This window comes from Poecilia mexicana, unplaced genomic scaffold, assembly GCF_051168715.1.
Source record: "Poecilia mexicana isolate PSO_F unplaced genomic scaffold, ASM5116871v1 scaffold_15, whole genome shotgun sequence".
In the NCBI taxonomy this organism is placed as follows: Eukaryota; Metazoa; Chordata; class Actinopteri; order Cyprinodontiformes; family Poeciliidae; genus Poecilia; species Poecilia mexicana.
The window spans coordinates 6,919,889-7,040,050 of NW_028263384.1; the positions used below are offsets into that span (position 1 = coordinate 6,919,889).

The following is a 120,162-nucleotide window of genomic DNA, read 5'->3' on the forward strand; positions in this document are numbered from 1 at the left end:
CATATTCTGTACTCCCTCTAGTTTTCAACAAAGTGGGATTTTTTTATTTTTCAGCTCAGCGACCCCCCGTCGTTCACTTCAGATGGGTAAGCAATGCCTCGAATCGTTAAAGCTCTGAACCATCCTGGCATGGAGCCCTGCACCTAATATCACGCTTCACTATGTGGTCAATACTCGACAATGGTGTGAAAAAACCCAGAGTGCTCCCAGAAACACCAGAGGACATAGTTTAATTCACGCGGCCGCTCGCCGAGGTCAAAGTCAACAGGAGCAAATCAGCTCAGGTCTGGCAGACAAGTGGAAGAGCAATCATTTCAGTCAGTGAGGCTAAAAGACATTAAGTTTGAAGAAGAGCCAGATATCAAAAAGCTGCAGGCAGGAGTCCAGCTAGCTTGACAATGTTTGGATTTTGATGTTAAAAGCTGACATTGTCCAGCACTGTTTACACATTTACAGTCAGTATTAACCAGGAAATTCAGTCGAAGCAAAAGTCGGGCTGAAATGCTAAATCTTCTCTATCAGGGTTTCTGCAGGTTTCACCAACTCAAATTTAAGGCCTTTTAAGACCATTACGAATGAATTTTAAGACAGGTATCACAACAGAAATGTAAAAAAAGAACATTACATATTTTATATTGTAGTAGTGCCAAGCTTTTTTGCACAGAATGCACGCAGCATTCTATGGGTTGGCAACAGAAGTGGGGAAAACTAACGTCAACCAGCCAACAGATGAAAGTTTACAGGCAAGAAAAGCTAGGAAGCTAGCAAAGGTATATTAGCAGACAACCAGGTGTGACTTTAAGTTAAAGGGTGTAACACTATTAGGGGAAAGGATGTCCCATCCTTTCAAACTTTTTTGAAGTGAAGCAGGCTGACAGTGAACTTCAGCGCATATGCATGAGGGTGAAATGTGCGAACTTTAAGAGCTTGAACTGACGTACAGGTGACTTGTAGGCTAGTATGAGGTACGACACGACAGGCCTGCCTTTCCCTTATAAGTGAGGAAGTTAAGCTCGCGTGCTGTTGTTTTGAAATTTGTGGTTCTTCCGGTGTAGTCGCTATTGCCTCGCCGCATCGATTGATTTTAGCGGGTAGTAAGGAGCATTTGACTTAACAGAGTCGAGTTCCCGTATTCCAAAGATGTTATGAAGCTCGCCGTCTGTCAGGTCACTGGACTCGAGCTGCCTCACAGTCAAAACCGCCGTCCTCTTTTGAATATTAGAACATGACATTAAAAGATCCTGAAATAAAAACAAAGTTTAAAAAATAAGCCCATGAAATACGTTGTTCTGTTACGAAGTTGTACATATTATGCTTTCACGAACTATTAAGTTCATTTATGTAGATCAAGAGGGGAAAAGCCTGCCCTCGTGTGTTCTTTTCAGGAATTGCAACCTAGCAATCTTGTTTTTGAAGCAGACAGTATGGTGTCCCCATCCGTTTTGTGATGTCCGGTTTGAGTGGTTGCATTGCCGGTATGTATTGTGGAAGTAATTATGAGGCATTGTTTCTGTGCTAGATGTAGCTTCCTAATGTGTTATTTGACTCTATGATAAGTTTTTGTTATTGAATTTAACCGCGATTTATATGGCGTCAGTAGCATAGATCTTTACATTGATACTACTTTTATATTGAGTTTCAATATACGTTTATATTGAGTTTACTGAGAAACTCAATATAAAATTATTAAATGAATAAATTACAATGAATAAATCACAATGAAATCAATATATAAAACGAATAAACAAATCTTGAAATTAATTTAGAAAAAGAAAAATATATTTTTTAATTCATGGGGACATTTGTTTCATGACATTTATTAATAATTTATTAGTAACTATTTAATTTCAAATAAAATGGCTTTCCATATTTCTTTCAGTTATGTTTCTTATTCTCGAGAGATAATAAGAAAATAACACAGATTTCCTAACATTCTTTTGAAAAAACTGAATATTTAATGGCCAGTCTTCATTATGTTTCACAATATGCACAAACTTAATTTATAAAGGCTGAGAGCAGCACTATAAATCTCTCCATTTTATTGATCTGGTGTTGAATTATTCATTAGGTTGCTTGTTTGGAGGTCAGATGAAAAAGACAGAAAACTATTGTGGTCAATTATAGCAAAAAAAAGAAAAGAAAATCAATAGTGAAAACAGAAGTACCTGTGTGAAATGAGCTGCAACAAATGATGCTGGACACACATCACAAAGTCTTTATGTAGAAGAGCTCTATTTGTAACATTGTTTAACAATAAATTAGGCACAAGAATCAAGAGGATGTGATTCTCTTAAGGGAAATGCTCTAAATAGCCAAAAAATAATAAAATGTAAAACTGCACATATCGAAGGGGATGCTTCAGTTTCACCCAAGATACCAGATAGAAACATTGTTTTACCTTGGCTATGAAGAAATTTCAGTTGTGTTACTCTCTCCCTTGCTTGTGGTTGTCAGAAAGGTAAATATGTCCAGAAAATAAAGAGGCAGAATCATGCCTGTACAAGTATGGTGGAAAGTAGGAGGCTAATAAAAGCAGAAGAAAGTTAAAACAGAGAAACAAACATGCTGAAGACTTTGCTGAACTGAGTGCCTGATCTGAAAGAAGCAATAAAAAAAAATGGTAGATCAATACACCAAATAATTATTTTCTCCATTAGTCATCTAATGGCCAAGATAATAGTGTTTCAGATGGGACATTATTGGACAACTAATGAATTTCTGACTTCCATTATGTCTCAGATCAGATTAGATAAGAGACAGAAATGAATGTTAAAGGTTTACCCAAGTGCCTTATATTTGCTCCTAAACATCTCACATTTGATCATATAACATTCAATGCATGTTTAAAAGCAGGGAGAGAGGGAATGTCTGGAAATTGATTAACCGAATGAATGGTAGAAGTTAAAGTTCATTTCAGCTACAAGGCTGTCCAAAGTGCTTTACATCATAAAATCATAATGCAGTCACCAATTTTGAAACAAGCAATTACATTTTGTAAATGTGGAATTTATTGTGATAGGACATTTTTCCAAATCTCTTTAATCAAATTGTTTTATTGAAGAAAGCTAAAGAGACAGAACAGCAGACGTTTATAATTCTGATCTAATTCTAAAGACCGTAGAACAGCATCAGTTCTAAGCTGATGACAGATTCAGTTTCTTCTTTGGATCACTATAAAAACACCAGTGAGTTCATCTCACTTCAATTTCAACTGATTTGAACATTTGTTCTGCAGAACAGTGGAAGAGGAACCAGAACATCCAAATACAGCAACATGAATATTCAAGCAAAACTATTAGAGCCCAGAGAAGATTAGATTTTCCATTTGGGCCTTTACTGCATCTAGAAACTGTCCAAGTGCTAAAAATAAAAAAAAAAGAAAGGCCCTGAAGTTCTTTGGTTTCAGGAAAACAAGCCCTTTCAAAACCTCCCAATTATTAAGTCATTCTTCAGGTATTGGATCTTCTCCAGCAGCAAACCACACAAATTGTAATAAAGAGCAAATTTCTCTTTAATCATATCATTTTATTGAAGAAAGTCAGAGACAGAACATCAGACATTTCCATTTCTGATCTAAATCAGCATCAGTTCTAAGCAGATTCAGTTTCTTCTTTGGATCACTGTAAAGAACACACCAGTGAGTTCATCTCATTTCAATAACTAATTTGAACATTTGTTCTGCCAAACCGTGGAAGAGGAACCAGAACATCCAAATACATCAATGTGAATGTTAAAGCAAAACTATTAGAGCCCAGAGAAGTTTAGGTTTTCATGTGGAGAAATATCTTAGTGTCAAAGAATACTCCCCCCCCCCCCAAAAAAAAAAAAAAAAAAAAATCCTCCTGGAACACAAAACTACTTAAAACTACTTAAACCAGAAAAATAAATCAGAACAATGAACCCGGAGCAGCAATTGGAGACAAGAAAGTATATCTACTGGGCTGACAGAACTCTGCAGAGTTTCCTTTGCCCAAAACCCAAACTCCAGCCAGTAGTGGCTGAGTGAATGTGGTCTGGACTCTGTGGATCAGAGTCATGGAGTCAGAGACGTTACAGAAGGACAGAAGACCTGCTGTGTGATCGAGGTACACTCCTACTCTGGAGGAAACTGGACCTGAGACAGAGGTCCAGATGTTGTTGTGACCAAATGTTAAATTGGAACAATATAAAGCCCAAGATTTGTCATTAAATCCAAATCCACATGCATCTGTATTGCCTACTCTGGTGATATTTTTGTATGCAACTGCAACACAAACTTTACCGCTCCACTCCACCTCCCAGTAGCAACGTCCAGTCAGACTCTCTCTACTCAGAACCTGAGACCAAAAAGTGAATCTGTCTGGATGTCTCAAATAAGGCAGATCTTTATTCAGCAATGTCACCTTCCTGTTCCCCTCTGATAGTTCCAGACGTTCGTATGCCGTGTTTTGATCCAGACTGATTTCACAGTAATAATTCAAGAAGCCAGCTCTGGTCCTTGGTTCTGGTCCTGACAGTAGAACATCCATCTGAGTGACCATCAGTAAGACATTATCCCACGAGTCACTCTCGACTTGCTGTAGTTTATCTCTGAACTCTGTCAGAGCTGCTGTCAAGTCCTCAAAGTGTCTCAGAGGACGGATTTTGATGCTGGATGTGTGTGTAGACTCACTGAGTGCTGGCAGTGAGGAGTAGTTGAGGAGAAACTGGCCGTGATCCTCTGTGTGTGACACCTGCTCCAGCTCAACGCCTTTCCTCTTCAGCTCAGTGATCTCCTGCTCCAGCTTCTTCTGAAGATCTTTGACTCGACTCACTTCAGTTTTCTGGTGGAATCTGATCTGCTGCTTCACCTCGGAGCTTCTTCTTTGGAGGAGATGGATCAGCTGGGTGAAGACCTCGTCATTCTCCTCCACTGTTTTATCAGCAGAGTGATTGATGGCCTCCACCTCCTGTTGAAGCAGCTTCACATCATTCTCTTTGTCCCAGATCATCTGGTGGATGTTTCCTTGTCTGTCCTCCAGATCTCTCTGCCTCTCAGCCCTTTCTGCTGCAGCTGATACCGTGTCGTGATAACCATGTTCACCCATTAAACAGAAAGCACATATACTCATCTTATCGGTACGACAGAAGAGCCTCATCGCCTCACCGTGACGAGAGCAGATGTTCTCCTGGAGGTCTCTGGCCGGCTGCACCAGCTTGTGTTTCCTGAAAGGAGCTGAACGATAATGAGGCTGAAGGTGTTCTTTGCAGTAAGAGGCCAGGCAGACTGAACAGGACATGATGGCTTTCAGTTTTCTTCCACTGCAGACATCACAGGCCACATCTTCAGGTCCAGCATAGCAGTGATCAGCAGCAGCAGCTTGGAGTCCAGTCTTCTTCAGCTGCTCCACTAAAGCTGCTAGCATGATGTTCTTCTTTAGCACAGGCCTCGGTGTGAACGTCTCCCTGCACCCAGGGCAGCTGTGGATTCCCTTCTGATCCTCTGCATCCCAGTGGGTTTTAATACACTTCATACAGTAGCTGTGTCCACAGGGAATAGCCACTGGATCCTTCAGTAGATCCATACAGATGGAACAGGAGAAGGTTTCTCTGTCCAGATGACTCTGCTCCATCGCTGCTCTCAGTCACAGTGGCTGTGTTAGTTTCACTTTCTGAATGCAGAAACTGCTTTGAGCTCTGATAAGTGCAGAGAGGCAGCTGCCAATCAGCTTCAAGGTGTGTTTAAGAGCAGAGAGGACAGGGATGGACACAGATTAACTTAATGAACGATTTACAAGGGAATCTGGTTGCCCTTTTTAATTAGTGAGGAAACAGCAGCAGCAATAAAAATGTAAAATCAGCAACCTTAGAATAGAAATTTTCCAAAAAAAGTACACATAATAATTTTGAAGACTGACAGTAAACCTATTAGAAAATGAAGAACTAATACAAGAACAAAATAATGTCAATAATATGTATTTTCCAACAGTGTAGTTAAGATCTGCCCTGAGAAAATGTCAACTTCAGAAAATGATCAAATCTATTATGTAAGTGAATTTAGTGAATATTCAATGTTAATCTTATTTGATTTATATAATAAAGCATGGGAATGTGGAACATTACCTAAAAGACATTACCTGGAAAGGATTGTGATGGAGCCTGTCAATAATTTGATTAATTTATTTTTTGTTAATTTATTAATGTTACAGATCCAAGATAATGTGAATGGTAGATCTATTGTTATTTATTTTTTGTGCTTAGACCAGGGGAGCCCAAAGTCGGTCCTGGAGGGCCGGCATCCTGCATGTTTTAGTTCTCTCCCTGGTTTAACGCACCTGCATCAAATGATGGCTCGTTAGAAGCCCTAAGAGGAATATTGACAAGCTGAAAAGGTTGTTACTACCACCAGGGAGAGAACTAAAATGTGCAGGATGCCAGATCTAGAGGACTGACTTTGGACACCCCTGGCTTAGACCCTCCTCCTTGTCAGTCAGCCTCCTGCTGTGATTAACAAGCAGAAGCAGCTGCTGTGGTTGATCTAATTGTTTGGTGAAGGAGTGAGAAGCGAAACAGCTAAATTAAGATTTATATTAAAATTTTTGTATGAAGCTAACTCGGATAATATTTTTGTTATTTCTTTAAGTAAAGTAAACTCTCTGCGAGTGATTTTTATTTTGAGTGAGTCGAAAACCTCCTCCTGAAAAGCTACTCTGGCATTTTTATTTTTGGTCCTTATTAAGAGTAGCCACAACAGACAGGGATCAGTCGTCCGTCTTCTCATTGCTCATTGTCTCCACATTTTCAGAAATTCTTCCTCAGATTTCTAAGGCAAATGCTCCTTACTGTCAAAAAAACATGAAAGCATAAGAAACCTTTTTGCATTAACTATCTACATAATATTGCTGCATGAGTGTACTAATGAAAAAGGCCATCGACGAGTAAATATAATGTGAATGCAGAGAGCATTATGTAGATGCTTTCAGACCCTCACTGTGCACAAATTGGTCCCAATTAGGGAGAAAAAGTTTTCAAACTATTTAATTCTATCCTAACTTTCTGTGTTTTGACCAAATGCAAACACTTAGCATCAGGGGCAGGGTGTAGAGGGGAAAAGTGATGACAATTCTAGGGGCCCTGACCAACAGGGGGCCCTCCACAATTTAATTATTTATTTTTTGTTCATAGAAATAAAAAATAATAATAAAAAATCGGGGCCCTGTCAATTACAAAATTGATCATATTGTATTTTCAAAGATTGTTTTTAGCAGTAAAAATTTAATATTCCCACTCCCAGATCATAAAACACACATCCATATTTGTCCTGAATCCCCCACAAACTCATTCGCTCTTTTTGTTCAAGTGTGAACGACTGTCATGTAACAGATATGCGTCTCCGAGTTCCTGTGGATTTTTGTCATTAAAGTCTCTTTATGGCAGGAAAGCACTTGGTGTGATGGTGGTGAGTGAACTCCCTCTCTCCGTGCCTCAGCCTCCCACCGTCTCCTCTTTCTCCTCAGTCTGCGGAGAGCAGCCGTGCAGACGGCAGCCTGCGAGGTCTCACCAGGGTTTCAGCGAGCGACGAAGACCCTTCTGAGAGAGCAGAGAGGGAGAGCAGATCAACGCTGCAGCTTCCCTCCACTTCATCATGGACCTGTGGACTAGCCGAGCATGGGGAACAACCACAAGGCTCGTCCTGATGCTCGTCAGCTGGTGTGTGAACATAAATGCAGGTGAGCCCAAACATCTCGGACTCTGAGCTGTTGTTTAATTTATTTCAGCCGCAGAAAATGATTTGTTCCAGGGCTTTTTCAAACTTTTTTCTTTTGTGTTAATATTGAAGATTCGGCTCTTCAAACCAACAATTAATAAGCTCTTCAGAATTTCTATATGTTGAACTTGAATCCTTTGTTTCCTGAAAGGGAAACATGAGAAATGAGTTTATTTTATTTATATTTTTTTAGTTTTAATGCCTATTTAATTTTAAGCAGTTTGGAAAAAAAGAATGTGCAAGGATATTAACAGAGCCACAATAATTCGTCAGTCGTCAAAAACAACAGGAGCTGATGTGACCTGACTCACATTTTCTTTTACAATATGTTGATGTGCCATCTAATATTTGATTGTTGAAAAACAGGAATCTCATAAATGTGAAATGCAAATAAGAAATTATTTTAGGCACCTCTTCCAGCATATGCAGGATGCATATGCTGCATATGCATCTTCTTTGAAAAGATGTTCCTTCCATAAATGTGAATTTGGATTTAAATTTGAAAAATTGTCCACGTGATTGAAAGCTTATTGTAAATAAACCCATAGTGACGTTTGGTTAGGACACATTTGAATGGAAAGGACAAACACTGATTTTTAAAACATTTCTAGAGTCCGTTACGGATCCCTACTTGTTATGGATATTATTGACATTTTGGATCAATTCACCCACCTCTATTTAGAAGTAAAAAAAACAACAACAAAAAGGAGGTTGGTAGCAACATGGCGACATCTTCATGAGTTGGTCATGAAGTGTGGAAAATTTGGTCTCGACAAGGCAGTTGATAGTTGTGTGGAGAAAGTTCTGCTTTATAGCTCAGACTAGCCACATCCAAACCTCATCTACTCAGATGAAACAGAACATGTCATAATTATGAGGCAGGACATTAGCTTCAGAAGATGTTTTGCCTTCTCACACAACTCTCTTGACAGTGGTGATGTTGTTTTCTCGCCGTCTCTGCAGTCCTTCGCTGAAACGCCAGTTCCTCTCTCGACTGATGCGGAGTCGGTGAAGTGTGTGTTTTAGTCACAAGCTAATGACGGATGATATCACAGCTTTTCTAACCTCTGTCTATGTGTGGGTGTGCGTGTGAGGTGTTCTCTTGTGAGTGGAGTGTTGACATCTTCTGATAAGTGAATAGCAGTGTGTGAACATGATAAAAGGTGTTAGTTGTGTTTGTACTCATATGAGCCGTGGTGTGTGTTCAGATATGAGTCACCATTTGTAGAGGATAAGAGATGTTCATAAAGTAAAGTGGTTTAAGCTTTTCTAACATTTACCATGTCACAGCAACAAACCTCCGTGTGAATTATTAAGATTTTATATGGTTGACCAACACAACATATTGAAATTTTTTTGTCTGCAAACTGTTGTGTTCAGGGATGTGTACAGACAGACACTAGGTGGTGGTAGAGTGCCTGTCCTTTTTCAGCTAATCAAAAAGTAGCCTTCTGAAATCTTTTGCTGTGTGTGGCCTGTATTAAATCTCACACTACTAAGGCAGCTGTCATACTTTTTTCATACATTTTTTTTCATACTTGGGGACCTCCCCCCAAAACGTCTGTGCAGACCTCTGGTTGTGTTGCATATGAGGTATGTGTTTTTCTGATTTTATTTATTCTCATCTAATGAAAGAGCAGCGCCTCGTATGGCTTTAGTTTCAGGGACCTGTCTACCCGTTTGTTATGTTGTTTGTTTGTCTTTGAGCTGCACTAATGCAAATGTTGTATGATGTCAATAAAGTCTTATTCTGGTTTACATTGGGATTATTTAGATAAACTCTGTCAGATATTTAGACGGTAACTTAAATGTTAAAAGATTAAAAGGTAACTTAATATTTTCATCTGGTAATATCGGCCTGCCTGTGTTGGACCTTTGGTTAGGTCTAAGGTACAGGCTGGGACATAACCTACATTCATCAATGGTTAAGGGTGACCAAGAAATGGTGAATTTGGTTTTAAAATGTTTATCTCGGTCATCGGAGACCTAAAATTTGAAAAATAGTTGACATCTCTGGTTCTTCTAAGTTCTTTCTTCTTCGCAGGTTAATGATTCACACAATGGATAGCTGTCCTGGTAGCGTGTTCTCCCACTTGATATGTTTGCAGTTTTTCATATTGTTTCCATTATCAGTCTACAGAACTCTGTGAGTTGTTCAAAGCTTAGTTCATAACCTGAACCTGTTAGCTGCAATTGAAGTCTGTAAAGGGTATTGGAATAAAAGGGAGCTGAATTATTAGGCTGCCATACCTCTGTAAGAAAAATTACATTGAAGATTTTTATTGTGATATGATGAAATATCAAGTGATAAAAGATTGTTAACATGTCAGAAAGTGCCGCGTCATGATGGGCAGACTTCTTTTGTTGAATAGCGGGTTTTAGATGCCATTGTGTGCTTTTGGAAGCACTTTTCAGATAGAGAAAATTTGAGTGCGATGTTGTGAAATTGTCAGATAAAACCTCGCAATTGTCAACAAAAGCATGATGGAAGCTTTCAATTAAATTTAACAAAAACAAAAAGTAGTTTACAGTAAATTCCTTCCAAAATTGTCATTTTTCCCCCCCAGGAAAAACAAAACTGTGCAAAACAAATCTTGTCTGTAACAAAACCGAAACCTACCACATGGCTTCTTATTATAGCTTGCACACAGGCGGGGGCTGATAGCTCCTGCATTTCTGTCTGCAAAGCCACACAGCCTTCAATGTGAAGATGATGAATGTTTTATGAGACACGGGAGCTTGAGGTGGCACTGGCAGAGATAAAAAGTTGGAAGAAGCTAAATAGAGGCTCTGATTTTGCTTTCAGTGTCATTTGTAAAGATTTGTGTTCAGACAAGTTAAGCTGCTGAAGTCAAGGCAATCTAAGCGTAGCTGGGAGGATGAACTAGCTTCAATCAGGAAGGAGTCTGGAGTTACTTGCTAAACGTTAATGAGGTGCATTTTGAGAAGAGAAGTCTGGTTCATTTTTTTGGGCAAACTTTCCCAGTGCTTTCCCAGGTTGCCACAGTCATCACTCAGTTCTATATGAGTAAAAACACAACTGGGGTATCCAGTTTTCACACCATTCAGGGAGGAAGGTCCTGTTTCCAGAAACAAACGTTTCTTTGTACCAAGATGGGTTGAGAGCTCATTCGGCAACGAGGACATTTTTACGTCAAAGCAAGATAAAAGCCAGATTGTATATTTAAAATAAAGACAAAGATCTTCCTTTTTGGAGATAAAGTTGAAGTTTTTTGGTCAGAAGACAGTTGCTACGTTTGGAGGGAAAAAATGAGCAAATCTAAGAACATCTTTTCCATTTCTGCAGTAGGACCATGTTGTGAGGGTATTTTGTTGCATCAGAGACTGGTGCATATAGAGGAATAGAGGAATGAACAATACTGTGTGTGAAAATATTGAAGGAATATCTTGATTTTGCACACTGTGTGTAAATATCTGTCTTCAAAACAAGAAAAACATGATGCAGTCTATGAATGGAAATTGATCCCCCCCAAAAAAATTATTATTATTTTTTGTAAATAGTGCAACTGTTTTCTCTGATTCTCTGAGCTGGAATTAGATCAGGTCATCCTGAATGCAGTTCAAGTGTCATTAGTCTCCAGGCCTTCAGCTGACGCTGAACATCACAGAGCAAAAGCTGAATAAAAGCCAACAATTTGGGATGCAGCAGAGATGGTATCTGACAGGTGATTTAATGAGTCTCCCAATGAGTCAGACAACGGAAAACATGAGTGAAAACCTGCAGTGTGAACAGATTGTTACTGAAACCTTCCCAACCCCAAACTCCTACAAAGATGTTTAGTTCAAAGGAAATATTGTGAGATGTCTAAAACTATTGTAGCGACGCGATTATGCCAGCTTTTGTTATGATCGACCTTCACTGTCCTTGAAAGGTAGAGACGGAAAACAATGAATAAGCTATGAACCTTTAAGTTCAAATATCTAAACTATGAAATAACAAAACAGAATGTAGTCTTTAAAAGCAGTGATAACAGGGCTGCATTAGCAATGCTTATCATAAGTGCCTAGGTATGTGAATCAATCCTCTAAGGTTTTATGAATAAAATACATGAAACCCCCATCACATATTTTTTTGACAAAGATGTGCTTCCTAGCAAAATTTTCTGATGGACCTGATACAGAACATCTATTTTAAATTCCAGATAATCTAATCTGTCGCAAATTATTTCTGCTACAGCCATTTACAATAAAGACGAATACATATGCGACATATGTGGCGTTGTAATTGAGTTTCCCTAAGTACTACTCAAATGATTCCTATAAAATGGCTGAACATTAAAAAAGGCAAACGTTTCCGCAATTGGGCAGGAACCGTCGACTGAGGGTGCCAGCCCTCGAGGACCGACTTTGGGCACCCCTGGTCTTATGTTTTGGGTTTTTTTACACAATGGACACAAAGTGTGAGATGAGTCACCAATAAGAAAGCCTGTCCCAACCCATAGTGCTGCCCTTTTCTACTCAGTAATGTTCCTTACTTAGGCCTGCTAGCTAGAGAGCATATTTATCTGGAGGTTGAAGACGAGGCTTTGGCATGCTAATTCCTGGCGGTGTACCAGGATGGCATAGGGGAAATGGGCTATGTCCCAATTCAGCGGCTAAGTTCTTCATCGAGCTCGAAGACCGGAGTTGTGTGGCTGTGACTTGGGACGGTGTAGCCTTTGGATTTACTCCTGACCTTACATGACGTTTGTCCTGTTGCCTAACATGGAGGGCTAGAAGTCTCACCTCACTGGAGGATAAGGAGCCAGAGCCGGTCTTTGAGATGAGCAGTACCCGCTAGAAATAGCTACTTCTATAAACAGTTTGAGTTAGTATGTAAATAAAGTGTTAGTTGGATAGAACACACATTCTAAAAAGTGACAAAACTAAGGTGGGTGTCTTTCCCCTTTTCGCTCAAGAACTTAAGAGGTGCAAAATGTCAGTAAGATTCTCATTACTTCAGCAGGTGAGGTTTGAGCTTTCTCTCCCGGCCGCAGCAGGGCGTCTCCGTTTGCTGTTGCTGTAGGGTGAATGTTAAACCAGCAGAAACTATGGGAACGTGCAGCTGGGTTAGTGAAGGAAAGTTTGGAAAGCAGGTAAAAGAGCAATGACTGGAGTCTCACATATAAACCTCTGTCTTGCATGCACACTTCACGAGTTGCCAGATAATTTCTGAAACACAAATGAAGTAAAATTTCAGTTCTAGATTATCTTGAGTTTATCCCCTCTGGATTTTTGCCTTATTAAATCACCCTGTTGTCAAGTTAGTGCCTTTGTGACAAAGAATTCATGCTCTCTATTTTTGCATCACATCTTCAGAATCGATTCTATATTTCTAAAATTCGCCACCACACCGAGGGGTCATGACCTTTACTAAAGAAAGCAGAGTGAATGTGCTGTGGCATACATGAGACGTGGATTCTTTTATTCAAGTTCACCAAGTTCTTGAAAGAAACTGATATGTTCTGATATTTTTGATTCATAAAGAATCATGCTTCCAACATCCCAGATCTGTGTCGTCCACTGAACACTGAGCTGAACACGTGTGAGCTCGGAGTCGTGCTGTGACTTTTGAGAAATAGTATTCAAATTTAACGACTATCCAGAATGTCACCAATGAAACTCTGTGATTTTGTCAAACATTTTCTTATGTTTTTTTTTTTTTTTTTTGTGATTCTCAGAAACGTGTCACAGGCCACTGGTATCGAGTTTATCACCGTCGTCATTCAGAAGCTCCTCGCAGCTGTCCAGCAGTCACGGGCCGGGTTTTGCTAAATTAAACCGAAGAGAAGGTGAGTGACATCACTGCAGCCATTGTGCTGTAAATTATATCACGGTGTGATTATTAGCTATTAGCGCTTTAGCGGAAGTATGCCCACCAATGATGGCTAATCTATCACATCGTAATGTAGAGCCTCACTGGACAAACAACTCTGATACCTAAAAGGTTAACCTAATGGTGCATTCACACCAAACGCGTTTGACACTTCAAGTTCGACAAGTGTGCACTTTGAATGCAGATGCTTGGCATTCTACATCCAGCGTTTTGTGCGTCTGGTTTACGTCCAAACTCTATGTGGCAGCGCGTCAGGTCTTGACGTGTCAAATGCTCCAAACGGTTCAAATCTTGCTGCACTAGGCGCTCAAAACACGCCTCAATGTGCCTCCACATAGACTTTGAATGTAAACCAGATGCACCCGACACTCAAAACATGTATGGTGTGAACGCACCATAACATGATTTTGGTCATGCAGACAGACAGGGAGCAACCTTTTATGCACATAAATGTGCAGCTAACATAATTCCTGACAGACCTTTGGAGGTTTTTTGAACCGAGTCTACCTGACTGTCAGGTTTGAAGGCATCCTAAAATTTTTGTTATGTCAACAAAAGTAGAAACTTTGAATGTACTTTTAGATCAATTCAAATACTAAGTTCAAGTAAGTTCAAGTACTTGAAATCCAAGTACTAACTCCTTTCCAAAATGACTTTTCAACACTTTCACAGATGCAGCAAAAGGATAAAATTTTGCCAGTAGTTTAGAAGCGACGTACCAATAATGCTACAGAAACTCAGGATGTAAATCACTTGTGCTGTTTAAAGCCGTGCATATAAATTACTGACACAACTCAGTGGGTTGCTGTCCTCAAGCCAACCTCATACTCCTCCGCTCTGTAGGGTGCTGACATCTCGCACTGTGCTGAAAGGGAACGTGCTGAGATTAAACATAGTTTAGGCTTAGCTCGACATCATAATACCAAAATGATCACAGAGAATTTTTTCTTTCTGTTTAAGAGGAAACAGACAAACCCTCAGATATGTGCTGAGCAAAATAACCCTCCCACCCACTCGTAGTCCTGTTGTCACATGTAACATTTAGGAGTTTCATTATCAATAAATAATTGCTGCCTATTGCATCCTTCACTACACAAGCTCTTTTAAATTCCCAGTGTGTTTGCAGTGGTTGTGCAGAGAATCCGCCTGCTGTTTCTGCTCCACTGACCATGACACGTCGCACCATGTGATGAGCTTCACTTGGATTTAAATTAGCCAACTCTTCATGATTTTGATTAGAGGTGGGTGGGGGTAAGGTTCCTTATTTATGCTGCGGCTTATGTTTGGAAAACTGATAAATAATACACTAGACATGTTTTTGCTGATTCAATTTAGAACACCAACAAAGGCGCTCTGAAGCCTCTGTATACTTTATCATTGGGATTGATAAAGTATACGATGTGTGTTACAAAGAAATAAGCTAGTTGGTGTTGTTGGAGTTGTTGTTTATTTATTGCCTGGTGATTTACCAGTTAATCTGGAAACAAAATAAACCAAAATTGCAATACTTAGTATCGCATAATATTCAAATAATCACAAACTTAAATCACAGATTTAGACCTTTAAAGTAAACCACATGAGCATATCACCACCGAAGTTATGCTAGATGTGTCTAACACAAATTAGAAGCTCTTATACTATACAATACATTAGCATTATACCATAACTGTGCAGTAAAAAAGAGCTAGCATTGAGACCGTGAGATCACTAAAATTTTCATTAGCTTAAAGCTAATCTGCTAAAACACTCATCTAGTACAAAATACACCTTTCTCAGTAGTTTATCTCATTCAAACTCAATTCATGTTAAAGAACTTTTGCTCGCGTCCTCTAATGACGACATAAACTACTTCCGGTCTGCCATCAACTTGCTTCTGGTTTTCAGTCACTTCTACCAATGTAAATAAACTAATGGACTGAATAATCTTGAAAATATCCTTAGTGGAAGTAGTAGTGTTAATTTTTATTGGATGTTTCCCTGGCATAGAACTGGACACAATGGAGAGTCTTTTAATTTTAGTAGGGTTGAGGTAAGATCCATTTCAGTAGCCTAATCTTAGCCTGTTTCATTCCAAATCCAGTTTTCCGTGTCGGGTTAGTATCCTGTTGGATCACTCAACTGTCCCAAAGTCTCAGCTACATTACTGTGGATTTATGGCATTAAAAGAACTTGGAGGAGTTAACTTTGACATGAAGGAGCTTTCTTTTTGTCACATAAGCCAAATTTTTATTTGTAAAAGCAATTAGAAGGGTAGGACAATCACAGGGTGAATACCTTTTACAGACAACACTTCTTATTTTGAAGATTAGTTGACTCTTCAAATATGAAGAGCAACATTTTTTTTCCCTTCGAAATAGTCATTTTGCGATGTCAATTTAATTCTAGAGTACAATAGGAACTGAGCTACAGGCAATTCACGATAGCCTTGGTCTTCCTTGAAACATGACTGCCCTTGGAGTAATGGCAAGCTTTCAAAGAGTCAATATCATTGATCGATGCTGCTGTGTCTGCTTCAGCGCTAACAATCATCAAAACCAAATAGTGGACCACTAGGATCAACTGGGTAGAGACACACTAACAGCCATCAACCAATCTATTACATAGTGGACCACTGGGTTGAGACGAATGGAAGTAAACAAAGTTACTCTTAGAAAGATGTTTACTTTAAGAGGTAATTAAGTAGTAAGACTTGATTACATGTTTGTGTCTACATGAGCAGGAACTCTGTCATGCCAGTAAGTAAAAGAGTTTTAAATGTAGTTGCTGACGTACAATTGAGTGTTATCAGGTTAACCTAACACTAACAGGCATAATTGTCTACAACAAATGAAGTTTTCTTTCAGCACCAGCCAGCTTCTGGTTCCTTTGGTAATTTGCTCACTGATTTTATTTGCAAATTCTTTTAGTCCCAGATTTTTCATTCAACACAAACAAGGACTGATGAAATGAAATAAAAGGAAAATCCAATAAACTAAAGCAAAGTCATATGTTGTTCTCCATACAGTTTTGTTTGTGTTGCTGTTTAAAATGCTGAACTTTTGACCTCTGATGTATTATTTTCAACTAACATAATTCATCACTAACTGTAACTATACAGTGCATTATATTGACATATATTAATATTACGTTATTTCGCCAAGTTAACATTCAATGAAAAGATTCCATTTCAAAGAGTCTGCCACAACATGAAACATCACAGCTGTGAAATGATACAATAAACATTCCCAGGAGTGAGGTTTGAAACACAACATTGATCATCCCTATTTGTATGCCACTGGCTGAAATATGTTTTCATATGCCTCAGTAACTTCCATTCAAACATGAAGCAGTGAAAATTGTTTTGAAACATTAAAAAAAAAACATAAATAATCTTTATAGTAAAAACTACTGAATATTTAACTTGACATTATTCAGATGTACAAATGCAACTGAAGTGGAAAAATATCTTTAAAATGTATTGTTTCAGTGTATTTCTAGGACAAGGGTCTCTGCAACCTTAGAAACCTAAAGAGTCTTTTTGCTCACAGGACAACCAAATAAAATGTTTAAAAGTGTAACATGACTTTTTGAAAAAAGAGCACTTTTTCACCCAAATACCTCCTTTAGGAAATTTCTTATCATTTTTAAACAGCTAGCGTTTTGCTTCCATTTCTAGGATTTAAAATAAAGATGAACATAAAAGAGATTTCAACCTAATGACAATGAAAACAGATTGGTGCTGGTACTTTAAATGTTATTCTTTGTATAAAATTCAATGAAAACATTGCAGGGAATTTTTGAAAAACAGATAATTAAAAACCCATTTTTGTTATGTCTATATCAGATATAGACATAAAACATATTGAAAACATGAACTGAGTCCTTTTAATTTTTAGCCAAAGTTATTAAAGGGGCAGTATTATGTAAAATGTACTTTTTTTCTAGCTTTGCAACATATGATAATGTTATTCCTTCATCAAAAATATACCTGCTGTGTTGCCTCATTGGTGACGTGTGTCTGGGATCCTTTAATCTCCGTGGCAACCATTCAGCTCTCCAAAACACCTGGGTGGACGTAGGTCCGCCTTTGAGATGAAACTGCTCTTCAGAGTTACATTTTCCGAGCTTCCACCTTACACAGCACCCCTCTCTCATAGCTCCACTCCTTTGCTCCTTCAGACTAGCCAGCAGCAATTAGCAAACACCTGGTGGAGCTGTGCATCTGCTGAGCTCATTATGGGAGCTACTTCTCAGTGCAACTCTGGTAAAAACACCGAAGGGTTAATAGTGGAGCCGTTGTGATGACTTCCTGAAGACAGGTTCAGAAAGAGACGGAGGCCTAACTTCAAGGCATTAAACTGCAAAGTAAAATTTCTCTTAAGTCATATTTCATATATATACAGAATTTTTATAATAGCTGAGGGTAACATAGATACTTGACTGTGCTAAATGACACTATGTGATTGGAAAACATGTAGTACTGCACCTTTAAAGATACTTTTGTTGTTTCATTTTCTGCCTTTCACCTTTGATTAGCCACACGCATTATTTAGTATTCAGAAAGTTCACAAAGCAGTTCCACCCCAATACAATTAGTAGGAGAATCTCAGCACTTCAAAGATCTGTCCTTCACCAATATGCAGCCGACAATGTTCATGCAGAGGAAACAATAGTAAACATGTACATGGCCAGGACAAACGTTTTCAGCTTTTACCACCTCATCTTCACTCATTATGTTGAGAAATAACAGATTTTTCTCACTTGCTTAGATAGATTCTTCCCTCTCTTGTTTCTGCTGCAGGTGCTGGAGGCTGGTCTCCTCTCAATTCAGACAAATATCAGTGGTTGGAGGTCGACCTGGGTGGGCGGACGCACATCACATCTGTTGCTACGCAAGGTCGCTATGGGAGCTCTGACTGGCAAACGGCCTACCAGCTGATGTTCAGCGACACGGGACACAACTGGAGACAGTACCGATGGGAAGGACACATAGGGGTGAGTTTATTGTTGTAAAGCAGTGTTTCTCAAAGCTTTTCAGACTGAGGAACACTTAACTCATTTAACAAACACCCATGGACCACCTAGCTTGAAATTGCCCCCGAGATAACACAATATCTTAATATATCCACCTGAAATGAAAATATTAGCCTTTTAACACACTTACTGTCACGAACATGTCTACACAGAGCATTTTGAGTTATTTACAGATTTTGAAAGTGTCGATTCTAAGCTTTCCAATTACGTCAACCACATGGAAATAATAATAATAAAAAAGTTGTTCTTTACAACCAAGTGTTCTGTGCATTAATAACATTTAGGCCTATTTGTCATTTAGAAGCACAGTTAAAGATAAATAGACTTGAGTTGCTGTGGAAGAAACAAAAAAATATTCTTCTGCACCATTAAACATAAAAAATATACACTTATTTATTATTTGTATTTGATTCATTTAATCATTTTTAAATTAATAATAATAACAACTGTTTTTGACGTGTGAGCAGAGCATCATAAGCAAGCAAAAAGTCATAAAAAAAATAAAGAGCTGTTCCGAAGAATCAAATCGCTGGTGAACGACACGTCAACACTCTCAGCTGCTATGACTTGGCTTCCTCTGATATAAGTAGTTTATTATTTTCTTTCTACCAGTATCTTCAGTTTTTCTTTTGAGTAACCGAGTCTTAAGCCATTTATTCATTATTAATTTTAAACACAACCAAACGGTCGTTTATATGCAGTACCCTGCAGACCATTAGGGGGCGCCTGGGGACCACAGTTTGAGAAAGATTGGTCTTTCTCAAATCACAGTCTTTCACTACTATTCTAACAGCTACAATAATTGTTAGTGTTTGGAAAAAAATACATTTGCAACTGGGACTAAACTTTTTTTTTTTAAATCACCGATGATATGGGTAATTTTCAAAAATGCTAATTAATTTTACATTAGAAAATTATGATGAAAAAAAATTAAATGAAAAAAAGTAAAACCAATATATTGTCTTGCAGTGTTCTACAATGAAATTGCAATTTCATGTTTCACTAATAAGATGGAACATTTTAATTTTAATTATTGATTAAATGTAAAGAAAGTAATCATGCATAAGCTAGTTTTTGTCTCTGCTGCAGTTGGATGACAGCAGAAAAAGAACAAACCAAAACAACTGCTGTAGGAACTTTACAGTAAAGACGTGTCAAAAATCAGGTCACGATGGAGTTGATTCTGCACAGGATTTGGTAGAAGTAAGTGAATGAGCAAACTGCCAGATTCCTGTGGGGTCCATGTCGCTATATCAGTGGCAGTCCCAGCCTGTTTGTTGCCCTGGGCGAACCACCGCTGAATTAACTTTGTAGCATAGACTATGAAAGATGAGCTCAATACTTATGTGTGCTGGCGACTGCATGAGAGGAACAGGGACAGCTGACGATCTCTCCTGCAGCATATTGATATAAATCCACGGGGTGCCTTAAAACAACTGAAGCGCCACATATTAGTTTGCAAAATTTATCACGACTTTCAGGGTTTGGCGTTGCTCCCTGAGCTGCTCGTCTGTCATAACTCCTGTAAGACTTCCTTTTAAGCTCAGTAAGGCTGCATTTCTCTGACTCGCTGCTCTTCTCACATCCTTTCCACTTCCCATTGCCTGTGAAGGAGCGTGAGAGCTGAAGACGGGGATTACAGTTGTTCCAAGTGTTTCTGAATTTAAGCTTTCTGGTAGTACATGAGATATTTCACTGTAGGAAAGAGGAACATGCAGACCAGTTTTACCAGCATAACTACCAGAGAAAAGCAAACATAATGTGCCAACCAGCTGAACCCTGGTGTGTTTTGTAAGTGACTGAAAGTGTAAAAAGCGGAATTTACATAATACTATTTTTGTTGACCTTTGGAGGTTCATTGCTCAGAGTACTATGTGGTTGAAGTTTGGGACTGGAGGAGTCCTTTTAATGTACATGATTAGTAGAACCAGGTGTAACACAAGCATGAAAAGCATGAAATGCAATTTTATGCAAAAACAAATGAATTCTCTCTGATAGTATTGTTTTAGAAGTGTTAATAGGCTGTATGATGTGTTTTCCAGGTACACAGTGCCATTTTATAGCACAATCAATAACTATGTTACCTTCAGTTTTAAGTTGGTCTCAGGTTGTCATTCACAATGACAGGGGTGTCAAACTCCAGTCCTCAAGGGCCGCTGTCCTGCAGTGTTTAGATGTGCCACAGGTAAAAAACAGTGGAATGAAATGGCTTAATTACCTCCTCCCTGTGTAGATCGGTTCTCCTGAGCCTTGCTAATGACCTAATTATTCTTTTCAGGTGTGGTGCAGCAGAGGCACATCTAAAAGTTGCAGGACAGAGGCCCTTGAGGACTGGAGTTTGACACCCCTGTCACTAGAGGACCCAAATTTGGGTCCTCTAGTGACAGACAGGTTAAGTCAAATATGACTTAAAAGAAAACTGACGTGGTCATGTAACATCTTGAAATTGGGCTCCTGTCGCTTTAAGAAACTCCTGCTGTTTTCTGAGACACAAGCGGGTCATTTCTTTTCAATACAGTATGCATTTCTTTAATTAAAAAGGTACAACGGCATTTAATTTCCCTTTGGGATCAGTACAGTATTTTTGAATTTGATTGAATATTGGAAGTATGAAACATAATTACATTACATCAAAAATAATGGTGAATCATATTCACATAAATAAATAAATAAATAAATAAATAAATAAATAAATAAATAATTAAAAGCTCAAGTGAAAAGCTAGAACTGCAAGCACTAATGAAAGGATTCCAAGCCTTCCCAACTTTGGCCCTGCAATCAGGTGGTAACTTCTTAATATTAATAATGCATTAATTAATAGGGATTTTTCTTAGGATGCAAGGTCACCTTACATCATTTACTAACTATATATTAGCATAATATGTAGTTAGTAATGTCCTACATCACATTATTAGTTTTTTTGCTGTGTTGTTGTCGTCTATATGTTGTGATATTTAAAGATCTTTCTCTGTGTTGCTGTTTTACAGGCCTTTCCTGGGAACAGTAATGCAGACACTGTGGTCCAGCACAACCTCCAGCACCCTGTGGTCGCTCGCTTCGTCCGCGTCGTTCCTCTCCACTGGAATCCAAACGGTCGGATTGGACTCAGGCTGGAGGCCTACGGATGTCCTTACAGTCAGTTTCTGTTCCTTTTTAGTACTTTTTTTTTTTAAGTTACTTTTAGACATCTGGCTCATTCACAAAATTCTTAAGCAGGCTATAGATGTTACTTTCATTCTTATTTACTTACTATACTTTGCCCCATTTGTATTTAATACAGTTAATAAATTGGAATGTATACTTTACGTTTGAACATTTTTAGTATTCATAATTGAGAACAAAATTCTCACTGTGGATTTAAAAATTATTTCCCATTTCCCTGAAGGTGTAGACAATATGAAGTCAGTGATAAACTTGTGTTATCAAAGATAAAAGTTCAGTTTGTTACTTATTCAGAAATTCAACATTGGTTTAATCTCTTTCTACGATATTTTTAATGATTGTATTTCTAATTAAGTAAACATTAAACTTGATCAATTTTCAGAATAGTAAATCAGCTATTTGTGTTTTTTGCATGCTGGATTGAATGTTAAAACTCTTGTTTTTTAGATTTGTTAGTGAATATTAAAATGTAAATGATAATTAATAAATGTTCATGTTGTAAAATCTTAGGAAAGTTATTAGAGATTTGAAACTTAAATCAAATTTGTAAGGTTTGTTGGTGAAGTCAAGACGTTTTGACTTCAAGATGGCGAGCTCTGCAAAAAATACACACAATGCTGTGAATTTTGTTCATGTATTTCTCAAAAAAGACAAAAAAAAGAAAAAATGTACATAAAACTTTGTCAGTATTCCACTAATGTTGAAAGACTCAGTTTTGCGAAATAAACCAATTTCAATATGGGCAAAAAAAACCCACCTCCGCCTACCGCCAAGACTTTTTAATCAAAAAACAAGAGTTTTTTTTTTATTTTCAAAATTTCCCCACTTTCATTAAGCAAATTTATTTTCAAACTGTCAAATCACACATTTATGTGGTCAATGGAGACACAGCAGCTACTGTTGTGATCGTCCCTTTTCAGATTCTGACACGGTGAGCTTCGACGGCGACAGCAGCCTTATTTTCAGTCTAAGACCAAGACAGACGTCCACCAACACCATCCGTCTGACATTTAAAACCACGAGGAACTCTGGCTTTCTGCTTGACGCTGAAGGACAGAATGAGCTCGGCCTCACTTTGGAGTTACAGGACGGACAACTTCTGCTGATCCTCAGAAAAGGTACGACTCCGACACCTCGATGGTTAAAGTCTTCAACAGTTGTGTGTCCCAGCAGGTACCTTTTCTTTTGCCGTTTTGTTTGGTTCCATTGCCAATCAAATAACAATTACAGCCAGATGAGAAAAGTATTAAGAGGTTGTTTTCTAATTTTTAAAAAATTGGAGGGTTGGCTGGTTTGTGATCTATCAATTTCCTCCCTTCTTGCAAATGCAGACACTGCAGGTCTACCTCAGGAAACCATCTGTGAGTGGGTTTAATTGCTCAGTCCCTCCCTTCCTAATTAAAATTTACTGACTTTAAAAATCACATCACAGGCAATATCTGGCTCATTTGCACCTTTGTCTGCATTAGATTTGCATTAGTTAGTGCAGGTTTTGCTTCAGCTAACCCATTAAGGTCACTCATGTAGCCTCAGCAGCCTTCAGAGGCTCTTCTAGAAGTCCCTTCGTTCCACTCTGTTTGCCCGGAGCTGTCCAGGCTGCTGGAATAAATACCCAGACTCATTTTGGATGTAAAATACAATCCAGTGGATGCATTAATGTACATTTATCAAAATGCCTCTGCATTTATCAGAGGCTCACATACGCATATTTGGGTTTTTATTTTGACACTGTGATTAGTACGGTTGATGAGAAATATTTGTATTTTTGTTGGATGTTCACTTCATAGCACAAATGAATCAAAACATTTCAAAACTGCTAAATAATAAAAAACACAATGTCACTCACAATAGTGACATTGTTACATTTTATTTAGCATCTTTGATCATTTATCTTTCATTAGAACCAGATAATCAGATGAAAATATGAAAAAACAACACAAAAGAATCTCTCCTACTAAAACAAAAAGCTAAAGTTCATGACTCATTCGAGTTGTTGCTGAATGGTAGACTCAACGGGGTTTTCAGGAAGGTGTTGTCCGCTCGCCACAGAGATGTAAATATGTTGCTTTGCTTTTATCTGCACAGCAACATTCTCATGTCGAAAAGGCCCACCTGTGTTTGAGTTGATGGTCCAGAGCCGAGCCTTTTGGCTGTGGAGAGCATCAATTATTTCTGCAGAGTATAAAGTCTCTCTAGGCTTTTGATGTGGGCATAGTTTCTTTTTGGGGGGAGCACTGAGCACCAAGTTGAAAAATAACAGAAAGAATTACTTTATCAACAATTCAGTAGCATTAACATTAGTCCCTTGACAAAAAGGAGGTTTGATTTGAGCAAATTATAGCCCAATTAAGTAAATACCAGGTACAAAGTGTGTCAAGTTTTTTGCTCTTCTTAAGCCACCGTTTGCCCAAACTTGACAAGGCATGCTTCCTCCAAAGAAATGCAGAGCTACTCATCTCAGTGACATTTTTTTTAAATTTATCTTTCCGTTTCTCTTCTTTCTTTTTTTAGATGAACCTCATTAATAGTGTGATATGAACGGGTAACATGCATTGTCCATCTGAGTAGCCAACATGTGCCTGTAGCACTTTGAGATTTTTGTTAATGAAAAGTGCATTGCAAATTAAATTCACTATTCTGCCTTGTCTTCTTGGACGTCCCGTGGATCCTGGGGTTCGGCGCAGGTGAAATTGTTTCGAGTCCACCTCCTGACGTTTTTGCTGCCATAAGCCTCTTAACCTTGTTAGAAATCAAAATTGGATTTCTTATATCTAGTGACCTCTGCAGAAAAGGTGTATTACATGAGACCTTGCTTTTGCATCTCAGCAAAGTCTTTCAGCCTCTGGGGGGCATGGCAGTGTGAGTGGCTGACAGAAAGTAATACAAAAAGCAGATTTAAGTGCAGATTTTGACTTGATAAGACCGATTGTCTCGGAATTTTTAATCACCTGATCATTTTTTTAGTCCTGCTCTTTCTTCTTTGTTTTGCATTTTGAAGGTCTGCTTACAACCTGGGTATGATCCACTTGCACAAAATGAGACTTTTTTTTTTTTAAGATTTCAGTTCAAGAGTATATTTTGAATGTCATATTTTGTATTATTGTATAGCTGAGATTGGATTTTAGACATAAATTCTGACATGTGTATCTCTAACACAGACTATAAGTGTAGAGGAAAGATGTATATGTTTACTATTTCATATATTCTATGTTGTGGAGCATTGTTTTTGATTAAAGATTTCTGTCTGTACCGTACAGCAGTCGGAGTTTTATGCAGAAAGATGTACGTAGGTAAATTCTGCAGGTTCTGTAGGTGAGCTACTGTGTGGGATGCACATGTACAGCCTTAGCTCAGCATCCAATTGCCACTGGAGCATAAATCCAGCTTTAGGAAGCGAGACAGCACTGGAGAGCACAGATAAGGAGGAAATGGAGAGGTGGAATATTGTACATTTAAAGCAAAACAAGACGCAGTAAAAAAAAAGGAGAACCTTTGACTTATTTGCTCACACAATGCAGAGAAAGTCAAATTTCTAGTCGAAGTTATTTGAAAAGTCAGTCTAGAGATCCCAAACTGAACATGAAGTTTCCTTATTAAACATGTAGCTTTAGCAATGGCAGCAGAGGAAGTGGACAGAGTCCCTGTCGGCCGCGCATCCAAATATTGAGCATTTACAGTTAGAGCAAGAGGAATGTTTGAGACATGTTATTGCCGGTCAGAGATGATGTGCACTTCTCACACAGCGGACACAATTTCTAGTTAGCTTCATACATGGCCAAACGTTAGCGGTGAAAATCAACCGCTAACGTCTGGCCGCTAATTTCAACACAGTCCACGCCCTAAGGAAGAGCAGAGCAGGAAGCTAGTTCTTTACCAAACTAGCTAAAACTTTTGTCTTTCAGTTTTGTCTTCTGAAACATTTTCAAGCATTTTATCACTTTTCTTTTTTTATGTGTATAACCAAAATATTCTCTAATAGCTGTTGGCAGACTTGCTGACAGCAGGTGATGCAACAGCTGTGCACGTTTTCTACACTACACTGCTGCTTTTATCCAGCACTGAGTCATGTCAGTCCCACTGATGTTTGTGATTTTTTTTTGTCAGTTGTTTAACTTGGTGTACTTTCATTGCTTCCAATAAAGACAATATAAACTCACTTAGGGGTAGGGTTAGTCACACAACTATATTCCAAGTGAAACAGGAGAAAACAAGTCCCCAAAATCTTAGCATGAAAATATCCAAATCATTTGGAAGGAACACGTTTGTCACTCATAGTTAAAGACAACCTATATTTCCAGTTTTCATCTCCAGACCTCAGTCTGCTGATCAATAATTAAACATACATCAGTCTTCTTCTCTCTGTCTCCCACCACGTCTTCAGTCTCTCCCCTCTTTCTGTTGTGACAGATCAATATAGATTAATGATTTAATACTTTTAACTTAGTCACTCTCCGTATTTTATTCTTTCCTACCCTATGCAGACAGCGAGTCCCATTTCAAACAATGACTGATTCATGTTTAATGAGTGAGTGCATTTAGGAAGGTCTTCACCTCAGTTTCTCAGCACAAAAATCTTTTGCTCTGTTGGCACTTCAGGGAGCACTTTGAGAGTCAGCGGCGCTTCCTTGTTCATTTATTCATGCTCATCGGCCTCTTTTCTCACCTCTTTTAGTGTTAATTACATGACGTGTTGGTGCCGGTTTTCTCTGAGGCTTTAACAGCAAGCGGAGATGAAGGCCTTGTTCCTGAGACATGATCCCCGGGAGAAACGCTTCTTTTTAACCCTTCACTTTCACTTAAAAAAAAAAATTCAGAAATTTGTAGCTTGAGAAGTTATGACACTCAGCAATTTTTTTTTCCACACAATGAACATCTTACAAGCAAGGATTAACAATTAGGGTGCATTCACACCAGCCCTGTTTAGTCTGCTTTAATTTAACTCCAGTCCGTTTATAAAATCCAGTTCGTTTGGGGAGGTGTAAATACGCAACCTAACTCTGGTCCGGCTTAAAAAAAAAACTACATTTGGGTGAAGTGAACTCTGGTGCAGTTTGAATGCATATGTGAACGCTAAATGTTCCAAAAGCAGGAAGCGAGCCATAGCGCAGGGAATTCTGGGTAAATACAGCCAAAACAAACGCTCTGGTGTTGTGCTAGCAGCAGAAATGACTCGTGATCTTTTACCAACAACAAAAGTGAAATCCTAGAACAAGTGAAATCTGACACTATTCCATTTTTGTTTACATATTGCAAAGAAGGAAGTTGGGCTCAGTGTCTTCTTTAGAGGTTGTCATGTCATTTCCTTCAGTATTACAGCGCCTCCACAGGCATGGGGGTGAACAGGTTTTTCTAAGGGTTTGGTTTGCTTGACACAAAGCAGTGTGAAAGCAAACCACATCAGTTTAAAATGTAACAAGTGTTGCTACTTTGGTCCCCAGTCGAAGCGAATCTACCGAACTATCAGGTGTGAGAACATCCAATTAAACTCTGTGTTTATTTGATGTAATTAATTCTCACACATCTTTTATTTTTGTTGTACATGTACAGTACCCTAATTGCCTCAATCTATGATCAGCATTTTGCTCTCGAATTTTAGGGAAGAGTTCCAGGCAGCATCTTGTGTCTCTGGGCGGCCTGTTAGACGACCAGCACTGGCATCGTGTCGCAGTGGAGCAACACAGCAGTCACTTCAACCTCACCGTGGACAAAAACACAGAGCGGGTGGAGATCCCACCATGGTTCACCCACTGGGATTATGACCAGGTGAACATTCAAAATGTTGATTTATGAGGTGTGCATGCAAAGTATGCTTCCACTGCAGCTCATAGTTTCATGCTGACATGTTGTCCTTTCACAGATGACCGTCGGAGCAGATCAGAACCTCGACTCTCAAAACTCTAATAGAAATTTCCACGGCTGTGTTGAAAACCTTCTCTACGATGGCCAGAACCTGATTGACTTGGCTAAACAGAGGGACCAGAGTGTTACTGTGATGGTAGTTATACTTGCAGTGGATTTGTGGAAAAACATTCATTTTACCTTTAAATACACAAGAGAAAGGATATATATTTAAATTGCTTAACAAATTCAATTCAGTTTTATTTACATAGCGCCAGTTCACAAAAACTGTTCTCTCAAGGCACTTTGCAAAAGAAAAAAAAAAAAAATTGTTTTCAATCATAAATTTCAATTGATCCTAGTTATCAAACAATGCAAATAGCTGAATTCATTATTCTAAATAGTTTAAAAAGTTTCTATCTAAGGAAACCCAGCAGCATCAAGACCAACGTCTAGAATACCGCAAGAAGTAAAAAGAAAACATAAAAAACCCAGCCAACTTTTAGCTCTTTCAAAGTTGCTATTTGCAGTACCAGATACCAGTTCTTTTCTTATTCTAAATAAAGTCAGCAGAAGCACAGACTATGAAGTGCTGCTTCAGGGTTAGGGTTATAGTTCTAGGGTTTGGCATTAACCAGTAATGATGAGGTTCGTTTCTAGGCTATAAGCTACAAAAATGAATGAAAAATGAAAGGAAGTCAATGCAAAGTCCTTGTGATGCTAGAAAAACACACGGTGTGTGTGTGTGTGTGTGTGTGTGTGTGTGTGTGTGTGTGTGTGTGTGTGTGTGTGCATGCGTGTATGCGTAAGTGTGTTTGGTTATTGGATTGGTTCAAACTGCTGTACCGATCCCACACAGAGCTTATGGAATTAATCAAGTGTTGCGTGCTTGACGTAAAAAGGACAGCAGGTATTCCTGCTGGATGTGAAGCATCACATTTGCTGCTCCAGCAGTACCTGTGCTGCAGATATGACTTCTCACATCTAAAAGTCTGCTGATCAGAGGAGGAATGTCTTCCATCTATTTTCTCAGCTCTTCTCCCTTTTGCTCCCTCTGTGGCCTTAGAAAACATTTCCCTGGTACTTTTTGTGTTATTTGGTGTTTGTTCCAATGATATTATTAAGGCATTTCTAACATCCTTTGCGAGGAAAAACAGCTAATGAGTTTTCTGTACATACAGATTTGAAAAGTTCTCCATCTTTATTGAACATCATGTCTCTCACTCTGTCTTTTCCTCGTCTGACTCAGGGCAACGTGACGTTTTCCTGCTCTGAACCAGTCTTCATTGCTGTGACGTTCACGGGTCCCCAGAGTTTCCTGCGGTTGCGCGGGGACGCTGGTCTGCATTCGGCAGGGACCTCGCTTGGGCTTCAGTTTCGGACATGGGACACGGAGGGGCTGCTGCTGACCTTTGATCTCCCGAAGCGAGACGGGACTGTGTGGCTACACCTGAGAGACGCCAAAGTACATCTTCAAATCCACAAGGCTGGAAGGGCCCTTGTAGAGCTAAAAGCAGGTCAGTGCGACTCCATACAGGTCCCAATCCAAAGTTCACAGTTTGGATTGAACTGTGAATAAAGAAGGAAAAAGCATCTGCTTTTTCCTTCTTTATTGTTTGTTTGCATTGGGGAAAGTGTTCAGTAAAAGCAAATACTCAACACTAGAATGAAATGGAAGAAAATCTCTAAGTAGTTTAAATGTATGTACCTTTATAGATTTGCTTTGGCAATTCAGCTTGCCGTTTAAACATATTTTTCAGATTTAAAATAAGAATCCAGAACAAAACCAAGATATTTCACATATACATTGTTGTGTTCTGTGTTTTCTGTGTAGTTATTGTTGAGGTTTTCTGTGTTTAGTCCTGTTCCTATCCTGTCTTCCTTGTTGATTGCTTCCCAGAATTGTCTAGTTACCTGATTACCGTCCCTGTGTATTTAAACCCACCTCTTGTCTTTGTCTCTTGTCGGGTCCTCGTCTACTGCCGCATGTTGATGCTCTCCAGTTGTACTGATAAGTCCTGGTTTGCTCAGCTCTTGTTTTTCAGTCTTCAGTTATCAGTTGCTACCAGTATTTAGCTGTTTGCTAAACTCTCTTTCGTGCCGCCTGTTCTGGACTGTATTGAGCTTCTTTCAGTAAATTTAATCATTTTCTCTACAACCTGGGCCCAGCCTGCATCTCTCCTCACCACCTCAATCCCCAAATCATGACATGCATGACGACATCATCAGCATACATAGAACACAAAGACTCGCTTAAGGCAATTCATGCATGCTGAATAGCAGAGGATCAAGAATTCAGCCCTGTGGTACACCAGCGTTCTCTCTTTAGCTACAGTAAGAAGACAAATGTGATTCACATACCTGAGGAGTTGTATTTTATGTAACAGGAAAAGGGGATAACACTGGTCGCTTTTCAGAACTTTTCAGATCCACATGCATCGCAATCATATGTGATGCATGTGAATTGTTTTTTGTGATAGCAGAAAGGTAAATAATTGTGAAAAAACTACATGCAACTACAGGTTCAGGCTTGAATGATGGCCAGTGGCATTCAGTGGACTTGAAATCACGACAACATCTGACTGTCACAGTGGATGGAACTGAAGTTGCGTCTGCAAGTCCCACATACCCCATCGCTCCAGGAGGTCAGCTTTTCTATGGCGGTAAGAGGAGCTATGCTTTCTTCATGATCTTTTAAACCTGGCAGGTTTGACAGGTACAGCTGAGTTAGCTGTACCTGTTAGTTGTAAAGGTTATTAAACCTTTAAGGAAAGGTTTAATAACACAAACTTTTCTTTAAAGAGTTTGCTTGCACTATGTCAAAGTTCCTGTATTTTTTTTAAAGTGGTCTTGAGCAATAGCTGCATGTGACTTTTTTTTACTCTGATAAAGGTATCATCCGAGCATGAAAACTGCTACAACTCACCAGATGAACAATTATTCTGTCTTAACATACCAGGCACCTTGATTTAAACTTCATTTCCAAGGGGTTAAATGGAAATTTTTCAACATTTATTTTACTTAAATGCAAAAAAAGCAAAAATAACATCGGCTGGGAAGAAAGCTCCAACAAGGTTATTTTCAAAGAACTTAAACATCTTTCCTCTGTTTCTAAAATACATTACCTTCAAATGCTATTCATTTCCCAGAGTTTTCAGGCCTGACATCCACAGGTTAACTTTTCTTATGTGTACACTGCACAGCATGCTGTGAAGTTCAGCGACATGTACTGAAATGAGTAAAAGCGCTCTTTGAGACCTTCAGAGATACCAAGAGTACTCTAAAAGATTCTTAGTTATACTTCCTGAAAATTAAGAACAAGATATAAATGGTTTAAAGTGTTTGTGCCGTACAGCATTAAATATATTTTGAATTTTGTTATTTCTTAAGGTAATTCTGAGGTGTAGATTTTAAGGTGTCATTGCTAACATCGCCTGTAACAGTGAATAACTCGGATAGTTTAGCTGACAACTGTAGTGTACGACAATAGAGTTAGCCAGATTTTCAGATTTAAACCAAACATTACGGCAATGTCATGATTTTCTCTGGACTTCACTGGTTGACTCATATTTTACTCCTAGGTTGCCCAGATGAAGGGAGCGGCCACTCGTGCAGAAATCCCTCCGGTGCTTTCAAAGGATGTATGCGTCTCCTGATGGTGGAAGACGAACTGGTGGATCTCATCAAGGTCCAGCAGAGGCTGCTGGGAGATTACAGCGATCTCCAGATCGACATGTGTGGCATTATGGACAGGTGAGAAAAAAAAAGTCCAACAAATTCTTTGTTTTATTTTTACTCAAATTAATTTGGTCAAATGAACTAATAGTTTACTTTTTCTTTTTTTTTTCTTTCAACAATCAGTTTTCTAATTCAGTTTTGTTGTAAGAAAAGAAGTTGGAGTTCATCAGTCACAATCTTTAATTTGTGGAAACATTTTTCACCCTTAATTTTGATTAAAAAAGTTCTAGTTCCATTTACTGATAATTCCACTAATACCAAGACATTTTTCCCATGGTATAAGTGAAATAATCTGCCAGTGAAACTAGTACTTTTTTAATCCATATGAAGTAAATATTGACTTAAAACAAGCTCCTATATGTTTCTGAAAAGTTATTTGTAATGTAGTTTTGTCTTATTTCAAGTGTAGTGAGACATTTGCACAAGAAACGAGACCAAAAATACTTGGTGAGATTTTGCGTTTCTGTAGTATGTAACGTATTTTAAATCGAATGTTGTAACATTTTTAGAGTCTGATCAACTAGCATAGTTGTTAGCTCGGTTAGTATTTGTTTTACTATTGCAATTACAAAAATCCAGCTCCATTTAAACTTATTTCACTTTCTATGTCCTAATTGTGTTAAGAAAATCAATTTTCAATGAAATACAAATGCATCAGACTTTTAATTCGATTATAGTGAAATCACACTTTAGATTTTTTTGGGGGGGTTTTAAATAGCTCCCTATCGAAATCTGTCATAATTCGGTATAATGACATTTTTCTCCCACCTGAGGTGACAGACACTTTGGCCCGATCATTTCCATCTCTCTGCCTATGCTGCTGAAAATGTCAGGAGAGACTCTCCTGCAGGATTTTGCTGCTTTGTTACACAGAAACCCAACATGACATTTGACCTTTTCTGAATCATTTGAGCCCATTTGGTGAATGTTAGCGATATTATCTTATGAAAATGAGTTCCTTTGCCTTATGAAAAATAAAAATTGAGCCAGTAGAATTGGTTTTCTACTTGTTTTTTGCCTTGAAGCTCCATTCTGCTATTTCTATTACTGATATAATCGCTGTCTGATTGATCATGTGCATGCTGAATTCATCTGTGGTTTGACATTTTGGTTTATGAAAAAGTTTGGAAGTTATGTGTTTTGCAGATAAACAAGGCAAGAGTCAAATGGAAAGATATTCATCATACATGCAGCTAAATTCAAAGGTGGGGAAGAATAAATCTAAAAGACAGAACATGTTTGCTTGGCTTTTTATAAACCTTTCTAATTTAAAAGTCGTTCACCTCACTTTAAATTTCCCTTACAATTTGTTGCCCTCATTTTCCTCCTAAATATTTCACCCAACAGCTTCAGAGCTCCATCAATCTATCTTTTACTTTGTTTCTCTCTGTTTTTCTTTTTTTTTTTTGCTTCAGTTCCTTGCACAACCTCAATTTCTTTTCTCTTTTCTAATTCCCGGAACGTTTCTTTATGTTTCCTGCTTCGTCGTCTCTCAGAAATTGCTGTGCTTTACGTTGCCAGGTTCACTCTGACACAGAGTCAGCAAATCAGCAACAAAATAAGAAATCTTGAAAAAGATTGAGAAATAAATGACTGCAACCATCCCCTCACTGAAAAGCTGGAAATGAAGTACAATTGAAGTAAAACTATTCAACTTGTTTGTGTCATTTGGAGCCAAAAATGACTATGTGCAAACAAGAAATTCAAGTTTATTTGAATAGCACATCATCAACAAAGCTCTTCAAGGTGTTCAAACTGAAACGTAAAGGGATAATTTTCAGAAAATTGGTCGATTATGACTCATTAAGGGGGCAGTATTATGTGTTTAGCTTAGTCATATTTGATATATGCAGCATTGTTATAAAAATGCTGCATATATCAAATATGACTTCAAAGAAATTGTACTTCCTGATATAATGCCTTAAAATTGGGCCTCTGTCTCTTTAAAAACTCTTCCTCTGTCTGAAACTCCACCTTCAGGAAGTCGCTACAACAGCTCTTCTCTATTAACCATTTAACAATATTTTTACCAGTGTTTCACTGAGAAGTAGCTCATATAATGAGCTCAGCTGATGCCCAGTTCCACCAGGTGTTTGCTAATTGCTTCTGGCTAGTCTGTAGGAGCTGAGTTGGGAATTCGTGGGGGAGGGATCTCTGTGAGGAAACTGGAGCTCAGAGGAGGAGCTGTGTATCGAGGGTGGAGCTAGGTCCACCCAGGCGTTTTGCACAGCTGAATGGTTGCCATGGAGATTAAAGGATCTCTCAACCATGCATGAACGAATCAAAGCAACACTCCAGGAATGTTTTGGATGAGGGGATTATAACATGATACAAAGCTAAAAAAGTTGATTTTTACATAATACTGCCCCTTTTAAGAAGCTAATGTATATTCATCACACTAAATACAAGTTTTATTTTGTGAATGACATAAGATTTAGTTGCAGAGTAAAAATATTAACATGAAATCTATGAGAGTTTTTCCAGATGTTCCAATGTCAGTCTTGTGCCACAGTTCCGTCACCTAATGATTGTGGCCTATCCCATCTTCTATGATTTATTTAATGTCTTCTAAAGTCTTTAGTGCTTTATTTCTCACCAATGCCCTCAGCGATCTGAGTTTGCTGTGAGACGTGAATGAGAAAATGTCAGGACAAGGTGACTGCAACAGCTGGATTGGATTTGGATTTCCTCAGACAAACTTCAACCATTAACATGTTTGAATTTGATGGTTAATTCCAAATTGAGGGGTGTCCACGATTTGGGCACAACTTAATGAACTAAAGAGTACCTAAGTGTTTTGTTTTTGTTAATATTATTATTTGATTAAGCCACAAGGACAAAAATAAGGCTAACGTTCTAAGTATACATAGAACAATGGATTGGAGGATGATGGTATCAGCACATATTTAAGTTTATTAATCAGTCCCGGACCAGATAACCTCTGTTTCATCTCCCTCAGATGTTCCCCAAGTTACTGTGAGCATGGAGGTAGCTGCACTCAGTCATGGAGCACATTTCACTGCAACTGCTCCAGCACTGGCTATGGTGGAGCCACATGTCACAGCTGTAAGGATGTGTGTTGTTTACTATTGCTTTGGACATAATTCACTTTATGTAGGCATGTTTGCACCGATCTTCATGATTCCTCTGAGGAGGATGAGCTCTGATGAGCTGGCATCCTCAGAGGATGGCATAAGAACATGAAGAATTATATACATGTATATTATTTTAATTTTTTTTCCCTCAGCAATATACGAGCGGTCCTGTGAGGCCTACAAACACAGAGGCAACACATCGGGATATTATTACATTGACGCTGACGGTAGTGGACCCATCAAACCACAGCTGCTATTCTGCAACATGACAGGTAGCTCTCTCTCACACACACCTACACACACACCTACACACACACACACACACACACACACACACACACACACACACACACACACACACACACACACACACACACACACATCCAATCACACCATGCCGACACTCAGGTGTCCAGTCTCTCTTTCAGCACCCAGCATTCCTGCCTGTCCTGCAGCTTTAAAGGGAATTTCTCACTCAGGCAGAATCTAAAAAATGTATACTTTTTTTTTTTTTTTTTTTTTGATACAGAAGACAAGACGTGGACAGTGGTCCAGCACAACAACACAGAACTGACCAAAATCCAGCCGTCCACAGAAGGAAGTCAGCATCTGACTCACTTTGAATACGCTGTGGACGAAGAGCAGCTAATGGCAACCATCAACCAATCAGAGTACTGCGAACAGGAACTGGCTTACCACTGCAGGAAGTCCCGCCTTCTCAATTTACCAGGTGAGGTTTAACATTTCTTAGATAAAAAAAATAAAAACAAAAAACTATTCAAAATATAATTTTACAAAAGATTAAGCAGAAAAAAATTGACTTTTGAGCATTTTGAATCGATTCAGGATTTCCACAATTATATATTACAATTCTGTATTTCTTTCTTTCTGCACCTCTAATCTGTATTTGCCCACACATCACTGCAGACCTATAAAATACAGACAAAACATTGCCAGTAATACAAAAATGTTACAAAATTTTTGAGCTGTCAGAATCACTGAGAAGTTGAAGGACACAAGTCAAAGAGTCTTTCAGAAGTAGAGCGGTCAGCCTGACACCAGCTGTCCACCCTGTCTGTGTTTCAGAGGGGGGTCCGATCAGCTGGTGGGTCGGAGGGCCCGGCGCGGGACAAAGGCAGACCTACTGGGGCGGGGCCCTTCCAGGCAGCCAGCAGTGCACCTGCAGTCTGCAGGAGAACTGCGTGGACCCCAAACGCCACTGCAACTGCGATGCTGACCGCACTGCGTGGTACTGTGTTTTCACTTTTTCGTTTTTTTTTTTAACATTTAGGATTTTCAACACTTATCCAGGGTTTTTCCTTATCAGATGGTGCATGTTGCATGTCCTTTTTCTTCCCGTCCGCCCACTCTCTGTTCATCCAGGGCCAACGATTCTGGTCTGCTGACCCATAAGGAGTCCCTGCCTGTCAGATCGCTGGTGCTCAGGGATGTCCGGAGGCCAGGATCAGAGAGCTCCTACCAGGTGGGACCCCTGCGTTGCTATGGAGACAGTAAGTTAGTGATGCCATATCATAGTAGAGCGTACGAAGTTCCTCGATTTTTGTATTTCCCGATTTCTGCTTTTGCAACTCGTCTTTGTTTTGTTCTGTCTTTTTTACAGAAAGTATCTGGAATGCTGCGTTTTTTGCCAAGGAAACGTCGTACCTTCACTTTCCAACCTTTCACGGAGAGCTGAGCGCCGACGTCTCGCTCCTGTTTAAGACCACCTCATCCTCCGGCGTCCTCCTGGAAAACCTGGGCATCAGAGACTTCATTCGACTTGAACTCAGCTGTGAGTGAAATCTGAGGAATAGGATGGCAAATTCCGACTTTCCTACGATAAGAGTTCAAATCGAGCAGTGCATATCATCCGAGTTTCACCGGGATCAAGCATCAGCAGGGGGTGATGGGCTCACGTCAAACTCAGGCTTTCTCATCTTTAAAATATACACTTCCCTTTTCACACAGCTTCTTTTTATACGGCGTGTGGAGAGATCGCTAAGGGTATAAAGTATTGAGACACCTGGGTGTGATGCAAGTCCAAACTTCACTGTGACAGTGATTTGTGAGAAAGTGCAAGATGTTTTTTTCCCTTTCTTAACAAAAGTTGAATGTTAAATTTGATTTTGAAGAAAATCTGTACAATGATATAAAAAAGAAAAAGGTAAAAGTATAAGCTTGTATTTATGATGACGTCCGACCATTCTTCCAGGAAAACAGATTCAGTCAGACACGTTCTTCCACACTAAATACTCTCATATGGACCGCTGGTTATGTGCGCTCCATTCAGGAAAGTATATAGAACGTGTCACAGAAGCCCAGCCATGTTTTGGTGTGAAGCAACATTAAAATAAAAAGAGCTTAGATCAGATCCTGAAAAACAGCTCCTCACCAAAATCTCCTTAGCACCAAAGTTTGCATGCCAAGGTGCTTGATTTTACAACCCATGGCCGTGGAAGTAGAGGGTTTAACTGTGTATACATATTTGGACAGAAAATATCCAGTAGAGCCTTGTAGTGTTGTTTACCTTATGTGCAGAACTAACTGAGCAATGCATCATTCTGTAGGGTAACTTTAAAGACATAAAAACAAAACAGAGAGGACTCCAAGCTGACATTAAACGCTGCTGTTCAGGAGCATTAGTTGTCATCAGTTGTCATGCAGCAAAAAGGACGGACCAAACCAAACCTTTATGTCTGTGTTTTTAAACAACGACAAGTTACGTCTACTACACTCAACTTAAGCACTTGTGATTTTTACGTACTATCGCATCTCTACGTGGAACTGATTGGGACACCTAAATGTAATGATATGGATCGGCTGGCAAATATAGTCTGTATTGTTTTCAAGATCATTTCATTTTCCTTTAGGAAAACTTAACTTCAGATTAACACTGGTGTGCAACAATATGACGGAAATTGGGAAGATTTTTAAAAAATATATCTAGGTGAAAGCTCTCTTTTAGATTAGAAATCAGTGAGAAAAATAGTTTTTCAAGATGTTGAATTTGGAAGGAACCATCTTGATTGTGTTCAACAGGTATCTTTTCCCGCTCCTTCTCTGTCACAGCCTCCACGGAGGTCGTCTTTTCCTTTGACATAGGTAACGGCCCACTGGAGGTACGCATGAAGGCCGGCGTCCCGCTGAACGACAACAGGTGGCATCGCATTCAAGCTGAGCGTAATGTGAGAGAGGCGTCGCTGCGCCTTGATGAACTCCCCGCCGCTGTACAGGAAGCCCCTGCTGAAGGACACATCCACTTGCAGCTGAACAGCCAATTATTTGTAGGTCTGTGAAACTTTAAAACCCTAATTTGACACAAACTTTGTTTCCAAAGAAACTGACAATAGAAGTGAGCTTCTATTGCAGCTTTGGCTGATGTACGGCATATGTCAGTAGCTATCAGACACTTTTGTGATTACTGTCTCTCTAGCAACATAATGAGATGTTGTGATTGCCTTAACCTGCTCCTCAGGGTTTTGGCAGGAATGTGACACCTAAGTTTGACACAACAAACTTAAAAATGTCTCAGTCCAGCTTTACTGCAAATTTAAAATCTCTCCCAGTGGATGTTTGTATTGGGTACTTAGTCAATATATTTAGGTTTGAAAGAACCTACATTGTTAGGTTGAAAATCACTTCATCACCTTTAAACTGCTAAATGTTCAGATCATGCTAGCATATTAGCTAAAGCTAAAAATACTCTGTAATGTTAATGCGAAGACCAACACGGCTTTTTTTAAAAGTATGTTAGCTTATATTGACATTAAAGCTAATTATGACACACAAAAAAGTTATCAGTACAGAAACAACCTATTATAACTAGGGGTTAAAAGCTAATTCTGACTTCTGCTTGTTCAGCATTATTAAGCTTCAATTTTTACTCCTATAATTTAAGTTACTTATGCTGTTTTTCTTCAACACCTTTTTGAAGGACTTTTTGCTCTTCTAGTTTTTATACCACTTTTTCCCCCTGTGTTTCGGATTCAGTTCAACTTTGTTAGCACAGCTGCTGACACTGTTCACACTTCGTAGAGATTATAAGATATTTCTCTGTTTTTCATTAACCTTTAGCTGCTTGTTAACATATTTTCAATTTTTGAAATGTTTGTTATAATACTTTGGTCAAGATATCCTCAGTTCAGAGTTAATTGTTCAGTTTTCTTCTGATTGCAAAAATATGGACAGTAGGTTGGACTGCTAAACTGGTGTTTCCCTGACAGTTCCTCAGAAAACTGCGAGCTGTGATAGGAACCCCATCAGAAAGAGCAGATTGTCTCATCACAACAGTTTTGAGCTCGACAGTTTTGGCAGGCTGAGACAATTACAACATGCAGAGTCTGAACTCTGCGGGCAGCTGCAGGTTGTAGAGAGAAAAGTCACAGAACAGTAACTTGCCGGGTTTAAAATCTGTTCAGACAGCCAGGACAAACAAACTGTCAGAGCGAGGCTGATGACTCACCAGGATTTATGATGGCAAATCAGCAAGGTACATGAATATCGCAGACACTTCCTGAGATAATCCACGTAAGGACAATTCAGCTCTGATATATTTTACAATGTAAAAAATAAATCTTAAAGCTGCTCAGAGGATTACTGACAAGTTTTTCTAATTCTACTGACGAAACTATTGTCAGTTTGTACATCTCTGTATCTCATCAGGAGGCACTGCTTCCAGGCAGAAGGGTTTTCGGGGATGTATCCGCTCCCTGCAGCTGAACGGTGTTACTCTGGACCTGGAGGAAAGAACGAAGGTCACCCCCGGGGTCCAGGCGGGATGCCCGGGCCACTGCAGTACCTACGGTGGGCTTTGTCAAAACCAAGGCCGCTGTCTGGAGGGAGCCAGAAGCTTTTCCTGTGACTGCAGCTCGTCTGCCTTCACTGGAGCCTTCTGTGACCAGGGTATGCAGACCTCGTCCAATCAGATTTGTTTCGGTAGTGTTGATAGTTTTACCCAAGCTTAGGTCAATAACCTCCAGCTGGCAGTTTCTGATTGTGAGTAAAGGTGTCACTGTCTTTCTTAATAAATTTTCTATCCTGATAAAAATGTATTTTAAAGTAGTTTTACTTTTACAAATGCAGTATGAAACTTCCACAAAAATGTTTTCCATATTCGATCGAACTGACACCATATTAGACTGATCATCTGTAAAACGATCAACCTCCTCCCTGAACTACTATTGACATTAAATGAAACGCACTGCTCCTGATCAAAAAACAGCCAATCAGAGCCAGAAAGAGGGTCAAAGGGCAGTCAGTCAACTTATGTATGTGGTGCTAAAAATTTCAATGGTGGAGAAACTACTTGGAAAACTGTTTATCCATCATTAGCTAGTTATCTAGTCCAGGCTGAAATGATGTCTTGTTTTCCCAGACATGAAAATACCAAAATGTCTCTCTACTAAATATTGCGATATTTTTGGTGGGACTGAATAAAAAAACATGCCACACTTTTCAGATTTATATTTTGCTTTATTATACATATATATATATATATATATATATATATATATATATATATATATATATATATATATATATATATATATATATATATATATATATTACAACATCCTGAGATTCTGTCAGTTTTTTCTACATAAATAAGCTGACTTGAAAGAAAATTGTACATTTAGAATAATCATATGTCTGTTGTGATTTTTTTTGGTGGGAAAAAAAATTGTTTAGCTTTTAAACACAGAACAACAAACTTCTTCGGCAATATAACAAAGTGAATGTGTTTCCTAGAAGTAAAGAATATTCCCTGGAAATGTCACTGGTTAATTGTTTACAGTGTAGTTAAGTTTGAAACAGAGTCTTGTGCATATTTAATCAGTTTTAAACCCTAATTTGGCAAAGTGTCGCCGGGTTTCGACTCATCTGTTGGGTTTGTGTTATTTAGGAAATGAAAGGCACACTGAGCCCTGACAGTGGAGCAGCAGCACCTCATGTGTGTCGGATAATTAACCAATCCCAGCTGTGCAGCTTGTTGAAGCTCCACGGGTAAATCAGAACTCTGTCACCTGACTGTGATGTAATAAGAGAGCTGAGTTTGGAGAGTTTTTTCTATCAAGTTGCTCTTTCACCAGATCGCTAATTAAGTGATGTCAGCGTGACAGGCAAACATATGAATAATGCATAAAGTTTTTCTTCTGGGAGTAGTTGTTTTTCTTTCTTTATTCCAGAAGCCAGGAATATTTTATTCCATTATGCAAATTGGATGCTAATGAAGTACTGATTAAATAATAATAATAATAATAATAAAAGAGTAGATGTAGCGTTTGCATGGATTGCTTATTTGACAGTAAGCTATGTTTGTTTACTTTTATTTTACTTTAGCATGAATTCATGCTTGAATACAAACTTATAAACATAAAAGCTAAGTTATTAGTAAGACGTGATAAAAGTGTTACCTTTTAAATGGCCTTTTGTGATTTTTTCAAAGCCTCCCAGAAGCTAAGAATCAACCTTTAAATAGGAAGTGAGGTTTTAGGAATCTGGACAGCCCGTCTGAAAAGGTTGGAGGTACATTTTCTTAGAATTAATATTCATAAAAGGGAATAATCAAATGCTTCACGTGGTATGAAGCAATAGTTCCTTAAGTTAGTATTGAGACTCCACTTGGGGTCAGGAATACATAAGTTTGCATGATATTAACCTAAATATCAAAAAATTGTGATGAGAAACATTTGTAAAAATGAAAACTTCAGATGGAAATCAAATTAATACAATGAGGACACTTTGTAACAGTTTTGTAGAGCTCCTCTTAAAAATAGAAAATTTTGCAAAAAATAAAACAAAACAAATAAAAAACATTTATTACAGATGAAGGTTGGTCATTGCTGGCTCTCACTCAGGTAGGAATAACCCAGACTAATAAACGCAAGTGAAACAGTAAAATTACAAATTATTGGTTCTGTTTGTAACTTCCAACACAGCAAGGCTTCTTGGGAGCCAAAGCGTCCAGGAGAGGAGTCGTCAGGAGGCACCGATCAGCCAATCAGAAGTGGATTCTGATTTAACTATTACAAAACATTGAAAGAAGACAAATATAAGAAATTTAGACTTTATGGCATTTGAGACGGAGCTCAGGGAGGTGGTCTTAGTTACAATAATAGTATTTATTATTTATTCCAGCAAAAAAGTTACTGGAAGGTGAATAAAAACATGCATGGTTTTGAGAAACTAGCTAAGCCAAGAATGTTCATGTCTGGAACATTAGCAGAAAATGTTACGACCTGTTTTGCAGTGAGGCTTTGTGAACCTTTCCCTGCAGACGTCTCAGTCGCCTTCGAGCCGGAAACGTCCCTCAGCTACAGCTTTGAGGAAAACCTGGTGAATGAGTCAAACAGGAGCAGCAGCTCCCCTTCGCCCCCCTTTCTGCCCAACCTGAACGTGAGAGCAGAAAACATTTCCCTGAGTTTCAGGAGCGGCCAGAGTCCTGCTCTGTTCCTTTACGCCAGCTCTCACCGCAGACAGTACCTGGCTCTGCTGCTCAACAAGCAAGGTGAGATCTCTGGAAAGTTTTCTAAACCCTCCGTAACTGTTATTCAGTATATGTGGATCTATAAAATTACAAAACAACGCTTGTAAGGTGTTGCTTTTAGGCATTGATTACAGGAGTTAGGAGCCACAGTTTGGACTGCGCTGAAATGAACCCATGCAAAACAATTACTTCTTCCTCCCTTTCTTCACTAATAGCTTTTGTGGAGCAGGAGGAGGAAGAGGAGGAGGAGGAAAAGTGACATCACTTCTTAATTGAGCAGAAGAATACACTCTGGATTGTGAACATTTTCTAATTTCACATGCTTTTGATAGCTCAGTGACCTCTTAAACTCTCAGAAGCCAAAGCGAAATATATTTCAAGTAATTTTTCATAAATACATGGAAAAATACATATATATATATATATATATTTTTTTTTTTTTTTTTTTTCCTTGGCAACTGTATCATCACAGCAAAAAAAGTGGGATACTCATTGTAATCTATAGTTAAGCGTGTAGGTCACAAAGCACTTTTGACAGAACCCTGGAAGGCAATTTCCGAACTGTCACGCACTTTATAAGAATCTAATTTAAACCTCCATCTTGAAAACTAAAGAAAAACACAAACACGTGGTGAGATGCAATGACATCTTCAGCCGTCACAATGTTTTTACCAACCGCCAACCGAGCTGCTGCTGTCTGCGAGTTGTGCCAACGCCTCCTTTGATTTGTTCATTAGAGTCATTGTTCCCTGTGAACACGGTCTGCTTCGTGAAACAAGACACGAGTAGTGCTGAATTGTTCAAATTAATTAGCAGGACTGTAAGTGGTGAATAATTGGCGATGTGAGAGTGTATAATAGCCTTTTCATTCGTCTTGCCCTGTGGGTTCATGAAAACACTGCTGTGAATCTTCTGTGATTGTGCCAGAAGCTCGGCACACACGGGACGCAAAACACTGCAGATATTCTGTTAATGTTGAAAAAACACAATTTTGCAATTCCTGCATTTCAATCAAATGGGAAATACAATTAAAATCTCATGTGAATAAGTTTGTTCACATGATTAAAATAAGTCACAATAAGTCACACCAGCGTCCTTCTACCACTTCCTGTTGTCCTCTTTTAGGCATTGTTGCTACTTGCTGCAGCCAGTAGTAACATCCAGTTGTTGATCATGGGACTCGTGTTGCATTTCCATTGCAATTTTGTGAAATGCACTCATTTTGATACAACTGAAAAACCACCCAGGGCAAAAGCTTTTTTTTTTTTTGTTTTGTTTTTTTTAATGTGAGCTTTTTGGAAATTTCCATGTCTCCCATTAAGAAAATTTATTTTCATGACTCAATGTTGCACAATTACATGGTCAATGGAAACAGATACTGAGATCTTGTTGATTCTTTTATTTTTTTTATTTAGCGCTTTGGTTAACTATAATCAGTGATAAAGTTGATTTTTTTTTTTTTTTTTTTACTTGAGTTTTAATTTTGGCCAAAGTTTAGCTGTTGGACAGATGGAATTATATTTATATTTGACAATAGGATATTATCATCTGCAGACATGTTTGACTGTGGCTGCATAGCAAATCCAAATATACTCTTCCACTGTCATGCATGAGACCAGATATGAGGTGATTGTGTAGATGAACTGTTTGGTTTTCAGCTAAATGTGAACAAAATAATGACTGCAGGTGAATCAAGCACCTGCAACTTCTATAATTTGGCCGCTTTGACAGGAAAAGCCATAAGCCTTAATGGGCTGCCAGATGATACCGACATAGAAATCAGCGTTTGTCTAATAGTGAATACAACCATCATGCCTGTTTTTGTCCCAATACTGTATGTGCTTAAGTCTCACATTAATATAACATGTTTTCATGTTTACATTGTGTGAGTGCAGAACAGCTAGAGGTGAGGTACAGGCTGGAAAGTAGCAAAGAAGAAGAAATCCTCCGGAGCAAAGTGAGGTCCCTTGCTAACGGACAGCTGCATTCTGTTTCCGTCAGCCGACTGGCCGACTCCGTCACCATACAGGTAACGCATCATCCTCAGTTACTCTGGTTTTAACTCTGCCTTTAAACTGATTGGAGAATGATGTTAGCGTCAAACAGACGGCACACGAAGCTGCCTGTTTGTGATTTACAGGCAGCTTAACAACTTCAGTTCTGTGAAGTTTTCTTGACGCTGAACTCTAAATGCAAAGCTTCATCACAACACCTGAAGTTTTAACTTGAAAGATTTTGTGTTTGGAAAAAACAAAAACACAAACCTAAAACCTTTCAGGGATGAGAATTACTTTTTAGCTTTATTCATAGACTAAATTCTTTAATATTTAACTATACATGTATGAAGGAAATACATTGCTTGTGTTTCTTGATATTGTTTTTTTGTACTGAAATCTGCCGTTTTCTTCCAGGTTGACCAACATAGCAAAGAACATTTCAACCTGACCTCTGGTGTTGAATTTAGTGACATAAGGTCACTGACTCTTGGTAGAGTTCACAGTAAGTGACTCAGCTGCACAAACATACGGTAGATGAGAGGTTTTTTTATTATTATTTCGATCACTCAAACTATCTTCAGACGTACATTTTAATTTATCTGATTAAACAAAACCGTTAGAACGGTAAAGTTGCTAATGTTTTCCCTTGTCATAATGACACAGGGACCCTATTGAAACTCTGCATAAACTGTTTTATTCACTAATCCGACTAGTGGTTTGTAAGTTAAATACTAAAGATTGAATTTATTTTATTTTCTTTAATAATAAAATACCTCAAAACTCCAACCGTTTTTTTTTTTTTTATCAATTTACTGTCTGAATTTGAAATCATTATCTCCAGCAATGAACCAGCAGTAAGCCGTAATTTTTACAATCATTTCCTGTTACATTTGATCACTAAATTAAAATGAACCTAACACAGATGAGTTTGTATTTTACTGACATTTGTAAATGTGAAGTTCTATAATAATAAAACTGGGGCAAGAAAAAGTAAGCACTGGGAATTGGTCAAAGCACTGAATAACCTGTAATATAATTAACAAGTAGGCGTCATGTTTATAAACTTTGCTGGACAATAAATTCTCCTAATAATGATCACGATTAATGATAATATTGTTGTTTTGAGACCATTTTCAAGTGATATATTATCAAGGATATAACAACGTAAGTTCACCCTCTAAAAGACCAAAACAATGTTAATTTTGTAAAAGGTATACAATACTGGAACTGGAAGATATCAACAGATATCCTTACATTTTTTTATCATAAAATTTGATAAAATAAAAAAATTAAATAAAATAATAGTAATGATAATAATAATAATAATAGTTCTGCATCAAATTAGAACTTTTTTCTTTGCCATCTTTTTCTGATGTGTATCAGTAACAATTATTGTTCTGTTTTATGTAGAACATAGTTGAAAATAAGTTCAAGATGTGTGTGTGTGTGTGTGTGTGTGTTTTGTTAGTGTGTTTTGTCCTTTATCTTGTTGCCCCATTGAGCAGACAACAACCCGAAAAAGCCCTGATTGTTTTCAGGAAGTCAGATTCATAGCATTCTTTGCTCTTAAAAACAGCCACCTGCAGTTACTGAAAGGGGTAAATAGTATTCGGGTAACCATGGAAACATCAGGAGGAATGACTGAGAGACATAACAGAGAAAAAGTGCAAAGACTTTCTCCCAGGTGACAGAGAATTGATGGAGTTTTTTTTTTTTTTTTTAAAGAATATAAGAGGCTTCCTCTCCTGTATTGCAGCACTGCAATTAACAAGATATGATGCAATCACTAGGCTATATGTCCTATTAATCCTATTATCCCATTATTTTCAGACATATCAAACTAGACTTGTTCAAATCTTGCTAACATTTAGATAGCTCTCATTTATTTCTGTTTGAAGAACCTAAAATTAAGCCAGAAAATAGTTTGTCCTCCGTTTCACTGCTCGTCTCTACAGACTCTCAGGATTTGGACCCGGCCCTGGCTCAGCTTGGCTCTCTGGGTTTCGCCGGCTGTCTGTCTGCTGTCCTCTTCAACTCCATCAGCCCTCTGAAAGCCGCTCTTCTCCGACCAATCTCCAGCTCTGTTGTTGCCAGGGGCCCGCTCATCCGGTCCAGTTGTGGCCCCGCTGCAGCCAATCCCCACGCAGCGGAAAACACACACCACCAGCCAGGTCAGGAGGGGCGGGGGGGTCCTTTATATCGTTTGTGATTTTTACTGATCATTCTGACACTGATGGTCTGTGAAGAGCATGTTATCAAACTTCTGGGAATCATTTCACTTTTAATTTTTAATAAATTGGGCACCGCCAGAAAGCTTCATGTTACCATTTTCATTGTGTTGGTGGCTGAGGGATCCAACAACAACAACAGAGAAACATTTTTAAACAGCTGTCATTAGAGATCTTATCACTTATAGTCTATTTTAAAACAAAATAGTAAAATTGGTTCATAACACATCGGATCTGTCAACATTTTGAATAATCAGTACCTAATCCTTATCCCACCACATGACCACCTGTGTTCTGCCATCTAAATAAATAATTATTTTAGTTTTAATTACTACTTATACTTTTCATGATAATTGTGTTTGTAGTTTTCTTGTTTTATATTTATTGTTTGAACTGATTGTAGTTTTTGAGATGGGATCCAATGATGTTAATTAAGGAGAACTACATGAAAAACAACTGCAAGGATAAAAGAGTAAATCTGAAGGGACATCAACTTCTCCTTAAGGATTCAGGTTGGAAAAAAAAGTATGCAACCAAGCTCTGTCCGGTTTCTATAGGGTGATCATTCTTTCTGTTGATCTCTCTAAGTTTGTAAATGTATCACAAGGATGAATTAATGACAAATGTAATGTTTCTGCTTCTCTTTCCTTTGATTGTTTTAAGAACCAGCCTACTGTGTTGTACCTAAGATTTTATGCCAAGAGAATAAGGGTTTTCTTAACTTTAAGAAAAAAACAACTTCATCTCACACACATGCACTCGTTTTATTTTCTTTCAAAAGTATGCTTATCATTAAATGATATTTCTATTTTCTTTTTCTTGTTTTTGTCTCCTTTCTATCTGTTGGCTGCAGACCAATCAGGGTCAGCAGGAGGCGGCCAGCCGTTAGTGAATGCCCTCAGAAGTGACTCTGCTCTCATTGGAGGTATTGTAGCAGGAACTAGTTTCAGAGTTGTGCTCCTATTATCATCAATCATGAGACGGGACATGTCCAGTGGTGAACTTTACAGTTTAATTCAATATGCTTGATAGAACCACTCGCAGTGAAAGCAACCCTGTGTAAAATGAACCCTCATGATTGTTCTCCAAACAGTTCGATTGTCTCCACGGTAAATAGAAATAGAACTAACAAGGATGTGGATCAGTTTTGTAATCCGAATACATGTCGGTTTTTGGTTCTGCAAACATCATAGAAAATAACTCCTTTAACAGGGAGGCTAGAGTAAATATGACTAGTGCAGCTATGTTGTCTAGAGTACCGGACATTGGTAGGACCACACATGATAAATTGGTCTGAAGAGAGGGGTCAGACTTAGAGCCAATCAAAGACTTTGGTAGAAGATGACCATTGGAGCAGGAATACTGGCGGACATTCCTGCAGCCAGACCTGGCAGCGTTGTTGTCTGGGAACAGCCCAGCTGGAGAGAGGCTGAAACATTCAATGAGGTTTTGAGTGTCCCTGGAGACCGAGAGGTTTCGCCTCATTAGTCACTTCTCCAGGGATGTGTCTTTAGCCGCTTTTGCAAAACCTTACCAGCCCTTTCCCGGTTTTCACGACCACTTCAGGGTAGTACAAGTCCTGCCGAGATGCGTGATTTACGTTGCTATATGAGCGAAGGCCTTGCAAACTCCAAACAACATCGGAACCACCGAAGTGGACCGGCTGACATGGTGCCTGCTACCAGAGAGCTGCTCAGTGTTGAAGAGCGTAATCATAAGCTGCAGCAGGAGAACATGCCTCAACATTTGGAGCAGAATGACCAAGATTTTACCGCCTTGCAAGTTCTCTGAAGAACGGAGACATAGCGAATAATGTCATATCCATTATTTATGTCTCTTGATTTGCTTCCTTGTCTGAATAATGTGTTGGTATTGGAATTGAGAGAGTGGAATTGAATATTCTGTTTGATCTGAAGAATTATACCAATATGTTGGCATCTTTCTATAACTTTTTTTTCATATGTAAGAATCAATTGACTGTCTAGAAATTACTTTTTATGCTCTTTGTGTTCCCCCACGTGGTCAAATATGTGTTAGCCAAAATATATCAACAGTAAGTTTCTCTATATCGTTCAAGCATCAAAAATCCTGAGGTGAGTGAAGTGTCTATGTATCACAGTGTGAAATTAGGTGATTTTGTCATGGCTGTGATAGTTGAGTTTCTGTCAAGTCTGCTTATCTCATTGTGTACTAATCTTTAATTCTGTATTTCTTCCTTAAAGAACAACGCCTGCTCTAAGAGAACACTTCATTTCTTTGCATTTTAGGCCTGATAGCAGTGATGATCTTTGGGATTGCGTCTGCGTTAGCCATACTGATCCGATTTCTGTACAGAAGAAAGGGGACATGCCAAAACCAGGAGCTGACAAAAACAGAAGAGAACAGACTGCAGTTTGCCAGCCAGAGCATCTCGCAGTACGGTCCGACTGAGAGCCAGAAAGAATATTTTATTTAGACGCAACCTCCCGGTTGGCAGACAGAGACACTTTGTAATTCCTCAGTGTTTTGCACAACACCCTGATATGTGATTGTGATTTATATGCAGTTTGTGAAGTCAGAAAAGCAAAACAGTGTCACAACAGTCAACTGTGAATGGATAATGATGTAAATTTTAAAGTCTCAACTAAACTGTTGAAATTATAAATCATTTTTGGTTACATCTGGAGTCTTTTGTATGATAGATGTTTAACCTTTGGAGCCCGGAAGCATAAGAAAATAATTTAACTTTGGCCTCTTGCTCTATGAATGGCTGTGAGAAATGTATGTGCTTGCAATAAGATTTTTTTTTTCTCTCTAAATGTTTTTAAGGCAGTATAAAGAATGTTGTTATAAAAACACGTTAGTTTTGTCATCTCTGTAGCAGGTGTCAATACACATTAAAATAACTGAGTGTTTTTATTCTGGGCAGGCAGACACCAAGTTTAAAACCAGACATAAAAACATTTTTTTACTCCATGACATGTTCCTTTAATGTGTTTTTAATATTTTTCTTATTGTTGTTTCTCTTCCTTGTGTATTTTCATTCTACTACACTCCATTACCATGTTTTAGGAAGACATAGAGGACTTGTTAAAATGATGTGTCAGGATAATGTAAGGCAGACAATATGTGAAAAAACAGAGCTCCTCTGAATTCTGTTTCATGAATTTCATATTTACATAAAACCACTTTGCTCTACCGTTTCTATTGCAGCTCTGGAGACCAAACAGAAATTGCCAGTTGGATTCTGTAGCAATGGCCCGTGATGATGCTTTAAAAACCAGACTGACTTCCTCAGTTTTCATCATCACAGAACCACGTTTGAATCGTGATCATTTATTTATATACGTTTTCATTTTATTTGTTCATGACTCAGTCTACCTAGAAAATAAATTATTTAAAAAAATATATTTTCTTGCATTTATTTTACAAGTCAATAATTGTGGCAATAAATATTATCCCGTGTGTCCCTTTACAACTGCTGTGAAACTAAAATAGATGCATTGTGACCCCTGGTGGCTGTACTGTACTAGGGATAAGAATGTGGCACGGATGGATGGATGGATTATAATGCCTCTGATTTGCGCAGGATGGGGTTTTTGGGAGTTGGATGAGTTTTATGTTGCTTTTAGGCTGGAAACTGTCAGTCAGATCTGGCAACCCCCGTTTGGTTTTGGTGCCAATTTGGTTCAGGCTAAAATGAATAACTTTAGTTTCATAGTTCTCTAATTGAGTCTTTTAAAGTAAGTTCACAGATTCAGGTTGAACTACTTCCTGTTTGTTCATCATATTTTGTCTGAAGTAGAGTTTTAACAAATCTACAGGTCATGATGGTCACATTTCAACATTAGAATATTTTGAGGGTTTTAGTTCTGGTCTTCAGTTAATATTCTTATAATAGAATGAAATGCACAGTTGAGTTTAAAGGGAACGACATTTCAATACTTTTTGCTTCTTCCATGTTACAGCTACACTCATGTGTGAGTTGTTTTATCACATAAAATCACACATTAAAAAAAATCACATAAGTATTGACAGTGTTAAAACTTTTAGAAGGAAAAACTCATGAAACGATGCTGCAAAGACGCTAACAAACCTCAAAGTGCCGACTCCACACTTTGCAGTAAACAAGTGTCTGTTACCGTTGGCAACATAATCTGGAACTTGATGAAATGTGGAACTAAAATCTCAGAGCGTGTTTGGGATCATTTCTGCAAGGCGGCGTACTGAAATCTTTACTTTCTGTATCTGGCTCAGCCTCCTTCCCCAACAGAAACAAACGTCCTTGTGCAAGGATCACGTGTTATTTATCAAATCCAAATTCAGATTTGTATGAACTAAGATATAAATCTGGGTTACAGATGACTGCAGCTTCTTCAAACGAACATAAAATGCTCCATTTATTTAACAAGCAGGCTGTTTTTTTCTCCGTCACAAATGAAAAAAAAGCCCCCATCAGGAGTTGACGTCTTTACCACACCTCACCTTGGTATTCAGTAAGGCAAGTATTTACCTTAGAAGCAAAGGTAAATAGTGAGATGGAGGGGGGAGGGGGGCGTTTATTGTAAAAGTAGATCATTCTGATTAAACCATTTGGGAAGGCTGATGACACAGATAACAGGTGTATCATAAAGGTGTATTTCCTGTCTGGTTACTGTTGTCATATCTAACAAATTGTTTCTCACTGTGGAATTTATTGACATGGCATTCTGTATCTCCTCTCACCTGAGCCGCGCCCTTATAACTGTGCAAAACAACAAGCTTTGCATGCAGTTTTAGTCTAACCAGAGATGACCACATACATGGTTTACCAGAGACATTTTTGGTTAAAAAAAGGTTAAAGGGGCGGTATTGTGCGTTTTCTTGCCACATTGTTTCATTTTATAGCACATTCAAGTAACTGTCACCTTCATAAATGCTGTATTTATCAGTCATTACTTATCATGGCTTCACAATTTAACGCCTTGCATTTGGGCCTTTGCCCCTTTAAGAAGTTCCTCTGTTGAGCATTTACAAATAAGTTTGACTGGGAAATTGTTTTTATAATGAGCTCAGCAAGACGTGCAGGTCCACCAGGTGTTTGCTGGTTCCCGGTACAGTCAATATTTATTTACCTTAGCAACAACGTTGTGAAGTGAAAGAATGCAAGGGGATGAAGGGTGGAGTAGGTTACCAGAAATCTAGGAGCACTTAATAATTCAAATAACTCATTAGGATGTTCCACACAAAAAGCCTCTGAACAAAAATAAAATGGAAAACAGTCACGTATTTCCTGTCTGGCTGCTACCAGGTGGGTGGGAAATCTTTTCCTTGCGGGTCGGCTTGCGGGAGTGTTACGGTCACTGACCTCTAGGGGCTCTCTTTTTTTGAGAGAGCTCTGTGTTTTCTGTTTCAGCTCTGCCTGATTGCTGCAGGTGAAGTGTGTTGGGGCTCGTCAGCCGCCATATATAAGCAGCAAGCTGGAGATGCCAGAGCCTCTCCTTTTGTTTGACCTGGGCCATGAGCTGTGACTCTGCTTGAGAACTGTGTGTGTGAACTGTCTTAAGTTTGCTGTGAGCAACTTTGTGCAATTATCCAGAGGTGGAAGCTGGTAGGTGTTCTCTGCCATTTTTGTTATACCCTGTTTTCTCCTGTTTTTGGTTAGTAAGGGAGTTTAGGTTATGTATTTTCCTTTAGTTCTCCTTTAGCAAGTGGTTGTTTAATTTGATAGTCATAAGGGGGTGTTTTGTTTATTATTTTGGCCTTGGAGACCCTGAAGTCTTAAGCTCCCCTGTGTTTTCTTTTCTCTTGTAGTAGTTGTTTTTATCTGGATTGTAAAATAAATTATACTTTTGTTACTCAACTGTTCTGATTACTTTTTAGTTTTATGTTAAAGCCCAGTGCCAGGATTTATTTTAGGGTGGGGTTGTAACAGGGAGATTTTGCTGAGGAGGCTGGAGTGGGCCCGGCTCTCACGCCTGATTTATTTATTTTTTTATCAGGTGATTTCATCTCCTGAAATGAGATGAAATGGCGTGGTCGATCAGCCCTGCAGCTGTTGATGAAAACCAAAACAAATGCTGCTCCTTATCTCCTGTTCTGGTAATGAAGCCAAAGTGACGCAGTAAATCAACTTTTCATGCGGGTTTCTGTTTTTCTCATGCTCTGTTTAAGAGTTGTAGTCGTGTGGGGAACTTAAGAACCAACACCAGCAAAATGTGGGATTATGGCTGAAAAGTGGAAGGTTAAGAGGTTTTTAAGAGGTCAAAGTGTAGATGGAGTTTCAGTCGGGATATAGCTTCGCCGGTCTTTATTTAGTTTCAATTTGGATGCAATCTGTTGTCTAAAAATATATTTTTTTAATGCAAACATGCTTTTTGCCCCAAATATAGAAAACAAGACTTTTATGACAACAATTATTCCGATATCACCCCAGTGATTACTCTGGTGACCTCACTAAAACTACTTCCTCTTTTTGGTTACACTCGATCGAGGTTTTCCCTTAACATCCCAGGCCTCTGAGTGTCTCTTCTTCCCCCATCATAACCTCACACCAGACCTCTGCTAGAGCCACCGTCTTTCACACATGAAAAAAACAAACAAAGCCACACAGAGGAAATCAAAACTCTTCCCTTAAACCACCAGCAGTAAACTAAAACTAGACACAATCAGAACTCCATCCAACTTTACATATGTAAGCATTTTGAGTTCTGAACAACCAGGAAGTAGCTTCTGTTTCTGCTTGACAGACGATCAGAAAGGCCGATAAGTTATGGCAAACAGCTTGTCTGGTATATTCTATTTGATTTCTGGCGCTGCACTGTGTAGCGCACAGTGCAGAGCTGCATGACTGGCTCTCATAGTTTGCAAACTGGGCATTTCTTGACAACCAGAGCAGAGATGCAGAAATATAATTACTGGAAGTGTCGCCTTTACAGGGAAGCAGCAGGCATCGTTTTCTGGTGTGTTCTGCTTATCTGTGTCTTTGGTGACATTTTCTCATGTGAGTATTTGCTGATTAAGGGCTTTGGATTACACTAGCATTCAACATTCAAAATCAATACAACTCATCTGTGATGTGATGAAGCCCATTTTTGGGAGGATGGTTGGGTCATGTGAACATTTGGATGAGACGTGACGCAGCACAGACACAATCATGTGACGGCGTAGAGTTAAGACATGCAGATAATGCTGGAATCCTACTCAGTTTTAAAATAGTAGTCTGAGTAGTAAAGGTTAAATGAAAGGGTCCTACATGTGACGATTCCACTGACTTTGCATTTGGTTTTATCTGAGTGCAGGTTCCTGTATTTTGAGTGTTTCCTGTGTTTCCTTTTTTTTTTATTAGCTCTGCCGTCGTCATTGTAAATTTGTGAAAGTATCATTCAAAACTGAGGTTCCTTTGCATAAATTAGGATCCATATTGAATATATGATTCTTCAGATGTGAGCTGCATAAAAAGTTACTGCCACTGAAACTGGAACGAGGATTTCTCTGTAAGAGTGAAGAAACAGGCAGTGCTGGTAAACCCCAACTTCTGCCCCTTCAACTCCCACAAAAACAACTCCCACTGTCGTGTAAAACATCAGATATAAATTTGTTTAGCAAATCATTTCAGGTGTGTAAATGGTCACACAGCACGGTTAAATAAACAGGTGTGTGTGTCATCCGATCTTATCTGTCTCATTGGCCAATAAAGCGATAAGTAGATGAAAACTTTTAAGCTCTAGATTATGAAATGAAGCTCTTTTAACTTAATAGCCTTCACTCCCTTTGTTTCTGATTTCTGCCAGTGAACAGATCTTTAAAGGCACTTTAGGAAAATCCCGTTGTCATCATCTTCAACTCCAACTCTGATCCCTTCACGTCCTCACAGGCCCAGTTGACCGTCTTCACTTCACCTTCTCCCAACATTTCAAACCCCGGTGGAAAGTGTTTACTTCATGTTGAAATTCCCCTAACTTCCTTTAATTAAAATTGCAGTGATGTTTGCGGGACATCGTGGACAAAGAGCTTCGATACCAAGAATGCTAACAAACTGGCCAGAGGCTGATAAAAATCCTGTACTGGTGTTGTCTGAGGGATCCTGATGATGAGTCATAGCAGGAGTGGTTTTATAATATAAACATCTCCTGTTCCTCTTGTGCCAGAGCTCCATGTAGGTTTAGCTGAAATCTAGCATTTCATAGAAATGCTGACTTAATGATTCACAGACCTTTTGGCATTTTCCTCTTTTTCGACCTGTGAAAAATGCAGGGTTTGACGAATGCACGGTTCAGAAGAAGATTCTGTGGCACACTGTCTCACTGTCTGCATGTTTGTTGCAGTTTGTTGCCGAGGTATTTCCCTTAACTCATAACCTGCTTCGATACCCCTGAATGCAGTCCATTGAATTAAAATTCATTCAGAAAAAAAATACAAGTAAAGTTCCAGTCCCTAGAAAGAAAAAGCTCGAAACAACTTTCAACAGGGCAGGACTAGTAGTAAAAAATGAGTCTGCTAATAGACATCAGCTAACTGGGTTAATGATGCAAACCACTAATAAAAGTTGTTTACAATCACTTTTCCAACTACAGTCAGCTCAAATGGAAAGATGTATAACTTTGGTCAAAGGGGCCAATAAGCCATTGGGGTCCGGCCCTCCAAGTATCACCCAGTGCCCCAGAGGGCCAGTCCACACCTCACTGTCAGCGTGGTACTTTAACAGTTAAGGAGGCTGAATACATTTCCACACCACACTATTTAGATTTTATTTGTAAAATGTTTTAAAACTTCTTATTGCTACCACTTCACAGATATGTAACACTTTGTATTATTCTGTGAAGCAAAATCCATAAACCGACATGTACAATTGTTCATGTTAAACACTTGTTTGTTGTAAAGTGACTCAAAGCTTAACCTGTTAAGAAAAACACTTTAAACAAAGTATAAGCAAAGTAATGAGGAGCAGTGTGCAAGCAGGGAAAAATGTCGATTTAAAAAAAAAATAAAAATAAAAAAAATAATAATAATCTGAAAAGTAAAGTCAAATTTAGAAACAACAAAAACACTGACGAGACCTGTAGTTTTTTTGGCCTGAGTCTTCAAGTACTGCTGTGCAGAGGCAACGAAGCAAAAACAAGCAAAATGTAAAAATCACTGTAATCATATCATTCATACATTCATTGTTGTGTTGTTAGCAGAAAACACAATAACACAGAATAAAAAAAATACAAAACAATCTTAATACACATTTTAATCCATACGGAAGTTCTTTGAGCTGGTGAGGAAATCATAGATCCAATCAAAGTAGAACTTCATCCTATCCAAGCTCAGTGCTACATGACTGCTTTTTACTTCCAGACATCACCTCCTTAAATACGGCTAAAGAAGGCCTTATCTCCACCTAACAGTCTGCAGAGGTTGGGACGATGCCTCACTTACTTCTCATGTGAGGTATGCAAATGCCAGGATGTCCGTTTGTTAGAAAAAAAATGAGTTCATCAAAAGCACCCAAAGGCGAAAGGCGTAGAGTCCTCCCACACCAAGCTGCGACGGTCATGTGCAAAATTGTTTCTAGAGATTCTGTTGAGCCATCTCAGTTTGGTTCAGATTGCCTGGTTTCCCTTCAGTGTAACGTTGTTGTTTCAATCTGCATGTGAACAAGAATGACATTTTTCTTCAAAACATGCAAAATTGCTGCATTAAACACTTAGAGATGTTGAGGTTACCTGCGAAGTACGGTTCTGCAAATGAAGAACAGAATCACCAAAATCACCAACAGGACAGAAGCAGCAATGACGACTATGAGCCAAACTGGAGGGGTTTCTAGAAAAAAAAACAGACAGAATTAGACCCTTTGATCTATATTGCTTAAATAATCAGAATAAATGACATTTTTATACAACTTGTCTCTAACTTTGCCATTTGCCATACGTAACATTGGGCAGTATTGTTTGCAAAAAACCATAAATGCTATGCAATTATCAGAACTTTTTGCATCTTTAGTTATAAGTAAAAAGAATTGAATAATGTTAGACATTCTCCTTTTAAATATTTGTGCATAGAGAGAAAATTTCATTCAAAGTTTTCCTGCCATACGAATCTCATAGCCGACCACGGCTAATCCTGAATAGCTTAAAGTTCAGGACGTAGCAAAAACAGAGATGCTTTCTTTGTTTGTTTTTGAGAATTAGTTACACAATAATCAAAAGTTTAGGAAAACTTTAAAGAGGCCAAACGGCAAGACCACTTTAACAGAGTCGTAAAAATGTTAAGATTCTTAATGAAAGGAAAGTGAACACACTTTTACTACACAGCTGGTGACTCAGCAACCATTACATCATGTGAATAAAATGTCATGTTATTGTTTTGACGGGATACTTCCTACCTGGTTGTGCAGGAAGTCCAGCATTCCTCGTGCAGTTGACTGAAAAAACAAGAACATTTTTATCATGAAGAAGCTCAATTCATCCTTATTTATTTATTTATTTATTAGATTAAAGTTTTCTGACTAAAACACAATTAAATCGTTTTCTGCCTTGCAGAAAGAAAATAAAAATCTAGCAATCATAAATGCTGAATTAAAAACTGGAGATTAATACTGACATCTCCTCCATTAGATAGAGAAAATCTTTGCACTGTTATCATTGCTACTGTAATAGCTTCTAGCAAATGATTGTGATACTGCAGTTCAGGAAGTAAGATTGATTTGACAATAATGCAAGGAAGGACAAGAAAGACCGGTTATGAAGGGTTAGGTGTGTGAAATAAGTCTGTGAATTTATCTTATTCACCTTTTTTACAACTGTGACTGTGGAAAGAAGCTGATAAATACTCACCATGACATGTTGTTGTGGTAGACATCTGTGTAAAAAGAGATATGGAGTAAAATTAGAAGGGTTTTTTTAGGTAACTGTTAAAATTTGTTTCAAAAATAAGTAGTTTTTCATACCTCTGACATGCAATCCCAAGAGAACATGATTGTCTCGTAGCAGCCATGGGTGTGTAGATGTGTGCTGTTGGAGCTGATGATTATCTCCTCAATTTTGCCACCGATATTTGCCATAACATGATTCTAAAGTTAATAAAGGGAACATGGAAAAACTCTTAAACACTGGGTAATTTACAGAGACATGATGTTTAAGCTTCATAAGGTTTTAACCCCAGAAGTAACAAAAGAATACTTTTAGAAACTTCCATAAAGACAACTGCACAATAAACTTCTGTTATTTCTCCAGAAGGTGTGAAAAAGGTGCATTTTTATAACTTACTGAGCCGTTGATCCAAGAAAAATCACAAGCAGAGCCTGTGATGCCGTGGACAATGTAAATTGTGCCATTACTGGTTTCCATGGCAGAGCAGCTGGTCTCCTTGGAGAGGCAACCACGGCCAGCCGAGACTGAAATGACAAAAATGAGAGCTAGCAAAAAAAGTTCAACTATTTATTGAGGTGCAACATATCAGAGTTATGTCAAAAACCTTTGAAAAAACATTGTGTAATATCACACAGTTGCAATGTGTGTTGTGTTCAGTGATTAGTACCGTTTTTGACCAGGACTAATGAAGAAGAAAGGCAGTAAAAGCATTTTCCCCCACTTTACATACCGCAGAAGCTAGCATTTCAAAAGCAGCACTTAGCACGAGCAGATTCAGAGTTAAATTATCAGCTAAGCTAATAAACCTTTTTATTACGTTTATCTGATCACCTAAGCACAAAAGTAAAGTAAAGAAATCTAGTATTTGAAATATTTATTTGTTCTTTGGAAGAAATTTAGATAGTGTGTGTGTTTGCGTGCAGGTGTGTGTGTGCGTGTGACAGGGATATGTTGAAGTCGACGTGCGTTGCAGCAGCTAAAATTTAGGCAAAAAACAACAATCATAAAACAATCCCTTTTGGCAAAAAATGAATTAGACCACTATTTTAGGAAGGTGATGATATATGTAGCTGGTTGCTGTCATTCTTGGTATGTTTGCGCTCAATCAACAATCACACTGCAGATGTTCATTTTGACTTAGAATCATAAAGTCATTCATTTCCTTCACAATGTCCATTTATCTTGCCATTAACATTTAGAACCAAATAAATCCACCATCTAAAACTAAGTGTAACCCACATAAAATGTGGATGCCTCTTTAAGACACTGAGGTTAGGAAAGCTAGGTGGTCTGCCTAGCCAATAGGAAGTTTAGTTTCCAGTGAGTTTGGACCAATCAGAATTCAGACTGCCGCTGCAAGACCCGCCCTTCCGCAGCATCGAGTGTGTAAGCGAGAGAGATCCGGAAACGATTAAGCTGGGCAGCGTGAGAGTCTCTGTTTTAAAACAGTTATCCAACTAAACAAACGCTTTCCCAGATCATCCGACTTCTAAGCTGGACGCGTGAAGTGGAAAAAGAAAGAAAAGGAAAGACAAGTTAACTTTTTCTGCTGAACACCGTTAGAGCTGACTCGTTAGCTCTAACGGCCAACGGCTACTGGTTTAGCCCTAACGGCTACTAGGCTGACGGTTTAAGTTCATCTTGTTCTCCGTTCAGTTGAAGGTAAAACCTAATTTATATTATATTCTTACTTTGTTCACAATGAAAGCTCATATTATCAAGGTTAAAGCACGGAAAATATGCCTTATTACACTATCTAGTGCCTCACGGGTCCGGACTGAGAGCCACCATATTGTTGTCCCTAACGTGTCGCATTGAGATCGGTGAGCATATTCTGTGCCTTTCATTTGGGTTTTTGTTCTGTTTATCACATTTTTGTTGAATAATATTGTTTATCTGAACTATTTGATTATTAAAATGTAAACTTTTACTGATTTTGGATAAAATGTAATGTTTAATATTGTTTGAAGAAATGCTTTTGTAATTTACAGTAATTGATGTCAAATATACAGAAACATGATTTAAGGATTAAAGCTAGAACAGCTTAATAAAATCCTATGATTCTGCTGGTCCTGTCTGTTGACAGGTCAGGTTTTTTTTGTTTATACTGGATTGTTCCTGAGTTGGATTCCTCCTGTGACTTTGATGGCGAGCCTTCCCACCTGGACTTAGAAAGAACTGGATTCCTGGATTCCTTCTTTCCCATTTGGAGTCCTGCTGCACCCCACGGTGTGGTAGGCCGGTACCACTCACATCTTCACACACAGTTAGTTATGAGTGAGACCACTGACTGACATTTTTCTTTTTATTGTTTAATCCTGGAATTTCTGATCTCACCTTTTGGACTGGTTTTTATTTGGTACTTTGTAACAAACTGCTGTGTAGGAAATTCTCCTCATGTGAATGGTGTGGAGTTGAACCTAATTGGAACTGGAACTGATTGATCTGTTGCCTATTACAATTTAGAATTCAGATTACCAGGGTGCACCCAAAAGATTCAAAACTGAGAACTAGCACTTGGCCAAGTATTTGTATTATTTTTTTTTTGTATTTTATTGTGTGTAATTTTATTTTCATAATTGTGTGTCTTGTATAACTGTTTGTTAATTTCATGGTTTATGTCACTAAAGCCAGTTGTTTTTTTAAAATTCATTTAACTGCCTTTGTGTGTCATTTAAACACCCCACTATGCTCCGATAGTCGAACCTATTGGCCCATTCATCTAATATATAAAATACCCTTCTCATCTGTGTTACAGAAGAAGCTTTGGCGAGCGCAGCCAGGAGCTAGAGTGTGTGTTTAAGTGTCAGACATCTTACCCCTGTTGTTTGAACGTCCCAAGTACTTTTTCTGAAAAGAAAAATGGATGTGGTACTCCGGGAGTCCGTACAAATTTCCCATTCTGTGGTTGTTAGTGGTTTAACAGGGTCAGAGACAGATGAGGAAGTGTCCACCTTTCTCCAGAAGTATGGGTCCATTAATCGTTACATTCGCTTAGATGATCCTAAGTCAGATTTCCATAAAAACATGATTATTGAGTTTTCACATGAGACTGCCATGCAGACATTAGAGCCATTGTTGCCTCTTCAGCTTCCAAGCACGACTCAAGCAGGCATTGTGTATGAGTTAAAGGCTTTAGGAAGTGTCTACACATTAGATGCCAGAAGCAAAGCCACTAAGATGTACATGGAACAGCTCTCTGAAATTGCCAGGCTGAGTGGAAATTCATTAGGGGAAATGTTGAAGGAGGAACTTAAAAATCTGGTTTCATCTGCAGAAAGTATTTTTGCCCAATCACCTGAGACTGATCCAGAATCCTCAGCTTCACAGAGTCCAACCCCACGAAAAGACTCAACTAGCCAAAGAGATGTTTCATCTTCTGAAAACCCTCAACCAGTGACGCCTACCAAATCCACGATTTTGACACCGGCAAGTGATCCAAGTGAGCCTTATATCCCTTCCATTTCCAGTAAAAACCTGATTGATCTCAACCCCCCACAGACTTTTTCTGTTTCATCTGAATCCACCGCTATGCCCCTAATCGATGTTAACCCACCTGCAGTTCAGCGAGTGGTGGTTGAGCATGTGGTGCGCAGCAATGATAACTCACCCCAGTTTGCTTCACCCAGTAGACTCAGAGCTTTTTCAGGCAAGAGTCCACGTCCAACCCATGAAGCAGATTATGATACATGGCGTGCAAGTGTTGAAATTCTTGTCAGAGATCCATCTGTGTCAGACTTGCATTGCACACATCGTATATTAGACAGTCTTCTTCCTCCTGCTTCTGAAATGATCAAACATTTGAGCCCACAGTCTAATCCCTCAACTTATCTCAAGTTGCTTGACTCCGCTTACGGTACAGTTGAAGATGGTGACGAGCTTTATGCTAGGTTCATGAGCACGTTCCAGAATGATGGAGAGCTACCTTCTGTTTTCCTGCAGAGACTGCACACTGCTCTAAGCAAAACAATGAGACGTGGTGGTGTGTCCGCTCATGAGTTTGACCAACAGCTTTTAAAGCAGTTCTGTAGAGGTTGTTGGGAAAACACTTTAATAGTTGATCTTCAGTTGGAACAAAAGAAAGAAAAACCACCTACCTTTGCAGAACTGTTGCTCCTTCTTAGGACAGAAGAAGATAAACAGGCTGCAAAAATGACTCGCATGCGACAGCATTTTGGCCATGCTAAGTCTGGCCATAACCCCAGCAGGCAGCGTGCCATGTCACAAGTGCATATTGCACATGACACTAATGATTTGATAAATAAAACTGATTTTGAGATGCTCAAGCAACAAATTGCTGACCTCAGCATTCAGGTGAAGAGCATGGTGTCCGCGGGCCAAAAGCCAAAACAACCTAAGGAACAAAAAGCAAAGTCTGTTCCTCTAAGTGTCACACATGAAGCCCATGTGGTGAAACCAAAAACAGCCCATCAGCATCCCTCCACATTTAAAGCAAATGGCAGACCACGTCCCTGGTACTGTTTCCAATGTGGAGAGGATGGCCATGTTGTTTCAGTTTGTGATAAAGCACCAAATCCTTCCCTTGTAGCAGCTAAGAAAAAACTGCTAAAAGAAAAGCAGGCTGCTTGGGAAGCCTCTAATGCTTCTAATAGTGAGACACATTTAAACTAGTGTCGGCTCCCATAGAGGGACGTATGGGAGCAAAGTTACAAAACTCCAGTCCCAAAACCATGAAATCTGTTGTCAAGAGTGTTGAGGTAGAAGGGTCAAAATTACCACATGGCCTTGTGGGAACTAAAACCACAGCTCAATTATCCATTGCAGGGAAAGACACAAACTGTCTACTGGACACAGGTTCACAAGTCACAACTGTGCCCCAGTCCTTTTATGAAGAACACCTTTCTGATCTGACCATTCATTCTTTAAATGATTTGCTTGAAGTGGAGGGTGCTAATGGCCAGTTTGTTCCCTATTTAGGATATGTTGAGCTTACCATCACCTTTCCTAAAGAGTTTGTTGGCTCTGATATTGAAATTAATACTTTGGCCTTGATTATTCCACACCTCCGCTCTACAGCCCATGAACAGGTGCTTATAGGCACAAACACACTTGACGTTCTTTATGCTGATTACCAGAAACTTTCACCTTTTCAGCCTTTGATGAATGGATATCAGGCTGTTCTCAAAATACTTGAGATACGACAAAGGGAGTCTAACCACAGCCTTGGTTGTGCAAAACTAATAGACAAGCTGCCTAAAGTTGTTCCTGCAAGACAGACCGCTGTCGTTGAGGCTTCTGTTCATGTTGATCGTTTCAACATTCAAAGAGATGTCATTATTGAGCAACCATCAGCTTCTGCTCTACCGAATGGGTTGCTGGTTTCAGCGATTGCAGTAACTTTACCAAGCAAGCGCTCATGTCATCTTCCTGTCGTACTGAGAAATGACACCAATCATGACATTGTCATTCCCCCCAAAACTATTGTGGCAGATGTTAATGCTGTAGTACAAGTGTTACACAAAGAACATGCTGCCAGTGAGCTAGACTGTTCTCAGTCTCCAGCAAAGTCTTCCCGAGAGCTAAGCTTTGATTTTGGAGACTCACCCTTATCCACTGAATGGAGAGACCGAATAACAAAAATGTTAAACACCATGCCAAACGTTTTCTCTCAGAATGACCTGGATTTTGGCCATACTGATAAGGTAAAACACAGAATCAAGCTCAGTGATGAGACGCCTTTTAAGCAAAGAGCCCGCCCGATACACCCCAATGATGTGGATGCTGTGAGACAACATCTACAGGAACTCCTAGATTCTGGAGTCATCCGGGAATCTGAGTCCCCATTCGCTTCCCCAATCGTTGTGGTTCGCAAAAAGAATGGTTCTGTTCGTCTGTGTGTAGATTACAGAAAGCTGAATCTACAGACCATTAAAGACGCCTACGCTCTTCCAAAACTGGAAGATGCTTTCACTGCACTTGCTGGTTCTAAGTGGTTCTCCGTCCTAGACCTCAAGTCAGGTTACTACCAGGTCGAAATGGAAGAAGCAGACAAGTATAAGACCGCATTTGTGTGTCCAGTTGGATTCTGGGAATTTAACAGGATGCCCCAAGGAATAACAAATGCGCCTTCAACCTTCCAAAGACTGATGGAAAAGTGTGTTGGTGATATGAACCTAAAGGAAGTTTTAGTGTTCATTGATGACCTGATCATTTTCTCATCATCACTGGAAGAACATGAACAGCGCTTGCAGCGTGTCCTTGAACGATTGATGACATATGGTTTGAAACTGGCACCAGAAAAGTGCAAATTCTTTCAAACGTCAGTAAAATACCTTGGCCACATTGTTTCTGAGAGAGGTGTTGAAACCGACCCAGAGAAAGTTCAGGCCTTAAAGACCTGGCCAATCCCCACAAATCTTAAAGAGCTTCAATCCTTTTTAGGATTTGCTGGATACTACCGACGATTCATTCAAGGGTACTCTACTATTGTAAAGCCCCTTAATGAACTAACTTCCGGTTATCCACCACTCAGAAAGTTGAACAAGAGACAGAAGGTAAATGCAGGTTCAGAGTATCGCGACCCAAAGGAGTCCTTTGGTCAGCGGTGGACATCCCAATGTCAGGGAGCCTTTGATGATATAATAAGAAAGCTATCATCAGCTCCAGTCTTGGGATTTGCAGACCCCCAACTTCCGTATGTCCTACATACAGATGCCAGCACTGTTGGCCTTGGGGCTGCATTATATCAGGTTCAAGATGGTCAATCTCGAGTCATAGCTTTTGCAAGTCGAGGACTTTCCAAGAGTGAGAGAAAGTACCCAGCTCATAAGCTTGAATTCTTGGCCCTTAAGTGGGCAGTCACAGAAAAATTTTCTGATTACCTTTATGGTACAGATTTCACAGTAGTGACTGACAGCAACCCACTTACATATATTTTAACATCCGCAAAGCTTGATGCGACGGGGTACAGGTGGTTGTCCAGTCTTTCTACTTACTCATTCAGTCTTCAGTACAGATCGGGTAAGCAAAATCTAGATGCCGACGCACTCTCTCGCCGACCTCACGATCCACCAAAGGATGATTATGCATCCAAGAAGGAAAGCGAGAGAATCCGGCAGTTCACACTGTACCATCTGAGTAACCTTCAAAATCCAGAAACTGTTTCCCAGGAGGTGATCAAGGCTATTTGTGAACGTCATCTGGTCATCTCATCAGTAGCTGATGTTCAAGCTACCACTCCTGGGTTGACATTGGTTGAATCCCTTACTCACCAGTCCTCAGCAATTCCCGACTGCTTCCTGCAGGAGCAAGTGGATGGGTCCCCTCTTGTCCATTCATTTTCAGAAGAGGAGTTGAGGCAAAAACAAACCTTAGATCCTGCTATCAATGCAGTCATTGTACTTTTGGAGTCTGGTGAAACTCCATGTCCCAGCCTTAAGCTGGAGTTACCAGAACTACCCTTGTTACTCAGAGAGTTGTCTCGGTTGGAAATACAGAATGGAGTGCTCTATCGTAAGCGACAGGATGGTCCAAACATCTCATATCAGCTCGTGCTGCCTGAGGAGCTAAGAGCTACAGCACTTAAGAGTCTTCATCATGATATGGGCCATCTTGGAGTCGAACGAACAGTAGATTTGGCAAGAACCAGATTTTATTGGCCAAAAATGTACATGACCATAGAGAAAATGGTTAAAACCTGTGAGCGATGTATTCGCCGAAAAACACATCCAGAGAAAGCCGCTCCACTAATGAACATTAAGACCTGCCGACCCCTTGAACTGGTGTGCATTGACTTTTTGTCAATAGAGCCAGACTGCTCAAACACAAAAGATGTTCTTGTAATAACTGATCATTTTACAAAATATGCAGTGGCTATGCCAACTCCAAACCAGCGAGCACAGACCGTAGCAAAGTGCCTCTGGGAAAACTTCATTGTTCACTATGGTTTTCCTGAAAAGCTCCTTAGTGATCAGGGTGCTGATTTCGAATCAAAAACCATTAAAGAACTCTGTGAACTTATTGGCATGAGGAAAGTGCGCACAACCCCTTACCATCCCAGGGGAAATCCAGTTGAAAGATTCAATCGCACTCTTCTTCAGATGCTTGGAACACTTGATAAGTCAGATAAACTCCGCTGGAAAGACTTTGTCAAACCTCTGGTACATGCTTATAATTGTACAAAGAGTGACGTGACTGGATTCTCCCCGTACGAATTAATGTTCGGGAGACAACCCAGACTGCCCATTGACTTGATCTTCAGATTGCCCACCAATGATAGTAAGCAGACTCATTCCCAGTATGTTGGCAATCTAAAATCTCGGTTGGAAGAAAGTTACCATATTGCTACTAGTAATGCAGCAAAGAATGCAAGTCGCAATAAAGCCAGATTTGACCGGCGGGTGATTGAATCAACCTTGCAGACAGGAGACAGAGTTCTCGTACGAAATGTGAAGCTGCGTGGAAAACATAAGTTGGCAGACAAGTGGGAGGAGGATGTTTATATTGTCCTCAAGCGAGCTGGAGAAATGCCAGTTTATACTGTCAAACCTGAAAGTAAAGATGGACCAGTGCGGACTCTGCACAGAGACTTGCTTCTGCCATGTGGATTCCTGTCAGCAGCTGCAGAACCTGAAACAGTCAAACCTCGTCCAAACAAGAGACCAAGAACAAGACAATGTCCAGTCGTCGAGAGTGAAGAGGAGATCATCTCAGATTTGGATGATGTACCTGATTGGACATTCTTCCCTCGTATTATATCAAAACCTGATACATATGTTGTAGTGCCTGAAACTCACAAGTCGAGTGAGCCTCCTTGTGCAGCCCAGAAAGCAGCAGAAACAGAGGAGTCTGTAGTTTCCCTCTCACCTGATGCTCCAGCAACTCAGTCCCTTGTAGGAGATGGAAGTACTGGAGATATTCACGGTGCATCAAGTGTCAACTCACCTGAAAGTGTCAACTCACCTGAAAGTGTCAACTCACCTGAAAGTGTCAACTCACCTGAAAGTGTCAACTTACCTGAAAATGTCAACTTACCTGAACATGACAACTCACCTGAACAAGCAGAAGTTTTGCCTGAACTGAACTCAGTTAACAGATCCCCCCAGTGTTTGGATTCACAGCAGTCTGAGGAAACTCCTCCAGATAATGAAATAAGCTCAGATGCAGCATATGATGATGGGTGTTGTGATGCAAATGCACCTGTTACTGCCCAGCCTGAACCCTTAAAGTTTCAGACTGATGGACTTCAAGATGGTGAAACATCCCTCCGTCGCTCTCAAAGAGTGCACACAAAGCCTAATAGATTAGAATATGTAAAACTTGGAAATCCGCTGATAATGGTGGTGAATTCTCTTTTCCAGGGTCTTAGTGAGGCATTGACTAGCTCCCTGAATGGTTTTGAGAATGTACCCCATAATTCCGTCAGGCATGTGTAAGCCGTGTGACACAGTGTCACATTGCAGATGCCCAGGGACGGGCATACCCTTCAGAGGGGAGGGTGTAACCCACATAAAATGTGGATGCCTCTTTAAGACACTGAGGTTAGGAAAGCTAGGTGGTCTGCCTAGCCAATAGGAAGTTTAGTTTCCAGTGAGTTTGGACCAATCAGAATTCAGACTGCCGCTGCAAGACCCGCCCTTCCGCAGCATCGAGTGTGTAAGCGAGAGAGATCCGGAAACGATTAAGCTGGGCAGCGTGAGAGTCTCTGTTTTAAAACAGTTATCCAACTAAACAAACGCTTTCCCAGATCATCCGACTTCTAAGCTGGACGCGTGAAGTGGAAAAAGAAAGAAAAGGAAAGACAAGTTAACTTTTTCTGCTGAACACCGTTAGAGCTGACTCGTTAGCTCTAACGGCCAACGGCTACTGGTTTAGCCCTAACGGCTACTAGGCTGACGGTTTAAGTTCATCTTGTTCTCCGTTCAGTTGAAGGTAAAACCTAATTTATATTATATTCTTACTTTGTTCACAATGAAAGCTCATATTATCAAGGTTAAAGCACGGAAAATATGCCTTATTACACTATCTAGTGCCTCACGGGTCCGGACTGAGAGCCACCATATTGTTGTCCCTAACGTGTCGCATTGAGATCGGTGAGCATATTCTGTGCCTTTCATTTGGGTTTTTGTTCTGTTTATCACATTTTTGTTGAATAATATTGTTTATCTGAACTATTTGATTATTAAAATGTAAACTTTTACTGATTTTGGATAAAATGTAATGTTTAATATTGTTTGAAGAAATGCTTTTGTAATTTACAGTAATTGATGTCAAATATACAGAAACATGATTTAAGGATTAAAGCTAGAACAGCTTAATAAAATCCTATGATTCTGCTGGTCCTGTCTGTTGACAGGTCAGGTTTTTTTGTTTATACTGGATTGTTCCTGAGTTGGATTCCTCCTGTGACTTTGATGGCGAGCCTTCCCACCTGGACTTAGAAAGAACTGGATTCCTGGATTCCTTCTTTCCCATTTGGAGTCCTGCTGCACCCCACGGTGTGGTAGGCCGGTACCACTCACATCTTCACACACAGTTAGTTATGAGTGAGACCACTGACTGACATTTTTCTTTTTATTGTTTAATCCTGGAATTTCTGATCTCACCTTTTGGACTGGTTTTTATTTGGTACTTTGTAACAAACTGCTGTGTAGGAAATTCTCCTCATGTGAATGGTGTGGAGTTGAACCTAATTGGAACTGGAACTGATTGATCTGTTGCCTATTACAATTTAGAATTCAGATTACCAGGGTGCACCCAAAAGATTCAAAACTGAGAACTAGCACTTGGCCAAGTATTTGTATTATTTTTTTTTTGTATTTTATTGTGTGTAATTTTATTTTCATAATTGTGTGTCTTGTATAACTGTTTGTTAATTTCATGGTTTATGTCACTAAAGCCAGTTGTTTTTTTAAAATTCATTTAACTGCCTTTGTGTGTCATTTAAACACCCCACTATGCTCCGATAGTCGAACCTATTGGCCCATTCATCTAATATATAAAATACCCTTCTCATCTGTGTTACATAAGCACAGTAGACAAGTGCTTGCCCCTTTCCCATAGCAACAGCTGAAAAGAATCACACTTGACCTTAAATGACCCCGATACCATGCGTATTTCTGCTCCGTAGGGAATTCCTTCCTGTCTGTCTGCCTTTCATACTTTGACTACTGGGAAATCCCTGAGTTGCTCAACTTTAGGTAAAGAGATTATGGCACCAATTTGTTCTTTGTAAAGATATGCATAATCATCTTTGGATGATTTAAAGAAGGATTTCAGAAAACAATTCATGGTTTACAATAAAAAGTTCAGTTGCCACATATGTGGTCACATGTGGTTGCATATGTGCTCGTATGTGTGCAAGCACATATGCAACCACATACGCATGTGCAAAGGCAAATAGTGCTTTATAAAAAAAAATAGTTAATTCAGTCATGAGTTATAGTAGTCCTCTTACCGACAGCCAGGAACTGTAGCAGGTATTGGATCTTCATCCTTTCACGCCTTAAATCAAAGAAGTCACTTTCTTAGGCAGCTGCCAGTTTCAATAGATCGCTATGAGTCTGTTCCTGTTTGTAGGCTGCAGTGACTGCTCCGTTCAAAACCAAAAGGAAAGTGACATGCGTCTCTGAAGGCTGAAGACTGTTGTAACAGGAAGGTGTGGCGTGTTTATATCGGGTGGGCGGGCGGGGGATTCCTGTTGTCTACTCCTCCCTCAGGTGATTTCCTCATGATAAGGATGAGTTATAAATTGTTCAGTGTAATGTGGCAAAAAACGCCACAAATAAACTGATAAAAGTGACAGGAAACAGAAAAATAAAGCTACATTACGTAACAATGTGAATCTTCATTGCCCACATATGTACAGTATACAATCTTGTTATAACAATATCATAGACAGAAAAGATTATGGCTCCGTATTCATCCATGAGGTTAAGTATAGTTTCATTCTTGGCAAGAATCAAAACACATGATAGTATTTTCTATCATTTACTACACAAATAAAATTATGTGCACAGAACTTCTGCTTCTACTAAACTTCCAAAAAAAAAAAAGGCTTTTCTTTTTTAAGATTAAAACTCTTTCAGCATAGAAGGTCTAGAGAGGAAATGGAGTTCATACAACCAGAACAACTACTGTTGCATTTCTGCTTTTAATGTGGGTCTTCCACAAATGTGAAACTTGGCTCAGCACTCTCTGTGAAATATTGGTCCCAAAATAAACATATTATTCATATTAGAAAAACATGTTTCTCTTGTTTCAGTTTTCCACCCAAAAGCTCCACATTCAGTCGGTGAAGGAAATAATTAGACTTTATCAAAAGGATTTACTCTACAACTATGATAATAGTGGAAGGTGTGTTAAGATAAGGAGCCTTTGACTGATAGTCTGTGTGAAAGTGTGGCTGTGGTTTAAGTTAATACTCATGGTGTGTTTATCACAAAGCTGCTGAATATCAGCAAAATCTCAAACCAAACAGGAAGGATGACATCCAGCGCTGAAAAACAAACTGTTGAACCAACTTAACTGAATCGCTTCAATTGGTAACAAGTAATTCAGATAGGTTTATCCAATTTCATTTATTAAGTTGATTTAACTTGACTTTTTTTCCCTTTTAACTGCTTTAATGGCCTTTATTTGAGAGCGGTTAGACAGGGAAAGAGATCCAGACTGAGGGAGAAGACATTTAAGTTAAAAGTGTATATGTTAAGTTAATTCAACACAAAAGAGCAAGTTATTATGTGAGATTACTGCAAAAACGTCTACAACATGAACTAATAATTTATATTAACTTATTTCCTAATAATAACCAAATACACTTTTTAGAGTGTAGCTATGAATTTTGACTTTTATTATAACATAGAACGCAGACTAAAGTAATTTTATGGTGGGACATCATATGTTATGCTTCACCTTCCCCTTTGAACATTTATGAAAACTTGAGATGTGTGTATGTTGAAATATAAGAGCTTTATTGTTCTAACAATTTATTTGTAATATCATCATATTAGTGCAATGTAAGATGTTGTTAAAACATGAATAGATTTTTGTCATAGCATGTTAAATAAGTATATTGTAATAACGTAGTATATTGTTCAAATGTGAAAAGCATAGCCTCAGTGGCAGCTCTGTGCTTTTGTAGAAATTCCTTCAAATGCTTCATAAATAATTAACTCATTTCTCAACTTCCTTTTAAAGCAAATGGTTCTTTAAAGTCTCAGCGTGAGCAGCTGTTGAATAATGAGAAGCTGAACTGCAGAAAAATCTGCTAAATACCATCATTAGAATAGAGGATATTATAGATTATTGAAATTTCTTCTACGCTAATGAGAGTATTAGCATAGAGGATGTAACAGATTATTAATTATAATTAATAATTATAGTTATTAATTACACCGCCATAGAAACCCAGTTCATTGTAATAGAATGAACTGGAAGCAGAAAGTTCTGTGGTGCACTTATTTTGTCCGGATCAAAAGCAGACTTACTTTTTTTCCCCTTTTGGTGCAATTTGCTTTCACACTGTGCTTTTTAGCAACCCAACTATAATTAGCACACACAGCCAAGCAGCAGATGATCATTGATCCCACTGGACAGAAAAAACAAATATAGAAGTACTGCTTGCTGCGTTTGTCCTGTTATCAAATTTATCAAATGCATGTCTCGCAGTGGGATAGTTCTCGTTTTGGTACAGTGTCAGGAAATTCGGCTCCTTGCTCAATCACAGAGATGCTTTGGGTGTCTGGACCCACAACATTCTCACAGCAGAAAACATAAGAGCAGGTATGATTTCGGTATAATCAGTGCATGCAGTGGAACTACTGGTAACAATGAAGGACTCATTCTTACCAAAATGCTGACGACAGTGGCTCATGGAGGCCAAAAAGATGTCTACTTCCCGTAATTGGTCTCTAACCCTCATGCAGTTTGCCTCACGGTGGGGCAGATAAGGAGACAATGACAAGTCTTTGGATAGATTCCACAGGGGAAAAAAAACAGCTTTGTGATCCAAATTCAAGTGATGTTTGGTTTTTGAATTTATTTTCAATCTGAGGAAGTAGAATTAATATCTTCGATTTCACTGTTCTTGACATGTTCTTGTATGTTCTCTAACCATATAAGACACTATAGCTGCAGAGTTGTGGTTGTGGAAGCAGTGCAGGCAGCGATGTTGTTCCAAGGAAATCAGACCTGATGGCTGCTGTGGTTCCGTACTTTCCTGTGGTAGACCACTCCGGAAGCTATTGCAGAAAAGGTTCATACTCGTCCACCAATGTGTTCATTAAGGTGCTGTCAGGAGACTCACTGAGCGACAGCAGATAACCAATATATTGTAGGTGCTGTAACCATTTTTTCTTTGAATTCTGAGAAGGATTCTACATGTCTTTTGTTGAGGTAACTATTACAATGAACTGGGTTTCTATGGCGGGAAATAGCAGATAAACAATAATCTAGGGGTGAGATTAGAGCTCCTTCTTGGTCAGTGTTTCTGAGAAAACAGATAGGCTTGGTGCAGTTTTACAGTTTCTTTCCATGAATGTGGGGGGGAGGGATTTACTTTAGACTGAGCTCTTCTCTCTTGTTTCAGTCTGTAGTAAAACAAAGGTGAAAACATTTGAGGTTGACATTATTGTTGATCTTAATCCTTTAACTGAATCTTGGCTGAGAAAGGCATCAAAACTTGCTAATACTTTTTGGTACTATGCAAAATAAATTTTTTTGAGCTTTAAATCATGCTGTGATTTAAAACATGTCTGGAGAGTTTCCTTGATTCTTTTATGCATGTTTGAGAAATCATTTAATCTCCCGTGGCAACCATTCAGCCGTGCAAAACCTCTGGGTGGACCTAGCCCCACCTTCGGGATGCAGCTCCTCCTCTGAGCTGCAGCTTTCAAGCTTTCTCCTCACAGAGCAATAATCCAATAAACTCAGCTCCTTCAGACTAGCCAGCGGCAATTAGCAGAGGCGTAGTGGAACCGCACATCCGCTTAGCTGATTATACAAGATACTTCACTGATGAAAATGTTGCTAAAGGGTTAAAAGAGGAGCGATGTTGTGATTACTTCCCGAAGGTAGAGTTTCTCAAAGAACAGGAGTTTTTAAAGGAGCAGAGGCCCAATTTCATGGTGCACAGTATCAAAGTCAAATTTCTGTTTGACTTTGATATTGTGTAAAGTCAATATCAAACTTTGATATTGTTTGTGCAATACTTTGCACACACGATACTTTGTGTGTGCAAAGTATTGTGCACACACAAAGTATGTGCACAAAGTTTTAAAATGAAGTTTTTATAAAACCAAGCACAATCAAGTAACCATGTTGACTTCAGTTGTTATAAAAACTTCAGTTTTGTAAAAATGGCATGTGCCTGATAAACGCACAGTACTGCCCCTTTAAATGAGATGAAACTCCAGATTCTCAAACTAAGCAGTTTAAAAGTTCACATCCTGACAAGGTCAAGCATATGTTGCACTTTACTGAGAGGTCTCTGTTATTTGAAGCTAAATTTAGAAATGCTTTTGGCCAGTTCTTTCAAAATAATATTTTTCATTGAACTGTGCTTTTCAGATGTTCCTGTCTCTTTAAATGATCTGTTTGCTCTTCAGGGGTATTCAGCTAATGAATTGTTAGAGATTTTAAAAAAGACTTTTTCAAGGCCACACGACCATTTCTATTCAGGAAATGGTCATGTGGCCATTTCCATTTCCTATTCTGGTAATGTGGCCATTTCCTGAATAGGAATATAAATGAGGCCATGTTAGGTAGATGATTAGCATTTATTACTAAAAACCATCCTAATTGCTTGTTTCTTAGCAGCAAAATTTAAAATAGAGACTCTATTCTGGAAATCACAGGCTGCAAAGGCTTATTTAACAACAGAAAGATAAAAAATTAAAAACAATCATGGTCACGTCTCGTTTCCTGTGAGGGTTTCTTGAGGGTCACAAGAAAAGAGGATACTGATCAATGCTGTTCATGTACATTATGACTGATTATCAACTTTCACAAAACATCTGACTCACGGGAAAGATCTCCAAATATGGTCAAGCTCAGATTATTTCCTGTTGAACAACTTTGAGGGCACATCTATAACCGGTTTAAACTAGTTACAGTAGAGCCACTTCAGTAAAGTTTATGTTTGTAGATAATTTCCTGTGAAACACAAAGAGCTTTTCTTTTTTTTTTCCATGGGGAACATGATGGGTGTTTGCTCGAGTAAACAGGATTCATTTGTAGCTACCAGTTTCAGAATTTCTTCATTCATTTTAATGACAATTTGTCTTGGAAGCGATGCGATACAGATTAGACAGCTATGGAAATATTCATGCCAAACTCCACCTGAATGCGTCATTTAACAACTTGAAAAAGCGGCACATCAACAAGGAAGGAACAGGATGTTATTAAGGGATTATTAATTAATTTAACAGGCTTTAATCGTGTATAACACAATGTTTTTGTTCTAGAAAACCTAAAAGTAGGATCAAGTTACATGTATCACAATCAGGCAAAGAGGTTAACTCAGAACTATAAATTCACCAGACACTGTATTAGGTGCAACTTTCCAAGTTCTTGTTGACACAAAAAGCAAAATTAGCCGTTCATTGGAACTCTGTTCAAGTGAGAGATGTCTGGGCAGGAATAAATAGTTTAGGATTATCAATTTAAGTGTTTTATTGTGTATTTGATGCTTTGAACTAGTACAAACAGAACAGGCCTTATAGTGAATGTCTGGCTCAGACTGCACAAACTTCATCCCAATGCGTGTTGTAATCACTGACGGGGAACATGAACTTGTCAATTTTATGGGTAGTTTACTTCCCTTTCTTTTATTGGACTGTTTTTTTTTTGTTTCAATTCTGGACTTTTATGACTCAAACACATGCACCTGTTTGTCTTACTGCCTAATGTGAAACAAAGCTCGCACTTAGAGTCCACCACACCCTTTTTTCCATTGCTGATAAAAAAAAAAAAAAAAAAAAAAACTCAAAGAACACCACAAGTAGCAAATGGAACCAATGTTTAGCCCTGAGAAAGCAGGGCTAACACCCTCTGGACTTTTACTTGTTTTTTTAATCACACCAGCAAACCTTAATGTGTTTTATTGGATCTTTATGTGATGGATCATAAGCAATAAAACGGAAATAAAAAAAAAAAACCACAAAGAGATCATAAAGATAATTACAGCAATTACTGCATAAGTGGAAAGTTGTAAGAGAAGGCTGTGGCGTGCTTTGATGCATACTACGTCTTTAACAGCTGGGTAAAGACTGTATTTCTTTAAAAAAAATTTTGACATCTATCCCCCATGCCTTGACCTTTAGCAAATATGCACTGCAGTGTGTGTTCATCACAAGAATATTCTTTAACGTTTTGCATCTAAACTTAACAGAATTTGAAAACATGAGTATGAATACTTTTTTCAGGGATTCATCTCTCGAAAAGCTACAATTTATAGGTGGAAATTTTTCACGATCCTCCGATAAAATGTACCGATAAATGAGACGTGAGGTCTGGACCATGGACAAGTGTCCTGGGCCAGTTTGTAGAGGATCACAAACAGGAGCTGCTTTAAGATAGCAATCAGACCATTTCAAAACTAGTCCGCCCTGTTCAGTGGAATGAAGCAGAGCCAGAAGCAAATACAGTAACAAATTGCTCTTTATTGTTTGTTCTGCGAGATGTTTAGACTGAATCAATCTCTTTCTGAAAAAATCTTTATTTGCAGCTCAGTGGACAATAAAAGCTGAAAGACAGAGAGACGTTTTAAGGTTGAGCTCACACCAAATCTTCAATTTGTACGACACGCTTTGTTTTATTAGTTACACAATACCCTTCAGGCCTGGCAGGTGGGAAATCCCAACACGTCAAAAATTTCAAATTGTAAAAACAGCCTCTCTACGTAGATACACCTCGATCGGGTGACAAATAAATAAGAAGGAAACTGCAACACGAAACACAAAAGTAGCAACTTGTTGTTGCTGTTTTTGCCGTTTTATGTTCGTCTCACTTTTCTAGCTCAGTAACTCGACGCCTGCTGTGTCCAGAACTAGAACCAAACAGCACCTCAAATATGGAACATACAGCCGAAACACTGAGTTCGGAGTGCTGTGAAGTTAAACCCCGACAGTGATCCACAGGGTTGTGGTGTTTGGTGTAAACAAACAAACAAACAAAAAAACATGTTTCAATCAAAAAAGAAGACAAAACTAATGGGGAATGGACACAGAAAATTCAAAACACACACAAAAAAACACTGCTCTAAAATTGTGAACCGTGATGGAGCTTATTATTTATCATTGATTCATACATAAAGCACTGCATGCTGTTGTTTTACTAAGAAGAAGAAGTTCAACATACAGTAAAGAAGAATCTGCCACAAACACATTTCTGAGCTGGTTTAGTCAGTTAAGAGTCGCTGTCTGACAAAAAGAAAAAGCAAATGCACACACACACAAACACACACACACACACACACCAATAAATACCTCTTCTCTGTGATTGAATGAGTAAGAAGTCCTGGTGGAAAGTTCTGCTTGAGAAACTCAAATCTCTTAGCAATAAAACGTGTCATTGAGCCATCAGGGCAGAACACGGAAAACATGCAAACTGAACAAAGGACGACCTCAGATGAGACAATAATCCAATCTAGTGTCCATCTTTTTACAAGCAGCCTGCATTAATAAAAGCACAAACAGGTTGAAAAATGTTTCGACAACAATCTGGTACAGATCAGGCAAATCATTTATTTTTCTGTTTCGTTCTCAAATCAAATAGAGTCTGCTGGACTAATTCTCCAGGTTAGAAATTATCCAATAAGTTTGACTTTTTCATGCCTTAAAGACCTCACATCCCTGAAACAAGGAGCTTCACAAATAAAACAAAAAGAAACAACTAAATCCTCGGTAACACATTATTTGACAGAGTGTGCATAAGACTGATATGACACTGAGATCATAAAGATAATCGCAACAGTTACTGCAGATAATTCATAAGTGGAATTATGAATTAATTAATAATCCATCATGACAGAACACAAAGTTCATGAAGTTTTCATGAATGTTTACAACTGTTGTCATGAAGTGTCATTCAGTAAATAATAACACTTTTAATGCAAAGTTAATTTAAAGGGTTTTAATGACTCTGCATTAAAAGTGTCATTAATGCACAGGTGACACTTTTAATACACTTTTACTGCAACTTTGCATTAAAAGAGTCATTATTTATGACACTTGTGACACTTTATGACAACAGTCATAGACATCCATAAAGACTTCTTCATGTTCATGACAGCTGTTACATCATGTTCATTACAGTGTCATGTCAGTCTTGTGCACACTCTGTCAAATAAAGTGTTACCAAACCCTCTGAAAATGACCAGGTTGTTTACTGAAAATGAGTCAACTCTGAAAGAAGTTTTGAAAATCTGACCACAGCCCTTCCAAAAAGCGGTGTGGTTGGATGCAATTGAAGAAGTGACAGATGACTCGGTATGTTTCTTGTACAGCTGCTTGATAAGGAAGGTATTCTCATCAGTCCCACAGCACTTCTCATCCTAATACCTGTCACTAATATAAATCTTCAGTAGGAATTGACTAATTTCCTGCTTCTCAACCCAGCAAATGCAGAGAAGCGTGTGTTTTGTTTATCAAAGTTGAAGAAAGATTAGGAAGAAAAAAAAAATCTTGTAACTGTAACTCAAACATTTCCGATGTAAGGAAAGAAATAAATTACTGTCACATGAATAATGAAAGTGGGTTCTACTGATGTGCGGTACTTTCTGAGAGTGATTCACCGGGTCTGCAACATGTTCAGAGCGCTTTCTGGAAGAAAGCTGCAGCCGCTTGGCTTTACAGCTGCAACACGCTGCTTTTTCTTTCAACGTCTTTCTTGGAATCTAGAGACTCTCTGAACGCGTGTCTGAGGTATTACCTGTGTTGTTGGTTGACATCTCATTGTATTATATTCTTAAACATCAACTAAATATAAAGCCATATTGGTGGGGGGCAGAGGGGCAGGGTTGAAAATGGGCATTGTCTTCCAACTATTTCCTTCTGAGTATAAAACATCAGAGACAGAGCTACGTACGGCTGAGTCATTTGTTTTTCTAAAACTTGCTTTGTTCCAATCAGTGTTTTCTTCAGATCAATCATATCTGCTGTGATGTCACCATAGTAAATCTGTATTCTGTAATATGTTTTTTTCTTCTGTTTTTTTTTTTTTTTTGCTTCAGGCATCAGGTCCAGTCTTATTCTGTATTTTACTTTGAATGTTGTTAAACCACCAACCTGCATCTGCATACCACATCTTCTGTGTTTGCATATTGATCATTTCTTTCATGTTTGTTGTAGACTTTGCCGTTAGCCGAGTGCCCGACCCACTTCCTGGGACAGAGCAGAACTGGGTTGCAGAACATTGTTCAAAGCTCAAAATGGCCTTTTCTGTGGCTAATGACCGACTGGTTGTGAATGCTAGTCGCAGGAAGGCAAGATATGGTCTTAAGGTTAGGAAAGCCCCTCTACAGATTGGCCAGGTGGTCTATCTGCGAAATCATAACTTTAGGAGGACGCCACAAAATTCATCACATCTGGCATTCTGATCCATTTTGAATGTTGAAGGTTCCTGTTGGAGACAGCCCATTTTACACCATTACTCTGGTCTCTAATCTGCATCCACATCATGATGTGCATCGGGACGTGCTTAAGGCTCAAGTCATGTCAGGTCCCACACCTCAACCTTATAAAACCGAATAATTTCCTCAGGTCCATTCAGATAGTGACTCTTCTATTGATGCTGATGTTTGGATTGTGGCTCCATCAACTTCTTGCCTTCCAACTTCTGTGGTTCCCTCTGACCTTTACCCTTTTAGTCAGGCTGGCATTGCTCCAGTAGTGAGTGCAACAGCAAGGGAAAATAGTAATCAAGTCACTGTGGAAGCGGCAACAAGTACTAATTGTTCAGTCTTGCGTCGCGCTACAAGTGTGACTGCAGGGAAGCGTTCCTATGTCCATCATCTTACCAGAGCTTCCGTATTGGTGTAGGTTTTAAACTGTATTCTGGGTGGCTGTTGCCTTGCTGTTGTCGTCGGTGTGCCGACAAAGAAAGGGGGGGGGCAGAATGTGGTATGTTGGTCCAGGTTAACCTTTAAGGTGGGCGGCACCAACGCAGTGTGTGGGGTTCTTAACCGAGGTAAGAGGGTTCATTGCCAGCTTGTTTTGGGCTCCATGCCATAGTTTACCCTACATTTTATTTGTGGATCTTGAGTTGTTGTGGGACTTGGTGGTGGATTGGGTAACACTTTATTTGAAGGGGGTTGAATAAGACTGACATGACACTGTCATAAACATGACATAACACCTGTCATGAACATGAATAAACCTTCATGAATATTTATGACTGTTGTCATAAAGCGTCATTCAGTAAATTATGACACTTTTAATACAAAGTTGACATTATTCAAAATGTCTTTGTTATGACAACTTGACATTAACCAAGAAATCATTACTGATATAAATTTGTTATAAAAGTATTACTGATTGCACTTTAAAAATTAGGTAACTTTATGTTATTAAAGGTAAAGTTTAAACAGTAATGATTTCCTGGTTAATGTCAAGTTGTCATAACAAAGACATTTTGAATAATGTCAACTTTGTATTAAAAGTGTCATAATTTACCGAATGACGCTTTATGACAACAGTCATAAATATTCATGAAGGCTTATTCATGTTCATGACATGTGTTATGTCATGTTTATGACAGTGTCATGACAGTCTTATTCAACCCCCTTCAAATAAAGTGTTACCATGGATTGTTTGTGGCTTCCTCCTTCCCTCCTCCTGCTGCTTCCTGGTGCACTCTCTTCTGGATTCTTTTGTTGGACTGTCGGTTTTCTTCATCCGTTAAATCAGCTGTACTCCACAACCTGCTGCTGCCGTCTAACATTTCCTTTGTATGTCAATGTTAAATAAGTCCTTCTGATAAACCACAGGCCAGTTCCCATGAACTGACATTTCTGCTGCATCTGCTGCTCCTGCTCAAACAGCCAAACAGGAGCCGCATGACTGCACACGTCTTTGTACAATGGCTGATTAACTTGAACACACCCTGTTTATTTTTTTTAAACAATGACAAACGCTCAGAAAGATAAACGTGTGTTAAGCATTTAAAGTCGCTGATGGCTACGAGATTTAAAAAGGAAACTGTTGTGGTCTCAGTGAAGGTTTAGATGATGCTTTACAATATGATTATGATCATAAAAAGATTTGTCCTTCACATCTGAATGCTGTCATTTTATGCCAAACAATATCAGAGAAGATCTGAAATATTGCCTTTTTATCATATTAAATTTAAACAGTACAAAGTTTATATTTTTATGCATATGTATATAGGCTACTTCATACATTCATGCCATGCAACCAGATATCACTGGCATCTATGCAAATGTTAAAGTGGAGCAAAAAACATTTTGTCTTATCTCTTGCTGCACTGATAATCCAATTACAGATTACAACATTAAGCCGTCCTCTTTTCACATTTTTCTCTCTTAGCTATGTCATATTTGCTCTCTGATAATCTTCTTTGAATGTGTTTGCAACTTTTTCCATCACACTAGTGGAGATTCTTGATCATCCAGGAGTGTTATTATGTGCTTTCCAGGCACATAGAGTCAATCAAGTAACTATGGTACCTTTAATTGTTAAAAAAATACTACATATATCAATAAGGTCCCATACAAGTGCAGGATATTCACGCTTTGCCCTTGGTTGTTCCTCCATTCTGATGCAAGATGAAGGCTGAGCTCAAAATAGGAAGTTCAGACATGGACAGATTTCCATTTCTAATAACTAGCTGGAGAAAACACACACCCTTTCTAAAATTAGCAATCGTCTGGAACCATTTCAGCTGGATATTTGGTCACACTACTGAAAAAATAAAAATGTAGCACAGTTTCTACATTTTCATCTGGCTGGAGGTTGGGGAAGAGAAACTTGTAAGCTGGCAGGAAACCATAGCACAAAAATATGAGATTAAAGGTTAATTGTCCTGTTGACTTAAAAATTAGAAGCAGTTATTGAATAAAGGCAATAGTTTCTGATTCTCATAGTAAAGGGAATTATCTGGAACGTCATTAGAGTATTGAAAGCTTACAAAAGAAGATTGAGAACAACAAAAAAGTAAACAGATAAATAAAATTCTGACTATTTTCTCAGATTTGTGAGATTAGAGTCAGAATTCTTTTTTTTTCCAGTTGCACTAATCCCCTAAACCAAACTTCTCTCCTTTTTTTTACCTCACTTATTCTCCTTCACAAATTTCCCAAGAATCAGACTGCACCATCCCCCACTTTACTGTTTCTGTACGTGAAGCCTACACACACAAAGACATGCCAAACCCACTTCCATAAACACTTCCTGCAAACCACAGGACAGCACAACACGTCTCGTCCACTTCTCATCAAACATAAACAGTAAAACAACTGGCAGTCACGGCTGACAGAATGTGTTTCTGAGTGAACGCAGCTTGGTGAGTGCAAGTCAGATCAGAGCAACAGATGAACAGAGGAGGTTTTTTATCATATCAGCACAAATCAGTTATGTGGAATTCAGTCAGTTTATTGTTTCCAGTTATGGTCCACTGCAGCATGCTGATTTTGGTAAAGTCTGGCACAAGGCATATGAGCACACCCCTCACATAGAGGCACACACACAGGCATACCCGCACACACACACAGCCCCTTACAGGAAATCATCTGCTTTTTTGTTTTTTCTTTGTCACGATGAAACGTACACACACACGCACATGAACACACACACACACTGCCTTACAGGAAAAAAAGGGTATGACTGAAAGATTTTCTTTTTTTTTTTTTTTTTTTACCTTCTTCATTGCTAAATGTTTGCAGTGGCCACGGGAGCACAGAACGTTTCCAACCACAGAACAAATACCAGTCAGATTCTCACATTAATAATCAAATGAATAGGCAGACAGGTTTATTACAGCTTCAGCTGTGAGTAATTAATTATAATTTACAATCAACCTGACCTCTCCTCCAGAAAAATAAAGATGTTCTCATGTTTAATGCTTTAATCAAGCATTCTGGGAGAAGGAGCTTTTCAGCAGAGTGAAAGAAGTGTTTGTCCACTTACTGATTCTCTTTTTTTTCCCGTGTTTGTCACACTGCAAAGTTTCAAAAGCAGTTTAAATATCAGTCTAATGTTGACTCGTGTTGCCTTTGTAACATTGCACAAAGACATGTGCATGTGCAATGTCTTTGTGCACATGAAATAAGATACAACTAACTTAAAAGGTGTTTCCCATTATTAAGGGGATACATAAGTAGGTAAGTGAGTAAGAACGATCAAGTTAATATACTTTTTAAACAAATAAATACCAGAAACATAAAAGGATTACTGAGGTCCAGAGTTACAAATATTGATGTGTGCTGTAGATCATTTCAGCTAAATCTGTCTCAGCAGCAGTTGTTGGTAGCATTCTCTTCTCTGTTACATCATGACTGAATAAATGTTAATCAGCTCCTTCACACTAATGACTGATGTTCTTGACACCTTTAATCTTAGTGAAAGCTGTGTTTAGACTGTAAATACCAAGTGAGTACGTAAGGTCAGAGGTTATATCCACATCGTAAATGTTTGAACCCAGCCCATACCGTTGTTTGTTTTAGGATAACAATGCTTCTGGATGAATCAGTGGAATCAGGTGTCGGCCATAAGCTCTGGTGATCTCTGGTTTATCTCCATTGCCGTGTTTCTTTTGATCTACCTCTATGAAAAGATGCAAACTGTCATAAAGTGTGGTTGAGGTGGGTGAGGAGAGACGCTGAGACCCAGGTTATGGTGAAGATGATGAATATATTTAATGATGATGCTCACAGTCCAAAAACAGGCAGCACGGCAGAAAGACAGGCACACAGCCAAATACCGGTAGCAACTGATACACAGGACTGAAACGAGAGCTAACGCTATCCAGGACTAAACAGTTCTACTGGAGCGAACCAAAACGTGACACTGACTGACTACAATACATACGACGAGGATCCGACAAGGAACACAGACAACAGGTGGGTTTAAATACACACGGGGTAATTAAGGGAATGAGACACACCTGGGGAGCAATCAACGGGGAGGACAGGACAGAGACTCACAGGGAAACAGGAAAACATAGAAAAACTTAAAATAAACACAGAAAACCACGGATCATGACACAAACACTTTTTATCTGGTCTTAATCTTTCAGTAAATCTATCAAAAGAAGAGAGAGGACAAAGAAGTTTCCAGCATTTTATGACTTGTGTTTTGTGTTTTTTTTTTGTTTTTTTTTATTTTAGTTTAGTTTAGTTTTTACAGAGTTAAACCCTCATGTCATAAAATCTTGTATCTGTTGCTGTTCATATTCTGAGCTTTAAGTGTCACATGAAGCATGAGAAATGGTGCGTGTGAAAACAACCACAAAGCCGTCAGAGCGGTTTGTCAGGCCAGGCGCAAGGCTGACATCAATCACTGCACAACTGAGACGAGACCTGAGTGTGTGTGAGATACACACCTGTTAAAACTTTCTCATCAATATCAAAGATTCTTTTTGCTTAAAAGCTCATATTTCTTACTGATAAGTTACATGTAAGTTGGTACACTTAGAAGAAGACAAAACCAAGATATGAATGTGAAAATTCCCTCACTTTTTGTGGACAAAAGTGAATGAGTAATTTAGACCTTCTTTCATAATCACCTTTTATTTTTAAGTCATAGAAATTCTTCAGTCACTTCTCCTTTTCATATTCCCTCCTGCATCAAGTCACAGACAAAAAGCCACGCCTTGTTTCCACTGCTGATACGAATCAAAACACACTTCAGGAAAGTCCCTTGAATTATCTACAAAATACGTGATTCACGTGCAAAAATTTACACTATTCTCTAAACATTTGGACATAGGGGCTCAAACACTAAATTGCACTAAATTATGAAAGATCTGATATTAAAGAAGTAAAGATAAGAAGAAGTTCTTATCTATTCAATTATCTTGGTCTCAGGTTAATCTCACATGAACTGGAGAGCTGATCAGCAACAATAAAAGGATCTTTATTTGTTTTTCCCCTGAAAGGGAAATAAAGAGGAGGAGCTGGTTAGAGTGGTTAGTTTGCACAATTTATTACTCACAGATTACTGTGCACTTTGAAGGAATACGTTATATATTGGCTGTCATTACCAGTTAAGATGGTGCAGGAAACAAATGGCCTTCTGGCCTCTGTGTTTCACTCTTAGTGGCATAAAACAACAACAGGTGTAGGTTTACAGGTTTACTTTGCATGACAAAAGGATCAGAGAGAGAAGGAAGAGGACATACCAGCATCTTTAAAGATAATATATATATATATATATTTTGGTGCAAACCATCCCACACAGTTTTACTGGCAGAGTAAAATCAGGAGACACTAATTTCTTGCCTCACTGATGAAATGACTAATTGAGGTTAAAGGTCACGTGGCACATTGAAACAATGCCATCTGCATGATGTGGCATTGAATCTTCAATTATGTAAAACAGATCTGATCTAACCATGCGTTGTTACAATAGGTTATGCATGCCATCATTTTTCTTATTTTTTTATATGGATAAAAAGGCCAGATTTGTGTAAATTACACCATGCAGTTTCCCACCAGCAGCAATTGTTGCCGAGCGTAAAACCTACATTTTCACTAACGTGACCAACATAAAATTTAATAATTCATAAATATCATGTGTTAGGGAGGTCCAAAAACTGAAATGCATTGTTTATTTTACAGGAAAACATTTGGGATTAAACGTGTTAATAGTCATCACTGCAAAAGCAAAGTAACAAGATCCAAGAAAATGTAATTTCACAGGTCAGTAAAAAGTTTTTCATTTAATAAAAATACAAGAAAGTGGAGAGTCGGTTAGATAAACTGTAGCTCAACCTTAACATGGACCCCTGCTGTGCAGTTCAGTGTGTTTCGGTTCAATTAACACAAAAGTAAAGCGACTCACACACATCTACTTTCTGACAGATTATCAGTGAAACAGAGTTTAAATTAACTAAACTATGACTAGTCTTCAAGCTGTTGCTATTATTGTGATGATTCTTCACAAAAAATATTTTTGAATTGTGAAACTATTTTCAACTGAAGGCAAGCACTGAGCAAATATACAGACCCATTCAAAAAAAAATTAATATGAAGGAAAAGTTCATTTTTTAGTAATTCAATCACCAAATGAAAGACATTCTATAGATTAATTATCTGACTGATGTTTTAACATAGTTATATCTCTTAGTATGTTTAATACCTGCTAAGAGGTTATTTTAGCAGGATATCTTATGAGTCCTATCAGGATACATATGCTAATTTATTGAATAAGGCTGTATGCAACACAGAATTGCATTTCATACTTTTTTCAGCGTAGGGTTTAAACTGCCCTGAAGCACACAGCATTGATGAGGTGCTGTGCAAACAAAGAAACTGACAAAATACATTTCCTCTGTTTAAAGTACTAACAAAAGCCATAATCTCATGATCCTCCATTCACCACACAAATCGTAACAGCGTGGCTCACTGCCAAATGTTGCTAGAGCGTCCAATAAATAATCCACTAGAGCAGAGCTGTGACAAACAGAAACATATACCGTCAATGCGTATTAAAAAAAAATTCAACAATGACTCGGAAATCAGAAAATCCAGTAGAGCAAGTAAAACAGAGAGCAGAACAAGCTAAAGACAAATATAAGAGAACATAAAAAACAGACAAAAGAAGTTTGCATTATTAAAACACAGAAGAGCTTTGAGTAACTGAATCAACGTTTGATTAAAACATGTCAGAGTATAACATGCTCTGTTCTTTTAAAAAAAAAATCCCCCTCTCTGATTCATGTCCCTACCACTTCCCTCTCGTCACTTGCTAAAGTGAAAAACTTTTTTTTTTTCGTGAAGATTATTTCTGTCAGTTTGAACAAAAAAAAAAAAAAACACTCCACTCAAATACAAGTGGAGTTTTAACTTTTTCAAAAAGTAAATGTTGGAGCAAGACACTGAACCTAGAATAAAGTGCCTCCTTAAACTATTCTCTGAGTGAGTGATCTTTGTTTTCTAACTTCTGCAATATTTCTGTTTTTATGAATTAAGTTTACTTTAAGCTCAACACTTTTGAGGAAGTATCTGGTTTTACAGCCTATCTGATCTGTCAACAGGAGTCACACATGAGATCGCAACATTTAAGCTTTGGGCTCATGCATTCATTCAAGGTTTAAATAACCTCTTTAGGTGTTTCTTACAGCTGTCTTTTGCTTATAAACTGCAGACACATTTTTTACATTTCTGGAGAAAAGTTGTCACTTTCTTATGACTTTATTGCTGAAGTAAAGAAAAAAAAAGAACAATACTTTTATGCTTTTTTAAAAAACAATCTGTTGTTTCCTTCGATATTATTGAAGGTAAAGAGCAGAATTATCTAAACGTGATGATTCTGAGCAGGAATGACATTGGCCAGACACAAGCAAACCCTAATTTTCTAGGGTTTGGGTTAGGGTTTGGGTTAGCTACCACTAAACCAAACACAGACTCCACCTCAAACATCTTTACTGGCTGAAAAACATCAGAAGATGGAGAAAGATTTGATTTTTTTATAAATATATATATATATATATATATAAATGTGTGTGTGTGTGTGTGTGTGTGTGTGTGCATGTGCGCGCATGTGTTTGTGTGCGTGCGTGTGTGTGTGTGTGTAAATATTTTATTAGTTTTCAGTTTCAGTAAAATTAATTTCAGATACCTTATTATCGCAGACTGAAACATGCTTGATCATCTCATAACACCTGCAGGTGTGCAGGAAGGTGCTGTTTGAGGATTTCACCAGCTTCTCTGCTTTTCTGTCACTGTTAGCAAGAACGTCGTCCTAAAAGGAAATGAAGTGAACAGGAATAACTAACAGATTACAGAATAAATCACTTTTAAAGCTACAGTATGTAAATTTTATCGGAAAACTTTTTACATACTTATTGATGCTGTCGCTACGTTGTGACAGTGTGGTAGGAAACGGATAATCTGTGCAAAAGAATTGATGCCTTTTTGTGAATGCTAGGCTACTTAGCATGGCCACCAATGAGGGCAGATAAATGGTTTTCCTGTAACAGTAAGTTGTTTCTCTACCACTACCACCTTTAACAGCAAGTACATGAGTATGAGTGACAGCGTTAAGACCTTCCCCCTGGCTCTGATTGGTTGTTTTTGGTTGGGACTGGCAGTTCAGGGAGGAAGTGGAGGAGATTGATCTTTCACACATTATCTGTCTCATAGCAAACAGTCATGTCATGGTGACAGTTTTAACAAATATGTAAAAAAATATTTCAAAAAATTTTAAACTAAAGTTACATAGTGTCAAGTCAAGGTGTTTATAAGGTGTGTATGTGTTATTGTGAAGAATCTCTTAGCTGTAAAAAAACTTTTAATGAAGCTCTGTAAAGAAATTAATCCTTTATTCAGTAGGGATCCACCGACTGATGGCCTGGCCGATCAATCTGCACCGAATTCCATAATTTTGGATGATCTGCTGATGCTCAGATGAGATACTGATCTGATTCACTGATTTCATCTGCCTCCGCAAAGCTCTGAAAATAAACCACAGTTTCCTTTTGCTCTGTCTTGACAGAGGGTCGACATCCAGACCCGCCTAGTAGGTCAAGTCAGTACATCTGCAGTATTCAGTCACTGTGGCCAATTTAGTGACTCTGTTAGATTATTTAGCAACTTTCTCTGGTGACTTTTTTCAAAAAAGGAAGCTGTAACCCAGGGGTGTCAAACTCCAGTCCTCGAGGGCCGCTGTCCTGCAGTTTTTAGATGTACCACAGGTACAAAACACTGGAATGAAATGGCTTTATTACCTCCTCCTTGTGTAGATCAGTTCACCAGAGTCCTGCTAATGACCTAATTATTCTATTCAGGTGTGGTGCAGCAGAGGCACATCTAAAAGTTGCAGGACAGCAGCCCTCGAGGACTGGAGTTTGACACCTGTGCTGTAACCAATGCAGCAAACTTTTTCCTGTGTTATTGGAGACTTTGGCACCAATATTAAGGCAGTTAACTTTCAAATGAAAACAACTACTTTGTCATATGCTAGATCTAATGGTGCACCAATTGCAGTTTTCTGGCCAATTGCCGATCTTTTAAAAAAGCTTAACCTGCCGATTCCGATTTTGCCCGATACCAATTTATTTTTGCTGCTCAATATAGCAAGAAAGTTGTTGAGTTGGCAACAGTGAGGTGAATATTGTTAATTATAAATGTGCAGACAGAACTTGGTGGGCTGGTCTGCCAGTCAAACCTTCCTCACCAGAGAGCAAAAGAGGACAGAAGTTGATTCTTAGACCTTTGCCAAGATAGATAAGATCAGAGGATAAGATTATTATTATTATTATTATTGTAAACTTTAAAATGTATTACATGTTTTTATTTACTTGTACTAATTAATAAAATGAAAATTCAAATACTTTTAAAAATGTGTTTCTGAATAAAATAAGTAGTCAGACACATCATTACATTTTTTAAAGAGCTGCAGCGATGCCTGTCTTTTAAAGATGAGAGTTTATTACTGTCTCCTTCTTTATTTCTCACCCAGAATGACAAAGCGCTCCTGAACCATCCCTCCATCTTTAGCTCAACGGTTTACAGCAACCACCCAAATTTCCTGGAAATGAATTTGGACGTTTTGCAGGACATTTACATGCAGAGGCAGCTCTGCTGACTGCCGCCTGCCTCTGCAGCTCTGCTGGAGCATGTAAATGTCCTGCAAAACGTCTAAATTCATTTCCAGGAAATCTGGGTGGTTGCTGTAAACTGTTGAACATCAGATGAGCTCATGTGCCACTTTGACATTCAGATCTTTAAAGGAAAAAATAAACTAATTATCCTCGAACAATGCGTTTAGTGCAAATGAGGTCAGAACAGCAACACAGAGAAACTTGCTTCTGGGTGAAATGTGACACCACAAACATGAAGCAGTTAGTCATTTTTGTCAGGTGTGGTGTCGTGCAGTGAAACTCTGGATCAAGAATTTATCTACTTGTGCGATCTGAGAAACATCATTTCCTGGAACTGACGGCTCTTCTCCTGTGGGTTTGATCAGGTTTTCTTCTTTTAGATTTTACAGTGAAACACTGACAACAGACGGTGTAATACACGCCTCAGGGAGGGGGAAATGCAAATACAGCCACACTTTTCAGATTTTTTAAATAGATTTCTATTTTTTTAATACTTTTGCCACGTGTCGTTTATCTTTCGCAATAATGCACCTCCTCGTCTTGGTCCATCTCATATAATCAAGCTTCTGGTTGTTATCTGGCCTTTACTCATTACTAGCCTGAGGCTTGAGATATTATTATTATTATTATTATTATTATTATTATTATTATCATTATTGTTATTATTAGATTGACGTGTTTCCGTCGAACAAACTTATTTTTGTAATTCCAATTTGCGCATCTCTATGGTGATTGGAGACAGCGCTAATCACACCGACCAAACAGGCCAGCACTCAGACAGCTCTCATCTGATCTCATCTGAAGTTCAACAGTTTCCTGCAGCACTCAAATCAAGTCCAAATCAAGCTGCAGTCATGTGACTCCTACTTGAGTCAGACTTATGATCCAGACTTAATCTGAGAACATCCTGAAAGAATTTGGACTTGATTTGTATTTTCACTCCAGTGACTCGTCGTGACCTAACTTGACGAGTCAAGAACCTTTTGACTTTCAATGACTTCACATCTTATTTGTTAGCTGATCCACGCCTGACGCGCCATGATGTAGCCGTGCCAAACACACGATCGCTGCATGCCTCCTGTTGTCAGTGTTTCCTCCTCCTATTACTTGGATGTAATTAATATGTTTCAGATGCAATGCTTGTAATTCTGCAATGTGATAGCTTAATGACAGGATTACGCTATTTAGCTTCACATTTTATAAGATCAACTAGGCCACAAAATTGATTTCTAATCAGCCGTATAAACAATCCAACTTATCATGTTCAATAATCTGATGTTGGTCATTCATCACTGTGAAAGTAGGTTTGTACTGTTGCAGTTGGTCAATATTTTACTTATTTTTTATTTTGAATAAAAATCTGTTTAGTTTTTTTTTTTTTCTAAATTTACAGGATTTCTAAATTTTCTTTTATGAATATTTTTCTGTGAGAAAGCAAAATCGGAACTGATGTTCAGTTGTTTTCGTAGTTCACCTCATCTTGCTGGTGGTTAAAAACAACTTTTACAATATTTTTTTGAATTACTATAGTTTAAATAATATTGCATGACTGGTCAAATGACTCATTTAAGACTCAGAAATTACAAGTTTATGACTTGATTAGGGACTTTTGATGCCTTTACTTGGTAATTGGTGTAAGTCATTAGGAAGTTCTGCTCCAGTTTTCCATGTAAAAACATTTGTCACAATCAATATGTTGTCTACTCTCTTTATCACACAATACACACTCAAAGAAATTATTTTTTAAAATTTTATTTCAAATATAAATATCTATTCATTTTCTACCAGCTGAATATGAAGCAGGCGTTTTCCAACACACATCTGCCAAACACCTCGATGACTCGACGCCATAAAACTCATCAGGACAGTTGCAAAAACATGCCTGAGTAACGAAAACAATGACATGAATGCCAGGAGGCAGAACACCATTTTATCTCATCCTGCTTCCTGGTCAGAGCCACACCCTGACACACCTGACGGCCCCAGTAAGCCGTCCCCAGGACACACACATTTACCCATCCAGCCAAACATAAACACACAGATACAGGTCGCATAGCAACTGACTGTTGTTTTGCCTCATATTAAACTTCCTTGTTTCTCATACAGATAAACAGCTTACAGGAAATATAGTTCAGTATTTCTGAAATGAGCTGGATCTGGGTTGATCTTATGTCTTCAGGTTTAAGGTTTTCATTAACCAACGTTTTCTAAAATCATCTGAAATGCAACGGGGAGTTCTTGTTGTGCAACAATCATTTTTTTATGATTGAAAATTTTGCACAACAAAAATAAATAAATAAATAAAAAAAAAAATTCCCTTCTCACCCTCCGCGGGTGGTCTCTTTCATCCTCTGAGCTCGGGTCCTCTACCAGAGGCCTGGGAGCTTGAGGGTTCTGCGCAGTATCTTGGCTGTGCCTAGAACTGCACATTTCTGGACTGAGATGTCTGATGTTGTTCCTGGGATCTGTTTGAGCCACTGCTCCAGTTTGGGGGTGACTGCCCCGAGGGCCCCTATGACCACAGGCACCACTGTGGTCTTCACCTTCCAGGCCTTCTCCAGTTCCTCTCTGAGGCCCTGGTATTTCTCCAGTTTCTCATGCTCCTTTTTCCTGATGTTGTGGTCACTTGGTATTGCTACATCCACCACAACGGCTTTCCTCTGTTCTTTATCCACCACCACAATGTCCGGTTGGTTCGCCATTACCATCTTGTCTGTTTGGATCTGGAAGTCCCACAGGATCTTAGCTCGGTCATTCTCCACCACCTTTGGGGGTGTTCCCCACTTTGACCTCGGGGCTTCCAGTCCATATTCGGCACAGATGTTCCTGTACACTATGCCCGCCACTTGGTTATGTCGTTCCATGTATGCTTTCCCTGCCAGCATCTTGCACCCTGCTGTTATGTGCTGGACTGTCTCAGAGGCCTCCTTGCACAACCTACACCTTGGGTCTTGTCTGGTGTGGTAGATCTGAGCCTCTATTGCTCTGGTGTTTAGTGCCTGTTCCTGGGCGGCCAGGATGAGGGCCTCTGTGCTGTCCTTGAGTCCAGCTTTCTCCAGCCATTGGTAGGATTTCCTGATATCAGCCACTTCAGTTATTTGTCGGTGGTACATCCCATGTAGGGGCTTGTCTTCCCATGATGGTTCCTGGACAGTGGCTCTCACACTCATTAGTCCTCTGCCTCCTTCCTTACGGCTTGTGTACAGTCTCAGGGTGCTGGATTTGGGGTGGAACCCTCCATGCATGGTTAGTAGCTTCCGAGTCTTAACGTCCGTGGCCTTTATCTCTTCCATTGGCCAGCTAATTATTCCGGCAGGGTATCTGATTACTGGTAAGGCATAGCTGTTTATTGCACGGATCTTGTTCTTGCCATTGAGCTGGCTTCTCAGGACTTGCCTTATTCGTTGGAGGTATTTGGCTGTGGCTCCTTTCCTTGTGACCTCATCGAGGTTGCCATTTGCTTGTGATATTCCCAGGTACTTGTAGCTGTGCTCTATGTCTGCTATTGTTCCCTCTGGGAGTGAGACCCCTTCTGTGTGGATGACCTTCCCTCTCTTTGTAACCATCCGGCCACACTTCTCTAGTCCGAATGACATCCCAATGTCAGTGCTGTAGATCCTGGTGGTGTGGATCAGTGAGTCGATGTCTCGCTCGTTCTTGGCGTACAGCTTGATGTCATCCATGTAGAGGAGGTGACTGATTGTGGCCCCATTCTTGAGTCGGTATCCGTAGCCAGTCTTGTTGATGATTTGGCTAAGGGGGTTCAGGCCTATGCAGAACAGCAGTGGGGACAGAGCATCTCCTTGGTATATGCCACATTTGATGGATACTTGTGCAAGTGGTTTGCAGTTGGCTTCAAGGGTGGTTTTCCACAGCCCCATCGAGTTTGCAATGAAGGCTCTTAGAGTCCTATTGATGTTGTACATCTCTAAGCATTCAATGATCCAAGTGTGTGGCATTGAGTCATAGGCTTTCTTGTAATCAATCCAAGCGGTGCACAGGTTGGTGTGTCGGGTTTTGCAGTCTCGGGTGACTGTGTGGTCTACAAGGAGTTGGTGTTTGGCTCCTCTGCTATTTATGCCGATGCCCTTCTGTGCCGTGTTCATGTATTTATCCATGTGCCCGCTTATCTTAGCTGCTATGATGCCTGACATGAGCTTCCATGTTGTAGAGAGACAGGTTATCGGCCGATAGTTGGATGGGACTGAACCCTTTGAGGGATCCTTCTGGATCAGGATTGTGCGCCCTTCAGTTAGCCATTCAGGGTGAGTCCCATTCTGTAGCAGCTGGTTCAGTTGAACTGCCAGTCGCTCATGGAGGGCAGTGAGTTTCTTTAGCCAGTAGGCATGGATCATGTCAGGCCCTGGTGCTGTCCAGTTTTTCATACCCGAGACTCTTTCTTGGACATCTGCCACAGTGATGGTTACCGGGGCTTGTTCAGGGAGGTTGCTGTGGTCCTCTCGTAGAGAGGTTAGCCACTGTGCATTGCTGTTGTGGGACGCCTCCCTTTCCCATATGCCTTTCCAGTATTGTTCAGTCTCCAGCCTTGGTGGGTCTGCTCTGTTGTTAGTACCCTGCCATTGAGAGTACACTTTAGCTGGTTGGGTGGAGAAGAGCCGGTTAATCCTCCTGGCTTCATTCTCTCTTGTGTATCTCTTTAGGCGGCTGGCCAAGGCTTGGAGCCTTTGTTTGGCAGTTTCGAGTGCTTCAGGTATGGGCATCTGGTTGTACTTCTTAGGTACTGGTCTTTTCATTGCACCTCTTTGGAGCTCTGACAGTTGGCTCACTTCCCTCCTTGTTATCTTGATCTTAGCCTCTAACCGTCTTTTCCATGATGGATATTGGGTCTCATGGTTGCTCTTATAGCCGAGCATTTCAAGGATCACTGATGCTGAGTTGTATATCAGCTCATTGGTTTCTGTTATGGTGTTGGTAGGGATTGTTCTCAATGCTGCATTCACATCTTGAATGAGACTTTCTGATGGTACTTCACTCAGCCGTTGTAATTGGCGTCGGGGTTGCCTGGTGTTCATTCGGGCCACGATTCTCTCTCTCAGGTCAGTTGCTGTCTCGTTCAGCTTTGATAGTTCGTTCATTACTGGGGCTGCATACCCAGTCTCGGGGTGGGGAGTAGTTAACTCCCCCCTGACCTTACCTTTGGGCTCCTCCCTTTTGCCGTAGCATTTGTGTTGTACCTCGTCAATCTCAAGTTGTGATAGCAGTTGCCGTTTGCGGATGTTGGAACACTGAGCTACTAGTTGTTTGGCAGTCATTGTAGACTGTGGGTGTCGAAGTAACCATTCCACCCTCAGTCTTTGCATGTAACCCCTCTGACTAGGGTTACTTGAGTAGTAGCATTCCAACAGATCCATGTTTTCATCTCTCGCCCATTTCCGTCTTGTTCCAGTAGCCCATTTTTCATCAAGGTGCTCTGGTTCCCCAGCACCTGACGCAGACCTTGTTTGGCCGGGCGACGTCTGAGCCGGCATGTTATGCGTATCAATGTCTCTCATGGTATGAGGTAGGCTATATAGCTCCAAGGGTCTTGCCTAAGGACCCACACTGCATAGCTCAATTGCACTGTTGTAACTCGCCCCCAGCCCGGATTCGAACCCCGGTCTCCCGGGTGGTCTCCCGGGTGGTAGACTGGTGTCTACCCACTGAGCTATACAGTCAGCTAGTCATTTATATATATATATATATATATAAATATATATATATATATATATATATATATATATATATATATATATATATATATATATATATATATACACTGACCTGCATGTTTTAGGTATTTCCCCACTGATAGTAGGAAAAAAGGAGGATGTGATAATCGCACTATGTGATTATGCAAATCATTGTGCAAACTCATTAGTGACAGTATTATTCTGGAATGTTACTCATGTTTTCTCTTCCCAGATTTCCCAGTTTACTCTTTGTGTCTCCAGCAATCGTTTTTGTTAATGTTAGTCACAGTTGCTGGTTAATGAGGTAATGCACTCCATGTCAACTGAAAGCTGATCTTGCTTTGACACAAGCAAAGCAAGATCAGCTTTGCTGATCTTGCTTTGCAAGATCAGCAAAGCAATCAATCAATCAAGCAAAACAAAAAATGATTGTTTTGTCATTTTTAGACAAAACAATTTGTCTAAAAATGACAAATTGTTTGTCATTTTTAGAACTTTGATTGTATCTCTCTTAGTTGTAAGTTATTTTTTGTTGCTGTTGTTTGTATGTGTAATAATATTAATCTTCTTGAACTTTTGGTAACACTTTATTTGATGAGGTGTGGATAAGACTGACATGGCACTGTCATAAACATGACATAACACAACACCCGTCATGTACATGAAGGAGTCTTTATGAATGTTTATGACTGTTGTCATGAAGTGTTCATTGGTAAATAATGACACTATTAATGCAAAGTTGCTCAAAAAGTTGCATTAAAAGCCCATTGAAAGTCCCAACTTTGTATTAAAGTGCCATTGTTTACAAAATAATACGAAGTTGGCACTTTTAATGGACTTTTAATGCAACTTTTTTGAGCAACTTTGCATAAAAAGGAGTTATAAACAACATTCATAAAGACTCCTTCATGTTCATGATAGTATCATGTCAGTCTTATGAACATCCTGTCAAATAAAGCGTCTCTGGCCTTTTTACCCTTCCTCTTCTCCTATTGTGTTATTTATCTTTTTCAGACTGACGCCTGTTCTTAGGCTGTGAGTCAGAGCTGATTGAGCAACATGGGTAGAGTCCTGTGACAAAGCTGTATTTCTATATTCTTTCAAAACAACATGCAACACTATGTTGTATAATTTAGTGTCTTCAGTATCTGAGCTACATAGCCTCTGAACTTTTACAGAAAGTATTTATATTTGTGACTTTCTGGGTTGTCGTTCTTTTCCTGAGTCCCAAATTCAGCCAAGAGGTGGATGTGGTTTTTAAAGCCAAGAATAAGAAGTCATTATCTGGTTGGCTGTGAATGAAATACTTTAACCCTTGCATAATGGTGTGAGAAAAAAAAAAACATTAGCATGCGCAGATCTAGCTAGACTTCCTCTATGTAGCTGCGACAAATACTTTCATGTTTGTCATGTTTGAGCATGTCTACTTCTGCAGCAAATGGTTAAATATTTCAGCAAAACCCTTCACATGAGTAATAAACAACCTGACTGCTCACAGATCTTCAAATGGGCTTCCTTTTATGAAAAAAAAAAAAAAGAAAAAAAGTCACTGAAAAACTCAAGATGGTTTCCTAAAATGATAGATACTGTTATCATTCTCCTATGTTGCTTTCCAAATTTCCCAATGCTTCTACTGGGAAATAAAACATATGACCTGAGAGGTGAGCGTGCACATTTTAATGAAACAAAGGCTTCACTGTTGATCAGGCATAAGCAAATTATCATGAATGAGTTTAATTGCTTTTCTTTCCCAGGTCTGGGACTCTCGCTGGCACTCCCCAGTGACTCAGGCAGAATGCCCCTTTGTGGTTGAAGTAAAATGCACTGGGATTCAAAGACATTTTCACTTTCACAAAGCGGACAACACGCCACATGTGAGTTCAAAAGTGGCCTGAGCAGCAATGCTAATTACAGAGCAACGCTGGAGAATTTTTGTCCTCATGTTTTTAATGTGGCACCAGAAGCTCTCAACACTTTGTTTTAAGCTAAAATCTAAAGCATTGAGTTTGTCTGTCAGGACTCTGGGTTTTGGAGTTTGGCTTCAATCTTTATCATTATGTCTTAGTTCTCTTTTTGGGTTTTTTGATTGTATTGTTTGAGGTATTTAGTGTTATTAGCTCTCCTTATTTTCAATCCTTCATAGCGTTTCTAGTTAGGCTTTTTCCTTTAGTTACCTTAGGTTCAGTTATTCTTGAATGTCTGAGTCCATGTCGAGCTTTTCTTAGTGATTATAGTTTATTTTTATTTAATCCTTCTATCTACTCCTTATTTCATCCTCCCTGTAGTGTTTCTAGTCATGTTTATTTCTGAGTTATTTTCATTAACCCAGGTTCAGTTATTCTTACATGTCTGAGTTTAGGGATACCTTTCTTTAGTAGTTCCAGTTAAGTTATTTCTTAAGTCCTTCTAGCTTCCCTGGTAGTGTTTCTAGTTTTCTCATTTTGTCACTTTAGGTTTAGTCTTTTGCCTGAATCTGTGTCCATCCTTCTTTAGCGATTCTAGTTAGGTTATTTCTTTGTTTACTCCAAGGGTATCCAAAGTCGGTCCTCTAGGGCCGGCTTTAGTTCTCTCCCTGGTGGTAGTAACAACTTTTTCAGCTTGTCAATATTCCTCTTAGGGCTTCTAATGAGCCATGATTTGATCCAGGTGCGTTAAACCAGGGAGAGAACTAAAACATGCAGGATGCCGGCCCTCAAGGACCGACTTTGGACACCCCTGGTTTAGTCCTAGTCACCCTAGCTCTACGTCCCCTAGTTCTTACTATTGTTAGATCAGCCTTCTTTCTGTTTAGGTTTGTTTATGTTTTTCCCTCAGTTCTTTTTGTCTTCTAGTTTATCAGGTTTTCTGTAGTATTAGTGTTTCTTTAGTTTTAGAAGTATTTTCAGCTCCTCCCTGTTTTCCCCAGCACATCTCCACCTTCTCCCAGCCCCTCATCTAGCTCCTGTGCCAACTATTCACACCTGTAATCGCTCATTTCATCTAGTTTGGCTCCATTTACTCCCTCGCAGTACTTAAGCTCCTCTATTTCAGTCACAACTCTCCAGTCTGTCTCGTTACCCTGCTCGTCTCTATGCTTCTTGCTACCCATGTTGTTCCCTGTTGTCTTCAGTTTGCTTTGTTTTTCTTTTTGGATTTTCCTGGCTCATTGAATTTTTTGTAATTTGAATTTCTTTATCAAAACATCCACAACATTCAACGTCTTCTGCCTGCTGCTATTGGGTCCCAATCTACACGCATCGTTACATTGTCTATATATTCCATGTTTTTAATTCATTGTCTCTCTCTGAGGGAGAACATTGAGGAAATGCTGCTGAATCAATGAAACAACTGCGAGCCTAAATATGAATAACGACAATAGTATAGAAGTAACAGGGAAGATGATGAGAGTAGAAAAATGACCGAGAAAATAGAGGCAATGCTGGAATAAGAACTGATTGAAACTACAAAATACTTGAGATTAAGGACAATCACCACAAATATTCAGGCAGAAGGTTCAGAGTTAATATTTCTACATGTAAAAAGACTAAGTGAATGTGAGGAATTTTACTTTATTGTTCATGCTTATGTGCAAAGTCAGTATTTTTATTTTTTTTTTTTACAAGAACAGCTGCTGTAACTAATTAATCAGCGAGAGCAGAGGATCCAAATATTTCATTTAAAAAAAATCCTGGACAAAATACGTAACATATGTTTACATAGTCGCACACCGTTCTAAGTGACATCCTGTCAAAATAGATTTTTTAAAGATTTTTTATTATTATTATTATCTGTAGTGGTTTAATCCAGAGACAAAAAGTTTTTTTGCTCAATCGTTTTAGGAAGACGGTACAGCAGTCGCCTCCACATGTTGTTTTGGCTCATAAAATAAGAAATATAAGTGATAAAGACTTCAAAAAGTTTGTATTTTATTTACATAGTTTACACATGAAGCCAGAAAACCTGAAGCTTCCCTGAAAATAATTCACCTGGACTTCGATACCTCAAAATAAAAGCTTAATTTAAAAAGGCAACAATTACTACTTTGTTTGTAAATCTTAATCTAAATGTTGTCGTACATTCAGAGCAATTGACATCTAGATTTAAGGGTGTTTGAAATAATTATGCCTTAATGATTATTTATCTATTCTGATAAATTCTGACAGAACAGATAAAAAAAAAAAAAAAAATGGAAGAGAGACGTACAAAAGCCAAAAATGGCTCTGACGCTCATTCTAATACTACAAGAATATCTTAAAGGGTTAAAAAGAAAAGACTGAATAGCTATGAAATTATCAGTAAAGTTAATAGAAAAAGATAAGGTACAAAACACAAAAAAAAGTGATCAAAATCCAAATGCAAGTGTTTACAACTTGTGCAGCTCTCTTGCTTGAATCTGTCAAGAGTTGAACGTTTGCGTTCAACAGGTAATTATAACAGCATTGATTATAATTACGCGATAAGTATAATCAAGATGACATCTGATTATGACATCTGCTGAAGATGACAGATGAATTATTGTGAGATATGAAATCTTTGAGCTGGCTCAGGTTACCATAAAAACTGGATGACAGTTTTTATGGTGGAAAAGTTTAAAGTGGGACTTTTGAAAAGCAGAGGGGAAAACAGGACAGTTGAGGTGATGCCTTGAGAGAAAACTTTATTTACAGAGACATGTTGTCAGATAAGAGCTGCTTAGATAAAAACCAGAGCATAAGTTCTCCCTCAAAACCACATTATAGCATTAAAAAAAACCTGCCAAACAAAACAAAAACAGAGTCAAGGGTAGTGGACTAGCTGTGCCTCTTCCCTGGAAATGAATTCATAAGACGTTGTACATAATTAACTTTTCCATTGCCGGCCTGTGTGAGGGAGTCCCGGCTAACAATAACCTCCCCTGGTTTCAGGCCGGCACGCTGTGGATGGAGTCGACAGGGGCCTCACACTGACCACACCGACAGAGCAACTCACCGTCTACCTCAGTTGCATTCACAGACAAATGACTGCTGTGTTCCCTCTGTGTATGAGCTGCTTCAGGCCTTATGAAAACACACAGTTGGATGAAAAATTCCCTTCTGGTTAGTCAGAGCTCAGACAGTTTTCAGGAAGCAGCAGGGAGGAGCATCATCTCCTACAGTTACAGTTACAGCATGCATGTAAAACTGCAGCAGAGACTGATTTAAATACAAAGAAATTGTATGGAAATGTAACTGTAAGTTCACAGTGTTTTCTAGTACGTCTTTCAGTTTTCTATTATTTTTGCATGTTTTTGCATGTTGTGGTGCACATTATGCACTTTTTTGTGGTTGGATCAGAGACTTTTATTGGTTGTGTGTCGGGGAACCTTTCAGCTGACCGTGAGGAGTAAAGAATCCGATTTAAGATAAAAAAAAAAAGTTGATCTGAAAGTGGCTGAATACAGTGAAACCTGGATTTGGGAGCCAAAGATAAACAGCAAAAGGAGAAGCTTTTTCTTTAGATACCTAATGTTTAGTTGTTTTTTTTTTTTTTGTTGTTGTTGTTTTGTTTTTCTTCCACCAGTAGGAATATTTCAGAGTCAGAGAACACTTGGTAGCAAAAATCTTTGATGTCTGAAAGTGGCTGATGAGATATCAGTTTAGAACAGACTGGCTGATGAGTGTGTGCAACCTTCAATAAAGAGAGAGCAGCTCACACACTCACATCACCTCCTTACATTACCATTCATGATCTAAAATGTTAGTGTGTTCATCTTTGTTTTTTACAATCTGTCATTTGTTTTTTGTTTCTATCCTTTAAAAAAGGATCAAAATCCTTCTTTAGTTTAAAAAAAAACAACACATTGCAGTGGTTGCTTTCTCAAACTCTTAACTCTTGTTTGGAGATCTGTCCTCTGCACCTCTGTGAGTCACTTCCTGTCACTTCCCCTCACTTCTCGCCCGTTTGTCAGAGGCTCTCAGAAATCAGAAGATGCATGTGACTGGCCCCTTTACCGCACAAAACGTCACTCACTTCATGTGACCTGTTGTTTTTTTTGGTGAACACATGAATAAAGATGTGCCAGAAATGTAAAGCATGAATGTTATGAGACATAATTTGTGAATTGAAAAAAGCTAAAAAAAAAAAAAAATAAAAAAAAAAAACAGATTTAAGTTTCAAGATACATACTGAGGTCTCTGTTGGTGTCCCTGTAATATTACTGAAAAAAAATGCAAGATACAATGTTTGCTTATGAAAGAAGCCCTCTCTATTTGTTTTTTATGAATGAAGAGACAAAGAGGAATTAGCTGGTTTCACATTTCCTGTACTCGCCTAGGGAAATTACTTAAAAAATCCATTGACCAACAAAATGCCCTCAAAGGTCAAATTGTTGACATTTTTTTCATTGATGCACATGAATTTTGTATTCTTCTCAGTGTGAAAAAGTTGCTTCCTCATAGATTTCTTATCTTCCCTAGCAAATTTTTATATGAAATGAAAACCAGGGTAAATTGCATTTGTTAAATGATTATTTAATTTATGTATGGGGGGAAAGTCATAAAAACCAACTTTCCACTGTCTTCATGAAAAAGTGATCATTTACTTTGTTAGATCATGGCTTAGAGACATGTTGGATTTTAAGCTGAGGTCAATTTCAGTGATTACAACAGATCTGATCTACCAATTACACAATTAGAACCCATCTGATAACAAGAAGAAGTAGGCAAAAAGATCACAAAAAGCAACACATGATGTACTAATGTAAAGAAATCCAGTAAATGAATAAGAAAATCGTCAAACTTTGCCTGAAAAGTGTTCCAAAAATCAATTTCTACGGATTTGGGACTCCAGAAAACCAAAGTTAGACCCATTATCACAACATGGTGAAAACATGAAATGGTGCTGAAACTTGCCAGAAAGGTTCAGGCCTACAAAAATCACTCCAAGATAACATCAAAAACTCATCTAGAAGGTCACAAAGAACCCGGAACAACATCTAAAGTAGTGCAGGACATCAATGCTCCGGTTATAATTCAGCAAAAAGAGACAATCTGGAGTAAAATACATATTTTCAAAAAAAGAATATCATAATGTCAGTTAAACTTGATGGTGCTGCTAATTCAGGAACATGGATACTCAGTCACAACATGGCATGATCAGTTTCATGTTTGCTTTCAGAATCTGTCAGTCAGAGCTCTTGATTTTTTTTCTCAGCAAAGCAAAAAGACATAAGAAGATGCATCTGTAGGTTCTGATTACTGGACAGAAATGTAATTTTACAGACTTATAGTAGGATGTACACTCAACACTTGAGACAAAGATCTGAAAAATAAGAAAACTGAGTTACAAGACACAATCCTGACAATTCAGATAAGTTAAGGCGTCTTGTCACTTTTGCTTCTGCAGACACATTTTCTCGAGTTATCTGGTTTTATGAATAACAGAGACAGAGGAAGTGACTAATTTAACAACTTTTCTCTTTGTCAACAGGAACTACATTAGGATAAGATTTCAATGACTCAAACCCCATCTCTTGATTCAGATGTCGAAAACAGCATCACTGATTCATTTTTATTGTTGAATAAAACGCTTTTTTTTTTGTTTATGTTTTGAAGTTATGTCTACTTCTTATGAACTTTGTGGATGTGTAAATGCAGACATGAATCAGGTAACACTTTGACAGGGTGTGCATAAGACTGACATGACACTGTCATAAACATGACATAACATCTGTTAGAACATGAAGGAGTCTTTATGAATGTTTATGACTGTTGTCATGAAGAGTAAGTCATTCGGTAAATGACACTTTTAATGCAGAGTTGCTTTAAAAGTTGGATTAAAAGTCTATTAATAGTGCCAACTTCGCATTAAAGTGTCAATATTTACAAAATAACAATGTAAATATGTCATGTTTATGACAGTGTCGTGTCACTCTTATACACACCCCGTCAAAAGTGTTACTATGGACCAAACAACAGTCTGACCCACACCGAAGAACTTTTTGACACAGAAAACATTCAATGCGTGAGATTCTTAACTATTATATCTGTTGGATGGTCGGCATTAGTCATACTTGTGCGAGCAGCAATAGAAAAAACACAGATGAAAAACCAGAAAAATATTCTTTTGTGTTGATGCCAGCATGTCGCCTGTTTTTGTGAATGAATTCTATGAGGAAGTGGTTTGTGACGTAACATCTCTGCCAACAGGAAGTGTAGATATGTGCCTTACCTTGATCTGGTTTCATTGACCTTTATCTGGTTTCATTGACCAGAACTCTCATGTAATGAGAGTTCAAATAGAGTTATTAGTGACTATCATTCATTGTTTCAAAGCAAATTGATTAAATTCTTTATTTTTTTTCTAGATAGTCAGGCAAACTTTTGCATGCTATGGAAATTTCTGATAGGTATTTAGCTGTTTCATGCAATACTTATCAACAATTTCATACAATACTCATAAATAAATGAAATAGTAAGTAAAATAACTAACGCCTTGTTTGCACAAGATTGTAAAGGGGCAGCACTATGTAAAATCAACTTTTTTGAGCTTTAAATCATGTTCTAATGTTATTCCCTCATATACCAGGAGTGTTGCCTTGATTCTTTCATGCATGTTTGAGAAATCCTTTAATCTTCCATGGCAACCGTTCAGCTAACTGCCTTCAGCCGTCCACACAGGTGTCATTTAGCCTTTAATGTGAATACACCAATGCTGTGGTTCGATAGAGAACATTAGTGAACAAACATCTTGAAGGAAGAGAAAGACAGAAAACAGCTCAGGGTTACTTCTGTGTGACTTTCTTCATCATTATATATTAGAAAACCGATGAAATAATCACCAGTGTGTCTGTAAAGTGGGTCATCAACATCCTCCTGTAAATATGAAGAGCAAAGACTCAGATGTGACACAATGTTTGCTTCTCAAAAAAAAAAATCATCTTTTTATTGAATGAAGACTTGAGGATGTGGTTCTTGCACAGTTTCATCATCTGTCAACAGGAAGTGTGTGCGTGGGTGCAGTATCTTTTGTTTCATTGAGAAGCATCTCGTGTCTTCAAAGCTCAAATCATCTTTGGTGTGATTCTTATTTTTTGTTGAAATCAAATTGATTAAACTATTTGGTTTTTATAAGCTTATTCTATAAACCAGTTGCTTGTATGAAGTCGGTCACACCTCAAAGTGTTACAGAAGTTTCTGTCTCATTAATAAAGAAAAAATATCAATTAATACAAAAAAAACAACAAATATATCATTCACCAAAAGTGAATCTGGACCAAGTGATCCTTGGTTTTATTTATCTTTTTTTTGTGATCTACTTTATCAAAACATATGAAAATTCTTCTTCACATTAAACGAATGCAGCAGTGGTTAATATTTCCGTGTCTGGTTAGCAGTCAATAGTGATTTCATTGAGAAAACAAACAAACAAACAAAAAAACAACATACAGATTTTCTTGTAGAAAAGTTTTTATTGCTAGTAAAAAGCTCAGGAAAACAGAAAAGTTGCAGTAGAATATTTAGATAAAGTTAACAGTGTTTGTAAAATTATAACATACACAATAAACATAAAAACATAATTAAAATCGTAATATGTAAGCTTATTCCAACCTCTGTATGAAGTTCTTAGCTTACTTTATGTTTCCATCCAAAATGCATTTAAAACGGAGTGAAACTAACACTTTAGCTTTATCAGCTGGTGTAAAATACTGCCATCTGATCCGTTCCAGTAGCTGAGAGCCACTGTCCTGTATTTAGTGAATTCCTCTCTCCTGCAAGCATTAATTTGATTCAGGTGTTTTGAAGCAGGAATGCATCCAAAGAGTTGCAGGACTGGCACTCAAGGACTGACCTTTGAGACCCCGGTTTAATAAAAAAAAAAGAAAAAAAAAGTCTTTTGTAGCAGATTGAAAGTGTCAAAGTGTTTTAAGGTTTGAATTCAGCTACACCAGAATCCTGAACTGATCTGATTTTTCCTCTGCCTTGCGGTACACCCAACAAGGAGAAAATCGAAATGTTTCAATTGAGTCCCCCACCCCCCCAAAAAAGAAACAAAACAACTGTTTCACTCGACAATCAACATGCTTTTGGATGGCACCATGTAAATGATATATTTATCAAAACATAAATACTGTCACTTTTCTACAAAAAATGGCCTGCGTTATTTTTTCCAAAGTTTTCCAAAACATCACATCTGGCAAAAAGGACTTGGGCCATAATTTTGGGAAGGTGATAATATTTAATATGTATTTTCATCTGCATATAGTAGTTGCTTTTTGTTCTATTTATTATCAGATACTTTTTAATAATTTGTAATAAAAATAGATATCCATATCAAAAAGAAAAATACAAAGGATTACTTTCCTTTTTGTCAAAGGGATAGACTGCCTGGCCAAAAAAAAAAGTTGCCTCAAAACTAAATTTCCAATATTTCGTTGGTCCAACTTTATCTTTGATAATAGCACACATTTACTGTGGTGTTGCTCTGATAAGATTCTGATTTGGCTTCCTTCACAGGGTTACATTAATTTTTCACAAAGATCTTCTATTGATGATGGGAGAGTTTCACCGCTGCGCAGTTTTCTACGAAACATCCCAAAGGTTCTCAGTGGGGCTGATGTCTGAAGTCTCGGTCAATCTGAAGGGAAAATGTCTCACGCTCCATGAACCACTCTTTCACAGTTTGAGCCTGATAAATCCTGACATTGTCATCTTGGAATGTGGTTGTGCCATCAGAGAAGAAAAAGAAATCTAATGATAGAACAACCTGGTCAATCAGCAAATTCAGAGTCTTTAAGCGCATTTGTTTTGGTAGATAAAACTAAAGCAAACGCGAGAGTCTAGTGGGAGAAATGGTTTGTTTTCTATCAGACAAAAGGGAAATTCTCCATCTGCTAAAATCAGATCCATTTTTGTTTACATTCAATGAAGAAGGAAGCTGTCTTCTTCAGAGGTTTTTGTGTCATTTCCTTCAGTGGTTTTGGTGCGGCACCTCCGCAGGCAAGGAGGGTGAACAGGCTCAGAGCTTCAGAGGGTTTGGTTTGGTTTGACACAGTGGCGTGTGAAAGCGAACAACACCAGCTGAAAAAGGGACAAATGTTGCAATTTTGGTCTCCAATCAAACTGAGTCTATGAGAGTATCAGGTGTGAAAACACCCCCACTTTCAGTATTAGACACAGACATTGTCACCTGTCATCTGGGGTTTTTTTGTGGGTTTGACAGTCATTCAGGATGTTTTTCCAACCACATTTCTTTCTCTAATTCAATGGTTCCCCACTTTCCTTCCAGTTTTTGATAATGTGTTGGATAATTCTCAACCTAATTCTGCTAGTTTCTCTAATCTCCTAAATCAAACGGGTAAACATAACACATAACCATGGGTGAGGTGAAAAGTGAATCACTCAAAGAGTTGAGTGTTGACAACTTGTTCCTACCTGAAAGATAATGGCCGACGCATTAAATATTCAATCAGAGGCTGGTGTCTATCTGCTGAGTTAAATCAGTGGGGCTACTTTTTTGAGGGGCCAGGCAGTGTATATCAAACAAGTAAAGGTAACACTGCAGTTTGAAGCTTATAAAATGCATTGTAAAGTTAGGTTAAAGCTTTAGTAAATGTATAGACATCCTGAATAAGAATTCAGCTTCATACAACATGAGTAACATAAAATCCAAGCTCTGTGTGTGGTGCATTCAAGAAAGCTTCCACAGCTTTTTCTGCACAACAGTTAACACTACACTGACAGTGATAAAAACAGAAGTTAAAACTAAAAGTCAGGTTATATCAGTGAGGTGAAATGATTGGTCAGATGTAACAGTGCAAAATGTTTGAATGTAGACTAGATCTGGGCTCGACACACGGGAAGCAACGAACGACATCGAGAGGCGAAAGTTATCGCAACTCAAGGTGAAACCCAACTCATGGGATGTGACATCATCATGAATCGCACTCTCCATGATCACTTGTCTCCAAGAAATCTGGTTATGAAATTGGAGGGAATTTTGAGAATTTTCAAAACAATAGCATGAAGATTTTACTGGGATTGACTGAAATCTTGCTGCTGACTCTACACTAGTTTTTGAAAAAGACATTCATTCAACACTTCATCACAGTAGAGACAACGTACAGCACAAGTTCACCTTGGCGCCAACAAGTTCCCATACGGCTGCCTTTTTGTCTATACTTCTATAATCACTTTGTGAACCTTGACAGAGTAGACCAAAGCCAGACACATGATAAAAGTGGTGTTTGGCCTACTCCCTTCTCATTGGTCAGTCAATGAAAAACCTCTTCTACTGGTTGTAGTGCCGTGTAACATCGACAATAGCTGAAGCAAATTCAGTTTTTTAACTTTCTTGTGTTTAGTTGCCATGTATGAACGTCTACGTGAAATTTCATATGCAGGAATGTCAACAGTCACTTGGATAGAAGAAAACGAGTGATTGTCACCTCATTGCACAAGTTCTATAGGACAGTGGTTCCCAAACTTTTTCTCCTGGGCCCCGCCAGCGGTTTCCAAACATTTTCCAGGCCCCCCCTATGGATTACAAATAGCTGTCTGGTTGAACAACGTGTGTGTGGGGGGGTAGAAGAGGATTCTTAGAGACTCCCTGTCTCTAACTTTTTGGGGGGCAAAATGAATGTACGTAGCTGGACATAGACAACAACATTGGTAGCCTACAGGCTACTTGTTAAGCTTAAGGTACTGTATTGATATTAGCTAGTCATCTTTTAGCTAACATTACCTGCATCCAACAGCTTTACTCAACTCAGTCTGTTAGTTTGGGGGAAAACTGTGGACAGTTTGCTGCAGCGTTTTGCTGCCATGATTCTAACACTCCTGTGTAGCTCTGCACAGCAGCAGCAGGTCTCCTTCACTGCCGCACAGGTGTTAACCCGGCACGAGCGTCGTAGCGCTCATGTTGCGTTTAAAAGTGGCTCTGAAAAACAGTTTACCAAATGTTAATAACGGATTAAACAGTTTTAATTGCTGATAAAAGTGACATAGGACACAGATATGGTAAGTGTGGAAGCCTCTACTGTATCAAATTGACAGAGGAATAACAGAGATGGCCATTCTAAGGTAAAAACCCAGCGCCAGCAGCGTTCAGGGTTTTTTTTTTTTTTTATCCAGACGGCTTCCCTCATCCCCCCTCCAATAGCACGCCCCCCGCCCCCCAGGGATCGCGCCCCACAGTTTGGGAACCTCTGCTATAGGAAATGAATGGAGAAGGACATTGCCTCCCGTGTGCCGAACCCTTTAGATCTTTGGGAGTCACAGTAGCTTGTTACTGGTTGTAAATTATAGTATATATGTAGAGGGTTAGTAAAATTTCTAGCAGGCATGAAAAGGAAAGCGTGTGATTGGTTAGTTTCTCATCATAATAGAAAGTGAAACAATATATGTGTACAAAGGGAGTACACAGTTTTGAAAAGAAAAACTCTCCTCCATCTTTCTGTTGACGCTTCACAATCCACTTTGATTGCGACGTTGTCTGTAAGTAAACAATAGTAGTAAGTAAGATGGTGGCAGCATCTTGTGTTAAAATGACCCAAAGTCTAAACCTAAATTCAATTAAGATATTGAGGCAACACTTAAAAATTAATATTCATAGACTCTCTCCATCCAATCTGACTTGAGTATGCAATACTTTGTGTTTGCATGTCATATAGAAAAACTGAAGTATGGAGTTTAAGATGTGTGAATGTGTTTGCAAGGCACAGTAAAGACATGCGTCATCCCACATACCTCCAGTAATAAAGCCCCACCAGGACAAGGACAATGACTAAAGGGATGACAAAGATGCAAATCACCGGGATGACCCAGGAGTGGTTGCTTGTTCCTAAGAAAAACACAATGAGTTCAGCTGTTAATTTACATAATTTGTCTGATTTAAGTTAAACAGATCTTAAGAGTTTTTAATTCCCAGGTGAAACAAAAACTAATGTGAACACTGAGGTATAGAAACATACTTTGTTGTGGAGAATTCATTTTCTCTCATATGCATTTTCATGTTTTTCTTGTCATTACTTATAGTAACTCAGCGTGTGTGTGTGTGTGTGTGTGTGTGTGCGTGCGTGCGTGTGTGTGTGTGTGTACTTGCTTAGCATTCTGGAATATTTACCATCCTTCTGAAGACCAATGAGCCTGATGTGAACCAAAGCCCAGTCCTAGCACAGTGGACCTTCTTGTTTAGGGTTAGGGATTAGAGGTAAGGAGTTTAAGTTTTGGTTAAGGTTAAGGTTAGGAATAGATTAATAAGTGTTAGGATTAGGGAAAATGTCAGAGTTGGGTTTAAATGCATTTACTAAAATGAATGGAAGTCAATGCAAAGTCCTAATATGGATAGAAATATGTGTGTGTTTTTGATACAATGGAAGGATAATTTTCCAACAAATACTGCAATGTGAGAACCACTACCCAAAACCTGAGCTCTTTAAAAAGTAGTTCTGTTTTACGGGTTAAGGGTTAGGTGTAGGACTAGGCTGTGAAGTTAATTAGGGTTAGGCATGTGCAGTAATGGTTAAGTCATGATTTTACAGTATATTGGTTTATGGTTACGTTATGGGTTTTGTATTATCCGTTTTTTCTGGTAGGTTTGTTTTTATAAGTTATTCTGGTGCTAACCTTCCTGAATAGTTTCTGATGTGTTTAGGTAATTCTAATTTAAATCTTTTCATATTCTATTAGTTTTTTTACTCATCAGATTTTGTCATGTCAGTCCATATCTGGTTTCATTATTTAGTCTTCATTATTGTTTTTGTTTTTTTTCTCTTTGGATTATTCCTGTCAGGTACTTATACCAGTGTTTTGGTTTATTCATCCTCATTAGTTGTGCTACTTAGGTTTCCAGTTCAATTCCTCGTTTAGTAAATGTTATGTTTTTTCTTGGAGTTATTCTTCTCGTGTATTTGTATTTATTTTCTTAGATTGTCATCAGGCCTGTTTAGTTCTGGTTCCTCAGTTCAGCTAATTATCCCCGCAATCAAGCCCAGTGAACCCACCTGTGTTTCCACCGTCTTAGTTATGACGCTCACCTGTTTCACCAGCTATTTAGGCTCCTAGCCTTCCTTTGTTCTTTGCTCAATTTTCTGTTCTCTCAAACTCAGTTCCTTGCATAATTCAAGACTGTTAAAGTTTGTGGGAGTTTTGAGAAAATAAATGTATCTAATTCCACACTGCAGCAGAAATTTGGCTCACTGAGGTCCACCATGACCGGTTAAATTTAAGGTAAGGGCCAGGGGTGAGCTATGATGCCTTTTAAATAAGATTTAACCAAGGATTGGGTTTGCAAATTACTCTGTGGCTCAAACCTTTATGCAAAAACACCAGCTGTTCTGGTTTTTATCATGTAACATTGTTTACTGTGCTAACCTTCATTAAATAAACCTGAAATGCACTCAAATTATTAAAAAGCTATTTGCTTTATGCAAGAGTCAGAGCATATTTCTTTGACAGACACTTTTAAAATGTGTTTTACGTACAAGTGACGGTGTATTAAGGATTTATTTTTGATGCAGCTGAATATGTTGACTTTACCAACATATTTGCTGACTGCACACTTTTCTGCTCCACTGGGATTTGACATGAACAATGCACAATACTTGAATTAAATGAGCACTGTGACTATTGGACTTAACTCGGCATGACTGAGAGAGTTTCTACATGAGTCATTTTCTGACTCATCAAATACAGATGCATAATTTCTGATCTTGGTCCTGCTCAGAAGTTGTCGCTCACAAACATTAGATTTTTTGCTTGCCTCATCGATAATTCATCATCTTGGATATTTCAGTAGGTTACCAGTGAGTTTGTAGAAAACACTTGCAGGAAAAAAAACGAAGGTTCGCCTTTGGGTAATAAATGTAATGACTAAACATGAAAGATGTAAAATGCTGCCCTGTTGCATTCCTCCACAAGCACAGTCACTTTTTGTGAGAGGGAGGGACTTTTCCTTCTGTATGAATTAAAGCCAGCCTCTGGTGAGACTGGCTGCTGATTGGCTACTGCCCATGTTGTTTGAGTCATGCAGAGTCAGAATCTGCTCGTCATGCATCCCTTGCAGAGAAGGTGGAACAAATTAATCTCCCTTGAAGCCATTTTTTTTTTTTATTGTGGGCGTGTTAACATAAGTACAATTTAACACAGTTAAAGTAGCACAGTTACTTACCACTGTGTTTTTGGCAGTCAGTATTAGTAAGGTGCAAAAAAGAGACACAAAGGAGAAAGTTGAAAGCAAATAAAGGAAAATGCAGACATAACATATTAGCCTTATTCATGAAATACTGTTTATGTCACAATAATCAGTTTAAACCTGCTACTTTAGGCAGCTGCTCTGTGTGATTTATACTTGGAACAATCTCTTCTACCCAAGATGTATGTAGATTGATGTAACTATATGGCCAATAATGTGCATGCAGAGATAAAAAGTAAAATATAGACAACTGCACAGCAGACAAGAGAAACGGTGATGAAGAGGTGAGAGATAAGGAGCTGGTTAAATATTCTCTTGATTTTTGATGTCGGTGGTGTGAGATTCCCATGTATTATTAGCATACAACACAATGAGCCAAAAGCCACCTGCACTGAGCGAGGCAAACGGAGCAGGTCAAATGACAGACAGGGAGCTGAACCTTTTCTTACTTTGAACACCAATGTGAAGGGTGATATTTTCCCTATCTTATCATGAGGAAAGGAAAGATGGTATGAGGTAACTTCAGTTACACACTGTTAAAGAAATGTAATTGTTGTGGTTGTTTTTTTTCCCTTACCTTCTGTCTTGCCAGCACTCTCAGAGCAGTTTGCTGTAAAAACAAGAAAAATACTGAAAACCTTTCAGAAATCCTACTCATCATCAAAGACTGAAATAAAAGTAGAGTGACTGCAATTAACACAGCTAAACTAAAAAAATCAGAATATCATAATTACAAAGTAAAATCAATCTTGGAAGTTTAGAGAATCATGCTTTAGTTAGCATGACAAGGTAGACAGTAGGATTATGGCAAATTATCAGATAACAAGGTTTGTAATAATGGAAGACCACCACTTTGTCCAGGACTGGAGAAGAACGGAACAGAAATCAAGTCAGTAAGTATAAATTATGTGAAACTGATTGCTCTTGATGCTCATGCTTTGTGTATTTTTAATAGTAACTGGGACATTGTGATGAAGAAAAAAAGCAGAAGCACTTGAAAGCTTTTGAAACTACATGCCTTCCTCATATTCTGCTATAAGCAAGCAGATACTCACCGACACATGCGACCTTCTTATTTAGCTGAGGAAAAGGAGCAATAGAGTCAAATATGTTTTACTAATACTTATTTCACTTTGTGTTTAAGTATGATTACCTACCCATGTCAATGGGTAACAGTCCAGAACATACATGACCTTGTTGTAGCAGTTGTAAGTATGCAAGGTGGTGAGGTTTGAGGCAACCACCAAGCTGTCATTTTTCCCATCACTATTTGCCAAAATGTGGTTCTAAAAGAGGGAAGTGGAGTTTAAACAAGTTAAATTATATTATCCTTTGCATAAGTCGTAAACAAATCTTGCAGTAGTTCAATTCAAGCTTCAGAACTACTTGCTACACAGCTGAAGGTAACACTATTCACATTCTTCCAGCTTCATTAGAAACATTAGTTATTCTCTACAATTTGCACAAAAAAAAACAAAACTTATTTTACTTACATCAATGTCGATCCACTGTGCGCCACAGTGGGACTTGCCAAAGTCTGAGACCTTATAGAAGGTCCCATTACTAGTTGTAGTGGTGTTACAGGTCAGCTTCCTGGAGGTGATGCTTTTAGCTAGGAAAGCTGTGACAAAATAAAACAAAGTTGTTCCAACACAGTTTAAGTTACAGTACTGCATTTGCATGAGAAGCTATTAGTTAAAGAAATCTTGGTGTACAGATGGTAAAAACGGGACTCTAATGAAAGATTAGCATAGTTTCAGATGAATGCAGGGCAACAACAATCAGACTAGGAAGTTAAGGCCCCTTTTTACCCACAACAGTCTACTATTGTGAATGTTTATTTGGATAAAAAATAAAAATCAGATGGCATTACCTTTTAGATTTATATTCAAATAACATTGGTGTTTAGCTTTTCATTAAAATAGCATTAGCTTTTACATTTTAAAATACTATTCAAATAGTATTCAAATACTAGTTGAATACTATTCAAATATACCATTTGAATAGCAAATATGCTATTTAAATAGTATATTAGCTATAATGCTAAAAGTGAATACTATAAATGACATGTAGTGGATTAGTAAAGCTAAACAAGCTAATCAGGAAGTCTGGTTGGATGGATGGATATTTAGAGTAACAATTCATACATTTAAGGCATCGTGGTCAGCTCTCAGCATCTGCTTCACAACAGAGCAACTCAACAACTCATTGTCTTAAGTTGGAGGCTTTTTTTTTAAAGCCAGTGCCATATAGACAGCCACAGGTGTTGTTTCTGCCTACAGTGATGAGTCATACATCCATCATCTTACACTCTTATCCCTAGTAGAGTCTGGAGGGGTGGTGGTACCTATCTCCAGGGGTCAACGGGCAAGAGGCAGGGTCACCCTGGACAGGTCATCAGTCCATTACAGCAATGACCATCAAGTTAATAAAAGGAGAGTTGTGTCAAGATCTAATTTACTTCTAATTCATCCAGAAAAATCTGAAAATGTACATAATTATATTTAATGTAAGACATGCACTTAGTTGCTGTCTGATGAAACCATCAACTCTTTAAGCCATTTTAATAAACTTTCATCAGCTTTTCAGTGATTCAAAAGCCACTCCCACTTTAGCCGACCGATAGGCGCACGTGTGTGTCTGACTCATTTGCAACTCCCGGGTTGCCTAGTAACGGCATCCGGTAGTGGTGTGTGCAGCCGTCGCTCCGTAAATGAATGAAGACATCCGAAAAGCACTAACCCGTTTATTTTAGACATTAAAAAAATAACTTCGCTTATGAAATCAGTGTACAAGCTGATCCAAAGCAATTTACCTATCTGATCCAAATTCATGTCCAGCAATGTGTATGTAAATCCTGCAGGAAAAGCAGCGCGTGCAGAAATCCGGGACAAGTATGTCAACCTGCTGAAAAGCGGTTTCCCATAAAAACCCTGGAACTTACCTAACATAAGCCATAGAAGGTGCATTGCGACAAGATTTTAAAAACGTAGTTCAGAGGTAAACTTTCCTTTTCCGTCTGGTTTTATCCGGTTTTATGTGGCAGTGATGTTTCTTCTTCAGTCTCTCCAGACTCACTGCGTGCCGTCTAGCAGCGGTTCAGTAGTTAACTGCGCAGCAACTTACTGATAAGGGGGCTGGGCAGAGGGGAGGAAGTGAGCTGGGAGGCAGTGAAGGAATGACGACGATGTTCCAACGTGCCATCTTGTGGACAAACATATTTCAGCCATGTCATGCAATATTTTATCTAAAGTTTAAAAAATATTTCACACATATCTGTGTAATGTGCTGTATATAATGCTAATAATAAAATAGCCATGAGTTTTAAATCCATATGTTACTATCTCTGTTTATTATCAGCATATTACTTCTGTCACAAATATCTGTCTACTCATATTTTCATTTTGTCATAATTGTCACCTCAAATACCAAAGAAAAACATGAATATTTAGTAAGGCACTATATTCACACATGCACACAACTGCAACATACATTCTCACTGTGTTAGTTTGTTCATTGCCAGTTTCACTGAGCAAAGAAGACAGGAAGAGCTTGAGGCAATCAGAATGCAGGAAACCATTACATTTTAGGGGAGGATATTACTCAGTCCAAGCCAACCTGTTCAAGTTGCAAATAACAGAAGGGATATTTTTAAAGGGGAGCTTTTACACCTTATATTTTTATGTGACTAATATGCGACAGTTAGTGCTGCTCCCTTTTCCTCCCCCTCCCATATACTGAGAAGTCAGGTGAAGAAGCAGCTGCAGAGACTGAATCGGAACAAGGCCGCTGGCCCAGATGGTGGATTTTGCAGCACTTCCTCATTAGCCTTTTCTTGACCCGAGAGAACGTTCCATTGAGACATCCTGCCTTGTTCCAGCACCAAGGAAAACTCACCTATGGGTCATTAATGACTGTAGACTTGTTGTCCTGGCATCCCACATCCTGAAGGTCCTGGAGAGGTTCCTGTTGGTCCACCTGAGTGGTTTGTGAGACCGAAGTACTATGTGCCGATTGTGGTGCAAAGGATTTTACATAATATCAAGATTATAGATAACCTTAAGAATCCTCTTCAAGAGACTCTGTGGTCTGAATCTTTTTCAAATTCAGTGCAACACAGACCACTACAGGAGACCAGATAGTATGGTAGGTTAATAGGTTTTCTTTTGCATTGACATTTTCTGATGCGTTTTAGCTGGAGGCAAATGTTACTCCACAATGTGCTGAGGCAAGAAGCGCTTAGAAACAGAGAGTCAAAGACTGCAAAATTAATCAAATTTATTGTGCACAGAGCTGATCACATGTGATTACAGTAATGCTCTAAAACATTAGCATTACTTCAACCGTGTATTGCCATTTCATAAAGATGTATACTTCCTGAGCTACTGTTTGTACAGAGAGCAACGTAGCTACTGCTCAACTATGCAGTGCAAACTTCTTTTACACGATAAAAGAGTAACTTGCTAGTGAGAAGAAGCTGGGATCCTCTCTTGGCTTACAGACGTTTCTGCCTCGGACTTTGAAAGGGATGGTGAAGAATTACTTCCTCTCCTTCATCTCAATGGACAGCTCTATCTGCTTCTTCACTGACTTGGATAATGAACATCTCTGCGACCCGCTGAAGTCTAGGGAGCCGTCAGACTGCTGGGATTCTTGCTCCGGGTCGGAGCTCTGATCACTCTGGCCCTCTGTGGCTTCTCTTTCCATCATGAAGACAGTTTGAAGTTGGTGGCGGCTTGGGCTCTTGGCCCGTCTGCTGCGGTACACAGAGCTCGGCAGCGGCGTAGCCTTGAAGCCCTGTCTCTCCTCTCTCCGACCAAAGTTTCCCAGCTCTGCAGCTATCCTGGCTTCCCTCTTTTTCCTCTCCCTTTCCAAGAATTGGAAAGGCTCCTGGCTCCTTCCAGGGCTGCTGTTGTTGCAGCCACCTCTGGGGCGACGGTTGATGACTTCGTAGAGAGGCAGGTGGATGTGAGCCGGTGCAGGCGAAGCTCTGAACTTCTTCTGGCATTCTCTCAGCTCCTCCAGCTCTCGCCTCAGCAGCGTGTTCTCCAGCTCGACCTCGGAACGCGTCCGCACCCTGTGCCTCTTCCTCTCCTCTTCTCTCAGCATCATCTGGAAGGGTTTGGGGATGGTAACTTTGGAGCCGGACTGAGCTCTGCCACCGGTTTGATGGGACAATCTTCCCTGTGGTTTGGGACAAGAGGCTTTCGGCTGAAACCTGAAGCTCTTCTTTGCCATCATGTGTTCGGGACTATGCATCATTTTTCTGGATGAAAATACAAGAGAATACTTTTTGACACTGGTTCAACTCAAGTAGAACAAAATATTGGAGTTGGAGACTTGCAACCCAGACTAGAAGGACTGACAAACCACCTTAGCAAGATAATTATTAAGGACAACACAGACAGCCTGAGGAATAGTTTATTTTAATAGTTATATCTTCAAGCAGTTCTGTCAAGAATAACAATCTGAACCTTTCAGTGAAACCTGACTTTCAGGACCAACCTCTGAAGGGTTTGCTGCTGGTTGGAAGTCCAGCTCAGTTCTCCTAGGAAATCCTCTCCGCTGAGTTCTGATTGGTCAGAGCCGCTGGATGTGTCACGAAAGTCCAGCTCCTCCTGGGAATTAATTCTCTGCAGCCTCCTGGTGGGGCCGCTGCCAAAGAAGGTGCCATTACCCTTCCTGTCATGAAAACATTTACAAGTCCGAGTTATTGTACGCTTGACTTGCATTTATTTGCTTAAATTCAATGACATCCAAGAGAGCCATTATTGTTAATTTTATTTAGTACTTTTTTCTATGTTGTCAATTTACAATGACACAGCGCTGAATGTAGCAAGGATTTTATGGGACAGACGAACACAAAGCAGTGCATATTTGTGTACGTGTGAGGTATTTTAACCACATGACAATAGTAGAGATGCACCAGGTATCGGGGACAATGTGAACGATTCATAAGGGCAGATTTATTCAATCTAATTCCATCAGTGTTCTGAGTAATGTCATACTTTATATTTATTGTATTGGCTATTCTCCTAACTTCACTGACTGAGCAAATTAAAGATGTGTTGTATTTACATTTGACCAAGCTTGTGAAGGTATCGGTGTATCCAAGTGTGAGGTACTGTCCAAGAGTTTTCAATAAATTTGTAATTCAGAACATCTGTGTCTGCAGATGAACCGACTCAGTCTTGACCCGACCAGCAGATCCTGATCGTCAAATTCAAAGATTTGAACATTTGGGCTAACTTCAGCTTTGCTGTTGACAAGTTGTTCTGCCAAACCTTTGGATTTTTGCAGCGCCACCAGAGGAAATTCACATGATTTCCCATTATCAGCAATGTATTGCAAATGCCCATTCCTTGAAAATGGGTACATTTGACTAAAATGATATCTAGAATCAAAATCAGTCTGATTCAAGATAAAAATTAAAGTCAAGATTTAGATGGCATCTAAATCTACCACATCTGAATAGGTTTATGGTTGTGTCTTAATGTATCAAATATTTTCTTCAAAGTTTTCATCAAATATGCACAAAGGAACAGCTGAACATTTCTGACCGGAACATTTGCTTCTCCTCACTGTTTCTCCCTCTCCCCAGAACGTCGTCATCCTCCCTTCCTCCATGTCTGTCCTGCCCCTGGCTGATGTACATCCTCTCCAGGTCGGCCATGTTTCTCAGGTGGGCGCTCTTCAGCTCCTCCAGCCTCCTGTAGTACTCCTGGTTGGAGAAGAAAACACGCTCCTCCCGCTGCAGGCCGTAGATTTCCAGCGACAGAGAGCTGCGGACGCCTCGACCGCCGCTTCCGTCCTCGCTGCACTCCGAGTCCTGATCGTTCTCCTGGAGGGTCGGATGTACAGTCAGTGCGTGTCGAACACTGAGGATGCATTTCGCATTATTAGAGAAACAAACCTTCAGATGGTCCTAGTGTAAGCTGATGTTACGCAAAATAGGAAAACTTTATTTTCATGGGTAACTCCAGGCGGTCTCAAGGACCGGTCTCCTGCAACTTTTAGATCCGTCTCTACTTCAACACACCTGAGTCAAATAATGAGGTTGTTAGGTGATTCAGCTATTGGATCCAGGTGTGTTGGACCAGGGAGACATCTAAGAGTTGCAGGACACCGGCCCTCCAGGACCAGGATTGCCCACTCCTACTTGGCTAAAGCCAATTTCAAATTTTATTAATGCTGTTTTTTTTTTTTTTTTTTTTTTTTTAAGGATTATAACACATTGTGCTGAAGTGATGTAAACATAAAAAGTGCACTGAAGTTTATGCTTCTTTTTTTTTTATTAATTTGCTTATACCCCAAAAACTGAGAAATATTAGTTTTCATTCATTTACAGAAAGGAAAAATGTGTTGTTTTCCTGTGTTTGGAATGCCATTACCAGCTATAGCTGATCACTAGTCAAAATTGGCAGATTTAATCTGTAAAAATACATTTTGTTTCAACTCTCTTCGGTGGTTGTTGTGTATTTTGCAGCATAGATATATATTAGATATATTAGATTTTTAGTACTGAATCACCTTTTTGTAGCTGAGATATTAAAATATAGTGAACTAAATAAGATTATTTGTATTATTTCTGTGAATAAAACAAATCAGCATAAGATATTAGTCTATTAAAAGTTGCAGATGATTATACTGCAACTTGATTTCCATTTGCGTCTACAAAAAAATTCCTCCCTATTTTACTGAAAAAGTGTAATGCCAAAGCACACAATAGTGGAAATGCCCATTGTTTGAAAGCAGTTACATTTTACTAAAGTGATGTTTACTGTCTGCATGTAATCTGTATCTTTTTCTCAACTTAAGTCATGTTTATTTGTAAAGCCCATTTCAGCAACTATGCATTTCAATGTGGTTTATATAATAAAACATCATACAGTCTTCAACCACGAAACAAGCAATAAACATTACATTTTGACAAACGTCATAATCAAAATCATCAAACAAATCTATTTCGATGTGCAATGTAAATTACTTGCGTTTTTGAAAAAGTGCCTGTTGGTAATAACTGCACAGTTCTGTTATAGTCTTGTATTATTATCATTATTATTATTAATCTTGTTTTTTTTATTGCTTTTAATACTTTGAGAATCTTTTGTGTGAACCTTTATATCCGTTTCTGCTGTTAATTTTGCAGGACAAGAGAGAGGCTGTTTCTTTTCTGCTTTAAATCGGTCTGCAGTGCTTCAGCTGAAAAATGCTAAATGGAAGAAAAAAGGTTGTGATTTTAAATGAGGATAATTACCATCAGAGCCACAGTGGGCATAAAGCCTCACCTCACTAATGCAGTCCTCATCCTTCTCAAAGTAAATTTCTCTCTGCTCCCCGTACAAAGCCATCAGCTCATTGTTCTCCAGAGCAGGCGACCGGTACATCACTGCCATGTTCTTCCTTATTTCCTCTGGGAAATAAAACCTCAGAATCAGCCAGAAGCCAGAAGCCAAGCGCAGTGGTTGTGTGTGAGAGTGTATTCTCCTCCGTCACCTCGCTCTTCACACTGACCTGCTGAACAAACAGCCTGTTAAGACGGCAGCAAAGATTAGCACAGGCCCCCTCCCCTCTCTCTCTCTCGCCCTTCTCTCAGACATGCAGTCGACCAGCATTATCCTCTTACATGTAGGACTGCTGGCCAGGTGGGCCATATGGTCCCTCTGGGCTTTTCACTTAGGGGCGTAATCACGGGGGTGTTAGATGTCAGAGTGAATTTTGCCTGATCTGATTTTCAGATTAACTCAACGGTGCGAGAGCTAATCGGCAGGTTGCATCTGTTGGGGCTTGGAAGGGGTCTGCAGGGCAAATGGGGTCAAAACATTGCAGAGATGGAAAGAGAACGACGTGCACTGCTGCACATTTGTGCCACTTTTTTTGCTGACCAAGTTTATCCACACCCAGGAGGGTTTCCCCCCCCCACTTTCTGTGTGCTCAAGGCTTTTCACCGATCTGTGTTATGAACATTATTTTAGAAGTTAGCATGTTACATTCAAATGCAATGCTTCACAATCATTTTTATGCCAATTATTAAAATATTTGTAAGGTGTTAATGGAAAGAGTTGTAATAGATTTGGAATATATTTTGTTTTTAATGAAAGTTCAAAGTAAAAAAGTTTATAAATGTACTTAAAATAACATCAAAATGTATCATTCTAACATAGAATAAGCACAATAATTCAAAAATATTTAAAGTATATGTGTGTCTATAGTTGCACTTTAGTACATAAAAGTACATGAAATACACTTTAAGTTGAATTTTAATTGTATTTAAATTCTACTAAGATTTACCAAGCATGAAATAAGTTTGTTTTTTTTTTCCCCCTGGGTTAGCCAATGCTAAACAATGTTTCTCATGCAAAAGGGTAATCAGAAGCAGATTTTTCTTTTTTTTTTTTTCTACTGTGGATTTGCAGATTGGCTCATAAGTTAAGCTCAGGTGAAATCAGACTTGGCTTCAGGAGCTGACAAATGAAGTTGGAGAGTTGCACCACCAACCACAGCCAACCCATAATCCTTTTACTTTGCTTTCCTGACGCTGTTGTTCATCTCGTGCTTCGGCAGTTCTCGCCATCTGTCTCCTGTCTTCTTCTTTTGCTTCCACCACCTGTCTGTGTAAGAGTCCCGGAGGAACAGCTTTGAAACCCACAGGTGTGTGTTATTTGATATCCGTTTGGTTTGCCTTTCACAAGTAGATGTTTTGTTTTCCACTTGTCCTGTCCTGATATTTGACTTACATATTTATTATTTACCTACCTGCCACCAACAAGCCCACAGGACAGCACCCAGGTCACCCCCAAGAAGTTACCATCCCGGACAAATATACAAACGTCACCAAGAGCTGCATTCAAAGTGTCAGGCTGTAAAACACCAGCGCCTCCTTCTACAGAAAGGTCTGTCACAAGAACGGATTTTGTTGGACAATAAATTGTCCAAGAAGTCATCGCGATAAATGATAATATTATTGTTTTGAGACCATTTTCAAGTACTATAATGGTAATGGTATAAGGAATGCAAATGAAGCAATGAAAACCCGGGCACAAAATGGACCCAGTGGGCTGGGTCATGGGCTAAAAAGTGGGTTTCAAGTGGGATTGTCTGCAAGTTTCATATTGGCCCATGTAGGTCCTATGTTGGGAAAATCTGGGCACTGAATTGGGCCCAACAGGAAAACGTATACAAACACCCCTCTGGGACCCATTTTTAAAGTTCTTAGGCTGGACTTGTTGGACTCTGTTGGTCCAACAAGGGGGATTGGACCAACAGCCGTTAAACAATAACAATAAAAAAAATGTTAAAGTGACTGCAAATAAAAACAAGTTGAGAAATGTAACCGTTACAAAAAATTATGAAGGCACACATAATCCCTTTTTTTCCACATTTATTTTATCCAACAACTAATGTGATTTAACTCAATTGTAATTTCAAAAAGTGTAAACTGTAGAAAAATATGAAGAATCAGACTGATCTAAAATCCTTGCATAGTGGGAACAATATGGGGAAAATTCAAAAGCTTTGAATTTTATGTCAGATAAGCAGTTGTTTTTATTTTGTTTGTTTTTAGTTTTTGTTTTCTTTTTAAAGAGCCATAAGTCTTTTACAGCTCCCGGTCCTCCTCTGTTTCAACCCTTTCACATCCCCATGTCAGCCAGTTCAGGCGATATGAGGAA

General features: G+C 38.8%; 4 protein-coding genes and 3 long non-coding RNA genes across 7 annotated transcripts; 4 read left to right on the forward strand and 3 right to left on the reverse strand.

The window, feature by feature from the left end:
- Window positions 1-3,504: 3,504 nt before the first annotated feature.
- Window positions 3,505-5,676, reverse strand: LOC106913445 (tripartite motif-containing protein 16-like). The gene has a single exon (XM_088013211.1). It carries the CDS (start codon window positions 5,589-5,591, stop codon window positions 3,888-3,890), a length of 1,704 nt encoding a protein of 567 aa, XP_087869337.1. The 5' UTR covers window positions 5,592-5,676; the 3' UTR covers window positions 3,505-3,887.
- Window positions 5,677-7,386: 1,710 nt separating this feature from the next.
- On the forward strand, window positions 7,387-49,504 carry LOC106913809 (contactin-associated protein-like 4). The gene is made up of 24 exons (XM_014980253.2): window positions 7,387-7,688; window positions 13,408-13,518; window positions 18,343-18,536; window positions 21,563-21,710; window positions 22,658-22,855; window positions 27,334-27,500; window positions 27,595-27,732; window positions 28,825-29,092; window positions 30,098-30,238; window positions 31,157-31,328; window positions 34,273-34,379; window positions 34,561-34,680; window positions 34,938-35,138; window positions 35,495-35,657; window positions 35,792-35,919; window positions 36,030-36,200; window positions 37,478-37,696; window positions 39,071-39,310; window positions 41,685-41,915; window positions 43,790-43,923; window positions 44,306-44,393; window positions 45,847-46,062; window positions 46,973-47,044; window positions 48,387-49,504. The coding sequence occupies exons 1-24, from the start codon at window positions 7,604-7,606 to the stop codon at window positions 48,572-48,574; spliced, it is 3,900 nt and encodes a 1,299-aa protein (XP_014835739.2). The 5' UTR covers window positions 7,387-7,603; the 3' UTR covers window positions 48,575-49,504.
- Window positions 49,505-54,802: 5,298 nt separating this feature from the next.
- On the reverse strand, window positions 54,803-68,513 carry LOC148155281 (uncharacterized). Its single transcript, XM_088013147.1, has 7 exons — window positions 68,350-68,513; window positions 57,330-57,457; window positions 57,011-57,133; window positions 56,898-56,922; window positions 56,447-56,485; window positions 55,788-55,884; window positions 54,803-55,708 (listed from the first exon to the last, which is right to left on the reverse strand). The coding sequence occupies exons 1-7, from the start codon at window positions 68,384-68,386 to the stop codon at window positions 55,633-55,635; spliced, it is 525 nt and encodes a 174-aa protein (XP_087869273.1). The 5' UTR covers window positions 68,387-68,513; the 3' UTR covers window positions 54,803-55,632.
- LOC148155282 (uncharacterized) lies at window positions 58,198-59,585 on the forward strand. Its single transcript, XR_015765412.1, has 3 exons — window positions 58,198-58,595; window positions 58,694-58,756; window positions 59,020-59,585. It is a non-coding gene; the product is annotated as an uncharacterized LOC148155282 (long non-coding RNA).
- LOC148155283 (uncharacterized) lies at window positions 64,747-67,813 on the forward strand. Its single transcript, XR_015765411.1, has 3 exons — window positions 64,747-66,824; window positions 66,923-66,985; window positions 67,249-67,813. It is a non-coding gene; the product is annotated as an uncharacterized LOC148155283 (long non-coding RNA).
- A 25,884-nt stretch (window positions 68,514-94,397) lies between the features above and the next one.
- LOC148155284 (uncharacterized) lies at window positions 94,398-99,478 on the forward strand. The gene is made up of 2 exons (XR_015765424.1): window positions 94,398-95,238; window positions 98,248-99,478. It is a non-coding gene; the product is annotated as an uncharacterized LOC148155284 (long non-coding RNA).
- Window positions 99,479-113,753: 14,275 nt separating this feature from the next.
- LOC106913784 (uncharacterized) lies at window positions 113,754-116,536 on the reverse strand. The gene is made up of 4 exons (XM_014980243.2): window positions 116,406-116,536; window positions 116,053-116,333; window positions 114,998-115,174; window positions 113,754-114,758 (listed from the first exon to the last, which is right to left on the reverse strand). The coding sequence occupies exons 2-4, from the start codon at window positions 116,163-116,165 to the stop codon at window positions 114,032-114,034; spliced, it is 1,017 nt and encodes a 338-aa protein (XP_014835729.2). The 5' UTR covers window positions 116,166-116,333; window positions 116,406-116,536; the 3' UTR covers window positions 113,754-114,031.
- Window positions 116,537-120,162: the final 3,626 nt, after the last annotated feature.

Bases quoted from the DNA above. Each gene is read 5' to 3' on its own strand.
- LOC106913445 (XM_088013211.1), bottom strand. From the start codon at position 5,591: ATGGAGCAGAGTCATCTGGACAGAGAAACCTTCTCCTGTTCCATCTGT.
- LOC106913809 (XM_014980253.2), top strand. From the start codon at position 7,604: ATGGACCTGTGGACTAGCCGAGCATGGGGAACAACCACAAGGCTCGTC. The intron at 30,239-31,156 runs GTAAGAGGAGCT...TTTTACTCCTAG, and splicing joins AGGTCAGCTTTTCTATGGCG to GTTGCCCAGATGAAGGGAGC. The intron at 46,063-46,972 runs GTCAGGAGGGGC...TGTTGGCTGCAG, and splicing joins AAACACACACCACCAGCCAG to ACCAATCAGGGTCAGCAGGA.
- LOC148155281 (XM_088013147.1), bottom strand. From the start codon at position 68,386: ATGAAGATCCAATACCTGCTACAGTTCCTGGCTGTCG. The intron at 56,486-56,897 runs GTGAGTATTTAT...TTGTTTTTTCAG, and splicing joins TACCACAACAACATGTCATG to TCAACTGCACGAGGAATGCT. The intron at 55,709-55,787 runs GTAACCTCAACA...GTTCACATGCAG, and splicing joins TGCAGAACCGTACTTCGCAG to ATTGAAACAACAACGTTACA.
- LOC106913784 (XM_014980243.2), bottom strand. From the start codon at position 116,165: ATGGCCGACCTGGAGAGGATGTACATCAGCCAGGGGCAGGACAGACAT. The intron at 115,175-116,052 runs GTCAGAAATGTT...TTTTCATGACAG, and splicing joins GAGGAGAAGCAAATGTTCCG to GAAGGGTAATGGCACCTTCT. The intron at 114,759-114,997 runs GTTGGTCCTGAA...ATTTTCATCCAG, and splicing joins CAGCAGCAAACCCTTCAGAG to AAAAATGATGCATAGTCCCG.